The sequence below is a fragment of the Sylvia atricapilla genome, chromosome 3 (assembly GCF_009819655.1).
Source record: "Sylvia atricapilla isolate bSylAtr1 chromosome 3, bSylAtr1.pri, whole genome shotgun sequence".
NCBI lineage: Eukaryota > Metazoa > Chordata > Aves > Passeriformes > Sylviidae > Sylvia > Sylvia atricapilla.
Genome location: NC_089142.1, coordinates 97,078,185 through 97,199,878, shown reverse-complemented (window position 1 = coordinate 97,199,878; position 121,694 = coordinate 97,078,185). Strand labels below are relative to the sequence as shown.

The following is a 121,694-nucleotide window of genomic DNA, read 5'->3' as shown; positions in this document are numbered from 1 at the left end:
AGCTTGTTCTCACTGAAAGTCTCTCCCATGCTTCCCATGCTGGGCCAAAACGGTGTGGGGTGCCTGCCTTTTTTTTCTTCTTTTTTTTCCATGCCACGAAGGAGATTCCAGGGCCTGCAGCCTCTGAAAAACAAGGGGCACACGGCAGAAAGTGTGCCCCTTTAAAATGGCTGGCAGTTCTCCTCATAGACCTACTGCCCTCCTGTGGCTGCCAAGGAGCATCTCTAAAGCAGAAAGGGCGATCAGGGACTGAGGGAAACAAGAAAGAAAAATAACTATATATTCAATTTAAACCCAAACCCAGTTTGAGTTGCAAGGAAGAGGAAAGCAAACACAGTGGGATTAACTGGAAGTACCTGTGAAGGCATGAACAAAGAGCCTGAAGCCAGGTTTTATGAATGAGACCATGAATATCAAATGAAAGCTGTGTGCTTCTGCAAGGACTATGCTGGTCTTGTTTTTTTCATTATGACTGTGATGCTTCTTGTGCATCCTCTGAGGACAGAGCTCATCTCCAGTCTCTGACATACAGCAGACACTTAAACAAAACAACCCCAGACTCCCACCAAAAGTTTCACTGGGGGGTTGTATTAGGCAGGCTCACCACTACATTTTTGTTCATGGCCTTGGCTTCAGTCTTAGATCTTGAAGACTGATGTATACCCAAGCTACATTTGAGACCAGATACAAGGAAACACTCACTTTGGACTGGAGAGGAGGGGTGAGTGTGACCAGGATTTGACAGGAAAATGCCAACACATGGCACCTCCTATAGGACTTCAAATATTGAGTGACACCAGCATCAAGAAAGGTGTCACCCCACTGTACCTGGCAGCTGTGCTGTTCCAAGGAGGCACATCAGGGGGAACAGCAGGATTTCTTCAGAGCATGCAGCAAGTGGACACAGTGAATGAACACATTAGGCGGACAAATGCTTTGCTGATTCAAGCTGCCCGGTCACTGAGTCAGTATCTCATGTAGCAGACACCTATGAGTAGGGTAAATCCTGCCCCCTGCATTTCACATCTTAGGCCATGCTGCACAATGTTAACATCACAAACAAAACTTCACTTTATGCACAGGTGGAAACATCCAAAGAGATGAGAAATCACTCCACGTAATTTTAAAATTTGCGTGTCTGTCTGTATATGCACACACAAACACAAATATATATTTGTAGTAAATACATACGAACTTTTACACAATTATAACTACTCCAGTATATCCATTATATACTCCTATCACTCACTAGGATAATACATTCTGTTGCATTGCCAGAATCTCTTGCTCAGTTACCTTTTAAATTACAAGTCATATAAGTTTTGCAGAATTGGTCAGTAGAAGACCAGTCTTTGGCAAGCAGGAAACTGCAGAAAACAAGTGCTCCTTCAATATGTGAAGGTTCCCCTCCCAGTTTCCTTTAAGTATCAACTCTGCTTTCATAGAAATAGTTCTAACAATATGCTACAACCTTGATAAGCCAAGCAGGATTTTTCTTTCAGTATATACAAATAATCCACATCCTCTCTACATCATGCAATGCAAAAAGTAAAATCATGTTTCCCAGTGATTCTAGTCCAATTTGGCCTCATAACTGGTTTTGTTAAAAAGAACAAACACAAACAAATTAGAAAAAGCAACTCTCACATAAAGGTTAAAAATCAGCAAACAAAGCTCTACTGATTTACATTTCCAAAGGAAATACCTTTTAGTAATAGTTAACTCTGTCTGCAGTTGTCAAGTCCAAACATTGCAAATGTGAGAAATGAGGACGGAAAACTAACAAAGAGCAAGAGTTACTGACTTGTCCAGACTGAGACACACACACACATACACATACTGCCTGTAAAAACCCTTATGCACTTTTTAAAAATTAGTCTGAATCACCTGTGTGATGTCTTCGTTAAATATCAAAGCAAATGAGCTTGAACAGGTCTACTGGAAAAAGCACTACATAAAAATGTATGATTCAAAGCCTTAGCTAAAAAGTATTTCCAGAAGTTAAATTCTGTATCTCTCAAGACATTGCATTATTCATGAAATCTCACATAATGTTACATTTACTGATCAGTTGTCAAAGAAAACTGAGCTTGTTTGAGTAACAGACACAAGTAAAAAGAAAAATCTCAGAACTTTGGCAACTACTGAAAAACTGAACTCAAAGAGTAGAAATAAAATTATTTTCAACGGTGGAAAAAACATAAAGGTTCAGTCTGTCCTATGTATTTTTACTGACATCAAGCACTGTGATTTTCTTAATGAACTCACTTGAGGGTGTATTTAGCTATTCCTAAAAGTAATGTAACTACAGATTAAAGTTTGCACCTCAATATTTTGATACAAACTATGACTGGATATTTCCAAAAGAGTCCCTTTGACACTAAATAGCTATTTTAAAATTTGTAATTAAAAAAATAATCTTTAAACAGTACAAAAACCTAGGTAAACCAAGTCTCAGTCAGTGTAAGAGAGGACCTCTTAATAAAGGGGAGGTAAATTCTCCTTTGGAGTAGTTACAACAATGCACAGAAATGAGACCAGAAACACACACTGTAAGTTACAGGTCTGATTTACTAGAGTTGTTCTATCATTTCCACCTTAGGGTCATTTCAGGATTGTAGTATTGACCCAGAAAAAATATTTCCTAAAAAATAAAACGTTGGGAGGAGAGAGCAGTATCTGTTTTCGCACGCTGAGGACCTGATGTGCTGGAAGGGGCAGCCCTGCCTTCATCAGCTGCTTGCTGCACTGGTGGATGTGCTCAGAGCCACGAGCCTGGTGTTCAGACATCCCACCACTGGCATCCTGTCTCAATCCCTCGTGGCTCACTATGTCTAACTAAGGTCAGAATAAACAGGCCTTTGGGGCAGTTTCAACAGATGCTGTGTGCACAGCAGCCAATGTAGGAAGCTCAGCCTCACTTCTCTAATGCTCACACACTGCTCTGTGCATGCTGCCGGCTGTGCTTCCCCAATCACTTGCACCTCACGTTTGCACAACACTTCAAATGTATGAAGACTTAGAAATTCTAGAGTATGCTTAAAGTTAACTGCAGTTCCAGGGCTGAAACTCCTTACTTAGCTCCTGGAAGATCAGACCCCTCACCTCTCCAGTGTTCCATGCCACATACAGGTTTCTGTGCTCACAACAGCCACTGTGCACATCAAATAAAATAAAAGTAACACTCTGACATCAGCAAGGAGCCAGGCTTTTCACCAGGAGCCCTGTGTAAAATCTCAGTTCGACACATAACTAGTAGATTTTTAGTACACAGCATGTCACGGAATTAGTGTTCTCCTTACAAATATATGGCACTAAGTGTAAAATCTTTAAGACCTATTCCAAACATTGTACCATACTTCACCGCAAAGCTTGAAAAAGAATCCTCTAACTCCCACTTCCTCTAAATATACAGCTGGTGGGAGGCCAGGGTGTCCATGAACGGTCGCACTAGATTGTCTGTTGAGAAGTAGAAGATCAAGCCAAAGGTGATGGAGATGGGAAGAGCAGGCAGTGCTTTCTTAAAAACAGCCAGCAGTAAAAGTGTTAGGCATAAACCCTGTCAGAGAGAAGAGAATAAAAAACACAAAGAAATAATAGTAAGAGAGCCAGAAATACATCTGTCACCAACAAGTCAACATAGATAATTATATATAGATATATAGATAGATAATTATCTATATGCACTGTAGAGCTCCGGAGCCAGCTGGAGCTACCAGCACATGATGTACATTTGCTCACAGCTTCATTTCTTACACAAGTTGGCCAGGTTTTTCCTCAGCAGTCTTGAGCACAGAGACAGTGGTATAAACCACTGAGAAAGTGGTGTAAACACCAAATGCACAGGTACAGCTGACCCAAGGAGGTTAATTTCTTTACACATTATTTTACTCCTTGTTCGATGCCATTATGAATAAAGTACTGATCCAGCAGACAAAAGCCCTTAAATCCTGGTGAAGGTCTCTAATACACAACAGGATGCAGTTATAACTCATTCCCAGTTTACAAGGTCCCTTAGAGAAAAAAAAAAAAAGAATATGGGGAAAAAAAGGAGGAAAAAAAACAATCAAATATCCACTGCTGTTCTTTTGGGTGGATTACTTAGTACAGTGGGTAAGTTCTGGTTTTATATGGATCTTCTTTTTGTAGCAGGGGAGGAAGCTGTTGTATATTCTGGGTAAATACTATGGTTAAGTGCCTTTAGATATTAATTCCTTCTCTCATCAGAGCCCTTTATAATTCCCCCATGATGACAAAGCTTCAAAGACACTGGGCTTTAAAAATGTTGACCAACTAAAGATCACAGATAGGATTTTTAAATTTTTTTTTAATAGTGTTTCTAGACTGCAAATTTGTTCACAGTCCACCTGAGCCTGTAGTTCTGTTCTTACTCTCTCAGAGCCTACACCTGCTCTTTAAATCTCATCTCCCTTTTAAGATGTGCTTATTGCTGGGAAACTGAAGGGACATTTTTGGGAACCAGAAAGCCACATAGCAGCGAGATCATGAAACTCCAAAAAGAGACAGAACAAGCTTTAACAGCACCAAAAAGGACAAAGAATGGGGCATTTGGCCTCACAAGATGGATGACCAAGAGTATTTCCCCCAGCAATGGGACCCCATGCTGGACTGCAGCATCTGGAGCTTGGTGATGCTATGGGTTTCTCTGACCTGTGGCATCAGAGCTACACTGAACTGACTGCAGAGAAGGCAGCTCATTTCTAGTTTGCACGCTTTTTGATGCGCACTTGACAGTCACTTGCACTGTCCTTGGGATCTAAGTAAGAACACAGAAGCCCAAGAAGGACACAGTAATTGATTTTCTTTTACATTCTATAAATCCTGCTGTTGTCTTTCTGGTTAATTTCCATGAGGACGTTGAGGTAAACAGCAAGTGCATAGTATTTTCCACTCAGGTGGAAGCTTAACAGTATGTCTTCATTAGACCTGGCAGGAACAACTCTTCAGCAGCTACAGTATGTTATTCATTTGCTCTTACTGATAATTTCCATGGATCTAAGTCTCCCTTCTCGTTTTTTCCAGTTCAAATAGTAGAGTAAGATAGGTCTTTACCCTCTTATCTATCAGCTCCCCTTAGCATAACAGAGTTAACCTTTTCAACTACACTTGCTAATCAGTGAGGAGTTCCTAATATTGACCCTTGTGGCTGAAGCAAACACACCAGCAGTTCCCTGGGGCTGTTTCACCCCCACCATATCCATGCTTGGCTCTGCTCAGATTAGTCTGGATCATTCTGCTGAGGTGGCTGTTTAAAGCCTAGAGACAGAGTATTCCTAAATATCTAGCATGTTACCTGGACTGATTTAGCAGTGCTCAGCTGCTGCTACTTCTGGCAATGCTTCTGTGCTGAACAGAGTTTGGCAGAGCTTTTAAAAGGTGCTCACTTACTATAAGAATGGCTACAAAGCAGGCCAATGTGGTATTCCAGTCTCCACTTGCTGTGGCAGCTGCTTTCCCAACAAGCACGCTGTAAAATATGAAGTCTCCAAGGCCCAGCTTCACACCCCCTAAAAAAAGTGGGAAAAGAAAACAACTGTTAATTCTGAGCCTCCTGTTTTGCTTCCTCCTGGACCAACTCCTGTTTCCTGGGTAGCAAGTGAAGGATCCTAGTCCTGGCTACCAACCTGGACCCACACATTCCCAAGTAGGCTGAGACTTCCAGCCCCTCTTCCCACTAATCCTTTTGTTCTCCCTCATTCTCTGAGGTGCTTCCCTGGGCTGCTTTACAAATGAGCAGCTGAGGACACACAGGGACAGAGAAGGACAGGAGTCAAGGGGAAGAAGGAATCGTTTAAAATTGTACACATAGCCAACAGATGTCACTGGAACCACAATCTCAGAACAGATTCCGCAGCAGCAAGAGATAATACACAGTCAGACTCAAGATCTTCATTGCTCAGAGAGCACAGCTATCCAAATTAACTGTGATTAGACCAAACTACGTATCAGAGTGTTAACCACAAAGAGTAAAAATGTCAGGCTCTGCCTACACTGAAAACAAAACATAAAGCTTCCCTTACTTTCCTCCTCCTCGAGCTCCTCTAAAGTGACGGGGCGGGTTGGAACAGGACTCCTGGTCTCTGACATCTGAGACTCCACATGTGAAGGGCTCCTGAGGTGCTCTCTCCCATCCTCAGCTTGGTTCCACAAAAACAGGCCAAGAGTGGATTACAAAACAAAAAAAAAAAAAAAAAACAAAACAAAAAAAAGAAACACAAGAGACAGCTACATTTATAACATGTTTTAGCCCATGAAATCCACACTCCTGTGAAGCTGCCCTGCAGTGGGTGAGCCCTTTGCCTCTTGGAGGTGTGACCATCAGGACCAGCTGGAGCAGAGACATTTTGTGGCTTTGAGGGAAACACGTGTGTTGTTGTGAGGGACAGCTGGAAGGGTGCATGTTCACAGCTTCTCTGGCAGCCACCCAGGAGCTCAATGGCTTTAACAAGTGAGCATGTACACACACCTAACATTGCTCTGCACAGGCCAGAAGGACAAGGAAAACCCACTGAAGTTAATATGCGTTCCCACAGTGTTACACCTTGGGGTTGGAAGTGCTCAGGTATTCCCTAACCAGTCGTATAACAAAAATAGATGACTAAGAGGACTGCCATTTATGGGGGAAGTCCTGAGTCACACTGACATTAGGGCTGACTGCTCACATGTAGAAAGCAGACACATTTCATTGTTCACAGAATTAACTTTTTACTCCCCTCTGTTAAAGCACATTTGACAGAGCCTTTGGCAGTACTTTTGGAAGCAGCCAGTCTGTGATATATGACTATCTGACAGTTCCTCTTTTTCAGAAGCTCCTACAAACTCTTCAGTCCATGTCAGTTTGACAGGTTGCTGCTGCTACAGGTGCAAGCAGACTGTGATCTGGGACACAGGGCTTCCACAGAGCATCCTGTACCCCTCAGCATGTAGCCTGTGCCTGCTCTGTGCCCCATTTCACAGCAGGATTGTGTCCCTGCCATTCCTTGCTATGTCAGCTGCTTATCCCTAAATAAGCATGTTCAGTTATCAAACATTTGCACACGTTTATTACTTTAACATTCAAAGGTACTGAAGTGCAACACAACTAGACGGGAAATCCTCCCAAAACCACAAGTAAGATTTTATTCAATCACCTTAAAACAGCAGTTTAATTTGCATCTCAAGAAGATAAAAGCAAAGGCACCTAAATTACTGCAGAACCAGCTACAATGTAAACTTGAATCACAAAAGCTACTGGTGGCTAACACAAGGCCTTACCCAAGGGTAAAGAGGTTATTTTCTTTGGCAAGGTGAGCCATATTGCACTTACAGAGAGGTGCTCCATGGCACTGTCTGAATGCAACACCGAAGTTCACCAGCTCATCAGTATAACATTTAGGAGCCTATGTTGTAATTTACCATCCCCAGTAGGGAAAAATATAACCCCCCACTGGCCCACTTTCGGCTTTGACTTCAGTACACCAAAGATGTGAGTTGAACAACACTTCAGTTTGATTTGTTGTTTGTTTGGGGTTTTTTTTAAATAAAAGTGGCTTGAATACTGGAGCTTCCTACAGTGTCTGTTCATCTTTGCTGCCAGTCCTAACAGCAGGCTTATGAACATCACTGAGTTCTGCAGGTAACAACACTGAAAAAAATTCATCCATCAGGATTTGGGAGCTTATCTTTACATTCAGTCTCAAACATATTCATTATTTCTGTAGGACAGTGCTCTGTATGGGAGAGGGACATGCAAACAAACCTGCATCCCATGTCTGCTGACCTGGTCCTCTTGCTGCTGTGTCTGGCTTTGCCATTCCGACTGTCCACATCATAGCAGCTGGTAGAAAGAAAGTAATTGCCAGCATAAAACATTGCCCACTATAGCTCAGAGGAAATAAGTATTTAGCTGTCCCTAAAAATATAAACCCTTGCCCCTGTAAATGCTTCTAAAATACTCAGTTGGTTTCCCTAGGCACCGAGACAGCAAGCTGGGAGAAACCCAAGGCAATGCATCCATTCATTTTTTAAGAAAGTCCCAGAGCACAAGTAGCTAGGAGTCAATATAATCTTCTCTGTGGATTAAAGAAAGGAAAATTCCAGAACTAGGGTCCTCAGCTCTTTTGTCTTCTTCCTGATTTGTGGATCTTCTCTTTAAAAAAAACAGTTTCCCAGGGAATGATGGTAGTACAAAAGGTAACCAGAGGTTAACTAAGACAGCTTACTCATGTTCTGCTAAACGTACAGCAACACAAGTGAGGGATCACAGGAGTTGTCAGAATGCAAGTTTTCTCTCTGCCTGTTGTGGTTTCTTCCTGTCAAAATATTACGTATTTCTGGTTTTGTTCCAATAGCAACTGATGTTTGGGGGTTTATTCTTGGGATCCCCACATTAAAAAGGAATACAAACCATTTTGAAATCAGCGGAAGGGAACTCAAATTGGCCTGTTGTTTAAGCGTGCATCAGTCTCCCTGATTTTACAGAAGCTAAGCTAAACAAAATAGGCCAAGGCAAACACAGTGCTTGCTTTTCCACAATGAGCTCAGCCATGGTGATGTTTTTGCATCTAGAGGGAGCCACACAATGTGGTCTTGAGATGGAAACACTGACATTCTGCACAAGAACTTTTTGTTCAGTATTTATTATTTGCTGAACTGCTTTCTCCTTTATGGAAACTCTTGTTTGTTAACTAAAGCATGTGAGAGACTTAATCTAGATTGTCTCAGTGTAACAGAATCTCCTGTAAAAGGAAAGGCAGCTGGGGTGAACTGAGACTGCTTGGAACACACAAAAGCATTTATGTAACATTAAATGCTTGAAGAAAAAAAGAAAATCACTCAGGTTGTAGGCATCCTCAGCTTAGCACCAAACATTTGGGAATAACCCTTCATCTTCCAGGTGATGTAATGAAGAAGTCACTGAGGTCCATGAAGCACTTGAGTTCAGGTCCCATGAGTGTTGAGTCTCCTGCCTTCCAACAATCTTATCTTTAACACATGGATACCTTTGGACAAGGGCACCAAACACTGTGGAGTTAAACAGCCCAAGAAAGCTAGGGAAGAGATGAGTGATTCTGTTTGCAGGGCAGCACTTCAATGAAAACCAAAGTGAGGAGCCAAACAATGAACAATAAAGCAAATATATTCTGAGCACTGCCATCTGTACAGTACAGAGGGCAAGGGGGGGCTGCAGGAAGCATGGAGCCTCATCACATGTTTGAAGTGTGTCTGTAAAACATATACAATGAAGAAATGTATTGAGTGAGCATCACCTCATCACAGAACCTGGCAAACACTGCTGCCCTCTTCACACAGGGTTTTGTGTGCAGAAAAAAAGAGGCATATTGTGCACTATATTCATAAAAGGATAAATCTGTTTCTGAGTATTCAGCTTCACAAGCTAAGTGTGGGCTCCCTTTGGCTAATTAGAGATACCAACATTGTAACTGATAAATAAGGCCTTCTACAAATGGTATGTTCCAGAACATAATTGTGAACCATTCTTAAGGCAAGGAAGTAGCTAGGACAGTGCTCTTTGCTTTGACACAGAAATTGTTTAATAAGAGTTTCATCTGGCTAAAAACATTAACATTGTAATCTTACTCACAGGAATATATTAATGCAGGGAAAATGGGTTCATTTCTCTCCTGTGCAGTTTCTACCAGCATTCTTAGTGGCCCCTTGGGACAGAGAACAGCCATCAGATCTGCAGAAAGAAAAGGACCAATCTCATCTTGAACTGTCAAGCATATTTTACATTCTTTATCTTTAAGAAGATATTCTCCCGTCAAATTTACATCTATCCATATAAACCAGATGATTTCCTCAATGGCACTTTCCACCACTTTGCATAACTCTAGCTGTTCTAGTCCCTGAAAGTGTTGTTCACTTAAAATACCATCTCCAAGTCATAATGCAATAATAAGAGTTTTCACTGTGCTAATCCTATAAAAAGCCCCTTGAGAATAACACGAGTTCTTTGAAAGCAGACGGCAGCATTTCACTGAGATATTTAATTAGAGGAGGAGTGGGGGTGCTTCGTTCACACTCCACAGTCCATCACTACATACCCTGGCTCTGTATTTCACATGAATGAAGGCCTTTTGTCCAGACCTCCTGGCCTACCCTCCCTCCTCCATCAGATCTCCTCCCTCTTGTTCTGCAGGTTCTCTTGAAACCTATAACTCATACCAAAATCCCTGATCTCTTGATAACAACAAACAAAACCTGCAAGACTGTCAGGCCTGCTACTGATAAAAATCCAACCACCCCTGCCATGCATTTAGGTGAGGTTCAGTCCTTCCCTGACTGGGTGATCCACTTTGAAAGACCTGGTTGAGGTACACTTACCTACACGAACAGTTAGCATGAGACAAGGCAGGGAGTCAAATTAATTGCCAATCTGGCACTTCCTAAAGCTTTTAGCACCATAAAGTTGGTTTTTTTTAAGGACATACTCTGAGATTGCCTCAGAGTAACCTCTCCAGGAGCCACACCTTGAGAGTCACAACCCAGACTTACCATAGATGGAGATTGCACCTAGAATCACCCATGCTGACCACTCAGGTAGATATTTAATGAACACCAATGCCATTAGAGCACTGATCATAATGAGATAGGCTTGCTGGAGCTGCAAGGGACCTTTCCAGTGGATGCAAATCATTCCAACAGCTCCAAAATTCCAGATGACTATGAACAGAGTGGGATAATCCATGGCCACGTTGTACGTCTTCAATACTTCACTGGAATACCAGAAGAAAATTTGGCTAAGCAGTGAAAGCAAGGGAAGGGACATGCAGCCCACTGGCTGTAGTTAAACGAAAGAGCCCCCAACTACACCAGAAGGAAGCAGAATAGAGCAACTCTCATCATGAAAGGGGAACCTGCCCTTTGGCTACTTGCTGCTCTGAGCTCTGTTCCTCTTGCATGAGATGGATGTGCTGTGTTACAGACCAGCACCATGCTGCCTTAGTCCTCAGCTCAACAGCAATTCCAAGGCTTTGAGCAGGCAGGATTTCAAGTTTTAAATGAGCATAGGCCTGTGGCTACATGACTGTCTACAGCAAAGAAATCCTGTCAGTGTCATCCCACCAGGTGCAATATGCTCACAGTTAGAAATGAAAATGTCTTGACAAATGTCACCCACAAGTTAAAAGTTTCCTTTCACTGGAGCTGGGAGCAAAAGGAATGAGCTTGAAACAATGTTGTCTAAGAAAAAAGAGAGAGAAGTAACTTGGCAGGTAAAGTGCCTTTCCACATGCTTCTCAATGTCCAATCCAGGGCCTCTGTACAAGATTCAGCCTGTTCATTTCATGTTCACAGTACCATTTCCCAGCCATTTTTGTAAAATTGAGCATTGACTGTTAAAGATCTGCCTTTCCACTTTTTTTAAAAAAAAACTATATTCTTCTAACAACACTTAAATGTCCATTTGGAGAAGGGGAGACATTCCTTTTCTTGTTCAAAGTGAGAGTTCTCAGCAAAGAGGTGAAGGAGCCCTGAAGTGCCAGGTTACCTGCACCCACTTACCCCAGGTATATGTAGGTAAAGAGGAAAAGCAGCATCAAGGAGGACAGGATCAGCCAGCCATGGATGAACTGTCAAGGGCAAGAAGAGACAGTGATTGTAGGGGCTGTTACCCCTGCACAGGTCACAGAACTGCAGCCCAACAGTCTCCTTCTGCACTCCTCTTCCAGTGTCCACAGACCCTGCCCTCCATATGGTCAGTGAAGGAGGAGGGACAGGCAGTTCTTCCCAGTTCTTCCACTTCCATTTTGTGTTCTGTCTCTTAGGGTTTTAGTTTGTTTGAGGTTTTTTTTTCAGTCTCTGGCCTAAGAATTTTCATGGGTATCCATACTGGCTGCTAGCTCATACAGGTGAGCACTTTCCTTCTGTTTGCTAGGAAGGAAGAGGAGTTTGCCCAAGGCTGTAAAATAAACTCTGTCTTTGGGGCAAATTTAAAAAGCAGGAATGGATAGAACCCAAATGCTGGGCTAATACCACATATAAGAAGTCTCTGAGTACCATAGAACCTTAATGTGTCTTTCCCTCCCAAGCCTTGTGCTCTTCTACCAGAGCTTCCACAGGCAGGAATAATACCATTTCCCACAAAGCTTGTCTGAAATATCTTAATATAAGGCATTCACAGTAAATGGTACAACTTAGTCCGTAAGTACAAATGGCAAAACACTTGGATCAGATGCGGGAAAACTCATACCTGACTTACACAAAGTAGCAGACCTTGTTTAAAGGGCCTGCCATTAGCAACCAAATAACAGCAAAGCCTATTCAGAGCCACAGCTCCATCAGTACTGACAAAGACTCCTGCACAGTGTGATTCCTGCTGTGCCCGAGATGAGGATGAGCAAGTGCAGTGCCTGTGTTTCTCACTGCCATGCAAGGCCCATTTGATCCCAGGCTCACAGCACAGAGGTGGAGAAGGCTCTGGCACGAAGGCTTTACCTTGTAGCAGCGATATTTATAGAGCAGCACTAGGAACACGGTCATTACAATGATGACACTGATCATTACAATGGTGTTCAACACGGAGTTCAAGAGACGCTGGCCCACAGATGGGGTGTCCTCACTGAAAGGGGTGTAGATCCTGCAGGATAAAGCAAAAGCCATATCAAGTATAGATATGCTCTTCTAGCCATCTGTCCCAGATAAAACCAGACCTCTCTGTGTGGGAAAGAAAGGGAGGTAGGACTGCCAAGGACAGCAAACATGAGATGTAGCCTCTTTAGGGGCTGGGCTCAGGTTAATTATCAACTAAAGATTAGTGGCCGCTATCAAAAGCACATTCTTAGAGAGCAGCTGTGGCCAGCAGAGCTCTAAGCAAAAAGACCTAGAGTATAAATGACTTTATTTTAGTAAGTGCTCTGCAGGCCATGAATTTTCATTGCATGCTCTGGAACCTCTCCATGATAATTACAAGGATACTTCCCAGGAGCTGTCCTGAAATGGGGGACACTCTTTCTTTCCACACTTGGTGGGAGAGTCTTGGACTCTTTTATCCCTTCTCACCACCCAACACCTCTTCCCCCATTTTGTTTCCTTTGATTCAGTACAAGGGACCACCGTCCCCCTTTCTCCACCCCATATATGAAGCACAGTTAGAGCCCCAGGAGCCAGGCATCGTCAGCAGGAGCTGGATGGAATTACGTATCCACACCATGAGTCTTTAGGAACCAGAAATATCACCAGGAAATGAGACACTCATCCAAATGAACATGCTATTCCCTGATTGCTGCCAGCTAGTGAGTGAACAGCCTAGGAGTTCAGCCTGGGCCTTTTATGCTGCAGAGTGAAGCAGTTTCATTTTTATGCTGCTCACAGGCCTCACTCAGGGCACCCTAAATGACATCAGTCTAATGCAGGTATGGGAAAAACTTACACAGGTGACCACAGCACACTTTAGTAAGCTCTCTGTAGGTTTCTACAGCCACCTTTACCTGTGTAAGGTTCTCCCAGCCTGCCAAGGAAGCACTCTGCACGCACAGAGCGTGTGTGTGGTGCGGAGCAGGGGGTCCCACATACTCAGGCTGTTTGCAGACCCCACTTACAGCTGCCCGTTTTTCTCCGTATAGAAGCGCACTGACTTTATGGTGGCGACGACAACAATCATACAAAGGGTGACAGGCACAAAGAGCATGATTACATGCTTTGCTCCATATTTCAGAGTCAGTTCCTCTTCTTCATTTTCCAGGGCGCTTTCTCTCACTGGCACACCCGAGCCAGAGGTTTCTCCACCAGTGATATTGTTCGGGCCGCGGCTGCTGCCTGCTCGCCTCTTCTGAAAAGAAATTTTAGCAAATGTGTAAGATGCTTCTTTTCTTTGTGTTCAAAGCTTGATTCCATCATATCCCACGAGGCTGCTGTAGGCCACCACGGCACAGCACCTGAGTCTTCATAGAAAGGTACCAACTGAACAATACAATTCGAAATTCCATGAAATTCCATTGCAAACAGGTTGCAACAGAGTTTTTAAACCAATTCCATGAGCATCTAAGAACCTCTTCAAATGCAAATATATAGACAGATACATGAACATGAAAGACTAGATGCCCAGAACAAGATAGAAAAAATGTCATCTGAGGTGACAGAAGCTTGACATGTTCCTCCTCTCCCAACAACACTGTGCTTGCTTTATCCTGCTGCTTTGCTGGCAGCCGGACTAGATTCTGTTCTAACATTAGCTACATCTGACCAGAGCAGACAAAGGGTATCTGGCAAAACAAGAAGGCTAAAAAGGATATCCTGCAACAGTCATATGTGCATCAGGTCCTGATTAAAAGCCTGTGTCTTTACAAAAAGGAAGGAAAAGGGAGGAGTATATATGGACACAAAAATGGGGAAGAAGTCAGAGTGGGGGAAATGGCAACAGGCAGTGCTGCTGCTGGCTGAGAGTGACACCAGGGAGACATCACTGACCAAAGCCAATCCTAAATCCAGTCTGGTGGGAGGGACTGAGGGGTAGCAGGACTACTTCTGTCACCACACCCCATGTCCTCACTCGCCAGGAGGGACACACACACCTACCCTATGTGCCTGTGCTTCCCCTGCTTCCGAGGCTTGCAGGCCATCCTGGTAGGAGGGCACTGGAGGGCTCTCTGCAGACATCAGGGATGTTCTCTCATTGCAGGGCTCCTCCTCGCTGTCCGAATTGTTCATGAACGTGATCATCGCTGCTTCCCAAGGGAGCACTCAGGAGGGCACAGCCAGCCACTACTCAAGGCTGTGGGGACAAGCAGAGCAGAGGGGAAGAAAACAGTGAACATCACACTGCAAATAACTGGAAGTCTGAAGAGGATTCGGCAGATTTCAGCAGGGAGGCTCCAGCACACCATGTAGCTCCGTCTCCAAACAGAATATTTACCCTACCCCCACCCAGGCAAGACAGTCTGTTCAGTTGAAGACGCTGGGACTGCTGGAGGAACAAAATACAACACTAACTTACTTTTTCTTTACCACAGCTTTCACACTTGCTGCCTCTATTTCCCCTCTCCCGTCAGTACACCCTACCTTCCACAAAGGAGGTTTCTCAGCACTCAGTGTTTGTTTGGCAGGGGCCAGACACAGCCTCACCTCACACACTGGCTGCCTGTCAGAAAGCTCAGAGAGCTCAGCTCTTACACAACACCTACAAGCATCAGCAAGGAGCAGAAGTTTCTTAGTAACCTGGAGCCTCAGCTTTACATAAGCCACTAATCAGGGGCTACATGCTGTCTTATGACTGTTTATTAACCAGATGAATTTTATTAGCAGTGCTTCTCTTTGCCAATGAAGAGGTTTGCACAGCAAGGGAAAGACCTATCTCCTTAGGGGAGCCACTTGTGGGTTTTTCCTTAAGTTGTCTTGGGATTAAAAGCAAAACTACTTGGATTGGCAAAAACAGAGAATAAATGTGGGCACTAGAAATGCTTGGCCTCTTGTCCCCTGCTGCTGTGCAGAAAAGCAGGCAAGGCAGTGACAGAGTGCAGAAAGGAAAGGAACAGCTCCTCTTTCTAGACACAAGAGGGAGAAGGTGCACTGCCCTGAATACTGCAGAACAGCCTTAAAATTGGGATTTCAGGAAGTTATAAATGAAATTAATAGGAAAATTCTTTTTAGCATTTAATAAGCCAGCTTAACAAAGCAAGTAATTAAGCACTTTCTGATACTCAAAGCAAAGCCATACCTCTAATGCACAGTAAGCAGTTACATCTACCAGAACATCTCTCTTCTACAGAACCTTACCCAAGCTCCCGTGTCTCAGGAAATAGAAGAGGAAGCTGAAAAAGCCACGTGATTTGGACAGTCACTTAAATCTGAATCATTCACAGCCCAACCAGCACACCCTGACGTCAGAGTGGATACTTTGATCTGTGAGATATTCTTGCTTCTAACTAAAGAAACTGAAATTCACTTCGGAGGAAGGAAAGAGGGAGGAGGAGGAGACCCACCCTTTCTTTCACAGTCTCCTCAACACATCTGCACCTTCAAGAAATTTTAGAACATCAATTCAATCCACCCAAGTGAAACATTTTTCAGACATCTGTTCCTCCCCTCACTTGTCTTGCTTTTTCATATAATTCTGTTCCCCCTTTGGTGATAAAAGTAGTACAGTTGTGGGAAACAGAAGCAAGGCTAACCCTCACACCAGGCCTGTCAGCCTCATGGTAATCCCGTGTTCTTAGGAGTGAGCTGCTTAACACTTGTGCGCTTATTTCTTACAGAGACCAAGATCTCCTCTCTGGATGCTTACACACTCCTCTGACTGAGCACATGAGGGCTCACTATTTACAGCTGGGACACCAGACTGTGCCCCAGTTATAGGATTCAGGTCTTTAAAGAAGTCAGATACATAAAGTCATTCAATCATGACATACTTCTGGATGAGAAACAGGATAAATTCATGCCACAGGATCTATGACCTATGGAATTTAAATAAGTCTCAAAACCTTCTGCTCGTGTTAGAGACCAGGGAGGACATAAATAAAGTTTTACTCACTGACAGTTTGGGACCAATATTTAGGTTTCAACAACCCAATGAAAATACTGAAGAACTTTTTCTCAATTATTTAAGAAATCACTTTTGCTACATAAAGAGAGCAATTCTGCAGAGGACTTTGAAGGGACAGCCAGTTAGCCTACTTTTAATACCCTAGTTATACCCACTGGAGGAGTCAAACCAATAGCAAACCCACTGTGCCAATTACTAACCTTCACAGTTACATGGGAAGAAATAAACTCATGTGGAAATACAGCCAATTTTAAGGACATTTCCTACTATGCTCTCCCAATAAGTATACAGACATGCAAAGGTGCCATGATACTTCGGGTCAGCAAGCAGATCCAGGCCTGAACACAGCTTCACTGTCCCTTGTTTACAGAGCCGTGGTTCCAGTGAGGGTTCACACAAACACACCCCAAAGAACCCAAGACTTTACAGGAGCTCCTATGGCAGACACCGAAGTCACAGCGGCCTTAGACTGATCTAAACTGAGGACAGTTCAGATCCAAAGGGGTTGTATCAACGACCCTGCAACTCTCTGCTGCCAACACCAGGTGCTCATCAGCTGTGTCCTGCTTTTGAAAAGACAGTGAGGGACCAGTTTCCCTTTGCTGTCACAGGTCCCAGCAGGGCTGGCCTGAGAGTGGCTATGGGAGCAGCCCCAGTGGCAGTGCCCACACCAGGAATACAGAGCACATCCCCCTTCCAGCAGGACTGAGCCTTAAGGTGGCAAGCCCTCTGCTTGCTGCCAGACAAGCAGCCCACCCTCACCTCAGGTCTGCAAAACCCATGGCAGTGTGGCTTTGTGGCCCTTACCAAAGCAGGGGCCTTGAACAAATGGTACACTGGGGCCCTCTGCCCCACCACAGACCCAGCAGGGATTTTGTCTAATGCCACTATCTATTCATCAGAGGTGCACTTTGAACTGGCACCAAGGCTGTGCTGGCTGCCAGAGAGAGCTGTGGCTTGAGCAATCTGTCCTCAGGGGAGGAAGGACCAGCCTGGTCATCCTCACACACGTGCCCAGCACAACAGCGCCGTTTTGAGCAGAGGGAAAGAACACAAAGTCAGGGATTAGCCTGACAAACAAAAAGGGAGCCACAGAGCACCAGGCAGCTAAGACAGGGGTGTTACAACGCCACACTGTCTTCTGGTCTCATTTCACTACTTAAACTAAGGAAAAGGGCCTTGTGGACATGATTTCTGCCTGCCAAAAGGATGCTGCATGCACCATAACGGAAAGCAAGGGAGCCTTTTTTCCTATTCATGCTCATGACAGCAAATACATCTGTGCATACTGACTGTTTTGCTAGGCTGAGGTGAAAAAGAGGGAAGGACAGCTCAGGAATGGAAAACATGGAGCACTGAGATAAATATAAACTGTATTTGTATTCACAGAAAGCTTTAGAGAATGATCTACCAAGTACATCAAACAACATGGCAGTCCATTACCAAACTGAAGCACTAAATTATATCATGCAAGGTTCTCCTCTCTGCCTCTCAAACCATCAGGTCCCATTCAAAAAAATCGTACAGTGTTAAAGAGCAAAATGACCCAACTCTCAAAACTGTGTGGCAAAAATGAAAGGGGACAAAAACTAGGCCAGTGTAAGTGCTTCTTAGAGGAGCTGAGGTGGGAATACAATTACTCCTGCTTTACAGCAGTCTTGGGAATCTTGAAGAGAAACAGCAGTCACCAATTCTCTTTCCTTCATGCAAGAGACCTCTTTCCTCAACAACTGCGAGAAACCAGCTTTATGGATTTTGATTAAACTGGGCCAGGTCACTAACATTAACACCTAGCGTCAGTTTGCCTTTTTCTTGCAGCATTTTCATGCTGCCAACAATCTAAATCCTTTGGTTTGCATTTCATCCGTGACAAATAATACCACTACAATACACAGCACAGAATAGCTGCTGTAGCCTGGCAGAATACTTAATTATCCACTTGAGAGTTAAGATACTTTCTTATCCCTATTGTTCTCCTTGATGGCAATTAGATGAAGAGAAAGGCATTTTCTTTGCTATATTTAGATCAAGAGAAAACTTTGGGATGATACTGACAGCCTGATGTGCTCCTAAGTTTTGGCTGCAGCAACCACTGCTGTTGGTAAATATGAAAAGCAGGAAATAAACTTCTAAGAAATCAGCAGTGGTGGGGCCAAAATCAGGAGGAAATAAAGTCAGAACAGGCGTGCTGCTAAAATGACAGGGGACTCAGAACACAGCATCTCAGTGTGCAAATACCACTCGCTTTCAGCCCCAGAACACAAAAATAACAAAACACAAGATACTACGGGAAGTTGTAAAGATTTGCAGCTTTCTTTTTACATTCTGGCTGAACTAGCACCGCTTTCTCTTGTCCCACAAGAAAGGCACAAGATGTAGCTCCAAAGGGCGATTCTGCTGGCAGAGCTGAAATCGGACCCTCCCCGAGAGGATCAGAAGGATTATTTTGCCAGCACTGAGCCCAAATAGTGTATCAGCCAACTCCCTGTCCCAGCATAAAGGCACCACAGCGCTGCAGAACTACTCACACAAGTAAAACCTCACAGCCCGGCTCACACTTCCCATGCGGGAGCAGCCACTCGCACTGGTCCCAGTACTGCTGAGGACATCAGAGCCAGCAGGGGGTGGAGGTGACACTTCGGGGACACCCAAGGACACCTGTGCTGGGGCTGAGTTCCTGTGTCGCAGCCGTCCCGAGGGGACACAGGTACACAGAGGGCTGGGACTGCTTCCCTGTGCGTCCAAGAGCATGGCCAGCCCGGATGGAGACAGAGACAGCAAACATCAAAAGAGGAAAAACCCCACGATAAGCCCCACCCCGCCAGAGATTTTGCAGGAGGCCAGAGGAGACCTCGCTCCCGTGCAGATGTTCTTGCTCCCCAGCTGCCCTTTTGAACGCTTAAAAAAATCAGGCTGCCTCTGAAGGTGTGCCGGAGGCGCTTCCAAATGAAAGCCGGGACACGCCGCCAGGGCCCAGGAGAAACAGGTATACAGGTATTTTAACACGCGTACGTACACAAACACACATGGAAACATGTAAATGTTTATATATACTATGCACCTATATAAGAACATACACATGTACGTGTATACACAGACAGAGACGCAGGCAGCTCTGGGAGCGCGGCGACCCCGAGACCGCCGAGCAAACGCCGGCGGCTGGCCAGGCCCGGCCCGTCCCGTCCCATCCAGAGCCCGCAGCACCCGCCGGCAGAAGATGCCGATCCCGATGGCGCATCCCCATCCCGGTCCCGCGCCCCGGCCGCGCCGCTGTTTACCTGCTCCCGGCACCGCACGCGCCCCCCGCCGCTCCCATTGGCTCCCGCCCCAGCGCCGGCCGGCAGGGACGGCCGCGCCCGCCCATTCGCCACGGCAGCCGTCCTTCAGCGCATGTTCCCGCCTACGGGCCACTCTGCTCCAATAGAAAAGAAGAACGGGAAGGGGCTCGGCCAATAGGAAGGCGGCTGTCCCCGCCCTCCCGGTGCCCGGCGGCGGCCTGTGAGGCGGCGGCGCCGCCATGGTGGGGCGGGGGCGGGCGGTGCCCGGGCCTCGGGTCACGCGGAGTCCCGGAACGGCTGGAGTTGGAAAGGTCTGTGGAGGTCATCCAGTTCCAGCCCCTTGCACGGCTTGGAGCCTTCCACTAATCCATGTCCCGTCCGACGTGTCCTTGAACACTTTCCAGGGGTGGGGCATCCACAGCTTCTCTGGGCAACCTGCGCCAGTGCCTCACCACCCTCCAAGTATGGAACTAGCTCCTAATATCTAATGTATGATCGAAACCTACTCTCTTACAGTCTGAATCCGTCCCCCCTTATCCTGTTACTAAATGTGCTTGTAAAAAGTCCATTTCTATCTTTTTTGTAGACTCCTTTCAAGTATTGGCTTAAATGCTTATCAACTTACCCCTAGAGTAAATAAAATTCATTTATTTATTTATTTAATCTGCAAGCATGCAGATTCTGATGGAAATAAAAGGAATAATAAATAATAAGAGAGAAGTGTGGAGGAGTAAACAGAAACCAGAGGAAATGGCCAAAGAGTAGTTCTGCTGGTATTGACTGACCCCTGGTCAGTGTATAGATCAGAGGGGTGAAAAAAGGAAAATTACAATTTTCCCCTACTTGCAATGGATGTGGGGAGTTTGTCTTTTCAGGCTGTAAGCGTTTTTATTTAAATTTTTTAAAAAATCATGATAGTATGCAGGATAATCCAGTAGATAGATGAAACTGCTCTTTAGTCAGCACACAACCCCCTTCTGCCTCTGTTCCCATTGCTTTATCAAACAGCAGTCAAGTGAAATTCAGATTTTGGCAGCTCTGTAGCATTTGCTCATCACAGCAATTTCTCTCTGCTGCTGCTGTCATTTCAGGAAGCACCTCAGGCACAGAGACAGGGAGTATTCACAGCGGAGATTCGCAGTCCTCTTTCCTCCATGCCACCCGTGATGATTCTGTATACAAACCGAACAAAGGGTAAGGTGATAATGAAGGAGACATGAGGTACAAATATGTGAACTGCCCCACTACAAATCATTGGACAAAACGGAATCTTTTGCAGATTCCAAATGTTAAGTTGGCCATCGCATTCTTTTCCCTGAATTTCCTGCACAGTATCAGTGACAAGTGATACACCTCCCTTGTACCCATAATTCTTATTTTGAACGCTGCACACAGAACTAAGTTACATGGAAAATTCTTCAGAGCCCCAGAGAGCTGCCTATCCCAACATGGCCAGCTGGCCTTTGCCAGGGTAAAGTCAGTCTGGAAAAACTGATAAACTGTGCTTGGCTGTGTTCTTCACTAGCCAAGAGCTTTCACTATCAGAAGCTCTTTCTAACATATGTTAGCTCTTTCTGACTGATTTCCCTCAAAGGCTCTACCTTTGGTCTTTGTGCTGAGCTCTTGAGTTCCTTCTCACTGGAGATTTTTTAATGGGAATTTTTTCTGATTAATTGGATCCTTCACACATTTTATGCTCAGCTGCTTTGTTAAGTTTAACATTAGAGAAAGGAATAATTTTGGCTGCACACAGGTTTTCCACAACTGAGAATAATTTTACTCCCCTTTACTTTTACGTGGAGCATAAGTATCTGACACAAATTCGAGATATTATTCGAGTAAAAATATTTATCTGTTTTTAAAAAAATCTACAACTTGAAAGCCAAAGCATTGACAGTCTGAACTGTGCTGTTCTCCACCTCACTGGCAGCTGTCAGTCCAGCTGAGCCTGCCATAGATCTGTGCAGGAGAATAGAGAAATTGATGTTAATCTCTTTCTTCTTCAGGCTGAAGGGATGGGAACTGGTTTTACAAGCCCAGATACCCTTTATCAGCTGCTTTAGAAGCTAAACTTGCAGCTTTTTGTATCTCAAAAGTGCTGCTCTGCTGCATGAAGGGCTCACAGGTACCTACTCTGGACTAAAATGTAGAGACAAACACATTCTTTACTTCTTTCTGCATTCTCTCTAGATCCTCCGTTTTTGCTCACACCCTGATGGACAAATGCAAAGAGGTGTAGGTCTTGTGCAACCTAGCAAGGGCTTTTAGGAAGAAAATTAATGTACTTCAACCTTCATGGAAGCACAAGAACAGGGGTATGTGAAACCCAGCTGTCTGTCTTAGGATGCATATCCTGCCTGCCTCCTTTGTAGCATGAGGCAAAAATCTGTCTTAGCTCAGTGTTCCTCTTCTGTAGCCTAAAGAGGGTAAGAGTTGTTTTGGTCTCTCCTTCCATGAGTGCTACTTCCATGCAGCTTTCAGTCAGAATGCCTTTTCATACTTTTTCCTAGCTGCATCACATGAGAAGCATCTGACCTGAGAGCAAGTTAACGGGCTCTCTGAGCAAAGCCTTGCTCTGTATCATATGGACATAAAAATATTTCTGCCTTTTTTTTTTTTTTTTTTTTTTAAATCTGTGCAGTCATTTCCCTAAAGGGTCTGTCAGATAATGCAGAGTGTGCCTTTGCCAGGGAAATCACATGCCCAGCTGCATCACAGCTTCATGACTGGGGATGTCAGTGTCTCTCGCCAGGCTGGTGGTTGTTCTGAAGCACATGGGGACATTCTCTGGGATTGCCCTAATGTGTCCCATCTTGGTGCTGAGATGTTTATGGTAGGAAATCTCAGGGAGGTTTTGTCATAAACTGTTGCAGTCCTCCAAATATATCCAAGGAATTGTGACTGTTTTATTTCAGGAGATGTGAATAATACCCGGAAACAGGACTACTGACACAAATCCAAACAGAGATGCTCCCTTGGCTTTTGAATGGAAACAGACATGACACCATCTGTCAAAATAACATTAAAACCTGTTGTGCTTGCACAGAAGATATGAATAGGGTCAGGCCGAGCACATTGGAGTTTTGTTCTGGAATAGCCAGTACTTTCCAGGAGTTTTGCTCAGTTTATTCCACTCCGTAGATCTGCAGTCCCTCAAGGAAAGGTCATTACTGAATACCAAAGCAAACATTTTTCTCATAACTGAAGGAGATCTCATTCATGAGAGGGCTTAGCAGGCAGCCAGGGCTCATGACGGAGTGCCACCTGTGGGCAGGAGTCGTGTATCAGCATCACGCTCCTGTGTGCATTTTTAAGGTGTTCCCACAGTGGTGTATCCCTGATGCCTCCGATGTAAACCAGACAGTTCAGATTGAAGCCCCAGTACTGAAGAGTGTGGAATATCCTTCTGTCTAAAACAGAGCTGAGTACAGATCAAGAGTTCCCTAGACTTTAGGCTGTGGGTCTGACCTGTGGGAGCTCAACTTCATGCTAATGGGATACTCTTAAAATGTGTGGTGAATGTTCACTCAGTATAAACCCCCACGGTGTTGCACAGACCTGTGATCACCGTGGTCCATTCCTTCCAGGTCCACAGCATCACAGGAGCTGTGTAGATGGCTTCTTTCTAAAGGACATAGAATTAGCTAAATATGAGATTGTCTCATAACAGACAAGGCTGAAGTGGTGGGAAGGGATCAGGAATTACATCTGATAAAGTGTGCAGTCACAAAGCAGCCAGTAATGCATCCAAGTCAATGGAATGCCACCAAAATCTTGCTTTTAGGCACAGATCCTTGTCAGGCCCATCAGGTAGGAGCCTCAGTGAGAGTGCCCAGTTCCTGCCTGGAAGCAGAGCCCCTGCTGCCATGGTGTCCTTTGGACCATTGTCTTTCTCAGACAGCTTCTCTTGCCTCCTTATTTACAAGTTTTGCACGTTTTTGCTGAAGGATGATATTTTCCTTTAGGACACAAATGCACCAGTCTGAGAAGCAGCATTATGCCTTTCAGGTGGTTGGTATCTCTTTGGCTTTTCAGATCTTGGCACAAATCCTTCAAGGCAATCCCAGGCTCCAAGCAATCAGCAGACCTCTTCATACGGCAGACTGTGGGTTCACACTGCTCTGCTCTCTTGGAGGACAATGACTTTAACTGAAGTGAGGTCTGTCCTGGGAAAAAGGCAAGCCAATATCTAACATCTCTTTAAAATGCACATGGAAAACAAACGAACAAAAAACTTGCAAAGTTGCAAAGAGGATTGAAATTCCTCCTTAAGTTCCCCATAACTGCTCAGATGAACTGTATAATTGATTTGGGGTTGGTGGTGGTCGTGGTGAGAGGGACATGAGTAAAGAGTGCGAATTATACATTCGTATTCCAGTAAATCCGTTCCGGTTTCACTGGAAGGAGATTGGCCGTGCACAAGCTGAGAAGGAGCGTGTCGCTGTGCCCGCTAGGGGACAGAGCTCCGCCGTGTACATCCCTCTCTCTCCTCGGGAGTGGGATGACCTCCGATACCTGCAGCTCCAGCCCCGGGACTCTCTGCGATAAGCCTTTCAGGGAATTTTTAGTGTCATCAGATCCCTGCAAAATACATTCTCTGCTCATTTAACGCTCTATGGAGAATGCATCTGTGAAATGACTCGTGCCACAAAACTCCTACACTACAAGAACTGTTGATTTGAAGCCACGTTATTTGCTGGATTCCACCTCACTCAGGACTCAGATTGAGCCCAGCTTGTTTCTGCTGGCACAGAATGACCAGTATTCCCACTGCTAGAGCTACAACTGTAGCAGTAAGCGCAAGAAAACTGAGAAAATGTCGGCAAAATTGTGTTTTTCACTCCCCTAAGGGGCAAGGGGAGTAGTGTTGCATTTTGGTTTTTGTTTATAAAAGGTGCAAGGTTTAGTTGCTTGCTGTTTCTGAGCTTCACTCATGTACTCATATTAAGCAGCAGTTTTCCAGAGCCTACTGTTACAGTTCTGTAAGTTTTTCGTTCATAGAAGCACTTAGAATAGTTTATCTTAGTAACTTTTAAAGTAAATTCAATGAGTTTGTTTTAAACTCCTTACGCTTCAGCAGGAGTGGCAATTCCTAAAATAGCTTTTACTGGCATTTAGTTTATTTAACTTTACATTAGCACCATTTAATCAGACCCTAAATTAGGTTTTGAATGGATCTAGTTAAATTGGATCCAGCTAGTTTGATTCTCAATTATTCAGTAACTGAAGCTTTTATTACATATTTAAGGTCAATTAAATAAGAGAGTTTATACAGGGATTTTCTAATAATCAAAGCAGGTTAAAGGCACGTCTACAGTTAAACCACAGTTAAACTGTGGCTTTTCAAAACCTTGAGGCTTTTTTTCCCTCTTGTACAATGAAACTGTAAGTTGAAGGGAAAAGCAAAGTATTTATTTTATATATTAAAGGCATTCAAGCATAGATCTCAAATTAAGGAAATAACAGTTACTGGCACCTCCTCATCTTCTTCTTTATAACTTCCCTCTTTTTTTCCACATCTGACAAGCATCAATTGCTTAAGGAAAAACTTCAGAAGTGAATTATTTTAAAATTCTGCACGATATTGCACTTTCCTGATGAATAATACTTCTCTTCTGTAACTTTTTGTAAGCACAGTTAAGCACACCTTTATTGCCATTCCATTCCCATATTTCATCCAAATCACCTTGGTGTTCCCATACATCTCGCAGATGTTTCCACATAACAATAACTGGGGTTTCCAGGGCAACAAAACTTTGCAGGCAGTATGGGAGACACTCACCCTTGGTCAAAAACTGTCTGCATGAAACACAGGCATGCTGCAGCTGTCACAAACAGCCAGAGTTTATTGTTGGGGCAGGATAAACCCTGTTATCTGTTCCTGTCTGTGTTTGTCTCTTAAAGCCTGTGTAGAGCCTGGAGATCATTATATGTATATGTATGTATAGCTGATATTTTACAGCTCACAAAATTACATAGTATAGTCAAGGAAAGAGAAATTAAAGAACATCACAGAGATCTGACATTGTCAAGGTGAAGTTAGTCTGTCCAAAAGTCATTATTCAATAGATAGTTACAGAGGAGAGGATATTGCAAATAAATAAAAATAACAAAGATTCATTTGAATACAAGCTACAGGTTTTCCAAAATGTCTGTGGTATCTGTGGAGGTGTGTTGTTTTTGTCCTAAAGCCGTATGAGGAACTGGATATTTGCACAAATAGAAACAGCGTGGGCCTAATATATGGAAGCTGGGGAAATAGCAGAAAAGAGAATGCACTGTGGTAGAGCCCAAGTGAGCACCTGAGCAAAGGGAGGTGTGGCACCAGTCTGGATTGGTGCTCACTGATGCAGTCTGAATTCCCTGACATTTCCAGCTGCAGAGCGGCCCTGCGAAAATCTAGACCTGTGTCAGGCAGTCAGCTTGGTTTCCTCTTGGTTCAGTCAGGAGTTTTTCTGTGCTTGAAATCCTTGCTAAAAGAATGCCATCACTCTGTGGACACGTTGCCTGACAGTCACCGAGCAGCTCAACTCCAGCATCTGTGCTGGCACTGAAGGCAGCGTAAAACTCAGCAAGATAGAGGGTGGGTGTAGTGCTGTCAGGGGAGCTGCAATACCCCTATCCAAAAGAAAAAAATACAGTTCTTCACTGCATGTAGGGAAGATGCAGTTTCCTCATCTACCCTATGAAGTCAGATGAGTTTACTCATACAAATGTCAAGAAAAAGCAAATGCAACTCCGTAGATACCTCCATGTTATTTGTGGACAGCTTGTATTCCAGTGTGAATACAAAAGCTGTGATAAGTAACAACTAAATCAGATATATTATTTAAAAAGAAGATTACTTATATTCACTATATTAGAGTAACTTTCTGTATGAACTATAGTAGCATTTAAGAGACCAACATGTCCCGTGTACTCATGTCAAATGCTAAATCTGAGACACCCTGGACCTTGTTTTTATGTGGGCTGAGCAGACAATAGCCCACACTTGTGCAAGTCATGAGGTTCATGAAGGTCATGGGGTTCATGAAAGTCATGGCTTTCATTAAGGAAACAAGACTGGTTTCCTTTTAGACATGCAGAAGTCAAGCCACTGAAAATCAGTTTTTAAAATGTTGTCTTGACCTTTCCCTGCCTTGGTTTTTCCATCTGCATGGGAAAGATGATAATGCCCTGAGTGAGAAGTGCCTCGAGGCAGCCACTAAGTGCTATGCTGTTCATGGAGATGAGCAATGCCCACTGTACTGCACACAATGCCAACACTTAGATAATTTCTCACCCACCTCTGCTTTCCTCCCTAATCTGCATTTTTGTCTCCTGTGTCTTTCTCAGAGCTTTTCACACTCCTGTTTATTGCAACATGTATACAGGAGGTTCCAAAACAACTTGAGATTCATTTACTTTTTCCACCCAGCGCAGCTATATTAGAAACCCATTAAAACATTTCACCTCTTAATTTCTTGTCTCAGACAGCCACTGTGACACTTCTTATAAACTCAACGCCTACTCTGCTTATTCAGGGAAGATTCCTTGTGAGTGCTGAATCAAGTCTAGCCCTCAGATCCCAAGCTGCAGTTAAAAGCCAGTGCCACAGCAGATGCACTTGGTAGGTGAAGGCAGAGGAGTGCTCCTAGACATTGAAAAGATGAACTTGTTCCTGCTGTAAGCTTCTGTCTGAGCACAGAACCTCTGTTTGACTCTAATCCCAGTGCTGAGCTAATGTGTGTAATGGCTTCTGGAGAGCTACCTTGTGCAGGCTAAGGGAATCAGCCCTTCTGGGAGCCTTGAACCACCAGAAGCAGAGTAGCTTTGCTGCAGAAAGGAAGTGGAAGTTGGAAATTTGAGCAGCAAGGAAAGAAGAGCTTCTGGATTGGGCACTGAATTTAGAATACTCGTAGTCCAGGCTGGCTTCCCAATAGGCTGCACAGACTTACTAAATATTCATAGAGATAAGAACCTTTCTGACACCTGACTTGGAGAATAAACTCTTGGGCAGAAAGACTCCTGCCTGTTGTATACACATGCTTTTCACTTATGTTTATGAGCTTTTGACTCATAAGCTAATTTGAATAAATTTTGAGTTGGCTAGCTAAGCCAAATAAATCAAGGTTGGACTGAAATTGGTTTGAACTGATCCATAGTAGATATATATGGGTTGTATTTGCATTCACAAGAAAAACTGTAAAATGTTGCTCTGGTTTGTGGAACATACTTTATTCAACCCAAAATTAAATCCTTCCTTCTTATAGTGGAAAAAAAATGTTAAATAGTAGATTAACATTATAAAATAGCTGGTGGTAGTGGCCACCTCTTCTGCAAACACAAGCAGTCATGTAGGCACTGTAAAACCCACATCTGAAAGGATGTGACCCATATCTCTCACTTCTCACAGAAGCATCTTCTCAAAGCTGTTTTACATTCAGCAGATTTAGTCAAAGGGAGGAACTCTGTCTAATGTCGTGATCTATTTTGATCTTGTTGTAAAATCAATACATTTCTGACATAGTTCCTTTCTGAAGGAACTTGGCTGAAATAGTTCCTTTCTATGTTAACAACATAATTTTTGGTTCAGCCAAGCTATACAGCAACGTTGATGGACAGCTAATCACTCTAAACATGTGCTGAAAGAGGTCAGTTGTCAGCATCCTTTATTACTGCTTGTGGTTTATTTGAACTATTCAATTGATTTCTATAAATAGGATATAATCTCCCATTGAAATCTATAGAGTGGAAACAGCAGACAAATGATACCAGCCTCCTGTGTACCTTTATAGAAGGACTTACAGTGATGGGAGGCTTTTTACTGTAAAATGGTTCTTGTGAAGTCTGAAACAAGCATAAGTTGACTCATGGAAGAAAACTTGAATCATAAAGAATAGCTACTCAAACATACACAGCAATGAACCTAAACTTACCTTCATTAGTGTTTGCAAATTGTCCAATTGACTCTAACTGTTGTATGAGCTAACCAATCCTCGCTGCTGGAGAAAGAAGAGCTAAAAGTGAAAGAAAGAATGGTAGATGGGACAAAGAATTGGTAATACAGAAATTTTTATCTCTGCTGCTTTCGAAACGAAGACTTTTCCAGGAGTCTGCAGTCCAATTTATGCCAGATGTTCTGAGAAAACACATCAAACTTTTGAATATGGATTATGGTGCAACATAGAATTTTAAACAAATGCTTGCAGGGTTGCATTGTCCATCTAATTCCAGAAAGCAATGCATCTGTCTTCATTTTTTCCTAATGTTCTTCTGTGCTTCCTTTTCCTCTTATCATCTTAGTTCAGGGTCCCTCCTGCCAGATGCTGAGCTCAGCATGGTGCTCGTGCTGCCAAGAGCTGAGTGCCCTTGAAGCCATTGTTCACTTGAGTTTTGTCACAAGGTCTCTGTTTTCCTTGGTTTCCAAGGTTTTCTGATGGCCAGCAATATTATATAGTGATAAACAATAGTATGAGCTGTTCTCCAGAAAGAGGGAGAGAAAGAGGAGAGAGAGAAGAAAGAAGAAAGGAAAGAAGAAAGGAAAGAAGGAAAGATGGGGAGAAAAACAAGAAGGGTTAAGGGGGAAAAAGGGAGGGAAGGAGTGGAAAGGGAATTGCTTCCTGAACAGCACTTGTTCTGGCAAATCCCAGAGTCCCTGACTGATGCCATTGTTGAGCATTCAGCAGTCACTGAGCACTGGACTGTGTCATTTCCACTGTGCCATAAGAGCATATCCACTCACCACGGAGACAGGAAGGATGGTGTGTGACTCCCGTAGGACAGCTTTGCCAGCTGCAATGCTGTCATTACATCCCCATCTAATGTAGGATGGACAGGAAAACCCAAAACCTGTTCCTTGCATTCTCCCTTAGTCTGACCTGAGGGGAGGAAGAGGGTTGACTCACCAGGAAATATGAGTGATGTGTTTAATGGGGATGGCCTTTGCTGCTGGTGCAGCTCCTGGATTATCCACGTGCTGCCCTTTTTCTGGGGTTTGCTGAGCCTGGGGCTTTTGGCTTCCCTGGGCTGGGACAAACTCGTTCATCTCTCTGAAAGCAGCCCCTCGGGGTGTAGAGATTGGAGAGACAGGACAAGCCAACTAGAAAAGAGTTATTATTGTGTGGTGAAGTATCAGATGGAGTTGGACAACTCCTTGTCTGCGGAGTCATGGTGATAAGGGATCATTCTCCTCCTTGGAAGCTGCTTCTACCACAGGCTGCATGTCTGGACTTCTCCTCAGGCAGCCTTCCTTCAGACTTGGGTCTGGTGAGAGTGCATCAGGTGCTGTTTTTTACACAACTTACAGGTTCGTGGCAAGTGATGTCATCTCTCTTGAAACAAGGGTCGTAATAGAATAGTACAAAAAAGGCAGAGGAGACAAGTTAGTTAGATAGTTGTAATTTCCAAACCAAGAAAGCCAAAGCTATGATAACTAAGATTTTGATTAAAAAAAAAAAAAAGACAGAGGTGGAAATTAAAAAGGCCTCATAGTGGCATTTTAAATCTAAAGTTGAAGCTGAATAGAATGTTACAATACAGTTCTGTTAAATCATAACCCTCCTTGTGTTTTTGTCATTTGGGAGCAGAGAAGTGTAGAATGCTCCAAAGCATCAAAATTTATGTAAAACCATAAATATTAGTTGTTTTCAGCCATTTCAATGTGAAATGAATTTGTCGGTACTAACATGATGCTAACATCTCTCTTGTCAGCATTCAGCAGATGCCACAAGAAAATATAAATTTTTGGTACAGCAAGATATGGATCAAGTACAAAAAAAGCACAATATGATGACACTATCTTTCCACTTCCTGGGCTTAAAGTAATCAGAAATAACCAAAACCTATTTTTTTCAGTATATCTGCCACTAAGAAATACTGTGTCAGGACTTGCTGAGAATAACCTGAGAAACAAAATCAGAACATTCCCTACCATCCTCATCTCCTGCCTTGTAAAGGCTTACTGTGTATGTACCTACTTCTGTCCTAGGAGGCATCCTGAGAGCTCTTTCATGTGCAAAGGAACCGGTTTACCTTGCCAAAAGCACGACCTGCTGCTGCTAGTGCTTGAAGTTTGTCAGATGAGGCAGATACTGGAGAACTCCTTTCCATTTTGCTGAATGCATGAAGATTAGGTTGACAAATGAACATTCGCAGGGACTCAGTTTCAAATATTTGCAGAAGTCCTTTGTTTTTGAAGAATCTTTCAGCAACCACTATGCAGTTTCCAGCATCACCCCACCGAATACACTGGAACCAATTGCTTCCAACAAATTTCCAGAGATTCTTCAGGAAGAAGAGAGATGAAATGCTTTGCCAAGAGCTCTCCTGAAAAAAAAATCCTGTGCTCATGGCCCAGGGTTGATCTGGCAAAACTTGATCAGCTTTTTCTTCTAATAGAGGCACAAAAGGAGCAACAGCAGCAGCTTTTCTATCACATACTGGAGGGACAATAGAAGCTGAGATGGCCAACTCAGCTGTCTTGTCTGGAACAGAAACTCAAGATGTTTCTGAGGAAGAAGGCTCCATTTTCAATCTGTTTTCTCGGTTTGACTAAAATCTCCAGCTGTAGCCCTTTACCTGACCAGCCAGGCTTTGTCCTGCTACACAAGATGAAAAGCAGTGGTGCCAGCTGCCTGGGGAGTCCAACTGATAGTTCTCAAATGTCACTGCAGCACCCGTGGTCACATCACAGCGTGGCCTCTGTCTTTTGGCAAAATGAAGCAGAGGCAGAAGAAGTTGCTAAATCACAGTGGTTGCTTTTCATTTATAAAGCTGCAGATGTTTTGAGCCAAGGGTCAGGAAGTAAATAAAGCTGTGTTTGCATTTCATAAGTCCTGAAAGGTCAGTGCTGCATCCAATTGCCGCTGGGAGTTGGTCCCTGAGGGGGAAGAGGGAGAATATTAGGAGTAGCAGTGCCCCAAACTTGAACTTTTTCATCTGGGCCCCTTTCACCCATGCAGAAATGTTTGTACACTTGTTGTTCTTGAGGTGAAGCTTCTGCTTCGCAGCCTGGGCAAAGAGCTTTGAGCAGCAGGGCTGGGGCTGCAAGCCCCTGCCCCACTGCTGTGCTTGTGGGGCTGCTTCTCTTCTAGGCATGGCTTCCCCTTCTCCATGTGGTACCCTGACTGGCACCTCCTGGCCTCCTTCATTTACCTGTGGGTTCTCCAGATAAAAGAAATTAATGCTAATAGAAAACAGAAATCTGGTTCCTATGTCTCTTCATTTCTTCTGTGGAATAACCCAGCTCTGTGGATTGATTAGCACTGCTTCAGTAACTGAGGTGATGCTCTTAACTTTCAGCCGTGTCTCAGCGGCTGCCCCGTAGGATTAACTGTAAAGAAAAGGTTGCTAAGTACATTTTCAAAGTGAAATAGACAGGAGTTGCTCGTTCCAGCCCTTTCTTGGCTTGATTTCATATGCTTTTATTTTATATTTACCCCTCAGGAACCCAAACAGCAAAAGCAATGATTCTCCACTCAGCTTTTAGATTCAATACTCTCTGCAAGACTGCTTGTCTTTCAGTAAAGGAAAAATTTGATTCAATGCCTGTAGGAGTCAGTGATTCTCTTCCATTCAGCATTTGGGTCTGACTCTGTGAGTTTTATGAAACACTAACAGCAGCGTGAGGACAATGAATGTGAGCCCAAGAAGCACTGGAATATTATGGGCAGAGCTAATAGAAGCTGGTAGTTTGGGCAGAGCAAGAAGGGTCTCCTTGAGCTGCCTGAGGACCATGGAAGGCCTGGCCCAGATAGACACACAGAGCAAATTGTCTGGACTTTGCTGTTCACCTGCAGGGAGAGGATATGGTGGAAAACAAAGGCTCTCCATGCAGGCTGAGAAACTGTGGCAGGGCCAAGCTGAGCCAAGACAGCTGCAGATAAATTACTACAACAGAGCTCAGACAGTAACTGTGTCAAAGAACAGCCACTCTCTGGACACCTACCCAGTGTGTTGGCTTCACTGAAGTTCATCATGCAAACGTAACCGTGAGAGAACAGGAATGAGGAAAAAGGCTTTAGCTATTTTAAGCTATTTATCTCTGTTCTTCTCTCTAAATACAAGAGCCAAGGCCATCAATGCAGTCCCGAGACCCCAGGGTGGTCCTGCCTTGGGCTTGAGGGCAAGAAAGCCCTTATTGCTTTCTCTGCTGCTATTTCCCTGCAGTGTGTTGGACATCACTGTCACTGCTGTTGCCCTCCACTGTCTGACTTGTGCCCTGGGCAGGACTGGCCTCCTCACTGCCAAGTGCTCTGAGCTCTTCCATCTGCAGAGTTACCTATCCATTCTTCCTGTTTACATTGCATTGGCTTGTTAAAAGAAAGGCTGGTCCAGTGTGCTTACCTTAAATGTGGATGGAAAAAATTGTACCTACCCAGTGGAAACTGATTTGAATTCAGCAGATTATTTAGCACCTTGTATGTAAATACTTGCTTTCGATCTTTGGATAGTACAAGTGAAAATAAGAAGTGTGGAAAAAAGTACTTCCTCAGAAACAGAAGGGAATTTGAACTGAATTCTGGAAGAGAGAACTTGGTAAATTTCTTTCCCAGAGATAGATGAATTCTTAATTTAGGTGTAGAGTATAAGACCTGATCTGTAGCCTATTCAGATCAATTGGTATTTTTCTTTGGACGTAACAGGGTGATATATGCAGACTGTAATTTGTGTTTCCAGCTACAGTTGTTAGTCTTTTGGGGTCTTTTAGTGGATTATCTAAGTGAGAGCGAAAGAGCCAACATTTATTTCAGGTGGGATGCAATCCACTTTAAGTGAGTCTTCCCAGGGATTGATCTGGTTTATTATTCTGAAATCATTCTGATTATTTCAAATGTAAGCAAAATTATTTAGACTTTCAAACCCTGCTGATACTCAGAATTGCTGCAATAATTTTCTACTTATTGATGAAAAAGCTTCCATAATTTTAAGCATATTAACATAAAATATTTGACTGTAATCTCATGCTTCTGTAATGATTTGGAAAACTGAGTCCTCTAGCAGCTATTCCATATCCATTTGCTTGCAATACAGCTAATGTCTCAATTAAACTAAATCAACCCAAACTCATCAACATTTATGTTCACAAGTGTGTTAGGCACACTTTGAAAATGAAAATTACTCCAAAACCGACCCATCAAGACTACCTTCCCAAAGACAGAATTTATCACTGAGAGAGGTTAGACCAGGTGTGGGCTTTTCAAACCAGTACCTTGTTTGAGAGAGGACTTGACAAACCCCCTGAAGTTTTTAGATAATTCAAGGCCCAACCTTCCCTTTTTACAACTTACTGTACCAGGCAAAGGGTACCATTCACCCAAAGCTTGAGGACAAAAAAAGACCCCTCTGAAAATCATTTAGGCATTAAGAGTGGGAGAGTATTGTTTTGAGGGAGAAAAATATGAGTGTCATTAATCAGATTTTTAACCGAGCATGAAGTGAAGTACTGACTTCAGGCATTGTCTATCTCTGATAAACCTGGTAGATGACATCTCTTAACAACTGCCAGGCAAATTTCATCAACAGAAAATTGTCCTGCACTCTTCCTGCAAGGATCATCATCCTTTTTCTGGATGTCCAAAAGCTGAGACACATTTTATTTCCTTGTAAATACAATTGAGTGTGTGTTCATATTGCCAGCCTGCATCTGAGGGACTCCAACCTCCTTCCATCCATCTTCCATTTGAAATGAAAATCTATTTGTTTTATTACCTTAGGGCACGGGAGCTGCCCCAGCACAACTTTCCCTCTAAAGGAAAAGGGATGAACCCTTGTTTTGTCATGGCTATAAGGACTCTCCTGGTCTTTGCAGTATATTTTTCTTGGATGCATTGCAGCTGTAGGTGCCATTAAGTGTCTTGCCATGGAAGTCAAGTTTTCCATCAGAGAGCAAAAAAGTTGGGAATATGGGAAAACGGAGGCAAGGAGTGTTACATTTCTGTGGAGAGACTCAGCTGGCCACCAGCCAGCAAAGCATCATTGCAGCTGTTTAGTTAAAAAAAAAAAAAATTTAGTATTTGTTGACAAGCTAATGTCAAAGTCCATGATATCACATGCCTCCAGCTGCTGATTAATCTTGTGAAAGAAATTAGCTTGGACTTGAAAAAGTGTGAATCTAACTACTGGGACAAATAATTGTGTGCAGAAAGGAACAAAGAGGAAAAACTTACCAAGTGTTTGGTCAAACAATTTATTTTAGAACAGCCTGAACCCTCAGTTCTCTCTTTCCCTGTAAAATTTGCTACTAAATCCTCATGGTCTGATTGCAACTCCTATCAGATTCAGTCTTTTTGCTTCCATGGAATTACTACAGGTTTCTCCATGAGCAGAACTGTCCATGAGCTTTATGGACTGGAGGTGAGAAAATGGCATGGAGGGAGCATTAAAACACTGACAATTTAGAAGTTTTAGTGAGGATGAGTAGAGAAAGAGTTGCTGGTGTGTGTCTCAGGAATTTCAGGGAGGCTTCCTAGGGCACCTACCACTTCCAGTAACATAGGCATTTCGTCTCTCATTCTCCTTGGCTCAGCTTTCAGAACTTGTGTATACTTGTCACTTTCCATCCAGGCTGATTTCCCTGGGAGAGGATGGGAAAGTGACAGTGCAGGTACTTCAGGGCTTTCAGGTTAGGAGTTGGGAAGTGTAAGAGGCCATGTAAAAATCGTTCTGGTGAGATCACTGTTTAGGCAGTAAATCTGATGGCTGGCCTCTTGTTAGTTGTTAGAGTTCATGTCCCCCTCTCTGGTGGTCTCAAGTGTGCAAAGGAATGCCTTCTGCAGCAGAATGGAAGCCGATTTGTAGAATACCGGAGTTTCACCTGATATTCTGCAGTCCCTTCCAGTGCTCCTCTGGCAACTATAATGGAATGACATCCAGGGAAAAGCTGTGCCCAGCTGGTTGAGAAGGGCAGTGATGATGAACTCCATTCTCTGGTCCATCACTGAGGCACCACTTTCTGGATTGCTCAGGCAGCCTCCAGCTGTCATTCTTGGAGGTTTCGAGTCTGAGTACACTCGTGATGTTTCCTCCAAAACCGGGGCCCTGCCTAACTCAACAGCCTCACACAGAATCTCTTCCTGCAAATAATCCAAATTTCCATTTGCCTAACTTCAAAGCCTGTTCCATGCACTGTAATAAATCTCAGTCTGCTTCATTTTCCTCTTCGTCTCTCTTTGAAACAATTGAAATGGTAGATCATTCCCTGATGACCACTGTTGCTGGTGACGCAAATGGCACCTCACTGGATCCTCTAAGTGTTGTTCAGCCTCATCCATCATCTTAACAGGGAAGGAGAGATGTTAGGCAAACTGTCTCTTAATGAAAGATAGGGCTGTAAAAAAGGAAAATATTTCATTGTTTCAACATTTTGTTCCTTTTAGGAAATGCCACATATGTAAAACGGAAAGAAACAAAGTGAGTTTGGGGTTTTTTGTTGCTTTTGCTTGGTTGGTTGTTTTGGTTTGTTTGTTTGTTTTTTTGTTTTAACATAAAACACTTGCAATTTAGTCCAAAAATTATCTTGAAAAGAGTTAAAGAAATTTGCTTGTGCAGCTAAGGAATGAAGTGAGTGTCTCTGCCAAATGATGGGTGTTTCCAGGATACTGTGTCTCCTACCAGAAAGGGTTATTCCAAGGCATTTCTCTGGCAGCTTTTATTAATCTCCCTCTCTCTGGGCCAGAAGACAGGAAGATGTCAGACATCTGTGCTCTTGCACTGTTCCCTTTTCCTATTCAGGACAAGGCTGTCCTCAGCCAGTGAGAGAGAACATAAAGGAACTGGCAAAGCTCAAACTTTTTGTCAAAGGGAGACACATTTGTAAAGTTGATCCTAGTGCTCTGCCCGGGTGCTCTCTTCCCACTCCTCATAAAACAGCCATGAAGAAAAACAGTTTCAGTCTGTTCCCAGTGGAGAGAAGACCACAACAGCTGCCAGCTTTTCCAGTGTCTCTAGCTGGGGGTGCAGGCTGTGTCCATACAGGGTGAAGAGACATCAAAGAAACCATCTCTGAGGGCAAAGCTGGCACTGGAGCCAGCCGAGCCTCATCAGCTCTCCTGGCTCTCCCATTTCCATGCTCTTTCTGTCCAGGCTGGTGTCTTTCTGTCCCGCTCACCAGACAAGTCCTGCTCTTTGCCAGCACCAGAAGCCCGTGGGCAGAGTGGCCGAAGTGTGGGTGCAGTCCCAGCTGGAGGGAGCTGCGGGGACTCCCCACCAGGGAGGAGGAGTTGAGCCTCTCTGCCGTGCCCATTGCAGCTCCATCTTCTGCCAGGTCTGCCTGGCTCAGGCCGGCCTGAAGTCCTACCTAATCCCGTCTGGAATGCTGCTGTCAAGGATTATGGAGAATCTGGTTCAGACATCAAGGGCTACAGGCCCTATAGGTGTGCCCAGAAAGGAGGAAAGCAAAGGATGGAAAAGGAGTGAAGAACAAGTGGGAAGTGAACAGCATTTCTGCTGAGGACCTGCAGGCCCTCTTCTCTACTTGCTTTTACATCTCATTAAGTTACTCAAGCAAATACATGAATTCTCCTGGGAAGAAATGAGCAGCCAGCTGGAACTACATGGTATCAGTCCCCATCCAGCAGGAGGTGGGGAGAAAATACATAACATTTAGGAACCATTGATGCTGCAGTCTAGCTCATCAACCCCCATTCAGCAAGACAGGAAATAAATGGTTAATATCTCCCCTCTTGGCCAGTTCTTCATCTTCCCCAGCTGTAGTGTGTCTTTAGTGTCCTAATTTCAAGCAGCCAGATCATGAACTATCTTTCACCATTTGCAAAGGAAAAGAAGGATTGGGAACCCCTCCCTTGAAGAACAGAGAGTCATGAAGAATGGCAAACTTCATGATGGTGTGAGGGAGCATCCCAGATCTTGACATCTGTCTTCTTACTCAGGCGTCTAAACATGGGTTTAAGTTCTTCAATTTAGTTACTCAGAGGTGAAAACTCAAGCTGTAGTGTTGCCTGGTACTAGAGAGCTCATGGCACTAGAGTGAGAAATGCCAATGACCTAGAATTCTGAGTGGTGACTTAAAAATCTTAAACAAGTGCCCTCTCAGCTGATCCAGGAGCAACCTGGAAATACCTGAGGGAGGAAGAAGGGCAGCACAAGAGGAAGGCTTGTCCTGGGCATACCAGCCAGAAGAGGTGGGAACACAGCAAAGGAGACAATCCAGCATCGCTCAATTTGCTGCTCAAATCCAGAGCTGAGGAGGCAGCTCAGAGAGCAGTTCACTGCTCCAGGAGTGAATGTCTCCAGGGTGCTCCAAGAGTGGTTATCTCCAGAGCTGAGGCAGCAAGGAAATAAGGCTCTGACTAGTGTTAGTTGCAGCTGGAGAAGCTGCTCTTGGCGCTATTAGAGTGCCCCCTTATTATGCCTGGGCATATTTGGATGTATGGATGTATGTATAGAAACTTGTGACAGTTCTGAACGTACCCTAGGTGGACATGGATGCTGTTCTTTCCATAAGGGCTTTACTTACCTCTAGCTGTTCAGAGGAAAAGTGTGATCCAGCATGCAGATCTCAGTCTTTCTGGGAAAGATGTTCTTGCTTGAAGCAATTTTATGTGCAAGGACTGGTGTTTTCCAGTGACTGCTATAACACAGCTGCTTTTCAGGGTCAGGGTCTGCTGACCTTTGCGATTTGTTGCATAGCAATGAACAGTGCTGCATACAGAAAACAGCACAGATAATACTCTGCTGTCTGGCAACATCATTGAGGAATATTTTCATAACTCTATTGCTTTAGATATTTAAAGTTATGAAGAATCAACCTAGACCTGCTAGTTTATTTAAGTCTGCTGCACTCGTTCAAAGTTCAGCTTTTTTTTTTCCTTTCAAAGGCATAGGAACAAAGATAAACATCTGTCTATTGTAGCAATATTATGGTAAATCCTTAAAATAATTATACTGCAAGCAAAAATAGATTCCTGGAGAAAACCAAAATGTTTTATTTTAAAATTAAATGGCCACAGCTCAGTATGAACTTTAAAAAAAATTAATCATGTCTTCTTCAGTGCCCTCTCTCTCCCAGTTGTTCAAAACACAGATATCACTCATTGCAGAGTGGAAACTTGGACAGCATTTCTTGTGATTCCATGCTCATCCCTAAAAGGTGCAGTGGAATCTCATAGCCCCTTCCTATACTATTGATTCCACAAAAGTCTATGTGACACATGCTGCTCACTTGGAAAACAGCTTGTCTTTTTCCTGCCATGATCACAGCTATCTCAAATAAATGCAAAGCTGCTCAATTATGGCGGTGTGGTCACAGTCTAGTGGAATAACTGTGGCCCATAAATAGGAAAAACTTCTTCAGATAACGAAGCAGTATTTGAGTTCTAATTGTTTTATTCCTATTGTTAACAGACGTGGGTACAACTTTTAGTAGCCTCAAGCCTCAGTGGGGAAGGATCCCCCTTTATGGTTTTAGTTTTACTGAATGTCAGTAAAATTTGACAATACTTATTTTATGTGCCTCTATTGCCTGTAGTTTGGTCTGTGTAAAAAAAAAAGGAAACATTTATGCTGAATCATGGGTTAGTCCCCAAACACGCACATGTTTATATTCCTATTATCTGCAAATAGCAACTGTGAGCCAAAGTGCCTATGTAAAGCCCTGCTGGAGCACAGAGGACCACAGCTGTGGCACATACCAGCTGCAAAGCTGGGCTCTTCCCTGGAATCCACAAAAAACAGGAAGGGTGGCAGTGAAACTGCTGGCCATACCCAGACATAAAACCAGGCTTTCACATCAGACCTTCCCATCTTCACCCTGGGGAGTTTACCAGCTGAGGGAAAGGTACCACAGCCATATATGCATCGCATCAAGAGGAAATGTCATATCCTGTGTTTGTTTAAGAGTTCCTAAACATTCTTGCCCATACTGTGTGTACATAACTACTTGTTAGAGTAATGCACTATGCATAATGTTTTCCATACATTCGTCTCAATCTCTTGAGCTCTCTAACAGTTCTTCAAAGTCCAGCTGCTAATCCTGAAGCCTGTGAGGCAAACTGATGTTCTTAGCTCAGCACTAAAGCTCTGCAGATGTGTGCTGGGCGTGGGTGAGTGGAGTGTACGTGTCCCTTCCTTCAAGGCCCCCAGGTGTGTATAAGCCTTCAGGCAGGTCACAGACACGAAGTCCCCAGAAGACACAGGATGTCTCAGTCCATTCTGCCTGTTCTGCAGATGGGCAATCACCTCATTGCTCAAGCCCCACAGCACAGCAGGGGCAGAGCCCAGAATGGATCGCCGAGATCTTTGGCTGCCTTTCCTGGCCGTGCCGAGCCGTAGGTGTTGGTGCGGCACAGGGCGAGGTGCAGCCAGGAATGCGTGGAGGAGGCTCCCAGGGAAGAAAACTGGTTCCTTTGTGCTCTGGGAGGACCTACAAGCTCAGGCAGATGTAGGTGCAGTAGACTGCCCTAAATCACAGAGACTAGCTACAGGTGTCTTTACAGAGCCCTGTGTTCTTGTTCCCTGAACAGGAGCTGGCACAGAGAATATTAACCAGTCACTGCTTAGTTCTGCCATTATGTGTGTTCTTGTGGGATAGCGGGAAGGGAGAAAATGACCGGATAACCCAGCTCAGAGGTCACTGAGAGCTGGGAAAACCAGCTTCTTTCTGACCTGTTTTACCACTGAGGGAAGGCAGAAGGGCTGGTGCCAGATAAGCATCCAGAGGCCTTTTCTCAGGCCTCAGTTTCCTCTGCCAGCTCAGACAGGGCAGATGTGTGCTGTGCCTGTGACAGGCACCTGCTTCAACAGAGACAATTCTCAGCACGTAATTCAGTGTTGTGTTTTTGCTTGTGTCTTCTGTGGCTCTTTTTCTTGTAAAATATTAGCCAGGTTTATTGTCTGTCATGCTCGCATGAACACGAAGTCAGTCTGTTGATTGTACAATTACTCTCTGCATTTATCCATTTATTTCTGTATTTTACATAAGTCTAAGATTCAACTCACTGGTGAGGAAATGCTGTCAGATACCGACTTCCACTGCAAGGGTGCTGACAGTCCTTCTGATGCTGGATGGGATGAACAGTGACAGTTTAGACAACTCATCTTTGAAACACAGGGAAGGCTGTCTTGCCCAACCAATCCAAAACATGACAGGGAGTAATATCTTCTCTTATAATAAAGGAAGAATGGAAGGAGGAGGGTACTTGGGGATTGTAGTTGTTTTTTGATTAAATTGTTATGATTTTTTCTGGGTTTTTTACAACTGGATTGATGCTAAGTAGATTGTGGTCCATTCTGTCCTGTTCTAGCTTTATAAGGCAGCCTACACCATAATTATGTGTCTTCAAGGATTCAAGTGATTACAATGACCAGCATCGACCATGCGAGTATTCTCCCCTCTCCACAGAAGGAGGTATTTCTGCAGTAAAGGATTTTGTTTCAGTAGGTGTTTTGGATTTGGTTTTTTTTTGCCTGTTACTGTGGTTTGGATTGAGGAAGAGGTTCTTCTTCAATTCAGTACATGCGAACTAGGACCTCAACTCCATGGGAAGAGGGTGTATAAAATAGCAAAGGACAGCTCTACTTGTGCTTGAGAGGGTCACCAGCACTGTACTGGTCTCCTGTTGCTCCCACTGGATCCCACACGGCAGGGCTGTCCCATCACTCCTACAAAAAGCCACCTCCCCACAGGTCAGCAGCCCTGGGCCCAGGGGTGCAGCAGCCATAGCCCAGCTGGGCCACCCATGCTGCTCATAGGGCACAGTGAGCACATTCAGGACAACTAATTTTCCATGAAACATGATAATTAACGTGTCTCCCTTCGAGTTCACAGAGCTGCTGGGAGGCCATTAACTTTGACGGCTGCGGTATTTCTTTCCCTAAGCGCCTCTAGCCAGTGTGTCAGTGGGAAATGTCACACAGTTAGGACAGCTCCCTTCTCTAAGTGTCTGTCCTCACTTTATTTCAGACTAAATACATTCTGCAGTGGATATGTGCCCTTCCTAAGTGGAAGATCCTGTTCATTTTTATGGCTCCAGTCCCTTGAAGAAGGACAAGACAAAAATTGGCTGGATCAACTGTTTGCCCTAACCCAGCCTGTTTCTGTGTCCTTAAGCACTGTAATGATTTTCTTTGGAATCAGGAAGTATAAATTTAAATGAAGAACATAGCTTAGGGAGAAGAAAGATCTTTTAACACCCAACACTGGAGTTTTACTTGAAGAATGTACACTAAGAGAGTCAGAGTGGAACGATCTTTTTGTTCTCTTTGTACAGCACCTAAGGCAACATTGCCAAAAGCCACGGGGAAAGCTCCTCAGCAACATCAAGTAACTACAGCAGTACGAGTGCCCAGGGTCTGTGAAAGCAACTTTTCTCTTTTCTTGCTTCCATCCTTGTCTCTGGACTAGACTATCAACCTGTATCATTTGTGTTTTTCATTTAGGCTAACCTCAAACACTTGGCTTCCATTTGATTGGAAACAAGTGTGCTGAAAGCTGTCTGCTCTTTCTTCACTACACAATGTGGACTGCTGCCTGGCTCCAGTCTGGAAACAATTATTTCCCTCATGTACCCACTGGTTCTGAACAGTTGAAGACTTATCCCCAGACTTTATTTTCCTCTTTGCACTTTTATTAGTCCCTTCCTATATAAATAGAACTTGTCATTGTATATAATGCCCACAGAACAGCTCTAGCTCCGTTACTTGACAAAACTGCTGCCACGTTTTAAGGCCAGGTCTCCCTTGAGGGAGTTTTGTATCTCTAAATGTGCCATGGCAAATTCACCACTCCTTTGTCCTATTCTGATAGGATGAATTTTTGATGTTGTTTGAATTTGTGGGACTTTAGGAAAGGGTGGGACTTTAGGCACACATTGTGGTTACAGTGGTGTTATATATAAATACTCTTCTCTCACCCCAAAGAATGGTCAAAACTTCCACACACAGATGTGCAGTAATGCTTCCAAGTATTTGCAGATGCTACCAGCATAGCATAGCAAAGCGCAGCTGTTTAAAGAAAGAATGTACCTGTTTATCTGCCTGTATGCCTGGATTTATTCTTTCTTTCAAATGTTCCTACTTTTCGACACGTGCATGCTCACGAGAGAAGGTGAGCAACAGATGACAGAATCTGCAGATATTTGCACACAGGGGTAAGCTTATGCCATGAATAGTGCCATTTCACTGAGCAGGGTCACTTTTCTCGGAGAGACTGATCTCACACTTTATTTCACGGAGACTAGTTCCCAACTAAGCACAGACTGTAAGGAAATGAATTGGAGTGGAAAGAGTCTATAAATTTCTTTTCCTGCACTGAATTCAAAATAGCATTTTTCTTACTGGAAAAACAAACATAAGCTCATTTTGGGTGTCTCTGTCTGCCTGCCTGCGGGATTGGTAGTCCACACCTTCTGCCAATTCTCTGCCCCCGTTTATGCTCTAGAGGTTATGTCTTAATTACAGAAAAGCTGAACTGCTGTGACATCAATTTCCCTCTCTAGGGGAAATTCCTAGCTATGAAATCCTAGCAGAGGCAAATTGCTGTTCTTTTTTTTTTTTTTTTTTTTTTTTTTTTTTTTTTTTTTTCCCTTTGGCCAGTCCATACCAACCCCAAAACTGCCATCTGGGTTTGACCTTGACTACTGCTTTGAGAATGAATCTGAGAGCCTGCTCTCCTAAAGTGCTGACGTACAGACAACTATTTCCAATGAGTTATCTTGATACAGAACTCAGGCTGTATCACAGCCAAAAGCTTGTTTCTCTTGCCAAGCAGGACCCAAGCCTGGGGGCTGCAGGAGCTAAAAAGTGCTGTGTCCCTCCATGAATCAAAAAGGACGCACGGTGTCCTGAACGAGTTAGCTGCAGCCCTGCCTAAACCTGGGGCAACATCACAGCAAGTCAAAGTGCCATCGACCCTGTCTCTTGAGAGCTGTGGGGGTCATCTTACCTCCCTTGGGATGCGCTCATCCAAAGCCACGCCACCTGGCAGGGAGGGCTTCGCGCCAGCCTTGGGCTTGTGACCAAGACGCTGAGAAGCAGCAGGACTGAGCCGTGGTGCCTGGGGAAGGGGGATGCCGGGGGAGAGGGCTGTGTTGGCCGGTGCCTTCGAGCGGGGTGCCCGGGGAGGTGGGTGGCCTTTTGGCTCCGCGTCGCCGGCGCTGGCGGCACCACCCTTTGCCTTGAGCGCTGTGCCGCGGGCAGCGCTGGAGCGGCCGGCAGCGCCGGGAGGCCGGCATGCGGAGGAGAGGCGGGGGATGCCCCCCGGGCGGGCGGTGCCGGGGCTGACCGGGGGCTCTGCCGGGCCCCGCACCGCACGCCGATGCCGCCAGTGGAAAATGCATCGTGTGTCTTGAACCCACAGCCACCAAAGCACGGCGACGGTGGTTGTTTTTTGTTGGGTTTTTTTTCTTAGTTAACAATGGAAACTTTTTTTTTTTTTTCAGTATTTCCCTCCAGCCTGAGCCGACCGAGAGGAGAAAAAAAAAAAAAAACTTGTTCCGCTGAGTTCAACCCCAGACAGGCTCACAACTTCCTTCCTGCTCTCCTACCCCCTCCCTCCGCTCTCCTCCTCCTCGCCGCTCCTCTCCCTCTCCTCCTCCTCCTCCTGCTCCTGCTCTCTCCGCCTTTCCAGCCGTACCGGGAGCGGGCGCCGGGGCCGCGGCGCGGAGCCGCCCGGAGCGCGGAGCCGCCCGCGCAGCCTTGGCCGCCGAGGCGCGGAGGGGCAGAGCCCGGCGCGGCCGGCCCGCCCCGGGGCGAGGAGAGGCGCTCGGAGCCGCGGAGGGAGCGGGAGTCCCGGCGGCCCCGCGGCGATGGTTTCGGCAGCGCCCCGCGGCCGCCGGCGGGCGCTGCCGGGCGGGGAGCACTGAGGGCGGGCTCGGATCCCGACCCCAGGTAAGCGGCGGCGGGAGGGTCGCGGCCGCTCCTCCGCCGGGGGGTCTCCGGCAGCCGCGCCGGGGGCGGTGTGGGGGCCAGGCGGGCCCCTCGGGGAAGAAGGGGCGAGCTGGGGACGGGCGGAGGGGCAGGGTGCTGTCCCCGGGGCCGAGCGGGCTGTCCCACACCCAAAGTCTGGCCGGGCACCTTGCGCCGATGCTCGCTCGTACCCGAGCCGGAGCGCTGGGAGCGTTGCTGCCTCGGGGATCCCTGCAAAGAGTGGCTGCCCGCGCTGCCTGGGCTCTGATGATCCTCGCACTGCCTCCGAGCAGTGCCTGGAGGGATGGGAAGCCCTTTGGTCACACTGTCCGTTTTGGGACTGCGCTTAGACCTGTGGGCATTTACCTGCCAGGAGCCTCACAGGGGGACGCACAGGGATACCGCTGATAGCATCAGACACGAGTGCTTCCAGAGGCGTGTACACCCACAGCCGGAGTTAGCGCGCTGTGTGTAAACAAGTTTGTACTCTCATGTGGGCAGTGTGTTTGTGCAGATCTCAGGAGTTCCCATGGCCCGGCATGGGATGGGGACTGCAACTCCAGCGCCCATGGCGCAAACAGAAAATGACAGAAAGCACACTGAAGTGCACAGGGGCACAGAGAGCCCCCTAAGAAAGCAGAGCCTCTCTCACACACTACACAGTCAGACACTCGCCAGAACAAACAGCACTGCACATCTCTGCATGTGGGGTCTGGGCTGTGACTTGAAGGCAGTTGCAGCGCTCGATGTCCCGGACAGCAGATGTGCACAGGGGAGGCACATTTAGCCAGGACATTAATGAAGATGTGCAAAGCCATGTTGTTGCACGTCTAAGTTAGGGGACTAACTCGAGACGTGGCCCTATAGCGTACAAAACTGTGCAAGCAGAGAGTCTTCCTGTGTATCATACAACAGAAATCCATCCCTGACACTTGTTCTTTCTATAGGTGACATACTCGAGTGTGACAAAAATAAGTTGTTTGGAGTTTTTATCTTCCTTTAGAATATGTCAGGTTCTGGGGCAAACGCTTGAAAGGTGCCAACTTTCAGTTTACACCAGTTGATCACAATTCTGTTATTCTGTTGCGGGAATGGCTGCTGGCTGTGTGTCCCCTCAGACACTGCTGCTGCTGCAGTGTCCGCAGGCAACCTGGAGAGGGGAAAGGGAAGGCAGGGAAGCGGGGAAACAGCTCCAAACCCGACTTTCCCTTCACTCAGATCCTTTTAATGACCAGGCTGGGCCGTGTCCCCGGAGGTGGCACGCTGGGGATGCATGCAGGTGGGAGGGGCACCCGGGTAGGGAAGAGTCTGGCGCTCTGTGCGCCGAGCTGGACGGTGAACTAAGGGAGGGCACAGAACTACTCTCACTGCTTCTCTCTCCTCAGCTGTCCCGTTTTATGGAGCTGCGGGCCAGGGCCAGCCCAGCTCCCCTTTTTCCTGCTGGCGATGCTGCTGGTCCCGTCGTGGAGAGACGCTGGGCAGCCCCTCAGAGCCTGAGCGCCGAGGCGGCAGTGGCGACGGCCCCCCCGTGCTCCCCGGCTGACTACTATGGCCGTGTACTGCTATGCGCTCAATAGCTTGGTGATGATGAATAGCAACAGCGAGGTGACAAGCGGCAGGAGCAAGACGCCGCCTCCTCCCGGACAAGTGCTGCCCAGGGGTCCGGAGACGCCCGGCAGCTGCCGCTCGCTCCCTGTCTTCAGCCCGGCCCCGGTGCCGCCCCGCTCCCCACGCTGTGGCCCCGCTTTCCTCTTCCCACCCCTCGAGGAGCCCCTGCGGCAGCCAGGCAGCCCCGGGGGGCGGCGGGGCAGCCGGGGCGAAGAGGGGCAGCCGGGACCCCCCATGGCACGGCAGCTTCAGCGGGAGCTGCACAACGTGCAGGTGAACCAGAAAGTGGGGCTCTTCGAGGCGCACATCCAGGCACACAGCTCTGCTGCCCAGCCGCCCCGCAGCCCTCGGCTAGCCCGGCCCCGTCCGGCCAGCCCCACGGCACCGGTGGTGGGACTCGGAACTGGACCCCGGCCGCGAGCCCACGGGGAGAGCGAGACCCCCGATGCTGGCGGGGCGCAGGTTTGTCTGAGCACTGCAGAGCCCTCCAGGAGGTCAGTGACGATGGTGGCCCCAGCTGTGGAGCTGGCAGAGAGCAGCAGCCCCCCGGAGCACTCAGGGCCTGCACCACGGCAAGAGGAGGTGGTGGTGGCCCCCACAGGACTTAAGGGCCAGCATCCAGCCATCGGTGGGAGCATCCCCGCCGTCATTGTCACAGACCTGGGGGGCCCGGAGGAGGAGGCGGGCGCCGTGCCCCCTGGCAGCCTGCCCGTCAGGAAGCTTTCATCATCCTCAGCGTCTTCCACTGGCTTCTCTTCGTCCTGGGAGGAGTCCGAGGAGGACATCTCCAGTGACCCCGAGCGCACCCTGGACCAGACCCCGGCCTTCCTGCAGACCCTGGACCAGCAGAAGCCCCGAGTGGTGAGTCTTGCACCGGCCCTGGGGAGGTGGGGTGAAGGGTGGTGGCATCCCCGCTCCAAGGCACAGCTGCAGCAGGAGGGCAGAGGCCTGTTGCAGCAGAGTTCTGCAGAGAAACTTTACACTTGCTCAGTGGTGCTTGCTTTCCCTCACGTGAAAATCTTTCAGACTTGGAAGAGGGGTTCCTAGTCGAAAAATCCTCGCACAAGAGAGGAGTGGTACCTGTTTCATTGCACACAGTCCTTGCAGAGCTTCCCTGGTGCTGCAAAGCTGACTGCCAGTATGCTTAAAATACATCCATGGACTGCAGCCTTCTGCTGACATGTGGTTACGACCTTCAGTTTTTCCTCAGCACAGCTTCCCTGGGTGCTGGAGGTTTCCCATGGTTTACATGAGCCGGAGGGAGAATATTTCCTTCCTGGAGTTGAAACTGTGTGGGCCAACTGTCTGTTCAGGTTCACAGTGATGCCCATCACCACAATGTCTCTGTGTCTTTCACACAGAAGCAAAATGCTCTGGAATTTCTGGTAATTCCCCTTTTGAATAAAACTTGTTGCTTATGGGGTATCTTATAGGTAACCATATTTTTATTAGGTGTTTATATTAAGTTCATTTGTTTCAGGATCTTTGTTGTGGAGCTGGTTGTGAGGCTTTAGATGAAAGAAATCATCAGTGTTGTTTTACCCTTAGAGAAGAAAGGTCTCCTCAGAGAGGAGAGCTCTGAGGCATTCTCCAAAGGCATGAGACAGTCATGGGATTTGCTGTGTCACTAGGGGAGTTCATTGCATGTCTGAGTGCATACAGACTGTCCTTTGCTCTGAGATGTCACACCAGTTATCCAGAGGGCTTTGAACCACTTTAACCCAATGCAGGGCACCCATCACAAGGCTCTCCAGCCAGCACATGGTCTCTGCTATCGTCCAGCTCCGAGACTTTGCACTGATTTGAGCCCAGCACTGGAGCCTCCCACTGACAAACCTTGAAACATGCAGGACAACCCAATGCAGGCTCCTTAGTTTAAGAGTTTAAGAAAGGCCCATCAACTTTCAATTATGTGGTTCACTATGTTTAACTTCCTGTAGACACATAGTAGTGAAACTGCTGCTAAACACAATGACAAAAGGAAAACCAGTGCAGGGAAACATCTAAGTGAAGGCATCAAACCTGGAAGAACTGAGGCTGTGGTTTATAAAACACTCAGCAGGCTGAAATAAGTATCTTTTCTTTTGTGCTCCTTTTGTCCTGTTCCAAGAATCCAGGCTTGGTTCTGCTCAGGAAGGAGCAGCAGCTGAGTAAAAGCAGTTAGCGAAGTTATAAGTCTGTAGTTCATTGTGTTTGCAGACAGTTTTGTATTTTGGGGCTCTCAACTGATGAATCAGCTTGTTCCCTTTGGGAGCTGCTACAATCCCTCTGCTGATTAAGTTCTGCTGGTTTTATGTGCGTGAGCTGTAGTAATCTCTGCTCCATTCTCTGTGCTAATGACTGTTCCTAGTGCCAGATCCCACTGATCTGCTGCTGAAAACAGTTCATTGATGGGCAAAAAGCATGCCTGATGCTCCTGTGGAAAGCTTCCTGGAGCCTCAAGCTGACTCTGCACAACCTCCTGTGGCCTCCAGTGAGCTCAGCCAGGCTAGTGGCTCAGCAGTGGACAGGCAAGGCTCATTTGTACTGCTAGAAGGTCTGGATAAGAGCAAGCTCAGTTCAGGTCTAAGATCAGAGTAACTGCTCGGCTCCATGGGACTACTCAGGCTAAACGAGATGAAGATCTGGTCCAAAATGTGTCTGGCAGCCTAAGGAGGTGCACTTGATTTTGTGTTTCAGTGCTGGAGTCTCAGCAGGAATAGAGAGGCTAATTTACAATGATACTTTCCACTGGGCTCCAGAGGTCCCATGCAGGGCTGATCACAGACTTTGGCAGGTTATAGTCAACTTCTCAGCAGGATTGTGTGCAAATGCCCAGTAATTCAAAATTTCGTATAAATTACACCCAGCTTTGTGTACTGGTTGGCAATATCTTGTAAATCCATAATGAGAGCAGAAGGCAGCTACTGAAGCAGTGTCAGGTTGCACACTCATTTGTTTTCATGAACTCACTGTTTCCTTTCAACAACGCACACGGTCTGGAAATGAGTTGTGTAATGAGAGAGAATGTGTGAGAAGCTCTCTCCACAACTCCTGCTTTTAGTCAAATCCTGGGAGACCTCGGCCGAGAGAAACTAACGAGGTGCCTCTGGGTTGAGTAGACAAACACAGGGCAGGCAGAGAGCCCTGCCTGTCTGCACTGGGTGCTGCTGGCACAGGGGAGGCTGTTGCACCTGCAGGAGAGGTAATGACGAGCGGCAGGAAAGCTGTTCTTGCTGCAGATACAGTCTGTGATGCACATCTCTCACAGCATGTTTACAGAGTTGATAAACAGCAGGCCTGCTCCTGCCCTTCCTTTTTGGAGGCTGTCGGCTTAGCAAATCTGTTAGGGATGTCCGGCTGTCTATTGTAGTTCCTCCTGACATCCCGGGGAAACAGGCCGATCCCTCCGGCTGCCATGGACTCATCCTCCATTTGTACCGCAGGTAGGAAGCTTTATTTGTGTTCAGGCCTGAAAATTGGCCAGTGAGAAAATTACGTTGCCAGGTGAAAGGGAGGGAGGTATTGGGGCCACATTTTTGGACACCATGACCTGGAGCAGCTCTGTGACTGAAAGGGGCTCTGCCTCTCTTTATTGAAATAGTTTGCTGAGTGCTTTCCCTGTCCCTGGAGTGCCCTGGTGCTCAGTGGGCTGCACAGCACCGGGGAGCAGTGACCCTGCCATGGTGGTTGCAGACTTGTGAAGTGCAGTGACAATAAGAGCAACGTGACATTTTGCTGTTAAATTGCAAATCCACTTAAGGTCTGCGTAAAGTTCCATGTAAGGGCTTTTGCAGCTGTGGCTTTCCCCGGGCTGTGGGCTGCTGCCGGAGAAACCCCACGCTTGTTTATTGATGCTTGCAAGGTTTCAGAGACACTCGAGCGATTGCACTGCTGGGGCTGTGTGGGAGGGCCGGGCTGTCCAGGCAGCCTGTTGGGATGGGGACACTGTGGTTTGGAAATGCCGCAGGGGAGCACTCTCTGCACACCCCCTGTGACCAACACGGGCAGTCTGGGGGAGGAACTGGTGCCTGTGCTCGCCAACCACCTGAGGCAGGAGATGCAGCAACTCTTGGAAGGCACCTGCCTCCATCGCTGTCTCATGCTGAGGGGGAGAATTTCTCCCCTCCTGGCTGATCACACAGGCTGGGTGTGTAGGGAAGTGAAAAGGTGCTCCTTTGTCCCAGGTTCTGAGTGGCATGGGGAGCCTGAAATGGCAGCCCAGTCTCCTGAGGAGATTTCACACCTAAAATAAGATACAGTCTAGCTGTGGCTCCCACTGACTTCTTGCTAGAAAAATAGTAGTGTATGAGTTTTGCCATTCCAGGGTCTCTGTTGGCTCTTCCCAAGGGAGAGCTGATAACCAGGATGTTCTCTGCAGCAGGAGACTTGTCCCACTCTTGGAAACGGGCTGTGCCCCTAAGCAAAGCTGGTCATTAGTGAGTCCTTGTCATTGACCTAAATTCCCCAATTTGTCAACTTCTCTGAAACTGGAGACAAAGCAACAGACAAGTGGGGGGAAAGGCAGAAATTGTTCGAGCAAGCACGTACTATAGAAAAATGACATGTCGGGGGGGGAAAAGAACCCCTTCCTGGAAAAACAGTGTAAGACACTGCCGTGTTCCTCTTCCTGGCTTTCCCACAGCTGCTGTGGAAACACAAGGATGTACAGCAGAATAGTAATCAAGGGTCTTGGTACAGTGTGAAAGTTCTGTGCCTTTCAGCAGGCCGAGTAGATTTCTCAGAATAAGAGACTTCCATTAACCTGTTCAAAATGGCAAGAACTTTTGGAAAAAGCTAATGGCAGTGCTGATGACAGGCATTCTTTTAATTGATTTATTTGTTTGACTCACAAAGGCTGTTAATGCAGTCCTGAAAGGAGCCAAGTTTAGATAGGGCTAGTGTCAGCCAAGGGCCTCTGGGACCTTTGCTTATTTCTCTTTGAGATGTTCCAAGGCATAAGCTGACAACAGGAGTCCTGATTTGTTCCTATAAAAATCAATCAAATTAAATATGCTTTCATTCCTTTTCCAAGCTGTCGCTGTGATCAGGAAGTCTCCATGTAACAGAAACCATGACCACATGGCTATGGTGATACATGCAAGCCCTGTGAATATATATCTTTATGCCAACTGTGTTTATGTGTTTTACTCCTTACTCCCACTGTGTTTGTCTTAAAAGCTCCTAAGCTTATGAGCTTGTGAGTGGTATCTCTGATTTAGTACCAATATAAAGTCTGGTGTATTAGGGCCCTGCTGGCTTACTCAGAAGAGCGACTGTTCTTTTAGTAATGCACATCGCTGAAAGGGAGGATGCTTAGCACACCTGGTAAGCTGCCAAAGGATGGAGTCTCCCTGCTGTGAGAAGACTAGGGGGAGAGGGGAATGGGATCGACACCTCGGTGTTTGCCCTTTCGGAAGACCACGCTCAGCAGATGTGACAGCACGGAGTGTTCTGCCTGCTGGGATGAGATGAGATGAGGACACCCCGGTGCTCGGTGGACTGGGCAGAGCTTCATGCTCTTTGTGGATGGAGGCTGTGCACTCCAGGGACTTCACAAAGCATCGCTCCCTATTCCGTAGCTAATCCTCTACCTACTCACGTGACCTTCTCAGGGAATAAGCAGCTTTTTTATGGCTCCCACCCACGGAGGCTGAGTGAAGATGCTGCCATAACCCAATGAGAGACATATGGTGCTACTTCAAGTCTGTTTTCATCAGCACTTTTAAGCTCATTGGGAAGGGTTTCTTCTCTGCGCGCATTCTCCATGATTGACAGGGCAGGAATTACATGGCACATAGCAGATCCTTTTCATAAAGGGACTTACTTGCTAGCACAGCTGCTGTATCTTACATATTTTCTCAAAAAAATTTAATGCTGAAAGCACCCATGGAAGTGACAAGATAAACCACCCTATATTTCTGAGGGGCAGGAAGAACAAACATTAGACCCATCATCCTTAGGGTATCCAGGTCTGGAAAGAGCCACATTTCCCCCTCTTCTGGTGGGAATTGCAGGATGTCAGGAGCTTACCTGTTTGGATCCTTTGGATGGAAAACTGAATGTCCACAGAGCGAATTTTATGAATCAGTGGAAACTTCAGAGTTTTGCCTTCACCTTTTTAGAGGCTTGCAAAGACAAAACCCAGTTGTAGTCAGCACCTGTCTCATGTTTTCCATATTATTTCTATAATGTGTTAGGACAGATTTGCATGTGAAGAAAATATGAGTGCAGCACTGAGCTCTCGTGCGCCATGTGAAGGCTAAAAGCCGCTGCTGAGCTAACATTTTCTTTACATGTAATTCTATTTTAGCTCACTACAGAAATAATGGCATCTGTGTATGACATTAAATGTCGCTTCAGCTGACATTAGTCTTCTGTAATGGTTAGAGATTATTTTGTTTATACTGGTAGGTAAGTTTGTGCAGTAAATTTGACCTGCTTTCTTCCAACGAAGCCTAGCCAAGCTTTCTAAGAAAGATATGTTAATATTTAACGGACAGTGAGAACTAAATGTTAACATTTTCAAATCACTGTGTAACTTTGCAGCCTAATCCCTTTTCTTAAACGTGACTTTTTGGGGAATGCTGGCTTTCACACTTGCTGTGTCACTTGAAATGGCCCCTTTATGGCATTCATCTTGCTTAGCCTTGCTGGGTGTCTCCTTGGGCATCCCAAGGTTCTCCTAACGTAGGTTTCTTCTCTCTTGCTCTAATGGGATCTTGACAATTAGCCCAAGAGTTTGCTTTAAGACAGAGGAATCTCTTTCTGAATGTCTTCTATAAAATTCATTGGAATTTCATTTTTATTCCTACACATGAAAACCCAGGTCATGCATAGCCTGCACAATGGCTCCAAGTAGTTCAGGAAGCCGATTCAGTCTGAGGTCTACCAGCCTCAAAAGCAAGTGCCTGTGACTGGCTTTTAAATCAGTGTTTAGGCAGCAAAATTCAATTTGCTCTGTAACAGGGTGATCATCCAGCAGTGCCTTTCAGCATGAATTGCTGCAGCTACATCCAGAAGTCCGGGATCTCCAGCTGCAAGTTTCAGTGTGGGTGCGTGCACAGTGAATGTGGTCGGAATTGGTGGAAGCCTTTGGAAAATGCAGCTCCTTCTTTCCCAGGCACGGTGGGAGTTCAGCCCAGAGCTGCTGTCACAGCTGTGTGTCTGTGGAGATCCTCATCACTGCTGTCAGCCGCTGATTGTATTTACAGAGTGGTTTCTGACCTTAATTTCTCAGAGATGGGTAATATTGGAGTCAGGAGCTGCTGCAGGCTGCTAAGACCCATGTTAGACTTTTCACTCTCTCGATATTTATTTCAGTCTTTTCATCATTTCAGCCATGAAAAGAAAGAAGGGATTTTTCTTTTTTTATAGTAAGGGAGTTCTTTTCATTAATGACATGGGAAAAGGGACAGCCAATGGAAGGAATTCAATTCTTCTTTCAGATACAAGATTTATTGCTGGTCAAAACACAAGGATTGCTTTTGGAAGGAGAACTCGGGGGTAAAAGAACAAGTGCTTAGCACTTACAACTACTTCTTGTAAGCAATACAGCGTATTATCTGATCAGTGCTACACAACAGGAACTTCATTAGCATTCTGCACTGTTGTGGTTTTAAGTAATAGTAAAGCATCTCTCGTCTCTGTGAAAAACTTAGGTGTGCTCTGGAGGGACATGCCAACAGACATTTTAATGAGTTAGATTCAAAGGACAGAATCAGGTTGTCTCTTCGGTTTGCTTCACACACTTGATTTGCAGAGATGTCGGCACCCGGGGTTGCTGTGGCGTGGACCTCGCTGAATTGATGTGAGTATTTTCTAAGGTTTCATCCTTGATTGCAGTCTTATACTTGGGATTTTGGACAGTAAGGTTCCTGTACTATTCAAAGCAGAGGGAGGTCTCATGGGCCCTGCAGTCTTCACTATCATAAAACTCCCTTTATCTGAAATGAGGACCAGTATATCAACACCAGGAGTAACCAGCACAACATTTTGGTCGAATGGCTATGGCAGGGAAATGACACAACTCTTTCCTCCCACCTCATCAGCATTTGCAGAAGGGGTGGTTTAGCAAGGGCTAAGCAATGGCAGCACCTACCTTCAGCATCAGCTCCTTCTCCTCCCCCTTCGCTTCCTGTCCCTTTGCCCTTGCTTGGGCAATTCATCTGCAGCAAGATAGAATCAAAGAGCCCTCTTCCTTTGCTAAACAATCCGCTCCTTTTGTTAGGGTCAGATAAAACGCTGATAAAAGCTGTTGTAGCTCCGCTGAAGCCAGCAGGAGCATGCTGCAGGTTTGGTCCTTGATCGTTTTTCGCCGTGCTCGCTCCTGCACGTATCCAGTTACATCTTGCGGTAAATCCAACCTGCAGCTGAATTAATGGGCCTGCGATGCAGTCCCTCTGTGGGGGCTGCCCGTTCACAGGCACGGTGCCTCAGAGCCTTTGGAGACAGGAGGTTTATAAATGGAAAGTTCTGCAGGGCGGCATTTTGGAAACTGCGTTTTAGGGTTGGGTGTTTTTCTCTCGTTTCTTTCTAAACAATCTCTGATCTCTGCCACTTGGGAGAAGGGCAGGAGCTAAAGCTGGCCTTCAGCTCACCACTGAGCCTTGTGGGTTGCAGACCTGCATTTTGGGATGGCGTAGGAATAGCTTTTATCCCATTGAGCTAAACGCATTCAAAACATTTTCAATAAGGGGGTACTTAAGTACAGGCGCAGGCACACCCCTCAAAAGAGAGGAGAGCAGGGCTCCAAGAAGGGGTGGGAGTGAGGAGGAGGTGAGCAGGCTCCTTCTCACCATGTGGACCATAGGAATTGCTCTGCTGGCAGCTGCAAGCTCCATTAGTTATCCAGGGGTATCCTCCCACTGCAGGCAAGGTATGGAGCAGACAGTTGGAGAACTGGCAAAGTGTCCAAATGTAACGTGGTTGCTATTATGGGTAATATATATTTAACACTCTGCAGGGACCGTTTAAACCTGCATCTGCAGGAAGGGGGAAAAAGTCAGGTTTGCTTTCTTGGCAGACTGCAGATCAGAGAGTCCAATCTGTAATCTCTCTTGGTATGTTTTATGTGGGTGGGTTTTGTTAAGTTACAGGCAAAGTTATTGCACCCCTAGGCTACTCACATTAAATGTTTCTCCAATTTTAGCAACATTCTTTCCAGGCTCAGCTACATTTGTTTTTGTCTTCTCTATGGCAATTGACGAGCTCAGTCTGAAATGTATAACTCCACGGGATCTCCTGTTATATATTTCTTCCACAGCTGTAGCTGAATCAGGGCAGTGTAATCCAATGACTTGTTGTAATGCCTAATGCTTTCTTTAATACATTCCAGATTAAACGAGTCAGCAAAGTTTACATATCCAAAGTAATAAATTTAAACAATAATAATGGCAAATCCAAAACCATTATTATATCTTGAAAATGCTGGGCTTTTTTCCCCTCCTATCTTTTCTGGTCTGGCTAAAGTCTGTTTTTAGGAAACTGAACAGGATAGATAAAAAATGATGAGACAAACAACTTAATCCCTTAATAATGTCAAGTGGAAAATCCAACAACAGATTGGCAAGAAATTGTAATAACAACTGTGAAGTGACCCTTACTGAGGACTGAAGAACTGGTTTAAAAGGCTGAACATGAGATATAATTAGAGATGAGCCTGAATGAGTGCCCATAGGCTCAAATATTTCTTTGAACTCTGAAATGGAGCCAAATTATTTTTTTTTAAATTCATGCCTGTGCAGCATCATCCTAGCTGCACTGAATCCAGTTCAGCATCACCTCGTACCTCATACTGCCCCGGGTTCCCACAAAAATGACCATGAATGGCCCTGGAGTGCTATTCCCACCTCTGGGTGCTGTTGCAGATGGCATGTGGGATAACAGCAAGTGTGCACAGCCCAGATAGGTGCTTGTTATGGCAGCAGAAGAAGGGATGGGCAGTGCCTCCAAGTGAGCCTTTGAGTCTCAGCATCTCGTGGTGCCCTTGCCAGGGACTGGCACACAGCTGCACCCCTGGGCAGCAACTCTGAGTAGTCTTGGGCTGCCGTTAATAGATACACCTTGTAAGTGAGGCATGAGGTCACAGGAGTAGGAGGCACTTGGAACTGCAATTGCCAAAGCAGCTTCAGAAAGAGGACGTTAATTACTGTCTCTCTCCTTGGAGCCATATTTACTTAGAGCTGACAGCCCTCCACCCTGGGGTTGTGGGAGGAATGTCTTGCTGGGGTAGAGACCAGAGCTGCCAGAAAGGAAACAAAGGAAAGAGGTTTTAGAACGGTGGCTTATCTGTGTCCACCTGAATTACTGTTGTATTTTAAAAGAATAGGTGAAAAAGGATTGTTTGAAAAAACCTTGACAAGTGTACTCTCCCTGCTCCATTGTTTTAACCTTCTCTTAGGAATTTGTGTATAAAATGTTCTCAATTCAGTTTATCTCTGCTTGACAAATCCTGTGTTTCCCTTCCGTGCTTTTAGCAGAGTGGGAACTAACCTTGATCTTTTTGCAAAGCAAACAGAATCGCCGTGCTGGATGTCACATTCCCACCTTCGCACACAAACAGTGCGTGTCACAGCTTTTGAGCAAGATGTACAATCACTGACAAAAAATTGTGTAAAATTCATACATTCAGGATGAGTTTTAGAAAACCAGCTCCAAACTGAACCAGACTCTCTCAGGGGAGGGAGCAGCTGATCTTGTCTGGCTCTCATGGAAGCCACCTTGCTCAGTAGGTTAAAACAAATGGTCTGAAGCCAGGACTGTAGCTCAGCTCCTCCATTAGCCCCTCATCTCTATCTCATCAAGGAGAAAAGACTTCGCCTGCCTCCTCGGGTCTCTGTTTTCTCACTTTACCCTGTGTTGCTGGAATGGCCTTTCTGAGCCAAGGAAGGCCGCAGAGGAGTCCAGGTGATCACAAGTGACCAAAACATTGACCAGATGTTGGGCTGGTAATGAGAGGGAAATGCAGAGGTAGCACAATTACACCTCTGCATCTATTAGAGTCTGTTGTTGTCTTCCCTGTATTGTGTATCCCAACCAACTCTGGTATTTGGTTTTTGAGCATTTGGGCGGCTCAGGAGGTAGTTCCAGATTCCAGGTTTGTTCCTGTGGATGGGAACCCTTCCCAGAAGGGAGAAAGCTCAGAGGAGCCTGTTTAATATAGGCTGATCTCATGCTTGAGCATACGCAGGAGTTGACCTTTCCACGCTGAAATGAGAAGTGATGGGAATAGAACAAATCACAGTCTGGAAAGAAAAGCCAAGGAACTTAGAGATGCACCTCAGGAGAAGGAATCAAGGTAGGGAGGCTGAGAGACACAGAAGGGCCAAATGGCAGACTCATAAAGCAGTCTTTCAGTAATGAGTTTGATGGATGTTTGCAGAGCAAAGGCTGTTGAGATGAGAAATGGGGGTATGATGTGATCAGCCTAGAAGGTGAATTTTAGTTGGGTGGGTAAGCTGGAAAGACTCTTCTAGGGATGCTATCCTAAAAATTCTGCAAGACTTAGAGATAGTGAGGACTGAAAGAGATCCAACTTTTCCACTTTAGCCTAAAGTTTCAGGGTAGCAGCAAAACATTCACAAATGGGAGCGGTAGCATTTACACTTGCACTGCAAAGGCATAAATTGTTCGATGAATCGCCAGGCTACGAAGGATCAAACCTCTGCAGTGCATTGCAAGCCTCAGAGCTTTCACATCTTGACTGAATGCAAAACTAGATTTTCTGTAACCCTGATAGGAGACAGCTCCAAGCTGCTATGGCACATCCACTTAACCTTCAGGGGCCTGGCTTTGAATGCAAGATTTTTCCAAGAGAACCAAAACTCCAAGGACTCTCCTTATATCTGGAAGCCACAGCCTGGTGAGGAATTCCTTGTGTGTGGTGGCCTCTGTTGGAGCCAGACTCTTTGTTCAGTCTCAAGAGAGGGTGGCTCAGAGCTTTTTCGGAGCCCATCCCTGCCTGGACAGAGGCTGAGGTTTGTCCTCCTGGCCTGCTCTTCCTCTGGACCATCCACGCTGTGTCCCCAGGGCAGCCAGAGCCTCAGACCCACCCAGACAAACCCTGGCAGGATGGGACATTGTAGGAGCTGGCTGGATCTGGAAGAACAGTTTTTTTGGCAGAGAATAGATTTTCCAGCAAATGTCAGGGAAGAGGGGGAGTCAAAAATGATTCACAAATTCAAACACATTTTCTGAATAGTTCTGGCCTAGAAAAAAATACAGAGGTGGGGGAAGAAGGAGGGATGTTAAAAATAGCAGCGAGTGTCATTCTGACACTTTCAGAATGAACTGTTTCATTTTGGGGATGGTTTGTTTATGTTTTGCAAGTATTTGAAATGTAGATTTGATTCAAAATGACATTTTTTCACTTAAAAGTTGACCTCACCACTAAAACACATTGAAAGACGAGAAGAGAAAAGGTTTCCTAGGACTTTCATAACCCAAAATGAAACACCTCCTTTTGCTTTGGCAAAACATCCAGATGAGATGTTATGGACTTTCCCTTTCACAGCCCCATGATCTTAGCTGTATCCAACCCAGCCTGAACATCTCCTCTCTCATAGTTTTTTGAATGAGCTCTGGTGTTAAAAAATAAATCCAGCTCCCGTGCTGGCCAACCCTTAAGTCTAATGCCATGGAGCAAGTACTTTAGTTTATTCTGAGGTCAACCACACATTGCTGTGATTCAGACTGAAACCTGTGGTATCAAATTAATAAGAGCTGTAGGTTTTGTAGATAACTGGCATCTTCCCCGGAAGATGCAGTGTTGAACCTCATTTAGAAAAATAACCCAAACTCCTGAGGTCCTGAAATCTGATCTAGAAATCTTCAGAGAAGCTGGAGTTTACAGACAGCTGAACGACAGACTTTCACTCCCCTGACACTCACACTGCTCTCATTCAACTGATTCATTAAAGGAAAATGAACAAATAGCTGGTAATCACTTTGCTGTAGCCAAAATGTGCCGCAGAGTTTCCCTGGGCAGAAGGGAAGGAACACACGTGTTTGCTGTATGATGAGCCATAGTCAAGTTTACCATTCCCTGCTGTGTTTTCTGCCTGGCTGAGACACATTGTGCCATTTCCTCGTCCCTTGGGGACTGAGTGGAGCCTCCTTTGCTGAGATTTACCTCCACTGTCTCCTGAGCCCCTCTTCTGTGTGTCTTGGGAGGGTTTGGGCACAAAAGAGGGAGAGAATAGATGCTACAGTGTGGGATGGCAAACTTCTTAACATCAGCCCCTTTAGGGCAGGTGCCATAGGAAAGACCTTTTCCATTAATGAGAAAATCCTGGATTTCACCTGAAACAGGCAGGTTTGTAAGCATTTTTCTGTCCCGCTGTAATTTGAGTGTTACTGCAAGATGGATCTCATAGTGTGGACAGGATACAGATGTTTTTATGATAGAGGAGAGGGGGCTGGCAGTGGCCGAGCATCAGAGCAGGCTGTGCTCCCTGCTGGGATGGCTCTGGTACTTTCTGTGGTGTCCCGGGGTCCCCCAGCAGTGGAGAGGGCAGGGATCCTGCCCATAGCAGGATGAGGAATCAAGGCCAATGAGTGCATCAGCGATGCAGTTCCCTCAACCATGCATTTACTGTTCAAACATTGCCAACTCAAGCTCTCCCAGAAAATGAGGACTGCCTTAAAAACTACCAAAAGTTTCAGGTATTTTGGAAGTGCTGGGCTTATTTGATTGTTTTCATGGTGTCTATGCCTATAGATCACGCTCAGGAGAGTTTTTAAATCTGTTCTCGGCAAGGCAGAAGCATAGAAATGTACTTCTTTAAAAAAAACCAAACTCAAGAGTCTTAGCCACCTGATGACTTCAAGAGCTGGGGGCTGTGAGAACAAGGCAGAGCTCATGTTAAAACTGCAAGAGTGGGTAAAGGGCCTGTTGAAAGAGCTGCTTCTCTGAGTCGAGAATGGGGCTGAATGGAAAGAAAGGCCAGGAGGGCAGAGCGTGTAAGCCGATTCGGCTTCCCTGGAACAATTGGAGAACGCCAGCGCTCCCTCCCCGCCCCAGCTGAAACAAAAAGCCCATACACAACTAAAGCAAAATCTGCCTTCCTGTTTGTATGCGTGCTGTGAGGCCTGGGAGAGCAGGTGGTGTTTGACTCTTGCATCCCCACCAAAACTCAAAGTCCTCTCTCTCCCAGCTGAATCCGGAGGCAGGAGTGCAGCCAGAGATACAGGCAGTCAGTGAAGAGCAAGGCCCCTACAAACTGCACGAGAGGGCCCACACTCCTCCCCTGTCGGTAGTTGATATAAAACACAATTTGAAAACCGAGATTACTTTTTCTACTTGTAGAAGTGATTCACAGGTCTTCGACACAAGCAGCTGCCAGGAGATGGGAGTACAGCTTTGGTTATGTTAAAGTGAGGAGGCAGCGACTTTCGAACAGAGCAATTCCATTTGGATGATCTGTGGAAGGATGTCTACATCTTTCAACAAGGAATCTTAGGCTGTGATAGGTCCTGGAAAATACCAGGTTGTTGAACCATCTGAAACCACCTTGTCATTAAATGGTGCAGAGGCGCTGTGTGAGGTGATGCCAAGCATTCTCTAGCAGCCCTAACGGTATTTGGATTTCAACTTACTCTTATCAGACACACTGACATGTTCCCCAGTTTGCCTCTTGAATTAAGATGCTGCAGTGTTCATTTTTCCCGTTTCCAGCTGATGGATATGTGTCTTTGCTCCCCCACTGGGAAGAAAGCAAGTATATTCTTCTGTTTAGCATGCCCTTAGAGCTATTACATGTTTAAAGGGAATTAAGGCCCGGACATTGTGTGTGCCCTATTCCAGCTGGTGGGCTGTTCCCAGGTGCTCCATCTGCAGGGTTACTTCAGTGAAATCACACCAGGAGGGCAGTTCTGAAAGCTGCATACAACATGCAGATGGTCTTCCGGAGAGCAGTCACCTTTGAAAAACTAGCTAGAACTGCTGATGGTGAACAAACAGAATATTTTCAGGATATAAAACTGAGGGAGGAAAGCAGCTTTACTGGCTATTGTCAGAAAACAGTGGTTTGCATAACAGCAACATTTTCCATACACTGCGCAATGAAGTTACTTGCTTGGGAATTAAATTGCAAGTCAGGTTTAGACAGCGTGGCCAGCTGTAACATAGCACACATTGCAACACACATACTGAATGTTATTACTTGGTGTCAGTGTTTATTGAAGCTAGCAGGGATTTGAGAAACAAGCTCTGGCACAGGAAACACTAACAATGTGATGGCACTTAATGTCTCAGCGAGTGTAAGAACTTTGGGGGATAAATTCTCCAAAGACAGAATACTTTGGAAAATACCTGCTAATCCCTTTAAACCCCTAAGACACTTTAGTTTTTGTATTGGGTGATGATAAGCCACAGATTTCACCACTAATCTAAAAAATATCCTGTGGTTTTTAGAAAATCACGGGAGACTCCAGGTGCAGGTTCAGTGGCAGATTTTGCAGTGGCAGCTCCAGCTGATCTCACTGGAAAGAGTTTATTTGCTGCTGTCTGCTGGTCCCTTGCTGTCTTCTTTTGCTACTGCAGGAACCAGGGTCAGCAAACTTGAACTATGCTTCCCTGTCACCTTTATGGAGAAGATTCAGCACTCTAGAACATCATTTTAGCTGCAAGACTGGGATCAGATTGGGCCAAATGAACTCTGTTGTATCTCTGTAGAGTCTGGTGGGCTTGCACAATGGATAAATTTGATCCAGAGTAAGAATAACACGAACCACAGATGGCTGGGTTATGTGCACTGTTTGTATTAATGGCTAGACCATGGAGAGCTGCCCGTATTGCAAAATCCCACTCCCATCTGGACCCTTCAAGGGATCTGAAGTCACAGCAAGGGGAGACCAGCAACAAAATGTGGCACAAAGACCAAGTTTCCCCTGTGCTCAGAGATGTGGACCTGTTGGCAGTGGTACATGGGCTCAGCTCACCAACTGTGCTGAACTGGCATCTCAGGGAGCAGGACAGGTCACATTGCTGTGCCCTCTGATGGCAGTAAAGTTATAAATACATTTTTGGAACAAAAATAGGAACCGTCCACCACTGCTATTTCTGATGATCTCAAAATGAAGTTAGATTTTGGCTTTTTTTTTTCCCTCTGTTTCTTAGCAGGGCTGCTGAGCTCTCCAGCAGAACAGGAAGTAGGCTGAGGAGCTGTTTGACTAACCAGGGTCGTCAGATCAATGGAAAAAAGCGGTTTGAGTACACTCTGTGAAAGTGCAGTCAACAATTTTGAAATTACTACAGTTTCTCTTCCTAGGTCAGGGCTGTTGTTCGTGCCAAGGGGACTTAAGTCTACTACTGCTCTTTCTGTAAGCAAACAGAACATTTCTTTTTGATGATGTACATCGTGCACCCAGGGGTGAAACAGAAAGCTTTCCCTTAGTGTCCTTGGATCAGATTCCAGATGAGTTAAGAGATAATTTGATCAGGATCCTACGTAATTTCGAGATGCCTACCATGCTATTTGAAGGAAAAGTAAACTTGCTTTTATTGGGAGTTGGGCGTGGATAGGTCAGAGTAGGTGAGGAGCAAGGGAGAGGATAAGAGACAACATTTTGCTATCACGGAGGAAGATGTACAGTTGTCAGTCTCAGAATTTAGGCTGATCCTACATTTTAGTGAAACTTGCAAGTTCATCTGAGAACTGAATGCATGCCAAATGAATCTTTCAAGGGAAGTGGAGCTGGGTTGAAAATATTTCCAGCACAGATAATTCAAAGGAAGTGCAACTTTAAAAAAAAACCATGTGAAATGGGTCTAAGAATCTACCTGTTTTTTCCTGTTTACTTTTCTCTTTTTTCTCTTTCCTCCCCTTAATCCAACATTTCATCTCTCTCCTCTGCCATCACATCACTTTCTTTTGCATTTAGTTCATCTCACAGCGGCATACAAAGGGTTTTCAGTCCCATCGGATGCTCCAGCTGGAACTAGAGCACGATTCCTTTCTGACACTATTTTCTCCAGCGCTCTGTCAAGCTGAGCTGCAGACTCTCCCTGGTTTTTCGCTGATTGTCTTTTCAGCTGTCCTCCTCTTGCAACACTCAGGTTGCAGCCGGGTGAAGGCCGGTGGGAGCTGCAGAGTGGAGAGACCATGCTGTGAGTGCAGGGAGCAAGGGGTGCACAGGGGTGGCCGCGGGATGGGGCGGCTGTGGGGCGGGAGCGGCGCGGGAGAGCGGGGCCAGGAGAGAGAGATAAGGCGGGCAGGAAGGGGAAAGGCAGGTGGAAAAGGGAAATGACCACTGGGGCCAGGAAGACTAAAGAGAATACAAGGGAAGCTGTGAAGCCATCTGGGAATCTGCTCTAGCCACGTGTAAATTGTGGGCGTCCTTGCGGCGTCCCAGTGCGCGCAGAGCGGAGCGGCGCCCGGGAGAGGCCGGGCACAGCTGGGATGGCGGCGTGGAGCTGTGTGGGGTGAGCCCCTGGGGTGAGTGCGGGGACGTGGGGACAGCCCCGGGGGCACAGTGGTGGTGGGCATGGGGGCGAGGGGAAGTGCATGGGGGCTCCGAGGTGGGGTGGCAGTGCTGTGGTGGAGCAGTGTCCCATGAGGATGAGGGCAGAGGCTGATGGAGCTGCTTTTACTTGGAGTTGCGTCCAGCTGTGTCGGGTTCTGGATGATGGCTGAAGAGCGGGAGGAGAGGTGGGTGCTATGGGGTGGAGGCAGAATGAGGAGTTTGGGAGAAACTGAGGGCAAAATCTGATCAGGAGATGGAAAAGGAGCAAAGCGGAAGGAAAAATAATGTGAAAAGCTGCCTTGTGAAAAAGTAGTGGAAGAAAGCATCATGGCAATGCTGACATAGAAAGGCAAGGTGAAGAGAGGAGAGCTTGGATAACAAGACTTTAAAAGTACTTAATGATGGATGGCTGGGGTGGGATTTGTGGCAAATAGCTAGATCCGAGCCAACCTCCCTTTGTGGGGAGAAATAGGCCCCTACAGAACATGCTGTATGTGACCTGCCTGCACAGCATGAGAGGAGCTGAGGCTGAGCAGCCCTGTGACTGTAAAAGGAGTTAACTAGGATAGATGCAGTCATCTACATTGAACATGTCTAAAAATAGGTGAGATGAATTTCAGTCCAGAGGACAAAATGTTACAGTAAATGAATACAAACAATCTCATGGTATCTAGCTGGGTTCGTGTCTCCTCCATGCATGTGCACACATGAGGTGTGTGCCCGATTTCAGAGATTGTGCATATCAAGTGCACATGTGGACAGCAGCACAAACCTGGCTGCAATGTTCATGTCTCACATCTTCTGTGCAAAAGTCCTCTGCACCTCCAATACTGAAAATTTGAACTGTGATGCTGGAGCATCCTCAGATGTCCACAGTTTTTATTGTAAATCATTCCTAAGGGCCTCAAGGAAGAGCGGGGAGATGTGCTGCATTTTCAGGGAGTGCTGCTGCTTGACCCCATCACTCTCTGCTGTGGAAGGGGCTGCCTGGTTTTATCTCAGCTCTCCTGGCTGCCTCTGCCAGAGGTTTGGGGGTTACTTTGCTTTAATTCACACTGCGAGGCACCAGTGTGACAGGAAAGAAAAGCCCCAGTTGCCAATGGTGCCATTTGCCCCATGCCACATTGCCAACTATTCCGAAGGAGAGACAATTTCTTTCCCCTGGTGAGAGGACTGGTTAGAAAAGAGTAACCACATCTCTGTGGGGACACTCGTGGGATGTGCCAAGAGAAGGCAAGGCAGATGCAGTTACTTAATGGGATCCCTCAGAGATGGATCTGGAGCCTCTCTGTATTGGAGATGTCCTCTGGCTGTCCCAGCCAACTCCCTGCAGCCCTGCTCTCCTTCCTTGTTCCAGTCCCTGCACATGTCCTTATCTTCAAAATTAGGTCTGCAGGTCCCCTGCCTCATTTTAAAAACTCCCTGTGCAATTGACATGCACAGGCACATCTTCGGCAGAAAGTGTCCCCAAAGGATGGCCAACAAGAGGATGGCAGAGTTTGACTGAGTAGGTCAAGGTTATTTGTAGGAAAAGGTGGGATTGCCTCTCTCTGCACCAAGAAGTGGCAGCATGCTCGTGGAGGTTGTGAGCCTCTGGTATGGCCTGAGCTCATTTAACAGTCTCCATTGTGGAAGAGAACAGAATTTTGATCTAATGAGGGTGATGTTGGGCAAATGCTTTTAGTGCTTGGGTCTGATTAGTTGTAATTGGACTCCTCTTTCACTTAGTCCATTACTGGAGGCTGCTCATTCTTGTGCTGCGCATTTCCTCTGCCTGCAAAAGCACTTAGAGCAGCTTGGATCCCCAAGTCACATATTCTCAACATTTATGCCCCCTGAGTGGTTTTCCAGGGAACCTCTTAATCTTGCAAGTCAAGAAAAGACATGTGTTTGTTAGAACCAATACTAGCAATGTGCAGGGTTCATTCTTAGGCAGCAGGTGGGTTGGAAAGCCATATTTTTTGCGCAATTAATTTTGTAAAAGCTCCCTTCCCCCTTTTCCCTGCTTTCATTTTCTTCTGTGTCCTGGGGTGTCAGAACACAAAGGTTTCTAAGGGTAGGTGTGTGCCTTGAGATCACTTGTTGGTAATGCCCAGAGGAGCAGCACATTTCTATTTCCACATTCATGTTAGCTGTTGAAACATGTTGTCTCACCCCAATAATTCTTTAAACCTGTTCAGAGGGGATCATTAGAAACCAAATAAGCCAGTTTCACATTACTGTAATAGTTTCCAGATTATTTTGTTAGAACCCTGTGTGAAACATTACTTTTTGCCTTCCTCCATCAACCCTCAGGCTGAAAGTGAAAAGGTCTTGGTGAAGAAAACTGAGTAAGGGGATTGACAGAGTTTATAGATGGAATTATTTAGCCTGCAAACTAATGGGTTTCAAGTGAAATATCTAAGATCATTGCAAAAACTCTTCCACTTTTTCATTCCTTTCCACTCTACCCTGTCTGGTAAATCGACATACACTCTCTGAGATGAAACTGTGAGGATATGCACACAGACTTGGAGAGGAAATTAGTGGGTTCCACGCAGAGGCACCCTGGGGAACTCCCTGCTGTGGGATGCTCTGAGCCCAGCTGTGCCAAGGGGAGAAAGGGCTGGGGGAACACCCCAGCCACCTGCCTGCAGCTTGGCTGGGAGGGATAGATGTCCTCACATGGGATTCCAGCAGTGACCGTAGGCTGAACATTGGAAGGAACAGGATTTTTGCACGGCAGCCTCCATGGCTGATGGGCTGGGGCTGTCTGCAGCGGAGAGGGGGCTGCAGAGCCACTGCCTGGCCCATGGCGAAGGCCCACGGCTTTCTGAGGTGGTGAAAGGCTGTGCTCTGAACAAGAGAGCAGCTTCTCATGTGGGTTCATCTTCCTGTGAAACAGGCACAGCCAAGAGCAAACACCTGGAATGCACTTGCTGTGATGTGGGCCGTGCAGGCTCTGCTGCCCTCATAGCTGGAACTCCAAGTAACAGCATTTGCCCAGGTTCCTATTAAATGCAGCACCTGAGGCAGTGAAAGCCTTAGGCTCTGTAGCTCCTTAGACCTCACATCACAAATGATGAGCCCCAGGTCCATCACACAGAACTGCACTAGCCCAATGTCAGTCTCAGGCACTGCAGGAGCAGGACCCAAAAGGGTGCAATTTTTCCCCTTGGCGTGCAAAGCTTGCAGTGATCCCAAGTGGCTGTTCCTTGGAGGGTGCTATCAGCGGGGCATCCCTGAGCATCAGCATCCCTGATGGACTTGGTAGGCAACATCTTCCCCTGCTGTGAAGTCTCCAGGCTGTCTTAGCTTCAGCCCAGCTCTCATTTACACCAGCTGAGGATCTGGCTGCCACCTCAAAGGGTTACACAAATAACGCACGGTGTGAGCTCTGTTACAAAGCCCCACCCTTTTCCTGCAGTTTTAGTCTGAGGGGCAGCACTGCTTGAGATGCTTTATTGTAACAGAAAATGAAGAGAAATGTAGAAAAACAAGGCAATAGGATACTTGGTTTAAGGTATGCAGCTGAATTTTTTATCTAGGGAGAGGAAGAAGGTTCCCGTTCTTCAGTAGGTGGTATTAGATTATATTTGTTTAAGTGAGGAGTGAAGTCTTTAGGACCAAAGGGCTCCTCCAGGTTTCTGCATACTGCATGAGCATTGCTTAGGGAGTGAGCAGCTCTGGTCTGCAGGTGGTTTGTGTCTGTGTGTTGCCCTTTCAGCACAGGAATTTCCATCCTGCTCTGTGTCAGGAGAGAAACTGTGCTGGAGCATCACCAGCTGACCCAGAGATTGCTGTGGAGGCTTTATGAAATTCAGCTGGACCTCGCTGCCAGGAAGGTCTCAGGACTGAGAGAAGGATGTTGTTTGGGATAGGTCTGAGGCACATCGGCAGGGCCTTCAGGCAGTGGCTGCTCCATCATATCCCCTCATACAGGAGCTGTGCAGTTGAAGTGCTGGAGCTGTTCCCCAGTTTCCCATCCACAGCCTGTGCGGTTCATGTGGTGGGCCTGGAAAAACAGGACTTGCAGGTACAGGTACTGGGTGATTGGCACCTGTTGGTGCCTGAGACGCTTTGAAGGGAGAAACTGATGCACCAGCACCGCAGCAGGGAGCTGGTGGGCTGGAGAGAACTGCCAGCTTGCAGTCCCAAGGCATCCTGGGGACCAATGTGCATCATTATTTACCAGGGGAAGGCTTTTACAGGGACTGCACCACCTGAGACCTCTGTGTCCACCCTTGTTCCTTACTATATTTCATGGATTTGGGTAGTCCAGGCAGTCCTGTTGGATCTGCTATGTGTTGTGTGCCATTAGGCTACATGGCCCTGTGGGAACGGATGCTCTTCCAGTTCTTGGGCTCTCCCTCTGCCTCTCCTCTGTTCAGGCAGGTGGCTGTCTTTTTCTTTCTTGGCCCAGCAAAACATGTTGCTACAGTTGGATCCTCTGACTCTGCCAGTCTTGGAGTTTTGGTCTGTGGCAGAATTTCCACAGAAATTCCCCACTCCTCCTGCACTGTGTTTTTGTCCTCCAAGTGGTGGGTCTGGGTCTTCTTACCATCCCATCAGGCTGGGAGCTCTGCCAGCTCCCAGCCAGGCTCCACTATCTGCACACAGCTGGCACAGGACAACAGAGATTGTCTCCGATGCCTGGCTGTTTGCTGATGGCTTGGGCACCCCCAGGCTCTGCTCTGCAAAGAAGCAGCGTAACTAATCCTGTGGGAATTTCATCCCTTTCAGTCAGGGGCCTGTACAACTCCTTTCAATGATCAGCTCTGTGAATGTTAATAATCCATAATTTGGTTAGTGCTGGGTCTTCTTTTTCAAGGGCCACCTCCCAAAGTAACTGCTGAAGGGGCAGGCAGGTGAGGTCAGACATAAAAGCAGATGCCACAGGGGTGTGTGACCACAGAGATGTGCACGGCCTCATGCTGAGGGGAGTCCTTAACCTCTCATAAAAGAAGAGAGAAGCAGTACGTTTCCTTCTTCTGGTGGCGGGTTGCCAAGGTGAGCAGGTTAGCACTGATAAAAACATCTCTCTTTTCTACCCTCAAACAAGAGCCTACGGGTTTCCTCTTCAGATTTGCACTTCTCTTGCAACCCCTTTCAGCTGGCCTGAGGTGCAGTAACATGCAGGTGGAAGACACCTTAGGAGGTTAATTGTGAGTGGCTTGAGGAGGAGCCAGGAGCAGGAGTGTGCAAACCCAGGAATACACACCCAGAACCCAGAGACCTCATGTTCTGTTACCGTGTTTCTTGGCAGGGTGTTGCTTTTGCCAGGCACCTGCTCAGTCCTCATCACGGGGATGGCAGGAATAATTTCCCGACACATACGCCACAGCACACGTGGACACACAGGCAGCACATCTGCACATGCAGTGGCCACTGGCACTGCCAGTGCTTGGACCTTCAGAGCTAAAGATGAGCATTTTGTCTGGGGTGAAGAACATGATTTGAGGTGACGTTTTACATGTCCTTTGTGCTGTGATGCAGGGTGTGGATGGGGACAGGAGCTCTTGTGTCTGAGCGACCACAAGTGACATCCTCTCCTCTCAGCTCCTGCTCTGGGATGTGAGTGCTTCCACCCATGCATTGACAAGTGCCTCAGTCATATTCACACCCTGTGGACCCAACTCCAAAACTTCTTTCCTCCATTCTTACTGAAAAGCAATGCTCTCACTGAAATTTAAGTGGAGTCCTTTTCAATAAAAAGGATTGTTAAAAAGAAGCCCTTCATGATTTTGTCCAATATGACGGTTGCCTTTACTTCTAGTTTCACAGAAATCACAAACATCCCTAGTTGGTGTAATAGTTGAAGTCAGAATAGGAACATGCTGTTTATGTGGCATGGGGAATGAGAAAGAACTGGCGAATCTTTAAACCCAGGGCACCTCTGTGACTCTCACCAATAAAACTTGTCACAAAGAGCCTGCTCATTCAGAGGGTGGTCATGAGCAGAGGCGTGAGTGGCGTTTGTTACAAATCCCAGAGCAAGACAGTGTTCTGCACCGTCACTTCATTTCAGACCAGTGCCCACTTCTGCTCCATGTCTCACCACAGCCTGGGGAAGGATGGTATGTGGGGCCACAGGGATGCTCTGTTGCAGGCACCTGTCTGGGGAAGTTCAGGCTGCTAGGCTGGGCCTGCAGTGCCTCCCTTGGCAAGGGATGTCCTGCACCGTGAACATCCACCCTTGGGTTTCTCTGTTATCAGCAGGAAGTCTCTGCCTAGGTTTTCTGGGCACTTTGTTCCTGAAGCTGGCATTACAAACTAAGGAGGTTTTTGTCAAGTTTTTGTCAAGCATCTGGGTAGGAGAAGCCAGGTGTCTACAAATGTGCTCTCTCTTGAAGGCAGCCTGGGGTGAGAACACCTTCATCCTTTGGAGGATATGGCAGCTCCGAATTTCCGTAGCCTTCTCGCTGTGCTGTTGTCCCTGTTCCTGTGGCAGCTTCAGCAGCAGTTGTGGCAGCCTGGCTGTGACCTTTGGGCCCTGCTGGGGGAGCAAGGGACACTGTTGGGGCACAGCCCTGTGTTGGCAGCTGGGGACAAGGGCAGCCAGGCAGCTGTGGTGGAACTGGGGCTCTGCTGAGAGAATCCACAGTGTGAATCTGATCTGGCCCAGCTTCACCTGCTGCACTGTCACCAGAGGGGATGGGCACACCAGGCTCCCAGTGCCCCTACTCTGTCATGATGGCAAAGAAAAAGAAACTCTCCCAGAGACAGACGTGTTGACTCTTGCCTGCTGAGTGTGGTTGCTACTACCAGGGACCTAGCATTTCTTCCCTGGATTTGGAATGTTTTTCCTGAGCATTGTACTAATTCTTGCTGTAGCTTTCCCTTCTCCATTTTTCCTTAATTACTCTCATTGCCCTCTTTTCCTGGTAAGTCAATGCCATTAAATCATTAAATCCAGGCACCAAATCCAGAGGGAGACTGGCAGCATTGACTTTCTGGGCAGGCTGCTGAGGACTCTGCAACCTTCTTATGAAACTCCTTTGGTGGAAGCAATTTGGCTGCTCTTGTCAGTAACTTCTGCCTGCAGCCATCATCAGTGATTTCCCTCTCTCAGGATTTAGACAATCTGCCTCTGAAATGCAGAAAAGTTTTATTAGAGGTTGCACATTATGCTATAAGGTCTTGGTGGTAATATACATCATCTTTTCATCTCTTTTCTTGTACAGGATGTACCACAAATAGGCCCCGATTCCTGTTTACTTTAAACATTATCTCAGCATTAGTACACAGGCTTTCCTGATTATTTCTTCTCCCTTGCCAAAGGCTTTCCAGATTGTTAAATATTTTGTATTTAATCCAGCACACAAGTAAAAAGTTGGATTTTATAATCGATATGGTAAGGAGAACTGAAATACAAACCTTTCCAGCAGAAAAGAGCTGGACACAATTTTTTTGTCCAGATAAGTGGAAGAGGTGGGTATGGCCCCACAGTGACTGCAAGCACTGGAGAAGCTCCCCTCCTTTTTTGGGAGCCCCTGTAGAGGAACAGCGTGAGGGGCAATGAAAGCAGAGCTTTCCAGCAGCTTCTGCCAGCTGACTTGGGCCTCTCTGTACCTTTGTTGAAACGACACCCACCAGGCTCTCTGCCCTTGGTTTTGTGAGCACATTTGTGCCTGTGCCAGGGGCAGGCATGGGAGCTCTTTGTTAGGAGTTGCGGGGTGCAGCCCCCTGGCTGGGGACAGCAAATGCTGTTTGCTTCCAGGACTCCCGTCTGTGTGGGAATAATCGTGTCACAGGCGTCCTTGAGTGCCCCATTTTAGAAATGAGGAAGGCTTGGCAGAGAGGTTAGCCTTACCTTAAGCACCCACTTCCTTGGATACCTCTGGTTTGTAGCCTATTTTGAGGCTGGCAAGGCTGAAGTGCGGCTTTTGGTTCAGGCAGCGCTTCATGCTCATAAACACTGCATGGAGGGTCTTGGCCCTCCACACTTCAGTGGCCCTCAGGGAAAAACTCTGGCTTCAGTGAGCATATCCAGTGCCTGCTGGAGCACAGAGCACTTTTCAGACCTCCCCTTTCCTCACTCCTCAGCCCTTGGAGTCACACCGCAATCTCCCAGGCACACATGGCCCTCTGTCAGGCAGCCTTTAACATGACTCTGGAACTCTTTTTTGTTCTCTGTCTTATTTATGGCTGTAAAGTATGTTTCTTCCAGGCCAGCAGAAAACAAGCCGATGTAGAAAACAATATGCGATTCAGTTTGCAGTGGTGCATCTAATTTACAGGAACTGGCTCCCTACAGTACAGTACATGCTGTGAAATAGCAGGTCTGCCTTGGCACTGACTGGACAAACAGAGGTGACTAAGCAATCCAATTGATTTATGGCAATAGCCTTGCACAGGAGATCCGGGAAACCTCTGGGAAAACTGCCTCTAGCTTAGGGAATCACCACGTGCGAATTATAAAGGCTCTGGGGCACAGCAGAGACCTGTCGTCAGAGGCTGAGGAGGGAAACATGAGGCAGGAGAGCACGTAGTGTTTTGGGCACTGCCTCTCGCGGAGCTCTGCGAGTCCCGGCTGCCCGCGGGAGAGCCTTTCCCGCAGGGCTGCCATGCAGGGCTGCCCGCCGCCAGCCAGCGATGATGGGCTGTTGTGGGAACTCCTCTCACAGGTAGGCTTGTGGGCGCAGACAGGAAGCAGTGACGGGTGCTTGGAAAGTTTGGGGCACGGCGGATTTTCTGTGGCAGAAAGATGGGAACGGGGTGTGGATGAAGTGGCTGCATAACAGAGTGATGGGGAGGACAGAGGTCTGGTTTTAGGGGTGTCAAGTGCCTTCAGTCTCTGGAAATGAGGGACTTGAGGATGCTTATTCCTGTGGCAGTGCAGTTTTGTCTCAGGCAAATTATGGGCCACTGGCTATAGGCAGGTGCAGAGAATGTTTTAATGAATAAGGACAAAAAGTCATTTACTTGATTTGACTTATGATAATAGGCCTTCCATCACAACACAGAATATTTGAGCAGTCTCTGAATGCGAGCTGTGGTGTCTCTGTGAAACGCTATTAGACTTTAGGTTTAGGGTTCTCTTTGCCTAACCCACTTACATCCTCAGAAGGGTATTCCACACCCCCACCACCCCACAACCTAGATTTTACTGGCTTGAGCTGCAGAGAGATTATTTTGTTCTCAAGGACAGCTGAGATTCACTGAACCGATGTTGTAAGAAGCTGTTTTGGCAGTGCAAGGATTTTTGGGGTTAAGCGGTGGGGAAGAAGCAGGGCAGTGCTCAGCTCTCCAGCCCGGCAGGCAAGGGCTACTCTGCCTTCCCTCTTCCTCACATCGCCCTCTTTTCCCTCATCCCTCACCACTCTGTGCTGGAGCACACAGACCATTTGTTGCTTGTGCTTTCCTGGTACCTGGTGCTGCCTGTTTGGCGTGCCATGGCCACCCCCACAAGTGCTGGCAGTGACACGGGAAATTTGCCTCATCTCAGTCCCCTGTCAATTCCTGAGCGCTGGGTGTCTGCTGTGCAGGGCAGCCCATCAGAAACACCCTGGCTCATTTCACAAGCTGATGCCACTGCTCGTCTGGAAAAGGCTGTGTTCTCCCTGCCCACCCCTCCATGTGCTCCAGCGGTGACAGAGTCCATGGAACTTCATCCCATGGGGATGAAGGAATGAACGGCCCACGTCATCAGGGAGATCTGGGGGTGATAAATGGTGAGTGCAATCTTTTCTTCAGAAGTAACAGGAAAACAATGGGATTAATGCTTGCCACATTTCCTAGGAAAACACGAGTAATTTGCTGGGAGGGACAGGCTGCCATCGCCTGTGAAACGGAGGGGCTGTCGCTGGAGATGTAGCTCTGTGCGCTGTTGCACAAGGGACAAGTCTGGGGAGAAATGATGCAGAAAGGATGAATCAAGCTAAAACTGAATAGTTGACTGTTTGGACCTACAAGTGCGAGCATGTAGGGTGTGAAATACCAGATTTACTGGTGGAGAAGAGTGAAGAGCAGAAGGCAGATGCTCTGCCTGTTGATCTGGGCACAGGTGCTGTGGTATGTAAAGCACCTTTAGATCACTCGAGGAGTGGAGGAGGAGGGAGTTTGGCAGCATACCATTAAAATTACTGCCTGTCTCTGAGAGGAATTGATTAATGAGATCAGGTAAGGGCAAGGCTTACCAGATTAAAATGACTTTGCAATGCCTTCCCTGTTTCTTGTGGGGCACCACCCAGAAACACCAATGGAAAATCCACCTCTGGGTTTCGTTGGATGAGCGGCTCTGCACATCTCCACCCCTTGGGTCCAGGGTCTCTGTGCCAGCTGTAGCTGTCTCATCTGCAAAGGAATCCTGCGTGTGGGCTGCTCTGCCAGAGCAAAATGGGGCACTGGGAGGTGGCAGGGATCAGCAGGCACCTGGCAAATCAGGATTGCCTTCTTCCACATGGGCTGCTGCACTTGTGGCTGGCTCACAGTCTTTTCCATGTGCCCTCCCCTACACCTAGGGGCAGGGTGGAGGTTTGGGTTCCTGTAGGTCCCCACAGCCTTGTTTGTGTCCCACAGCCCAGAGAGGATCAGTGGACACTCGATGGGTTTAGGAATCTACACGGTGCCATTGTAGCAGCATGAAGGTGCTGCATAGGTGCCGAAACCTGTGAAGCTACTCACTGTGTGTAATGAACTGTGGAGAGAAGTACTTGTGTGAATCTGAGGAACCTGATTCAAAGACTTTAATGCTCGTGTCTTACTCTTCCTGAGGATGACAATTCCTCAGTATGTGGACTCCCAGTATCTTATCAAAAAATCTAAGGCAAACCTCAAGGAAGCTTTGCAATAGGGGAAACTCATCAGGTGGGAATGGCATTAAAGAGCTGCTCCTCTGGGAAGCTGTAACTTTATTTTCTGTGCTGATTTATCTGCTGATATCTCAGCTGCCAACCCAACTGCTTTCCTTGAAAACATTCTTTATTGCCAGACCCTGGGTGCTACAAGCCTGCATTTAATAACTGGCTGGGTAGCACTGAGGCACTGGGAGTGGGGAGACAAGGACTTTCCAAGCAAGCCAGTGACCTTCTACTTGCTCGTGACCAATTTGAGGGTGGGTTGTTTTGCACTGCTTTTTTAAAGTAATGGTAAAGTTGAATCAATCTAGGGGTAGGCTTTTTACCTACTGCTTATGTTTTGGAAAAATGTCGCCTGTCTGAAACATGAGTCTCAAACTAGAGCTGTTGGGGCCTCTGCCTTTCCTGTTCTTCTTCTCTGTGTGTGTTGAAAGGAACCTGATTTAATATGGTTGCCTTGTAGTTTAGAAATGTGGTTATGCTAAATGGCTGTCTGCTAGATTGCTCTTGTGAGGTTTCCTCTAGATCCCATAGAAATTGCAGATGTTCATGTTCAACATTGCAAAGATAAGCTTAAAGTTCAAATGAAGCTTTGCATCAGAGTGGAAGAATGAAGGCAAATCTTGTCATTTCCTTGTCAGAGCTTTGTGTCTGATAGAACATCTTGATGACGTGTGGCATGGATATGCAATTCATCACCACCTGGCTTTTCATGCAGCTGTAGCAAAAATGCTTGTTCTCATATCTCCTTGTTTGGCATATGCAACTGGGGAAGGTGTGTCCCAGGACAAGAAAACAAATGTGTTTTCAGACTCAGGCATTCAAAACATGTATTGTAGGTGTTGGCAGTCCTGGGATGTGGAAGATGTGGGCTCACTTTCTTCTGTTGTAGCATTTTGTTTCTTATGAAGCCCCTTGTGAATGAATCAGGGCCAGTGACCTTATTTTCAGTAAATTACAAGGCAAGGTTATTGCTAATTTTTCTGTAGAGATGTCTGATTAAGCCACAGAGTAAATAATAGGAACAAATATTTCAGAAGGACCTTTCCCTCAGGGTTTGTTCCCACTGAGTCAGTCCCTATTACATCAACAAACAGTGCCACTTCAGTAACTGTAGGAATCACCAGGGCTGAGCGGAAATCACAGCGCGTCGAGCTGATTCCTCCTTTCCCCTGAGCTGGGTCATCACCATGGCTTTCAGTTTCCACCCTGCCCCAGTATGAATGTGATCAGATAGCACAGCCTGGCCTTGAATTCAGAAAGTGGTGATGGATCATGGTAGTCCAACCCAGTCCCATGTGAAGAAACTTGTCATGAGTCTGTCCTGTAAAACATTTGTCCCTACATCATCTTCTTGAAGATGAGCCTTTGGGGTAAGCCCCGTGGGCCAGCAAGACTGTCTGTCCCACAGCAATCCCATGTTCTGGGCACCAGTGCCCCCAGCTCCTGCCTTCCTCCTGCCTCTCAGTCTCACTGCTGCAGCTGAGTTTCTGCTCAGGCCCAGTCAGGGACATCCTGCCGGTCCTGGAAAGTCACTCTTCTCCACAGGGAGAGGGGCCACTGCCCTTCTAGTGATATGATTACTCTGCTGGTCTGGCAGCACTTCAGCTTGGGACCTCCATGTCCCTGAGCATGAGCTGGGAGTATTTGGCACGAAGGAGCAGTTTAATAGCCCTGCACTTTGCTGATCCGCCTTTCCCTGTCGCCGAGCGCAAGCACTTAGCCACAAGGCGACCTGCTCCGTTCACAGCTGCCAGAATCAGCTGGAGGAACAGAACAGAACAGCTTGCCTGCTGGACCTGGGGAAGGTACCTGGAGTGAGGATCCTGCCCATCCACTGCGAATGGGCTGCAAGCTGAGAGCACAGCACAACTGGAAGCCGTCATCCCAGTTGTGCAGGGCTGACAGCTCATTTCCGTAGGGAGCGAGCCGTTGAGTGGGAATACTGGAATTGCCTGTCACTGGCTCCCACCAGGCAGCCATGGTGTATTGCAACACAAGGCAGGGGACTCCAGCTGAGGCAAGAGCCCCCAGATCCCCAGGAAATGGAATTACTAACAGTTTTCCAGCTAAATACCTCCGTGTCTGTGCTTTTGCTGGGAACAGGATGGGGCAGAGCTTCTTGCCTGCAGATGGGCAGCCCCAGTATAGTGGCTGGAGATATCCTGCTGAGCAAAAGGACCACAAGATCCCGTCTGCTGTCAGCAGCCCGTGCTGAAGGCACCTTTGGAGGCGGCAGCAGGGATTCAGCTTTAAGAGAAGCTGAGCCACCACATATTTACTCACCTGGCCGATTTGCCTTGCATTTTCCCCACAAGTCAGTTCGAGGTTACTAGGACAATGTCCTCCGTCGGAAAACATCCAGAAAAGCTCACCAAAGAGGGAAGACAGGTAAGAGAAGGGGCACAAGGGGGGATGCAGTAAAATGGCATCAATGGAAATGATTTTTCAGCGAGCAAAACGCAGGTTTGGGACAGCACCAGTTCCACAGACAGTAAACACCTCATGCTACCCTTGAACCTCCTAGCCTGCCTCCCTCCCTGGGAAGGGGAAAGGGCACAGTCTGCATTTGCTATCTTCTTCAAGGGCTTCAGATTAAATTCTCAGTGTTTTGGAGTTTGTAAACCTCTGTGCAGGGTGAGGAAGTCCAAGGGAAGCACAGTAGCCACAGGGGTAGACTGGCATGGGTTCAGAGGTAGCAGGTTTTCTGACTGATTGGTGCTGGGCTCACAACTGCCTCTAAAAGTTGCTGGAAAATATTTTCAACTAATGACACTTTTTTTTCCCTGTTTTCCCTAAGCTCACATTCTTTTTCTCTGGCATTTTGGCTGACAGTTGAATGGATTTATTGCTCTAATAGCAGAAAATGACCATCAGCAAATCCCTGTGGTTTTGCTGCCCCTGAGGCAAACTGCTCCATACACCAGAGCACAGATATTTTGCAGGGTAGTTTTCCAGCCTCTGTCCTCAGGCTGGCTGGGGCAGCCAGGCTCCTCCAGCAGAAAAATTCCTGTACCTGCATTCCAGTGTCCTGCCAAGGGTGCCTTTTGTACACTGGGACAACACGTGACAACAATTCAGGGGGAGGCTTCTGGGGGCTGTGGGGAGTTAGGGGAAGAGCCAGGACACAGAGCTGGCTCTGACAGTCTTAGTGACAATGTGTCCTCCCTGGCACATGGTGTGTGGCAGGGAAATCCACCCCGACCAAGGGTCAGATTTGGCCTTTGTGCGGAAGGACAGGATGTTTCTGGTGCAATTCCACACGCTGGTGGAAATGCATTTCCAGGGCAGAGCTTTGTCCTGTATCAGGTTTTGTCCATCCATACTCTGCCAGCAGCTCGAGCCATTTTGGATATCCATGTTGGATGCAGCTGTGCTCATGGGACTTCCTGGGCTAAACTTTGTTACGGGGAAAAAGGCAAAGTCTTTGTTTACCCGTCTCAATGGAAAAGTTTAGTTCTGGTCTGTCTTGCCAAGGAAGGAAGGAGTGTGCCAAAGTGATAGTACAGCGAATTCTGGCTGCTGGTGGACCGGGGACAGAGCTGGCTGCCAAACACACCATCAGCATCACACCCTGGCTGTGTAGGGCTGCCCTGGGGCATGAGGGTCCGGGATACAGCGAGCATCTGGCTCTTCCTTGGCTCTCTCCATTGCAAGAGATGGCCACGATGAGGTGCTGGTCGAGTTCCTTTTGTCTATCCAGCAGAAAGTGAGGAGGGGGAGCAGCAAGCACTGCGTATGTGGGATGGGAATGGGTCAGGAAGGAAAATACCTTTGGCCACCCGTGCCCAGATGATGTAGCATAGTGCATGGTGGGACCAATCCTCGGGGTGGAAGTGCCATCTTAATCTGAGTAATCACAGCTCTGGTATCAACTCTCAATCACTGTGTGCAGCTCTCAGCTTTCTCAAAACATGCAGCTACCCAAGGGGCAAAGCTCCAACCCTGAGTTCAGGCTTTATATTCCATTTCTTTCTGTCCCCCTTCCCCTGACTCAGGTGTTAATGGCTCCTGAGCATGGGATGCTCAGCTGACATGGGATGCTTGGCTGGCATGGCTGCTCTCTCACAGGGCTGAAAGGCGTAAGTTGCCCCTATGGCTTTCATTTACATGGGTTGAAATTACCACAAGGCTAAATTACAGCCAGGCAATGCTCCTGGGTGCGTTAAAAGTTGCAGGCTTTAAGAGCTGGCTCCAGAAAGTTGCTCAAACAGGGCTCTGTAAAGGGGAACTGATCCAGCGTGAATTTACCACGTGCCTTAAATTCAGGAGCTGCTCTCCTGTGCCCAGCTGGTTGGTGCAGGGTGGTTCCCCAAATCACAGCCTTCCTGTCATGGCCCAAAGCAGCACAGGAGTGGCAAAGGGCCCCATGCCACCGGAACAGGATCTCCAGGGCACAAAGGGCAGGCTTGTCTGAAGAGAGGGTGAGTTTTTTCATAGTTTCCAATGGGACTGGGAGACTCAACAAGACCAGGACTGACTCACAAAATCCAGCTTTTGAGACCAGACTCTTGGAGTGGATGATTTTTTATATTGTCCTCATCCAAGGAAGCAATGGTGCTGTGGGGTGAAGGATGGTGCCCCACAGGAGCATTACCCATCCCCCTGCATCTGAAACTTTCCACTGGAAACCAAGAGCCCTCACAGTAAGCTCTGCTGCCAGTCCCAAATCCCAGCACTGATTGCTGTGCAGCTGAAACACGGCTGCAGATCCCCTCCTGATTTTGTCCAGATCCTCGGTTCCGTGAGTGTTTCTGCTCTTTTCCTTTGGAGCTGCTCAAACTCAAATTAATAACCTCTTAATGGGACCTGCATCTTCCAAAAGAGTCTCTGTTACTTGCTTGCCACAGCTAAAACTTTCCAAATGCTTTCAATGATCCCTTTTTTAACTACCTCTCTATACAGAAAACAAAAATCTTCTCTTCTACCCTCCCTGCGTCTAGCCACTCTCTGAGATGTGCCAGTCATTGACTTGAGAATACTTTGTTCTTGTCTGGCACATCAGGGGGTGTTACAAATAGTCACTTCATCAACATGTTTTTTTGTTAATATCTCAAACACCCTGTGGCTATTAAAAATACTAAAAATATCTTAGCTCATTAACAAGACACTGTTTCCAGCATATAAACGTTTCCATTACAGACCCACTAACTGTAGTGCCCTAAAAGCTTACGGTTGTTTAAAATCTAAGTAAAATAGGACACCTTCCCTCTGCTTGTGCCATGTCTGCTTGTGCTGGAGCCTACGTAAGGGGGATGGACCTGTGCTGCTGTTTCCTTAGGCAAGTGTTAGCCAAGATGAAATACTTTTAGTTATGGATTTTTTGTAATCTTCCCCTGCATCCACAGTACTGCTGCCTGGACAACACCACTAACAGATTTATGTCTTGTGAGATTTTTACACCTACCCTCGTGAGCTGGAGCATGGGTGTTGGGGGTCCCTGCCTCCCCCTCATGCAGGGGTGAGCAGGCTGAGGCAAGGGACCCAGGCAGTCCCTACCTGGGCACACCAGCTTTGCATAGACAATTACATTTGTGATTAGGCACGGAGGAGATTTAGCCACAACATTTGCATAGCTCCTGCACAGAGATGTGTAAATGCTGACGAATGGTCCGTACTGAACCCCGGGGCAGCAATCGTGCCCTTGGCCCAGGCCCCATGTGCAGGAAGAGTGCTGGCAGCAGTTTTCTTGGACATTTCGGAGATGCCAGCTCAGGAAAAATGGATCCCTCTCCCTGGTGGTTTCCTGGGACGTGCGCCTAGGTAGCTGTGCCATCCTAGGCATGTAGTACCAGTGTACACTGGTGAGGAGGTGTGAGCCTCCCCCAGTGACAAGGCTGTCACTGGGACTCAAATGTCTTGTGGTCGCCGTGGTTTGAAACACTTTGTCTGCTGTAAGAGGGAGCACATGCAATATTTTCAGTAGTTCCTGAAGTGGTAGGATCACAAATGCCACTTTTTCATCAGTAGCCTCCTAACTTGTTTTTCATGCAGAATCTTGGTGTTTGTACAGGTGAAGGAACAGTGAATCCAAATAGGTTTTATGCAAAAAATGCAAATATTCTTTTCTTAGTAGGTTGCCATGTGCAATAGTACATTTGCAAAGCAGTACAGCTCATTTTCTGCAAATCTCTCCTCCTCATTCCATGTAAGGCCAGGGATCCTGTAAGACCAGTTACATCCCCGAGAGGCCCTGGCAGCTATACGCTGTTGCACAGAGTTGTGACTTAGCAGTAAAAAATAAGGCTTTGTTCTCCACAGGCCAAACAGTGGCTCCAAACAGTGGGGCTCAGCAAGGTCACCAAAAAGCAACAAGCTCCTAAAGGTAACTTGTCATTTGAGTTGATCATGGTATCCTTTCTTCCAAGACTGTGAAGGTCTTGGTACCTTTCTGTAGAGAGCTGGACTTGTTTTTCATATAGAAAATCTACAAGGGAGATATTGGGAACTTCTAGTGATCAACCTGTAGGTGAGACTGCCTGTCTGTAGCTTCCTTCTATTCCTAACCAGCAACAGGAGCAATTAAAGAGCTTGGAAACACATAGGATGTTTTCCTTTTTTTTTTTTTTTTTTTTTTTTTTTTTTTTTTTTTTTTTTTAAATCAGTAGCACTGAACTAATGCTTTAGTTTTGTACCTTTCTGCTGGTCCCTGACTCCATTGGATGGGATTCCCACACAGTGAGCCAGCACACTGCTAGGAGGGGTGGCTTTGTGAGGCAGCTGCAGCCTCCCAGTACCTGCACAGTGCCCCAGAGTGGTGAGGGAATTAACCCTGCAGGGCAGGAGATCCCTGCAAGGAATGTGGAGATTGCTACTCCTGCCCACACCAGGGAAGGACAAACAGATTTGTGAACGCAGGAAAATAACTGAACCAAAGAGGCAACACACCCTAAAATGTTGATCCTGAATTGCCATGATGAAATTACACCATGTGTAAAACTGTTTAACAGTTAGCTGAACTTCCAGCAAGCATACTCTGTCCCCCAAAACATTTGAGTTGTACTTCAGATAGGTATGCCCAAAAATGTCTTGATGGTCCCCAGTTGCCCATTTCTGAGGCTCTGAGGTAGTTAAAAACTGCATAGGTTGTTGTGTTTGGTGGCATTTAATACCTCACAAGCCTGGCCTGCAGCTTCCAGCTGTGTGGGAACTAGATAAGCTGTGACCAGAGGTGTCACATAGCTCTGGCTTTGTGCAAAAGCTGGGCAGGCTGCTGCCCCTAGCTGCTGATTGAAGGACCATCCCTGTGGTTGTTGGCACCCAGTAGTGGGAGAGGAGGGTTAAAATCAGTCCATGAACTAAGATGAACGTCTGGAGAGACCTGACCCAGAGAGCCACCGAAGCATGGAGCTGAGAGAGACCACGTGTATGGTAAGCAGCTGCCCTTGTGGCTGGTTAGGCTGTGCTGCTGCTCTCTGTGCATGCTGCAAGGCAGAGGCTTGTCTTTCAATCACTCTGGGGATGATGACACAGCAGTGAAATGGGTATCCCTGTGGGTAGGACTCAGTGAAGGGACCGGCAGCAAGGCCTGTGCTAGTACAGCCGCATTACCCTGGTCGCAGCGTGCCCAGGTACCTGTGTAGCACGCTGGAGTGAGGACTGTGTCAGCCCGTCCTCCCCCAGGACTCACCCCTGTGCTGCACAGGGAAAGACACCTGGAATTTTTGGTTCTCCACCCACAGCTCACTCTGCTTGGAACCTTGGCTGCTCTATACCTGCACTCTGAGGGGTGTAGTAGTAGGTGTGCCCTTCTTTCAAGGTGCACTCATTTGTTCCGAACAAGGCAGCTTTCTGGCTGCACCGCACACTCCCTCTTTTAAACGTGGTGTAAGCGGCACACGGCACGCCTTGCAGAGCCCTGCCATCTCACTGATCTCTCAGTTGCTCACTCAGGAAAGCTACCTCCTGCTCTGCAAGCTTCAACACCGTGTCATGGAAAAATGTAGAAGTGGGGCCCGGCTGTGCGTCAGCGGCTGCCTTGGCAACCTCCGCCTGCGCTGCGCTCGGCAATAGGCGAGCGGGGCTGTCCATCTCCACCGGGGGTGAAATGTAGCATTAAGCATCCCCCCCTCGCGTACGAGGGAGAAGGAGGAAATACCAGGGTTTGCTGGTGTCGCTGGAGCTCCTCGGGTGCTAACAAAGCGGTGATTTATGAGCACTGCGAAGAATTTCGTCGTTCTTCAAAGCAGGACAGAGGCATCTGGCACTCGGCCACTGGGTTTGCATCAGTACAGGAAAAACGCTGAATTTCTTCAAAGCTGCCACAGCGTTTCCTATTTTTAGGTTAACAATGCCTGTTTTGCTGCACAGCATCAAATGTCAACAAAGAATGAAGATCTATTTAGGTTGCTTTATTGTAAAGCTGAAGCAACAGGAAGTTGTGAGCCATCTGGGTGCCTTCTGAGCCCTCCAAAAACCCCATCTTGAGTCAGTTGCAAAGTGCACTGGGTCACTGCCATGCCAGCGGGTTTGCTTCTGATGGGGGAAGAAATGATGGGAGTTCTGGGGATTGCCTCCCTGTCCTCAGACCCTTTGGGATACTGTGCACAGGAGAGAAACCAAATGCCCAGCTCTAGATTGAGCTTCCATTCACAGACACTTTGTTTCTTGCTGCTGTTCAAGCTCTCTCTTTTGAGGCTGCATCTCAGCACCAGTGTGCACCTTGGCGTTGGTGCCTGCATTTCACAGTCAAAAGGCTCACTGGAGGAAGGGACAGTGTCAAGGGCTCTATGTGCTCCTGAAGACGAGAGGAGTCAGGAAGGACACCAGTTTTCCTGTGTTCTAAAACACTGTTGGACAAAGCCAGTTTTGACAAAAGTTTCTATCCCTAAGGGCTCTAATGCAGGAGCTGTGGTGGCTGGCTTACTAAAATCAACCCCAAAGGAAGTGCTTCTCTGACACTGTGTTTCTGAGTTGGAGAATGGAGGACATCCCAGCTGGAGGTGTGGTTTAGGTTGTAAGGTAGTCCTTGCTGCAGGAAAACACCTGGAGCATGAGTGGTCTGTTAGGACAGTGATTTTACTGCGAGGGGAGGTGCCAACGGCCTGTAGGGGCACGAAGCAGATCTCGGCTGCAGAGGGTGCTTGGCACCTTGACTTGCTGAAGCAGCTCATCGAGCTGCCGCTGGGTGAGAGGAAGCAGCAGCGCCTGCCCTCTCTCCTCCTGCACTCTGCAAACACTCGCCGGGGTGTCTGCAGCAGACACTGAGCTGTGGGGTGAAGTCCTGGTCACTCGCTGCTCACACCCCCAGCCTCCTCCACTAGCTGCTTATTTGGGAAGGAACCTCCTTTTTCTCTTTTTATTTTGATTTGGGAAAATAAAAATAGAAAAAGCCTGTTGGAGAGAGAGTGACTAAGTGCTTCATGTGCTGCTGAAGTAAATGAACAGCAAAATGTCTGAGGGGAGAAGATGACTAAGTTTTTTTTCCTCCTCTTCTGCTTCCTTCACCTTCTAAGAGAAGCTAAACATAGCTGCCTGCAGCAGGAGGACTTCAGCAGCTGTCTGCTACCCACAGATGCAGCCTCAGAGATTGTGGGCTTGTGCCTTGATGGAAAACCCAGTCGTTCAGAAGACTGGGCGTCTTCCCCTACATTCATTTCTCTTCTCCCTTGCTCTTCCCTCAAGACAAAATATATTTAGAAACTCTAGGACACAATGAGCTAAACTCTGCCTGTGCTACACCCATGTTTATAATGTGTTCATTGTATGGCCTCTGCAAGTGATTGCTATTATAGGGCTAGAGATAACTACCCTTCATCTCTGTCTCCTTTTTTGGACCAGAAAATTCATGAGAATCCTTTTCAACCATAACAGTGCTGTTCCAAGAAAGACTATCTGAGTTTTAAAATGAAACCCGTGAAAGAAAGACTATCTGAGTTTTAAAATGAAACCCGTGAAAGAAAGACTATCTGAGTTTTTAAAATGAAACCCGTGATCTCTACCTCTTTAAAGGATGTCACACTGTGTCGTTCCACTCACCTTAAAATTGCCTCTTTCAAGACAAATACTTAGTTTAGAAACAATTCCCCCTTTTTTTTTTTTTTTTTTTTTTTCCCCAAAAAGGTGATCAGGTTTCTGGATCTGTCTTTATGAACCTGAATTGCCTGGGTGATCCTTGAATGATGCTGTTTGTGGTCAGCATGTTGTCAGCATTGCTGTAGAACTTAGACCCTCTCTTCCCACATCCGGGACTCCCACGTAGGGCACTCGCCACCTCTGCTGTTGCCCTGACTGAGCAGTGTTTCTCCCCAAAACCTCAGCGTGTCCCCATTTGTGCATGTGTCAGATCAGCCCCCAGGGGTTTCCTGGGGTCCTGAGGGAGCTGACTTGGCAGAGGCAGGGTGTTTTTCCCCAGGCATCCTCTCCCTTGCTGCTCACCCAGGGACTCGACACACAGCCATTGCAGAGGTGATTTTCCGCTATTAGTGCTCAAAAGAAAGTTCCATTTTCCTGTTTCAGATGAGCATTTCCCTTTTGAGTTAGAGAAACCTTTTCCTCCCCAGCACCCTGTGTAAGGCTGTGAACGTGCACCAAAGCAGCAAATTTCTTTGCTGGCCCCTGCATTCCTCTTTCCACCAAAACCCTGGTGTTCCCCCAGCTGGCACCTCTGCAGCATGGCATGTACTAGCTCACAGGAGATTGTGGCCAGTTATACAGGAGTGATAAGTTTTTTCCTCAATTTTTTAGGAGTTAACAGCTGAAATCCTCTTTTTCTTCCCCCGCCCCACCCTTGCGTGTCAGTGCATGGTTGGGTTGGAAAATCCAACCCCGCGTGCCGCACCAGGATGTAGGGTTGGGTAACCCTCTCTGTGTCTCTGAGGATCCCATTCCTTTCCCTAAGGGCTCAGGGGAGTGCCGGGGTGCAGCAGGGCTTGCCAGCTCTGCGCACAAGCTTCAGAGGCAGCGTGGAAGAAGCGGTGTAGGAAGAAATCTCCTCGCCTGCCGCCGTGACGGCTTCTTCCCGCAGCGCCGCGCTGGCCTTCCCCCGGCACAGGGCTGCCCAGCCGGCTCCTCGGATGCTCTCCCAGCAGGCAGGCGTGGCAGGACGTGGGCTTTGGCAGCAGAGGTACGTACCTGGCCCTGCAGGAGTCGAGCTGTGTAACTACAGCTGACATTTTTCGATGACTCATAACAAAAATGGTGAAGGGGCGCACGTAGGGCTCGGACTCTGAAAACGAAGCCGAGGATAAAATTACTGCTGGTTCTGTGTGAGGTCTGCTCACTGTCAGCCCTTCTGCTGCAGTGGGCCGGGGAGCAGCTGAGGTGTGCTGGTAATATGAATTCTTCCCTCCATCCTGGTCTCCAGGGTCCCACATGGCGTACTGGCTGCTCGCAGCCGGGGCTCTGGCTCTGCCGAGCTGGTGCCACCCTCTGTCTGGCCAGGCTGACTGAGGCTGCTCCTGGGTGTGGCATGAGGAGCACCCTGCCTGGCAGAGCATGAGTGCAGCTGGGCCGGGATCTGTATGGATAGGGAATGGGCTAGTCTAGCTGAAGTAAATGCAGATACAGTTCTCCGCCCGAGAACTGTGTGGAGAATGGGGAATGAGCAGCTGAGCATGTGAGATGGTCCATGTTTGAAGCCCTGGAATTAGCTGGCCTTGCCATGCTCCTGAGAGCCCCTGGATTCAGCACGGCCTGTGGCTGATGTGTCTAGTGAGGAAAGAGTCCCCACAAGCAGCTGCTTCTAAGATGCTTGGTTTGTGTTTCCAATATCCATTCAGGGCAGTGCGGCTGGAAGGCTGTGCAGGAGGAAGTCTCAGGGCACCCACAAGGTGGGCTTGGAAGCCCACCATGATGAACTAGCTTATGTCTCTCATTCTGGTGGAGAGAAGTCTTGTCCTGGCCCACAAGGCCTGGTGCCAGGAGTAATGCAGAGCTGAAAAGCTGAGCTGCGCTGCCCTTACCTGCAGCACATGGAGAGACTGCTCTGTGGGTGCACAGTGCCTGTAACACATCTTCCTTTGCCTTCAGGTTTAGGCCACTTTTTCAATAGCTCTTAGTGCTCTTTAAAGACCAAACCCTCTGAGATGCTGTGCTAAGTCTCCTGGGAAGGGCTTTGGGCACTGTGTGGTGCACATAGAGCAGGTCTGCAGCTGTGAGGAAGGTGCTGTGTGGCGCATGGCTGTGGCTTCCTGGCTGCTTGCAATGCCTCTCTCTGGGCAAAGAGGTTTCCCAAAGCCATCATCTTTCTACTGTGCTCTTTCATAAGGGGCTGAGACCAAGGACCCTCAAACTGCACTTCCATTCCTGAAGGAGCAGAAGCTCCAGCAGAAGCTGGTTGCTGATTATATCTGGGAGCTGCCTAGGAAAAGGGAACCATCCCATGGCAACGTGCTGGGAGTGCTGGGCGGCCGAGGCAGGCTGGTGCTCCCAGCAGCTCCTGTGCAGGCAAAAACTCCTCCAGACACTTAGCAGAGGATTTGCAGTCCCAGCTCCAAAGCAGGAGAGACAATAAAACTCCTAAATAGTACTTTAAATCACCAAAGTGCTATCCAAACATGGGGGACTCCAAACACAAATGAAAGTGCTAAACTGATTTAAAGGGGAATTAAAAGGTCACGCCTGTTGAACATTTAGCTTTAGAGTTTAGTCATGTTTATGAAACTTATAACTGCTCTTCTAAATCACCTTTTTACACTTCCTATACCCAGAAATGAGAGGATGTTCACAGCTAATGACTAATTTAAAAAATTTTCTATTCCAAACAAATTTCCACAGCCAGAGCTTGGCCCTTTCTTTTCGTCCCTTCCAGTTCTACCTTCCCACTTCATGGAAGGCACTTTAAAAGCATCTGAACATTTTGCTTGGAAATGCTTATGGAAAAGAGATTTCTCATGCACACACTCCAAAAAGTGAAGTGCAGTTATGGTTAAACAGCAGAAGAGCAGGGATCTAACTCCATGAGTGGGCAGAGCAGGGGAACAGCAACGGAGAGGTTTTCTGTATCCAAAACCAGTGTGAAGTTCTGGGGGTTTCAGCAACAGCAAAACTCGAGTCTACAAGCCAGGCCTTTCTCATTCAGCTTCTCCTGAAGATTGCTTCACTGACATCGCATGACTTGGCTTGGTTAACCCTGCCTGTGTATCATCAGTGCTTATGGGCATTATACTCCCAGGGTGCTACACGTACAGCCTCTGTCTGTATCAGTGCCCTCTGTGCTATGCCAGAGGAAATACTTCACCTGGCTACAGCAGCACTGGAAGTCAGTGGTGGCCCTGTCTGGCCCACGTCCACCCTGCCTGGTAATGCCAGACTGAAAGGATGAGTGATGTGGTATCATCACATATCACACATCACACAGAGAACGTGCTTGCTCTGAGCCTTGTGGCAGGAGGAGAACCCTGTCAGCCTCCCTTCTCTGGGGACATGAGCTCTGGACATTTCAGCTCATGTCATGGCCCTTGTCAGAGAGCAGACAGATCCAGAAGATTTCTGGGTTGCCTCCTGAAGCTGACAGAAAGAAATCCGACTCAAAAAATCAAGTGTTAAGAACAAAGTATTGCTTTGTTCCAGCCATTGAGGTTGGAAACTCCTGCGTTTGGTGTGTCTGACCCAAGTGCCTCCAGGCAGACTGTAAATGTGTCATCCTGGTTTAAATCTCTAAAAACTTACCTTCGAATTGTAGAAGAGAGTCTTTGGCAGCTTCTGTCCCATGATTAACTCTATCTGCCAATCTAAATGAGCCAGGTTGGAAATGACTGGGACTTTTACCATCTCCTGCTGGTCTGACTACCTGTGTTCCCAACATGCCCTGTGCTGACAGCCCTCTTTACCAAAGGACCCCAGGGTTCGGCTCATCCCTTGGGGAGGATATGGCAAAGCCTATAGCTCTCATCCCAGATCCCTGACACCTACAAGCACAGGTTTTGTATTCACGTTGTTTCTTGCAGGAAGGCTGTGCCTTACCAAACCACTGCCCTCTGGGACACTCTGTTGAGACTTTTAGGAGCTGAGTCTCTTCCCTATATCCTAAGCTGCAGCTCTGGCCTGTAGGGAGCTGAGCTGGACTTCAAATCGAGTAATCAGAGACCAATGCAGTTGTGTGCTGCCAAGAAGAGCACAGCTCCTGGTCTCAGCATGTGGGAGCTAGAAGCAGTTCAGGATTCACAGTGGCAGGGTTGGGAAGGCTGCAGGGATCCTTCCCCACTGGCAGCATGAGAGTGAGAAGTGCTAGAGCCAGAACAGGCACAGGAGCACGTCCCCAGTGTGTGCTGTGCTGCTGCAGGAGCTGGTGAGCTGAAACAATCCTTGGAACCAGAAAGATGGTGGTGAATACCCTGGGACTGGGAAAGGGATCAAACACAAATCTCCAGATGGAAACAGAGCAGTTTCCATCAAAGCCGATGACAAGTTCCCTGATAGAGGGATACAGGGTCAGATCTTTGGGCAGCACATCCCGTTTCTCAGCTGGATGCCTCATCTGGCTGCCTGCAGCTCTGTGCACCAGCATGTTGCACCAATGAGCTGCAGTGCTCTGGGACTCTTCTCACAAATCAGTTCACTTTTGGCTACCAGCAAGGATTTTTATAGTCTGATGACTTTCAAAGGCTAGCTGCTTTCTGAGGAAGAAGCACTGTACAGCTTAAGTAGCAGTCCACCAAAAGTGATTAGCTGTTTCTGAATTACTCACTTACCTTTTCCAAGCTGAAAATTGCTTAACAAATCTTATTGGTGTGTACATAATGAGTAACAAATACATTTGCAGAGATCTGGATCAGTTCCCACTCAGGAAAGTAGGCTGAACACGTCTGATGCTGGCAATTAATAATTCCACTGGCTTTATGGGAGTGTCAGTTGTGGCTGATCTGCATTAGGGGGTGTTCAGCTTTGCTTCAGCTCTCCACCAGAAGAAATGTCTCATGGAGACAACAGTAGCTCTGAGACCCACCTACTCTGAGCTCCAGTGCAGGCTTTGCCTTCGCTCTCACTTAGGCTTTTTTGTCTTCTTTCCTTCTTTGCCAAACTGGACAGAGAGGTCTGGCACCACCTGTCCCCTCTGTAGCCATTTCCCCTGAGTGGTGTTGACGTGGCTCCTGCTCTGCTGCTGCGCTCTGCTCCTGCCCTGTGGGTGAGGAGGTCCCAGATGTCCTTCCAGGCAATGGGTGACTCCTGTGCTCCCAGCTCCCACAGCCGCTCTGTTTCCTTCCATTGTCATAGCTGAAGGACTGCTGCTCACTCATCTGCCTCTGCTGTTTCTAGTTCTCCTTGCCTTCATCACAAGCAGGAAGAGGGAGCCTGCAACAGGCTCCTGGTTTTTTCCAATACGCTGGAATATTTTTTCCATGATCTGAGCGGATGTTCCTGGCTCTCATGCATTTTTACTGAGGCTCCTCTATCATGCATGCTGATCTCTGCAGACAGCAGAGAAGCAGTGGCTTTATCTGTGACCCTCTACCCCAGATCTTTGGTCTTGGTGGGACAACTCCCTGATCCCACTGGAGAAAAGGGCATTCCTCACAAAACCAGAGGGAAGTGGCTTCTGTCTTGTGAAAGGTAAAATCCTTCCTGGCTAAAACAAGACTATTCTGAAAAACAAAGTGTTTGAAGTAAAAGAGTGCACATATTAGGATTTTTTCCTCACTCTAAATGAGATGGAGACCTTGGAAAGTAGCAGAAGCTGCTACACCCCAAAAGAAGTAACTACACCCCAACAGGAGCCCCTCAGCCACCAAAATAATTTATCTGATGAAGCTTGCGGGTTTGCACTAGAATTTCTAAGCACCCAGAAATGCCTATCAGTCATCACACTGTATTTCCTCCTGTTAACTTCAGTGAAGTCTGATGCTGGGCCTCACTTTGTCTTTGCTCAGTGACGTCTGTGGGACGTGGAACTGGCATTGATTTTGCCAGGTTTTGGGGAGCTGCTGAAACTTTTGTATTACGCCTTTTGTGACTAAATCAAGAGATGCCCACTGATCCAAAGCCCTTCCTCCATTGCCAGCTGCTCCTCTGGACAAAACAAGGCTCTTTGGCTGCTGTGCAGTACAGAAGCATCGGCAAGGATGAGAGGAGTTTGTGTAGGAGGAAGACGATTCAAAATATGGGCTGTCACTTGCTGCCAGCATCAGGGTCAGTGGTCACAGCCTGGTGCGTGCTGAAGCCGTCACTGGGCTCTTTCTGTTGTTGCCAGGACAGAGGCACCCTGGGGCTGAGAGATGGCAAAGCGTAGCAGAGTGTTGGAAGCCTGGAAGCTCGAACAGAGGAAAAGAAAATAAAAACCCCACAGCAGAGCATAACCCCAGCTCTGCACCATCACATCGTATCACATTGCAGGTTTTTCACCTGGAATCCTGCGTTGTGGTCAGCCCCAAGCCAGGCCAGAGCAGGAGGAGGCATTCCGTGGTACCTGCCAGCTCTGCCCCGCTGCCCTCCGCGCCCAGCCTCCAGCACAATGAACAAAGCTGGCCTCCCCGCTGCGGCTGCAGTGACAAGGTTTTTCCCAGTCCAGGGGAACAATCATCACTAGGGAAACCTTAACTACTTTATAAAGAGCAAAAGAAAACACATTCATCCTTTTAAACATGGAAAACTAAATGGCCTCTTTTCCCTTGGCTGTGTGTGCATGGCCGTGGAGCAGGCTGGCATGGAGTGAGCTCTGCAGGCAGAAGCTCCCCCCACTCCTTTAGTTACTAAAGAGGAGGGCTCTGGCCACCCTACCCTCCTACTGGTGAGTGAAACATCTTGGAGCCTGCAACACCACAGCTTCATGTCACTTCTTGGAAGAGCTGGAAGTGAAGCCCCCAGGAGCAGGCCTTTCTCCAAAGGTGAGGGAAAGCCAGGGTGTCAATTATGTAAGGCCCTGGGCTGCAGTAGCTCCAGTGAAGCCTGGGGAAGCAGTGGGCATTGATGACACTACTCATAGTTTTCTTCCACCTCTTTTGATCCTAGGATATTTCATGATTTTCCTGGGAGAATGGAGCTGAAGGTTTTATCACAATTGGGAAAATCATTAATTTAATGCTGTTCCCACTCTTTTCCATCCCCTGGCCCAGCTGTGTAATCTTGCCTCTAACCATGCATTGCTCTAGTTAATAAAAAGCACTAAAATACAGGCCCAGCTCCTGCTATTTCCAGGAACGTTTGGTCCCATAAAACCATAGGAAAGCATAATTTCAGCAAATTAAATCAGTTACTGCCTATCTCTCTGGCTGAATGCATGGAAAGGGAAGAGCACCCTGCTGGCTCCATGCATGGGGAATAACACCAGTCAAATTCCACCAGTGTCCATGCTGGGAAAGGGAGGCAACAGACAGCCCGAGAAAGGCACGTCTCCTTTGAGCAGACATTAAAGGAATAAATATGCAATAGAGAAAATGTACAGCGAGCACTGAGCTCATCAGTCACTTTTTGTTTAATCTAATTAAACACAATATATCCTCTGACCTTCTGCACTGGCACTAAATTCTCCTGTGTTGTTCTTTCCATATGAAGCTCTATTGACAGATGGGGAAAGCCTAGAGTTTGCTTTAAGCTTCAGATAAGTAAAGTTAAACATACAGCAGATAAAATTGTTTTCCCAGCACTCCTCTCCCCCTGACCAATTGTGGGTGCTCACTGGGAGGGATTAACTCCTCTGGCCTGTATCCCACCCCAGGCTTGGAGCACTGCTCTGTGCAGTAAGCAAAAGCTGTAAGAGGGCAGAGGCAGAAGCAGACTGCTGCAGAAACCCTGGAAATATCTTCTTTAGAGTTGGTTCTGCAGTTGCTGAGCCTCTTTTCCATGTGGTAGACTATTAGGGAAAACAGTGCCATTCCTTGCTAAATATATTTCCACAGTCACTAAATAATTTACTTAACAGCTAATCAGTTGGCATTTGCTGATGCTGAACCAGGTTTTAAATAAAAAGTGTTGAACTGCATCAGACACCTCGTGCATATTCCCTGTTTATACAGGCTACGTGCTCTTGCTGCTTGTGCGAGAGCGCAGTCAGGCCACACAGTTTTCTGGGAGGCAAAACAACCATGGAGCTGGATTTGGGGGAGAGCTGGGTGCCAGGGTGCCACATCAGGTGCAGGTTTTGATCATGCAAAAGGCTTGGAAATGTGCTCACCTTTCAAAATGACCACCTGCAGGCTCATCCCCTTGCAGGCAAATGAGAAGAGCACGTATCTGCCCTTCACCTGCATCACTTGGTAATGCCACCTGCAGAACTGTTTCTTCCAGTATGGTGAAAAATCCTGTCTGAGTCCAGGGAGTTACCACAGGTAACACCTCTATGCACCTACAGCTGTGCCTGTGCTCCTGGATGTGTGAGCAAGTAACTCCTTGAAATGTAAACCAAAAGTTAGAGACGAGCCCGGAGGCAATGACCGTATGGTTCCCAACAGGCCGTGTCAAAGAAGATTTCTTTACTGTAAATAGCCTTAATACTCCCTTAGTCTATTAATAGCACCAGGCAAGGCAGGAGGCAGCAGAGGGGCTGTTGCTGCATGTGGCTATGGAGTGAGACTGGAGTGGTGTGAACCTCGTGGCTCTGCTTTTCCGTGGCCGGCTGCAGAGTCTGACATGAGGGTTGGCGTGACGGGGGTCCCAAACCATGGGCTTTGAGATCTCTGAATCCACATCCGTGTCTGAATAAACAGACACCTCGTGCCAGGGTGAAGGACCTGTAGATGGTCAAAAGCCACCTCCCATCTCTCTTGGGACCCAAGGGGAAGTACAAAGGCTGACTTTCTGGAGCAACACTCTACCTAGGGAGAATTTTGCTATCTTCAGGCAAAGGGAGTGGCAGCATCCCTGGGAGCATTGACCAGTGTTGCTCCTCTGTGATCGTCCTCTGCAGCCTGTCCCAGAGATCAAATGGAGTCATGCAGCTGCTGGTTTAGTAGGGGAGCTACACTGTGCCAAACTCAGCCTTCTGAGCATTCTCACAACAGAGCAACATCCTTTTGATGAAGGAAACTTTCCCCTATTACATTGGGAAGGGGCTCAGGTGTAAAATAAGAGTCAAATGATTCCTGAAGGAATTGGAGAGACAGCAGTTCCTCTTCTCCCCTGTTAGTGTCCAGTGGTTATCCTTGTGAAGCTGGGGGAAAGGGGCTCTGTGAATGAGAATTGTGCAGTGACAGCTGACCTTGCAGTCGATTTCCAGCAGGTTGGGAGTGGCTTGAAATGAATGAAGCTGCCTCAAGCTTCACCATTTAAAAAGTCCTTACACGTCCTTAAAACTTGGGCTGGGAATACCTGGCTAAAGGTGTGCCTGAAACCGGGTGAGGCTTGGATGAAAACGTTTCCCTCTGGCGTAATGGGGGTGAGGATGTGCTACCTGTTCCCCGGGTGGCTGTGCTGAGTGACTGGCTCTCTGTCCCATTCAGATCAGCAGAAATGTTGTTGTGTTTTGTGTCTCCAGGGGACTCAGGGTCATTACCCTGTACTGGGAGCAGTGCTGGAATAGAGCATCACTCCTGGGAAAGCCTTGGCAGGGGAAAGCCAGAGTGGCTTGCCCTGCTGTAGGGACTGTTCGCCTCCATTCTGCCTGTACCTTGAAGTACCTCAAGGTTTTTGCTCTAATCACCAAAACCCAAAATCTTTGCTTGGGAAGGCACGTTGCCTTGGCATGTTTCCTGGGACCAAGTGACTTATGATGCTGTGCTGCAAGTGAAAGGAGGAATCCTTTTAGAGGAGGTGGGTCACACTCGTTTAGAGTCCAGACTCCCCCGGATACTTTTTCTTCCCCCTTTTTTCATGACATCAGCCAGGACTTGATGTTACTATTTTAAAAACAAAAGGAGGGGACACCCCCCCGCTTCCCCTTCACTCTCTGCCAAAAGGAGAACAAAGAACAGCTAAAACACACAAGTTCTGGCACTCTGTGTGGAAATAAAAACATTCATCCTCATGTCAGGTGGGGGACTGCCCGCCCCCCCTGCCAAAGCAAGCACGCCTGGCGGCAGAGCGAGTCCCCGGCGCGGAGCAGCCCGGGAGAAGGGGATGCCCGGTGTCACCCCGCGCTTGGGCAGCTCCTGCCAAACTCCTGCAACGCTGTACCAGCGCCAGGCTGCGCCGGGACGCTCCCGGCCGCGGGCAGCCTTCCAGGGAAGGGCTGCCCTGCTCCTCGCAGGCTGCGAGGTTCGTCCTCTCTCCCATCCCTGTCCTGCCCACCGCTTGGGCAGCCCCCGCACCTCCCTGCTCCCCAGCGGGCTGGTGCACGGCGCAGGGATAACCCGGTGTAATTTCCACGCTTTAGACACTAACATCTTTGTCTGGCTTCTTGCTCGCCGTTTAAACATGTCAGCAGTTCCCAGCACGGATTCCAGCGCTGTGAGTTCACCCCCAGCAAGCATCCAAACTGCAAGTTGGGGCTGCTGGCTCTTCCCTGCCTGTCTGTGAAGCATTACTGGAACAGGGGCCAGTTCTCCAAACACGAGGAAGAGATTACTTGGGCTTTCTGGAAGGCTCCCTCCCATGCCTTCAGAGCGGAGCAAATGAGGATAATTTATCTGCTGGCTTCCAGCTGAACCCAGAAGCTTGGAGCAGCCAAGGACTACACTGTTTGTCCCAGCTCCTGCAAGAAGGCATTTTTCCATTGTTGCCGTTGTATATCGTTCACATAATTTGTTTGTGCCGTCACCTTCTGTGGCCAAGATAAGAGGTCATCCCCTGCTTTTTACTGGTGGTGTGTTCCCTAGAACAATCCAGGGAAAAACTCGCAGGAAGGAGCCGTTTGAGGGAGGCTTTGCCATGGTTAGTCATGTAAATAGTTTTGAGCAGTCTATCTGGTGAGAAACACAACGTGTAGGGAGGGAATTGCTCTCTGAACTGCAGTTACAGATGGGCCAGAGCGGTGGATCAGCGCACGTGGGTTGCCAGATTAATGGCCACAGCAGCTGCCTTTCAGGGGTATCAAAAGCCAGGCAGGGAGTCTCTGCGTGCCTGTGCTCCTGCTCCCCTCAGGACCTGCAGCTCGGCTCTGTGGCTGGATGGCAGTGCTGGGTTGCCTTCCCGCCCCATCTGCTGCCATCTAATGCGGTGCTCAGGGATGGGTTCATGTCCCTGCTGTTCCCGCAGAGGGATGCAGGGAGCGGGGACAAGGCAGTGCGGATGGCTGGAGCCGTGAACTGGAACAACGCTGTAACGCCATGCACTTGAGTGAAGTTACTCGTGATTTTCGAATGTAGAGTTGAGGCCCAGTGGCTCCAGCTTGGCACAGCACAATGGGAAAAGAGCAGATTTTCTATTTGCTTCCATCCTGCGCTGGCTGTGGTGCCTCTTTCCCTGTCCAAAACAGCTGCATGCTGCCTGAAGTGACTTTACAGACAGTAAAAGCTTAAAACATTGCATTCACCTTCATGATTTTTTTTCCCCTTAGAGCAAGTCATGGAGGAAGATCAAGAATATGGTGCACTGGTCCCCGTTTGTGATGTCTTTCAAGAAGAAGTACCCTTGGATCCAGCTAGCAGGGCACGCAGGTACAGAGCATGGGGAGGGACAGGGTGGTGCCAGGGCCCTTCGTTATCCCAGGTTAATGAGCTTTGTTGGCCTGAATTGCTTTAGGCTGCTGCGTGAGTGTCACAGCTTGCAGCTCCCAGTCTCTAGCCCAGGAGAGGGACTTACCTAAATGCTAGCAAGGGTAGTGTGAAGGTGCTCTGGGCTTTCAGTCTCCCAGGGCCAGCAGGTATTACTGCTGCTTCTTCCTCAGGCAGCAGAAAGCTGGGTGCTTTGAGTGAGAGCCAGGCTCACCTCCTGACCCACTGCAAAGCAGGTGATGCTGCCCAGCACAAAGGTGCCCCACACATGAGCGCAGACACAAAGATCTGAACCTACCAAGCAGCACACAGAGGATGTGAAACAGGCCTGTTGGGTGCTGCAGGACAGGTCTCTGCCCTCTTTGGGGTATGACAGTGCTGGTCATAAACCTCTGGCAGCCTGAGCTTTTCAGTCCCTGCCTGTAGGGACTCCTTTGGGCACAGGTATAAATGGAGGTACTTCAAGGAGCTGGGCTGCCCTTCCTGTTTTAGAAGGCACAGCATCATCCCCCGCCATCTAAAGCCACACTGTCCCTTGTCACGCTCAGGTAGTTTCAAGGCGGCAGCCAATGGCAGGATACTGAAGAAGCACTGTGAATCGGAGCAGCGCTGCCTGGACCGCCTCATGAACGATGTGCTGAAGCCCTACGTCCCTGCCTACCACGGAGATGTGGTCAAGGATGGGGAGCGATACAACCAGATGGAAGATCTGCTGGCTGAGTTTGACTCCCCCTGTGTTATGGACTGCAAAATGGGCGTCAGGTCAGTGGCTCTGGGGGTGCTTTCTGAGTTTAAAGATGGGATTCTCAAAAATAAATGCATGTCCTAGGTAAAACTGTCTGAGACACACAATTAAGAATACCAGGCTCACCTGTCTTCAGGTAAAGCTCAGCCAATACCATGAGAGAGCCAGGGGAAGCCTGGATAGGGAAAGGATACACCAGGCTCCTTTCTTCTCAGCTCATTGACTGTTCTGCATGCTGGGAAAGGTTTGGTGTGGCGGGGGGAACAACACTCTGCTTGGGTTTGGGTACATGGGAATGGCACAGGAGCTGTTCAGAGATCCTCTCTGCCACATGAGGCCACAGCCAAGGGATGGGGTGTAGGAGATCCTGCCCAGGGTGCCAGAGGGGTGAAATAAAGACGTTTGAAAGGCGCAATTTTAGTGAGCGAGAAATTTTCCCTCTGCTCAGCCTTTGCTCCGATGCGCACTGGAGGGATAAAATGCGTGTGCTGAGTAGTTCAGTGCCTTTCATGCAAAGCTCTTGAAATATTTCCTAACAGATGAGCAACATTACCCGTGTCCTCCTTGAGAACCATCTCTCCAGCTCCACCAGGATGCCAGGCTATTTGGCCAGCAGCAGTTTTTGAGTGAGCCGTGCCACAGCTGACAAGGGTGTCCCAGAGCAGCTGTAAGCAGGGCTGGTGAGCCCAGGCGCTGCCGGTTTTGGAGCAGCCTCAGGCCAGCCCTTGGCCCTGGGTGTGCTGCAGGCTGGTGGCAGGAAGGGTTGAGACCCCCCTCGCTGGCAAAGGCGCAGCCCAGACATGGTGGAGACGCTTGCGCTGCTGGAAAAGCTGATGGTGTCTGTGGGAGGGAGGAATCTTTTTTTCCCCTCCTCAGTCCCGATGTGAAACTCGAACTGGCGTGCCGGGCTGTCGGCAGGGAAGAGGCGGGGAATACTTTCCACCGGAGGGGTGGAGAGAAGGGCAGAGGGCCCGGCGCAGCCAAGTGGCCCCGGCTGGCACACACATGCTGCTCTAGGAGGGGAACAGGACTCGCTCTCAGAAGAAGAGCTGCTGGATGTGCTGCCCAGGTGCTCCTGTGGCTGTCTCTGGGAGGAAGAAAGCCTCCCATGCACAGATCACGTGTCAAGGGATTTATACACCTGGGGGTTTGGAGCTCAGGCAAGGAGGAAAATGTGCATCAGGCAAGGGGGCATTCTCATCCTGAAATACGATGATGCTGTGTGAGAAGCTGGTGAGAGAGGATGAATGGAGTTAATGCTGTGGAATGGGGCATCCCCATGGCTGAGCAAATAATCTAAACCTCAGTGCTATTAAACCTGTCCTCTGAGCCAACAGCTTGCTGCCAGGTTTGTCTTTTTCATGCCAAGCTGGCTTTGGGATGTGGCAATCTACTCCAGTCACTGCTAAACAAAACTTCGTCTTTCTTAGGCCTTGGTGATGGCACAAGCCTGAGGCAATGGGGAGGACCAAGCCACAGACACTGGTGATCTGTCATTCTCATAAGAAGAAATTCTAGCTCTCTGAGCAGTGTGAGCAGCACTTCTAGCATGCTGCTGCTTTATTCTGGTGTTTTATTCCATCTGCACCAATATCATGGTGATATCAGCCGAGGACTTTCATTGCTTTTACCTGCAGTATTTTTCAAAGTGGCTGATGGCCTGGGGGTGTCTGCCCTAAGCAAAGGCACCAATTTGCCTTGTGGGACACAGGAACGCTGTCCCACATAGTCCACTCCCAGTTTGTTTTGCTTGGTTCTGGAGGTGAACCACACACTTGGTGCTGGGATTTCGGCACAAGGGACATGGGCAGAGGGCACTGTCCCTCTGCAGAGCTGGGCGTGGCTAGTGGGAGGTGTAGAACAGTGACAGATAGGGTCATTCCTGGGTTGTTCTGCTGGGACATCTCGCCCAGCTTGCTGGGTTGTTTGAGGAGAGCCTAACTTTCCAGGCTGAGCCAGAGATGATTTGGGAGCTGTGAGAGGAATTCTGTGATGGTTTATTATTGTTGCAGGAAGTATTACTTTGTGGATGATGGTTTTATGCATGCCAGAGTGCAGAACTTTTCCACCGCTGTGCTCTGGCACAAGCACTGGTGCTTCTCTGAAGTGTGGGTAATACCATGACTTTTGCACACTCCTCTGCACCTTCCACTGTCCTTCCCCATCCTGCACCCTGTGGACCTGGGGTGATGGTAAGCATTTGGCCAAGGTTGCTTCCCTTCCTGTGCTTCCTCTTGAAGAGAAAGCTTTTACTAGGAAGCCCACATGAAGCAGACAATACTGGGCAAAATCATCACCATCAGTGGAACAGTTCTGTGTGAAAACACCCCGTTTAGCATTTGGGGAGGCAGAGCCCTCATGGTGCACAGAATGAGGGCATGGAAAAGCACAGGAGCAGCTTTGGCTGACCTGCAAAGGGAGCAGCAGCTAATGCTGAAGGATGGGACACAGCAACATCCCTCTTGCCTTCAATTCAGCTGGCTCCCAGAGCACGTGCACAGTTTCCTGGGCATATCTTGAAAGCCATGTTTAGCTCAGGTTAGAGTTCAGGGCTCCTGAACACTGGGGTATGGGCCCCTCAGGACAAGGGATGGCATGAGGAGGCTGCCGGGGTGGCAGCAGCAAGGCCATGAGCACCTGTGAGAAATCACTTCCCTTGTTATTGCCAGACTGGTTGTGGTTCCTTGATGAACTGAAAAGATACTACGTGTTGATGATGGAGTGATAATTAAATCAGGATCAATCCAGCTGCAAAGAGGCTTGCTCCATTATTTCCTATGCTGCACTACTCCATAGGGATCAGCTGTCCTGGATCAGCCTGATTTCTGGGGCAAGGGCTGTCTGTGGGTATATGGCACCTCATGTGGTGGCCCTGCTCATGCACCCCCTCACTCCCTGCAGAACGTACTTGGAGGAGGAGTTGATAAAGGCCCGGAAGAAGCCAAGCCTGAGGAAGGACATGTACCAGAAGATGATTGAGGTGGACCCCGATGCCCCCACTGAGGAGGAGAACGTGCTGCGGGCAGTGACCAAGCCCCGCTACATGCAGTGGAGGGAGACCATCAGCTCCACCGCCACGCTGGGCTTCAGGATCGAGGGGATAAAGGTGAGTCTGGCCAGTGCAGAGCAGGGGATTGGCTGCTGGGAGTGCTCGCTAGCCGAACTCACACAGCAGCAGGCTGGTGGTGAGAGCAGGTCACCATCATCTGGGCATCCCCGGCCCCTGCAGCCACGCCACCACACAGGCACCTCACCTGTGCTCTGCTGCTCTTCTGAGAATGCAGCTGAGCTCGGGGCATCCACGCAAAAGCGTGGTTTTAGACATAATCTCATTATATCAGCTGCTTGATTTCTCCCTCCCTGCAAAATACAAAGTGCCATCCTCCAACCTGAAGACTCAAATTAGTTGTTTGCTTTCAATTCTGCTCTGCCATTGGCCTGAGCCATTAATCCAAACCCCGGCTTGAACGGGTGCCAATATGCATTTGGAGCTGTGAGCTTAGCCACAGTCAGTAAGGAGGATGTGTTTACAAGCCTGTCCAGGAAGATTCAGCAACTGAGCCCTGTGAAATGGGACAAACACACACAGCTGTACTTTCTGTCAGCACCTGCATGCACATGTAGCCTGCTGACTGCTCTTGGTCAGAGCAGTGCTCATATTTCTGGAGACACCATCTGGGATGCTTCTGTGTCCCCAGTAGATGAGCCAGCTCAAGAGATTTTTCTCCAGGGGAGCTTTGCAGTGAAAAAGGTGTCTGGGCTGGCGCTTGAACAGAGTTAGGTCTGTAACTACAGAGTATTTGTGATGCTGCTTACATGAACATTAGCAATGGCTATGCCTTTTGATAGCCAGACAGTGTGAATTAAAGGTCATAACACACTTGAGCCAATGGTTTAATTGCATGCCTGGGCATGGTGTTGGCTTGGCAGCTACTGGGAGCCCTGTCAAGTTGTGTTTGCAGTAATTCAGCCTTGGGTAGCTGCTGAGGGCCTAGATGGTAGCTCAGAGCAGCCACTTGCTCTTAGTGGACATGATGCCTCAATATCTGTCTTGATTGGAGGAGTTTCTTTGTCTTGATCACAGATTACTTTTCTCCTCTCTGAGTTGGGCAGAATTCTCCCAGAGCGCCTATCTGGGTCCCTGTAGCCTAACCACCTGCCTGAAGATAGTGGTGTGAAAATGATAGAATTAAAACAAATGAAGCTGTTCCCTGATAAATTCACACCAGATTTTGTAGACTTCCCTGGTAGTGTTTCTCTTCACCTCACCAGCAAACAAATGCAGATATTAGACGGTGGGTTTAAAAGGTCAGCAAGAGTGGGTAACTCAGAGCTGCTACTTCTAACCACCCACAGAAGGGAGTTGTGTCTTGTTCTGTGCTTGTTGCACCTCCTTCCTTCAGCTGTTTCATGGCCAGCAGGATACAGTGCGTTTACCCCTAACTCAAACACCCTCAGAAACCCCAGGAGCAGCTCTTGGCCTGAGCCCTGTCAAACGTTTCCAGCAAGCAATGCAAGGCACCCCTGCCCATCCCATGTCTCTGCCTGGGATGCTGATGGTTATGCTCCCCACAACAGCTCTCTGCAGTGCCTACATCGGGTCAGGGCACTTGCCTGCTTGTGCAGCTCTTCCCTGATCTCCTCAGGTCTCCCAAAGACCCTTTCCTGCCCATAAGCACACTGTGAGCTGCTCCAGCTTGGGACAACCCCATGCCTAGTTCCCATTGCTGCTGTTTTGCTTTTTATAAAACTGAGGCTATATAAAAGTGGGGGACCAGTTGGGACTAAAGCTCCCATGCACTGGTCCTTCCTGCTTCCTTGGTGTAATCAGAAATATCTCTCTCTTAATAGTCCAGCATGGTATATCCTTGGTCTCCAGCAGTGCTTCTCAGCCTGGGCATGTTTAGGGGGCTGGTCATATGTGAAGCACTTGAAATTAAAAAATATAAAAGAAAAAAACCCCAAACAAATCATATCCCTAGAGAGGCCAAAAACCATTGTGGAGGGAAATAATAGCCATAAAGGAGTTATGAGATTTGCACCTCTGTTTAGCCAACCATAAACGAGTTGCTGCCTGATCTGAGCAGTGGACTTTTTTCAAAGAGGTGAAGCAGCCCTTTAATTGAAAAATATTGAGAAGTGCTGGCCTCCAGCAGTATTCCTGCTGCTGCTGCTGCTGCTGGGGGGCTGACTAATTTGATCAAGGTTCTAATTACTGTAATTCTCCTTAAATCTCTCAGCTTCTGGGTTATTTTCCCCTAAGCTAAAGCATTAGCAGTTCATGCTGTTTCACAGCTGGCTTTTTTTCCAGCAGGGCTGGTCATGCTGTGCTGTATCTCTGTTGTTCTCCCTGTTTCTGGGATTGAGTTTCTGTGTTAGGGAAAGTGCCTTCAGTGCCCTGGCTGTCTTCCTGTGTTTAATTCTTGCTGTGGATGCTTCCCTGTGCAGGGCAGCAGCGACTCTGCCCTGCCCCTCGCTCATGTATGGGGGCTGCTAGATGAGAGTAAAGTGCAGGAGAAGGACAGGATTTGACCCTGAACGAGTGGGAAGGGATCACAGGAAGGACAGGAGCGGTGGAAGCCTTTTGGATAGCGCAGTCAGGTAGGGCAAACAGGCAGCTCAGGGCTGGGCATGAGGATAGCAATCCTTCCTGACTGAGCTCTCCCTTTCCCAAGTGGCCTTGAGGATCCAGTTCTTCCTCTTTAAAATGGAAATTTTCCTTTGCAAAAGGAGATAATGACATTCATCTGACTTTCTGGAATAGCTTGAACCTGTTGGAAACAGTAGCTATTTATAAAATTTCCATGCTGAAAGTAACAGAAGTGATCCCTGGTGGCCCAGATGAAACTTGCTGGAGCTCATTTTAAGAAGTGACACTCCCGAGCTGCTGCTCTGGTCTGAGTGTTACCACTGCCTGCAGCAAGGCCACTGTGGGATGGCATTCCCCAGGGCTGGAAGGTTTGCAGGGTCCCAAAACCAGCCTGGAAAGCCTCCAGCTAACTTTGCCAAGCCAGGCAGCTCACAAGCCCCATCCAAGGCCAGAAGCAGTGCTGGAGGGAGATCTGGCTGACCTGAGCCCTGTCCCAGTGACGCCAGTGCGAGCTGGAATGGCCGGTGGGGCGGAGGTTGCGATAGTCCTTATCAGCCCCCCTCACATTGCTTCTGTGTGGAAGGCAGCCCCCTCGGGGCTCGGACACCTGTGAATGTCATGGCAGCTGTCAGCCTCTGGCTGGGCAAGGAAACTGCAGGAGGCGGGTAATGCTGGGAGCAGCACTGCAGATAGGCTGCTTGGCTTTCCTGAAGCTGAGATTGCCTTATCTGAAAGGCCATCTGTGATTTTCCTGTATTTTTAGGAGCACTTAGAAGTCCATCTCCTTTCTTGGATGCCTTGTGGAAAGTTGTGCTCTTTATACGTGAAATTAGTGCTGTGGCCCTTCTCCAGATTGATATTGATCATCCCCCTGGGAGAGGGTGGGTTCATTTCTGAGCTGCCATGTCACGGCTCGCTCACATGAGGGACATTTAGCAGCAGAGTGCTCTTCCCTTATACATCACACGTGTGCCACCAGAGCATCCTCAGCAAGGTCACAGCTAAAAACAGACATCCCAGCTCTGCGTGGTCCATCAGCAGCACGGAATCTCCAGTGAAAAAATTGTCCCTGGCCCCTGCCAATACATGCTCTGCCAGACCTGAGCATTGCTTTTGCACCCTGTGGCAGCACAGTGGCTGACTCCAGGATGATTTGGAGCTGGGTGCAGTCATTGCAGTTGGTACAAACAAAGCTTTTCCTGGAGCTTTTCTTTTTGACATTGCTTTTGTTACCACCTTTGTTAATGCTTACACAAAACACAAGCTGGGAGCTGAAATGTGCTGTGTGGTTCATCCCAAACTGCACTTCAGGTGTTGGCTTGGTGGTAGGCTCACCTTGTCACTACACCTTCCCCCAAGCTGGACTGGCCACCATGCCCACAGCAAACTCCCTCTCCAGGGGGATGCACATTGTCCTGTGCTGGGGCACTCCCTGGATGCGTCTCTAACCTCCAGGGCAGGTGATTTCATTGTGCTTTCTTTCCCCCCAGCCTCTGCTCTGCTCCTTCATCCATCTTCCCCAGCCCACAGGATGTCTTTTGGCCCCTGTCCCTTTGCTGTATTGTGTGCAAACAAGCTGTCTGGGGCAGTGGGATGGAGCCCTGCAATGGAGCTGTGAGCACAAGCAAATGTGGTTTAAAATAGCCCCTGTATCCAGGAAGTGAGATCTGCCTGCCTGTCCCATAGCCCCTCTGGACAATGAAACAAGTTGATGTAAAAATCAGAGCCCCAGAAGGATCAGGGAAATGGGGAGAGACCTACAAAGCTGCCCGGAGGTTCAGACAGGAGCCTCTGGGCCAGGGCTGTGTCATCCCTGCAGTGGACAAGCCATACCATCCCCATGGCAGGCCAGGGATGGAAAAGGCAGAGGAGGGCACAAGGCTGCTCACTGCATCTCAGTGCCAGGCTGCTGCCTTGAAGGGTTTGTGATCCATGGACTGTCAAAGGACCGGTGAGGCCAGACAGCCATGGGGCTGGCTCCTTGCAATGGTCCGTGGAGGATTTCCCATGGAACAGTTTTGTTCCTGCTCCTGAGATGTTGTTTCCATCCATGCTCAGTTTTGTCCCATTGTGATGATGTTCTGCTGTCCTCCCCAGTTCAGGGCTGGTGTCAGTGCCATTGTCAGCCACAGTAGCCACGAGAAGCCATTTGGACACAGAAACACCAGAAACAGGTTGTCTCCAGCCTCTGTTAGCTGAGAGCACCAGATCTGTGAGGACAGTGTTCACATTGCCAGTGGCCTTGGCAAGTATTTGATGATGGAGAGTTCCATTTGCTGTAGTGATCAATCCATCGGGGCTGTGGGATAACTTGGGATGTGCAAGCAGAGACCTGCTGCCTCTGCTCACCCCTGCTCCACAGAGAGATCCTTCAGCTGCCAAAAACACTGGTCACATCCTACTTGGCAACATGCGTGGCTGCAGACACACTGCTCCTGTCCCAGCTCCCTTCCTCCCCGTGCAACTCACCCCTGTCCCTTCTTTTCAAGAAAGAGGACGGCACTGTCAACCGGGACTTCAAGAAGACACGGACAAAGGAACAAGTCATGGAGGCCTTCAGCGAGTTCACCAGAGGAAACAGGAACATTTTGGTGAGTGGGGGATGTTGGGAGCACTGCCTGGAGAGGACATTTCCTGTGGAGCCTGGCCTCAGCTCATCAGGTCCCTGGTCTGCAGGGCTGAAGCCTAAGCAATCTGTCTTAAAATGCATGAGGAATGTCAAAGAGAAAAGCCATCCTGGTGCCGGGGGAGCAGTGGAGAGCTGGGAGGGGACTTGGCTGCAGCAGCACTGCTTGACCCGAGTCCGAGTGTGCTGAGATCTCCAGGACTGGCTCCCAAAACCCACCAAGGAGTCACAGCCATGCTCCTCCCCGGGCTGGAGGTCACCCTGAGCCCTCTCTGTACCCCACTGTGAGTGGTGGGGGTTCCCATCCTGTCAGGGCAGGCTGCCTGTGCCCAGTCTCGCGGAAGGGTGGTCCTGTGCCAGGCACACTTCACAAGCCATAGCTGGCATTTTCCAAGCTTCCCTAAGTTGCCAGGAGAATAAGAGATCTGACTGTAAACAATTTACACCAACTGTGTCAAATAACCTATTTGACAAAGCACTCCCATTTTAAGCTTCATTGTATAAAGTCTCCCAAGTGCAAGGCTCCAGCTGGAGTGGCCCTTGGCGCTGTCTCTTTCAAACTGGCGTGCTTCCTTTCACGAGAATTACCCAGGGATTATTCCTGGATCGGAAGATGAAGTTGCCTGGCTGCATTTTATCCCCAAAGAACTTGGAGCACATATCATGCCGTGGCCCTGGATGGGTCTGCTTGGCCAGTGCATTCTTATACAGTGATGCCCACCTCTCCCCTTGCAAGTGTGTTACAGTGCCCAGATACTTGTTCTGTGTTCCTGTGCTGAATTCTTCTCTATAAACCCCAAAAGCAGTGGAGCCCCCTGAGAATGTTCAGTGCCTGCCAGCAGTTTTCAGGTATGCTCGAACAGGCCTGTGGGTCCTGACCTGTGTGCTGGCCATGTGACAGCCCATCTGCCTACGGGGCCAGCTTTGCCAGAGTGCTGATGATAAACAGATTTGCAGAAGTGTCTTGTGACGTGTGACTGACTGAGTGCGAAAAAGACGGATGAAGTGAAGAGTTGATCTATTAAGAGAGTGCAGGGAAGAGAGAAAAGCAGCAGCTGCTGAGTTAGGTGTCCCACCATGGATGCAGCAGGGACACTGCACCAGTTCAGCAAAAGCAAATGCTTTCACTAAGTTTTGAAAGCCACAGGAGCTCACAGGGCACTATAGAAGCCAAAAGGATAAGTGGATCATAAAAAAGAGAGGACGCTCTCCAAAGGGAAAGGTCTGTGGGAGGATGCTGGGTGCAGAGGTGACTTTCCTGTCTGCCCCAATGCAGTGGTCTTTATGTACGTTTCCTGCAACACTGATGACTTGGATTTGGGTTTTTTGTAATTCCAGAACAGTTACCTTAACCGGTTGAAGGGTATCCGTGCTACGCTGGAGACATCCCCGTTCTTCAAGTGCCATGAGGTAATGCTGCTGTTTAGGCAGATCTGCCTGGAGAGGCAAACTGATTAATCTCAGCTTGTCTAAAGGGAGAAGTCAAAGTCAGGGGTTATTTTATTCTATCTGTATTTTCACGTGGGAATTTAATACTTACATACAAATATAGATGATAATATACAGTGTTTATGCATCTGACATGAGCTCAAATCTACTGAAAGCCAATGTTCAAACAGATTTAAAGTGATCTAGGAGGAACTCGGGCTGTTTATGACAGAGAAAATTCCCTAATGTGAAAGCACAGGGGTTTTCTCAGGAGAAATGCCTGTTTGAATGCATGTCAGGTATCATTTGGCTGACAGTTGATCCACATAATCAAACAAGGCTTCAACACAGCCATAAATTGCAGATACCCCAAACATGCCTTTCCTGTGTTGGTTGGGGCACGACAGTATGAACTCTTCCTTCCGAAGGAATTTCATACAGAAATGAGTGTCCGTGACACCAGCATTTTCTACAGTGAAGATTCAGAGCTGATGGGAAAACAAAGAGGGAGCATTACCTCTTTTAGCCATTTCAGGAACTGAAATGCTCCAAATTTAATGCAATAATTTGGCTTTGCATCTGCTTAACAAAACACGAGAGCGTGCGTCCTTGTCACGTGTGGCGTAGGAACAAAAGAGCCTCATAGGAACCTGTGACTCCCAGGGCTCAGGAGCCAGAGCTCCAAGAGCCCACTGTCCCTTATCCAGAGCCACATGAGCCACCTCAGCCCCAGCCACACACGGAGGGTCCTGCCGGGGCCATGCCTCCTGGTGGCAGCGCCTGGAAGGCAGTTGGAAGGGAAATGTCAAAACTCAGGGTTTCAGGGCAGTTCAACGCAGGAAACAAAATTCTCCCTGAAACCGAGTGCCAGGGTTTCATTTGAAAACACAGAAACAAAGCAGCCTTTCAAAGAGGGTTTGAAAGGAGTTTCCACTCCTTAAAAATTAAAAAGCAGCAGCTTTGACTTTCCATCCCGCTTCGAGATGGAGCACAGCAGAAGGTCTGCCAAGCTCTGTGTCCCTCCATGGGGCCCTTGCTGAGCAGGGCTCCTCCAAGGAGCTGCAGGGGAATTGGGCAGTCCAGGACACGCAAATGAAGAATGTCAGCAAAAGGCTTTTCCTTAAAATTAGAATGCTCTGTCCTGGCCAAGAAAGGACTATAAGAGGTTAGCAGAAGGAGAGCTAAAGATAAGCATTTCTCGGAAATAATACGTATCTCTGGACCTTGGACGTTTTCCCAACACACACTGGAGGAAAAAGTCTCCTGAAAAATGTAAATTCATAACAGCTTTTGCAAACAGTATGTGCATCCTGTTCAAAACCCTTGTCTAAAGGCAAACCTCAGGCTAAGCCCTGCTGATAGCACAGATGTGGGCGTCCCCACATTTAGGGCTGCTGTTCTGGAGGGCTGACACCAGCTGGATTCTCTTCCATGCACCTACACATCCTAAGGGGCACTCAGTGCTCTGCATCACCTCTGCCACGGCCCTTGCACTCTCGTCCCCAAGGTCCCTATTTGTGACACGAGGGCAAGTGAGTTGGTAACTCACCAATTCACACACATCAGAGAGAACTTGGAAAGCAGTTTTTATTTGGGACAGCTCTGAAAAGCACCCACTGGTGCTTTTCTGTGGAAGGCTCTACTAAAATCTTCTGACTGGAGGAGGAGATTAAGCAGGAGAGCAGGATGGTGACTGGCTTGATACTGATATGTGTTTCCTAAGCGCTAGGAAGCCACAGCAGAGCTGCTGCTGGTTGTCAGCCTGTCTGGAAATGTGAGCCAGAATGGGTCAGGATGCTGAGCTGCTGATCATCTCTCTGCTTCGTGTGTGTTGACCATTGGGCTTGTGGGGGCTCCTCCCACTACAACAGGCCTTGACACTTCTGCTGTCAGAGCCCAAATTCACTTGTTGGTTTCCCCAGGTTTGCCCAGGCCACTGCTTGCTGCAGGATTTTCCCCAAGGCCAATCAGAATATTAAAAGAGCCCTTCAAAGCAGATGCAGCCAAGTGAACTCAGAGAATAGGAAATTCATGGGCATGCAGCTCCAGAGTGCTGTGGGTGCCAGGAGGTTATTCTAGGGGCAGTCTGGGTGTAATTGGATGGCGTTTGAGGCAGGAGACAGCAGGTTGCTAGTTACTTGTACTTGCAGTATCCATCTCTGCAGTGGTGTCTGCAAAGAGTGCAGAGAGCACAGGCTGATCACAAAGAACCAGCCTTGAAAAAATCCCCATCTGGAGGCTGAGACAATTCATCTCATTTCTTGCTAAGGGACCTTAGCCAGTTTTCCAAATTGACATCTTTATCTTTCATGCCCATGTCTTTCTGATCATCTCCTTCTGCCAAGACCTGGGATTTGTATGAGTAAATCAGCTTGTCCAAATACCCCATTTGCATGTTCAAACACAACCAGTGGCACCCAGAGCTTGCTTTTCCTCATGCAAAATTGCAGCAGCATGTCTTGGAAACGCAGCCCGAGATAAGGTGTCTGAAAGCCTCAAAGAGGGCTGAAAACGGGCAACAGGAGCACCACTAACTGCTCTCACCTCTCCACAGGTAATTGGGAGCTCTCTCCTCTTCATTCACGACAAGCAGGAACAAGCCAAAGTCTGGATGATCGACTTTGGGAAAACCACCCCCCTGCCAGAGGGACAAGTTCTCCAGCACAACGTGCCCTGGGTGGAAGGGAACAGAGAGGATGGCTACCTCTGGGGGCTGGACAACCTCATTCAGATCCTGACAGAGTTGTCCCAGAGCGAAGAGTTGCATTAAAGCCGCGCATCCGACTCTGCCACTACCCCCAACCTGCCCCTGACTGACTCTTCTGAACTGCACTACAAGACACTTTCCAGCCCTCGCCCTCCCCATTTGAAAGCTATACTCTCCCTATTTAATGTGTTTTCGTTGTGGGGTTTTTAAGGTTGTCTTGGTTGTTTCCCTCCCCCCCCCCCCCCTTGTAAATACAGAGCTAACCTGCCAGAACAAAAGCTGAACTTGAAACCCTGGCTTTGCAGAGTCAGCAGGAGCTGGCAGCCGGGAGCAGCCCGGAGCGGGTTGCTTAGGCAAGGGCATGCTTCGCCTATCGTGCTTTTGTCTCTTGCTCAGCCTGATGTTAAGAGGGCTGGTGGAGGAAGGAGCCTCTTCCTGCTTCAGGATTGTCCTGAAAACACTCGGTGTCCGTGCCCAGGACCCTCTGGCAGTCAGAGTGTGAGCGAGGTGTGGACATGGTGTAGGGTGCTGTAGTGGGAGCCCTTTGCTTGTCTCCACCAGCACCTTTCAGCCCAGGGAGCTGGCTGTGCCAAGTCCTTCAGAGCTGCTAGAAGGGCAGATTTGGGGTTTAATTTGTGTTCAAGATGCCTTGTAGAAGTTGCTCAGTTATTTTTGAGTGGGAGTGGAGGGCGAGGTTTTCCCTTTGCTGCAGAGCCATGTAGTCAGGCACAGGTATTTGCCATGGCCAGGTGCTTTACCCACGTCCCCCATGCTGGGTGCCCTGGTGAGTAAACTTTTGGACTCCTCTCCAGAGCCCCAGCTCCCCTGCTAGGAACTGCTTCCAGCCTACCTTAGCTGGGGTCTCCAATCCGCCCTAGCTGGGAAAATAGCTTATAAAGGACTACTATGAGACCTAAAGTAGCCATCCAGGTTGATCGGTCTTTTTGTCAGCAGCTGAGCACGTATGTAGTGCCCCCGATGCTCACACCTAGCCCAGGGCAGCCCTCCCGCCTGGAATGTCTCCATAATTTCCATCTGCATCAGGTGAAGGGTTACAGCAGCCAGGCAGCTCCCTTGGGAGCTTTGGACACCTCTGGCAAAGCAGAGCCGGGGTCGGGCACCCCCGTGCCTTCCCCTTTTTCCAGAGAGCTGCCTGTGGCTGCGCGGCTCCCCAGCCTGCTGCGGCCGTGTGGCCCCGGTGCTCCCGCTCCTGCGAAAACACCCAGTTCCCTATTTAGGGCGGAGGCTATTTTTTAACTTCCTGGAACATTTGAAGGGAGCGGCGGCAGGGCTGGTGCGCTAAAGGTCACCCGTGGAGAGGCTGGCGGGGAGGGGAGGCCCGGAGCCCTCCCGTCGGGAACGTGCAGCGCTGGAGCTTGGAGCCACGCATCCCTCACCTGCCCCATCCATCCCCACAGCCACTGTCCTGTCTCACTGCCCGGGAGCAGGGCTCCAGAGCCCTCTGCCGTGGTTTGGTGGGTCCAGCACCCTTGATGGGGGAGACCTCCCTTGCAGCGAGGAGGAGGAGGAGGAAGAGGAGTTGGCCACCAAGCCATCTGCAGCCAAGCCTCTTTCCCAAGGGCTGAAGTTTCCTAGGGTTTTTCTCAGTTCATATCTCACCAGACAGGTGTCTTTTGTTCATCAGATGCCATTGTAAATGGTTGCACTGTTTTAGCTCCTTGCTAGGCTTTCTAGAATAGCCCGTGTGGAAGTGCCTTACTAGACTTTGGCTCTGTTCCATTAGTGTCATGGAAAAGGTTGGGGTTTTTTTTAAGTTATATTTATTTTCATCCCATTTTAATTGCACAAAACACTAAAATTTAATGCATGGAATTTTTTTTTTTTTTTTTTAACTGTGTTTTTAGTTTTTAAGCCATGCCTTTTCCAGCTTTGGAGAAAGGGTATGAACAGATACGCGTAGCTATGTACCACTTACCGCTGTACTTTAGCTTCGAGCTGCTCTTATATATGTACGTTATTTTTTAAGGCTGTTTATAAACCAGATTCCTCGCTTCGTGGCTTCGGAAGAAGCAGATTGTTGCTCTCAGATGTCTTATGCTTTCCTGGAGGCTGGAATGGTTGCTGCAAGGGATTTTCCCTGCTCCCACCACACCTCTCGGTCACTGGGTAATACAGAAAAAGAATCCAAACCAGTCTGGAACACCAACGCACAGTGCCTGTAAAAAAGTCCTGTAACACCGCAAATAAAGGCATATGGGAAGCATTCCTCTGTGTGCAGTCAGTGTCTGCCCTGTGCAGCTTGTGGCAGCCTTGGAACAGCCTTTCATGTCCATGACTGGGGAATCAGGCTCCAGCAGTGCTGCATAAAAGCAAGAGTACGGAAGGACCCTGTGCTGGGAACAGATCCTGACAAACAGGAACTGGCCCTGCAGGGAGCAGGGCAGGGAGAGAGCAGAAGTGGGGCTGTGGGAGGCCCCGGCGCAGTGAGAGCAGTGAGAGATACCCCCCAGAGATGCCTGAATTTCTCCATCCCCCTTCTGCAGGGAAGGCCATTGAAAACAGCTCCAATTTTTTGTAATGTTTTTTACTCCCACTGAGCGGTTTCTGAGTGCCACCCTGTGATTTCTGCACCGGAGAATACCAAAGCACCCAGGAGAATCAGAGCTGCTTGGCACAGCCAAACGCTCCCCCTGCTCCTCTCCCTCTCAGCTGCACTGTGGGCAGGACCAGAGGGAGCACTTTGGACCAAAGGCCACAAAACCCCCCCAGATTGTTTCTGCAGTGAAGGAGGATCAGGTTGTAGGCAGCTCCATTCCCTCCTGGGTTGGTTGTGCAAGCACAGGAAAACAGGAGCTGTTCCGGCACAGAGGGGCAGCTGGGCTGTCCCATGGGAAAGCCGGATTTAGTGCCCAGACCCTCAGGAGCAGCCTGGCCTGGGGACCAGACCTGGCTCACCACGGCTCCTCCAAATCAAACTGCAGGAGGAGCCCTGCAGTGTGGAATGTGAAGACTGGAAACCTCTTGGTCGGAGGCAGAGCTGGTAAGACGCTGGATGTGAGGCTGCTGCCTGTGCACCAGCGGTCTCTCCTGGGCCGTGAGAAAGCAAACACGTTCCTCCCTGGCTGCTGAGCTCACTCCAGCTGAACTGACAGCCCCTGTTTCACCCATAGGTCCAGGCTTTTGTGTCTCTCTGGTATGTGACTCCTCTTCCTACCTTCAGAGGTAAAAACCTCCAAAACCTATCCAGCTGCACCCTGAAATGCAAAAACAGAGGGTGAAGAACCCTGTTCTGCAAAAACCTCTCTTGAGAGCTGAGGAAACACCGTGACATTGTGGTGGAGAGTGTGCAGAAAAATTCACAATGCCAGGGGCTTATGTCCAGAAGGGAGACAGAGGAGTCCCGTCACTTTATCTGAATAAAGGGAAAGGTCATGGGGCATTCCCCCTGGGGTCTCTCAAATTATTGGAGGATACCTGCCAGAATGAGCCTCCGATACATCGGGGGGCTGGAGGCCGTGGGCACTGCAGCCTGTGGAAACGCAGCCCTTGGCTGTGGTGCTGGATAGCGCTCAAACGGCGCGCTCAGCTTTGTTCCCAACACAAAGCCGCGGGCGTTTCGGGGTCTCTGGGAAGCGCCTCAGGAGGCGTTGCACCGCTGCCGTGGATGATGCAGAGCAGCTCCGGCCTGAAGCTCGGGAACATCCCCATTTTCCCCATGTCCAGCCCACTGCGGCGGGGGAGGCAGGAGCCGAGAGGTTCAGAGTGGAAAAGCTCCTGCCCGTGTGCTGCTGCGGGGAATGCACGGACACGGAGTATGCAAATCGCATGCAGAGTACTATGCAAATCGCGCACCACACAGCGTGGTATGCCAATTATGCGATTATTATGCAAATTACACGATGCGCTGCATATCATGCAAATGACACGCCGCATATTATGCAAATGATGTGCAGCGTAGTTGGTAAATTACGCGCTGGGCATTGTAGCCCTTGTATTACGCAAATTACTTGCTGCATATTATGCAAACTCTGCAGTGTGTGCTATGCAAAATATGCACTGCATAACATACAAATTATGTCTTGCACCACGCATTATGCAAATTCTGCGCAGCGTGGTATGCAAATCACGAGTCCCACATTATGCAAATAATGCGGTGCGCATTATACTAATAACGCATTGCACTGCTTATTATGCAAATAATAAATCACAGCATATAGCAAGCAAATTAAGTGCAGCGTGGTATGCAAATTATGGAGCAAACCTGCAAACTACACACTGCATTTTGTGCTAATTACGCATCACACTGCAAATTATGCAAATTCCGTGGCCTGCAATATGCAAAATACGCATGGCACAAACTACGCATTGCAATGCATATTATGGGTAAATAGCATAATAGGCCGGATTAAGGCTAATTAGCGTAATACAACGTGTTATAAGCAATTTGCATAATACGACGGATTATGAGTAAATTGCATAATAACAAGGAATATAGGAAATATGCATAACACGCTGGATTATGGGTAATTAGCATAATACAATGGATTACAGGAAATTTGCATAATACACCGTATTATGGGTAATTAGCAAAATACACCGTATTATGGGTAATTAGCATAATACGCAGTATTATAGCAAATTAGCATAATACGCCGTATTATGGGTAATTAGCATAATACGCCGGATAGTGCGTAATTTGCATAATACGCCGTATTATCGGTAATTAGCATAATACGCCGGACAATGCGTAATTTGCATAATACGCCGGATTATACGTAATTAGCATAATACGTCGTATTATGGGTAATTAGCATAATACGCCGGATATTGCGTAATTATTATATTATGCCGTATTATGCATAATTAGCATAATACGGCGGATAATGCGTAATTAGCATAATACGCCGGATTATGGGTAATTAGCATAATACGCCGGATTATGGGTAATTAGCACAATACGACAGATTATGCTTAATTAGCATAATACGCCGAATTATGGGTAATTAGCATAATATGCCGGATAATGCGTAATTAGCATAATACGCCGTATTATAGGAAATTTGCATAATACGCCGTATTATGGGTAATTAGCATCATACGCCGTATTATAGGAAATTAGCATATTACGCCGTGTTATGGGTAATTAGCATAATACGCCGTGTTGTAGCAAATTTGCACAGTAGGCAGGATTATAGCTAATTTACATATTTGGCCGGATTACAGGAAATTTCCGTATTGTGCCAGGTAGGCATCACACTACGTAATATGCAAATTGCACTGGGTACGCCGTATTGTGTAAAATTTGCGCCCTGCATGATGGAGATTACGGGGCGCAATGCGTATTATGCAAATACGCGCCGCGTATTATGCTAATTACGCATCGCACTGCTTATTATGCAAATTACTTGTCTCTCCACACGGTATGCCAATTTCGCGCAGCTTGGTGTGCAAATTGTGTGCCGCACCGTATGCAAATTATGCCTTGCTGATTCTGCAGATGATGCCGATGACGCTCCGCGGGGCACGCAGTTTCCGATGCCGAGCTGCGCTCCGCACATGGCGCTCAGCAGCGCGGGGCTCCCTGTGCCCTCGGCCGCTGTGTCCTGGGGCTGCGCCCGACCCCTCCAGAGCCCCGCTGCCTCGGGGATGTTTTGGGTGCGGGGGACGCTGCCGGGGCACCCTCCGGCCTTCGCTGGGGCGAGCTCGCCTTTGGCCTCGGCCCCACAAGGGCCGCGCTCCCCGCCGGTGCCGGGACACGGCCGTGTGTCCCCGGCGCACGGAGCGCTGCTCGGCGGGAAGGGGACACACGGCCCCTCCAGGGGGACACACGGCCCCTTCACTGCCCGAGCTGCTCTGAACGCCCCGAGCCGCCCCCGGCTCCGCTGCTTTGAGGCTTTTTCTCCACCCCCGGCGCTTTCGGGATTTGGCTTTCCCAGTACGAGCTGGGGAGCTTGTGTGCTGGAAGCTGGGTTTTGTTCCTTTTTACTCTAAAGAATTTTTCCCCATGAGTTACCAAGGAGACTAAATGTCGTACTTAAGACTATTTAACAAAAGGATGGGCGAAGCTCGGAGGGGGGTGGGCTTTTGGGGCAGCAAAAAAGGGCAGAGTTTCAGGTAGCCGGGGGGTCTGGTTTTTCGGCGTTCGGCTGCTCTTGCTGAAAGGTTCCGCTGCGGCCCGGTCTCGGGAAGCCTGCCATCGTCTGCTCGCCCTGGGATTCTGAGCTCCTCTGCCGCCCTGCGAGAGCCGGGCCAGCCCTGCCCCGCCGGGGTGGCTCCATCGGCGCTGCTCCTCTCGCTGCAGCGTGACCCTGCATCCCCCTGCCCTGCCGGGCCCTGCCTCCGCTCTGCCGGGACATTTCTGCCACTCTGCAATTGCCAGCCCCAGACTCTCTGTTCCGCGGTTCCCGGCTTGGTGCTCTGAGGATCCTGCGGGGGGCACCGAGACCAAACTGCCCCGGGTTTTTGTGAGGCCAAGTCCTCCAAGTTCTTGGTACTGTTTTTACTACCAATGCTGGAGTTGTGTTTGTTTGTTTTGTTATATATTAGTAAAGAACCGCTCTTTCTATTTCCAAAATCTTTCGCCTAAAAGCTTTTAACGGAAAAAATTATAATTGGGAAGAAGGGTGGTGGTCGTTTCCATTCTCCGTTCCGAGGGAGGCTCCGGCTTTCCCTGGCAGATGCCTGTCTTTCTGAACCAAGACATTGTGTCAAATTAATCGACGCCCTTTCTGGCGGCCGCTCCGCCCCGGAGCCAGCCCGAGCAGGGCAGGGGGTGAAGGATTCGTGCTGCCCGCATCTCCTTTCTCGGGGACTCTGGGGCTGAGGGGCTGGGCCAACACGTCTCTCCTCCCTGTGCCATTCCAGGCTTGGAGCCCCCCGGCAGCCCCTGTGCCCTGGGGGACAGTTTTCCCACTCACACTCTCATTTGAGTCCGCATTTTGTTCACTTCCCTGCCCTTAAAAAACCACAAACTTGTTCTTTGTTATTGCGAAGTGTGAAAAAAAATATAGAAACCCCTGGGAAATGAGGGAAGTGGGCTGAAGAGCCCTGCCGTAGTGTTCAGCTGGTTTGGTTCGTCTTTCGCCACGTAGTTTGAAGTCCATGAAAGTGGTCGCAGGCTGCTCCTGCAGTGCCAGGGATCCCAGGGATGAGCTGCCGTGGCCAGCTTCACCCTCCCAGAGTGGGGCTGTGGACACGGCTCTGCCATGTCCTGCACCTCCAGTGCCTGACCCACACGAGCGATGCCTGCAGCAAGGAAGGCTTTAGACGGGGATTTACTGCTCTAGGGGCTGCCCTGGAGGCTGCTGCTGCTTCTCTACAGTCAGGAATTCTCTTCCCACCCTTAGGGGACCTGTCTTAGTCCCTGCTGCTCTCCAGGATGAACCTGGGCTTCCGTCCTGGAACAGCCAGAGAGCACCGGACAGCTGCTGCTGTGCCGCTGAGGAGGCAGAGCCCATGGAGGAGGCTCTGGGGTGAATCACATCTAGGACAGCTCTGGAGGAAACTGGAAAATTTTGGGGCCCCAGCAGCTCATCCCATTTCTGGCAGTGCTGCACTGCCTGCTTGGGGCTGGTGCTTTCTGCTGGTTGGGATTTTGTGCCTCCTACCGTTCGTTCGTATTTACAATGTCAGACCTGCAAGAGCTGGGGCCAGCCGCCCTCTCCACCCGGCCTAGGGCCAGGGTGTTCAAACACACTTCTCCTGATGTAGGAATGTAAGACTTGAAAGCACCAGGACAAAGGGGTACAAAGAGAAATAGAGGCACAACATGAGTAACTCGAACACCTGAGTTTTCCAGAGCCAGGAAACAAAATCAAATCCTTGAATTTCCAGTGACTGACCCCTGTGTGACAAGAGGCCGTGGCTTCAAGGTGATTTACATGCTGCTTTCCACATCAGGAACTCCAGGACTTCTGCAGGGACACACACACACAGATCTGCTTCTCTTGCAGCACTGGGGGTTGGCTCAGAGAAGTGAATGTGAGAAGAAAAAGCAGCAGGAGTCTGTAGTAGCAAGAGAGGGACGCTACCGATATGTTTCCCCATTTGCAAAGCATCTGTGGCTCAAAACCACACTTCCCACTGGCAGCGGGGTATCTTTTTCCAGTGCTAAATTCATGTCTCATCTCTTTTGATGCCTCCAGAACAGCGAGGGGAGATGGCAGGACCCGTGGGTGGGCTCTGTGGGGTGCCACGTGCTTCCACCATTCATCAGCCCCAAGCAGGCGCTTCAAATGCGCCGTGCTGCGACTGCCACGTGCCCACCTGCTTTTCCCACGGGAAATGGCTTTGCAGGAAGGCCACAGGCGCCGTGGCACATGGCGGGATCATTCAGGATCAGAGAGGATGTCTCTGCAGTGCTCCTGTGCCAGCAGGGCACAGCCCACAGCGCTGCTGCCAGGGAGCATCCCCGGGGCAGGGTGCTGCCATCCTGTCCTTTGAGCCCGTTTCCTCCTTGGGCCACGGCTGGGACAGCGGCTGTGTTGGTGGCACAGGCAGTGCCAGTGGCTGTTTTGGTGGGCAGAGGTTCCGGCAGGGCAGGTTGCAGCATCCTGAGCGTGCCAGGGCGCTCACACTGCAGGGAGGATGGCTCCTAACCCCTGTGCTGCCCAGGCTGCTCAGCAGCGTTTGGGCCTTTGGATGAACGGAACTGAAGCCTGGAATTTGGCATTCGTCTGGCTGGCCTGGAACCAAGACTGTCCCTTCAAAACCCACAACCTCCCTTCACACCTCTGGCAGCACAATGCTGCGTGTGCCCTAGGTGTAAGCATCTACTCCTTGCAGCTCACATCCTCTTCCACAGCGTTGCAGTTTTCCTGTGGAAACAAGCCCAGAAATAGCCCGTCATTGTTACCTCCTAGGATCAGGTGCTACCATCTTATAGCTGCACGCGGATCTCAATGTGTATTTGGACCGCACGGCTTTGAGATGTAGGGATAGTACATGCATATCTTGCGATAACCCTCCTCTGCACAGGCATTTTTTGTTTTAATGGTTGCTCAGGCCAGTTTGAACAGAATACAGTTGAAATTGTGTTTTTCTAAACACGTATCTCTAAATGATCCCATACCCAGGTGGTGTATTTCCATGTGTCTGCACGGCCAGCAGTGAGAGCTACCGGTGGGCAGAGCCCGGCTCCCTTTCGGGGTGAGCTGCAAGCCAGGACTGAGCCCAGCCCTCCTGCACAAGCTGCTTTTGCCCCACCGGTGTCACAGCAGCCCAGACTCTCCTGGATGGCCGATGCAGGGCACGCCCGGTCACACGGATCGCTCTGGATCCTGCAGGAAGTCACGGCTGCTCCCCAGCACCCTGGGGTGGTGTGGGTGCTGTGGCTGCAGCCTTGTGGGGTTCCGAGCACGACTGGGTGTATCCCAGAGGTGTCTGGCAGCTGTAAGGAGGCGAGTTGGTTTGGGGAGTCTGCAAGTGCAGAGGGAGGGAGCCGTCCCTGTGGTGTGGTGGTTGCTGGAAAGGGAGCTCCCCTGGAGCCACCACGGCTGTGCTGCGCGGAGCAGCGGCACGGAGGAGTGACAGCAGAGGCTGGGCTGGGGGAGAGCCAGTCCACCCCTGCAGTCAGGGTGAGACGTGTGTGCTGGCTGTGGGCCTCCCCCTGCGCCGCGGTGCGGAGGAGGCGGGTGCCCAGAAGTGTGCCTGGGCAGCAGGGTGCCCAGAACTGTGGGATGGAGGTTTTCCCTGTGCCTCACGTGTCTTCACCGAGCTCCTGTCCTTGACTTTGCTTTGGTGTGCTTTATGGCTAATTTTCCTCCTCCCCTTCTGAAATGGCTCCGTTAGCGGGCTGTTAAAGAAATCTCTTTGAGACAATTCCCCCAGAGCTCTCCGGTGGGTTTGCCGAGTGCTGCCGTGTCTGCAGGGGTGGCTTAACAGTCTCATACTACGACAGATCAGTTTTCATCCCAAGTTGCTTCCCCTGCCGAGGCCTGAGGCCTGAACAGGAACACACGGCAAGTGGAAGGAGCTTCTGCCTCACCTCCCAGAGCCCTCAAAGCCACGGGGTGAGAGAAAACCCTTCTTGCTGGTTTGGCCCCAACTCTGGCCTTGGCCCCCCACCCAGCTGGGATGTCCCACGTGTTTCCCTACGCACAGCGGCTTTGGGGAAGGAGCAGAGCTGGCGTTCTGTGGCGCTGTCCATCACAGGAGGAGCACAGAGCGTGGATGGCTGAGATGTGCAGGTGTTCTGACAAGCTGCTGGCCCTTGCAGCAGAGCTGCCATTCATGGCCAGGCTCTGCCACCTGCTCGGCTCTGCTCAGCTGTCTGTGGCCTGACAGCACCTGGGCCGTTCTCTCACAGGGAGGAGGGAGAACGCACCTGGAGTCATATTAAAATGTTAAAATGGCAAACCAAACCCAGTGGAGAAGGATTGCTGGTAGGCATGTGCACGGGGGAGCACAGGGCGGCGTTTCCCCCCTCCCTTGTCTCCATTCCAGAGGTTCGGGTGAGGCTCCTCACCAGCCTTCTGCTCCTCTGGAAGGTCCTGGTGGTGAATTCCCTTAAGGAAGCCCTGCCCCCCAGCTCCTCTCCTCAGGGGATGTGGGTGTGAGCTGGCGTCTGCTGGGCGCTCTCCATCACCTCGCTGGTGGGAGGAGAGCAAAAACCCGTTTGGAATCAGGGATGATGGGCTTTCTCCAGACGACATAAAGACACTCTGCATTTCATTCCAGCTGTCCAGCAATAGAATATATTGAACTTTAAAAAAAAAATATCCACAGTATCAAAACACAAGAATTCACAATCCAACACCGGGTGATATAAATAGGCATACAAATGGTCCTCTGCAAGCCCTCAGGTTGGGCTCCAGGATGAAAATGAAAGGTGGGCTCAGCAGCAAGGTGCAAACGACACAGGTGGGCAGGCCCCTGCTCCCTCCTTCCTAAGGTGGACAATCTGATGTATCCGTGCGTGGCCAAAAGCAAGGAGAATTCCCCTGCCAGCCTTGGGAACAGTGCCCGTGTCAGGGTGCAGTGGGAGAAGGAGGGCTGTGGGGCAGGGTGGGATCACTTGCTGGGTGTTGGGGGAGCACTGCCATCACATCCAGGCGCTGCTGGTACAGGTGAGCCCCTGTTTTGATCCCAAGCCAAAATGTGCCCTTCCCTTTCACCTGCCTGCTGAAAGCACTCTTAGAGCCGGAAGATGGATTGAGCTACTCCGGCCTTTGCCATTCTTAGAGCCTGAAAGAAGCCTTCACTTCCCACTGCAGCGTTCCAGCCGTGGGGACAGGGCGTTGTGGCTCCCCTCTGGCCAACGTGTGGGTGCGAGAGGAGTAGGGCTTGAATTTTGGCCTGGCTGAGTTATTTCTACAGATGACGAGAGGAGGAAGGATGGGTTGTGGGTAGCATGAGCTCGGGTGGGACTCCCTGTCATTAACCCTGGCTCAGATGGTGCCGCTGTGACCTGGGATTCTGCACCACGCTACTGCCGCAGGGGGATGGGAATGCTGAGCGCCAGCTTGGGAAATAAACCGCAGCACCGCTTCAAAGTGCACCGTGTGTGTGAGCATGAAGCAAAGTCAGCTGGAAAATGCGGGGCTCTGGTGCCACACTGTGGTTAGCAAGTGTGCGGGAAAAGACATTGCTTTTTCCTGGGAGGAATATCAGATCTAGGCAGGCTCTCCTTTTGTCCGGGGTTTAGCTGTCAGGTAGCTCTGGTGGTGTCTTGCAGCGGATGCAGTTTGGGCTGGGGAGCAATAAACTGCAGCCTGCACGGAGTGTATGCACGCGTGTGAACTGCAGGCTCATCCCACAATACGCAGGGGCAAGGGATAGGATGGCCCTCTGGAGAATACTGGGACTGCCTCAGCTTCCTGCCCGCAGAGCTCAGCACAAGCCTCGCAGCGAGACTTCAGGGCGATTTCCAGCCCAACTGGAAGGTCTGCAGTGAAGTGTGTGGCCGTCAGTGCCCCCGGGGAGGAACACGGAGCTGTGCCTTGGGAAGCACAGGGTGTGGCACAGACGGAGTCACCTCTCACACGGGACACTCCTGGCCCCGCGGCTGCGTGTGCCAGAGCTGCTCCCGGCACAAAGCCCCACTGACCGTCCCGGTGCGATTGCCAGGGCTGAGAGCGCTGCCAGGGCCCTGCAGCCAGTGTGCCAAAAGGCCTGGAGCGCGGGGCTCCCTGCCAAAGCCCCTTTTCCACGGGAAATACGGATCGGGCAACACCAATGACTCGGGAAATGGTTCTGTGCTCTGCGTTGCAGTGGCTGGGCTGACCCAGAATGAAGGTGGGTTTTGACTGCCTACACAATTTGGGTTGGTTCCCACCCGGAATTGCTTCGCAATGAGTAGTAAATCAGCTCTTCGGCCCACCCGGGTTCAAGTACCAAGAAACTATTTCATTAAAGCCCTTCTCGGGGGTTGTTTGGTTTGGGGTTTTTCTGTTTGTTTGTTTGGAGAAAGCCGGTTTTCCCAATCAGGGAGGAGCAGCAGAAGATTCTGCGTCGCTGGCGGATGGGGCTGAAGCAGCTGCGTTTATTCTTCGTTACCCACTCTCACTCTTTAGCCGTCAAAGTCGCCCGTGGCACATCTCCAGTGCTGAAGCAGGTGGCGGTGCTGGGGTCACTGGTGCCATGCCCTCGGCGCCAGAGGCAGGGCTCGGGCTGTGCCCTCGGGCTGTGCTGCCCAGGAGCGACGGTCACAGCACAGCTCCCAGGGGAGGGCGGCCGCTGATCCAGCCCCGGGGCAGGTGGAGGCGTTGTCCCCTCTGCAAC

General features: G+C 48.3%; 2 protein-coding genes and 1 long non-coding RNA gene across 3 annotated transcripts; 1 reads left to right on the top strand and 2 right to left on the bottom strand.

The window, feature by feature from the left end:
* Window positions 1-1,118: 1,118 nt before the first annotated feature.
* On the bottom strand, window positions 1,119-19,849 carry PSEN2 (presenilin 2). Its single transcript, XM_066316300.1, has 11 exons — window positions 19,780-19,849; window positions 14,539-14,734; window positions 13,563-13,792; window positions 12,460-12,601; window positions 11,527-11,594; window positions 10,519-10,739; window positions 9,605-9,703; window positions 7,760-7,837; window positions 6,042-6,158; window positions 5,410-5,528; window positions 1,119-3,559 (listed from the first exon to the last, which is right to left on the bottom strand). The coding sequence occupies exons 2-11, from the start codon at window positions 14,680-14,682 to the stop codon at window positions 3,404-3,406; spliced, it is 1,374 nt and encodes a 457-aa protein (XP_066172397.1). The 5' UTR covers window positions 14,683-14,734; window positions 19,780-19,849; the 3' UTR covers window positions 1,119-3,403.
* An 11,256-nt stretch (window positions 19,850-31,105) lies between these two features.
* On the bottom strand, window positions 31,106-44,155 carry LOC136359568 (uncharacterized). Its single transcript, XR_010743306.1, has 4 exons — window positions 43,661-44,155; window positions 38,237-38,421; window positions 34,929-36,088; window positions 31,106-32,092 (listed from the first exon to the last, which is right to left on the bottom strand). It is a non-coding gene; the product is annotated as an uncharacterized lncRNA (long non-coding RNA).
* A 352-nt stretch (window positions 44,156-44,507) lies between these two features.
* On the top strand, window positions 44,508-111,237 carry ITPKB (inositol-trisphosphate 3-kinase B). The gene is made up of 8 exons (XM_066316299.1): window positions 44,508-44,604; window positions 46,008-47,091; window positions 95,761-95,860; window positions 96,466-96,679; window positions 99,564-99,768; window positions 104,742-104,843; window positions 106,217-106,288; window positions 108,861-111,237. The coding sequence occupies exons 2-8, from the start codon at window positions 46,171-46,173 to the stop codon at window positions 109,074-109,076; spliced, it is 1,830 nt and encodes a 609-aa protein (XP_066172396.1). The 5' UTR covers window positions 44,508-44,604; window positions 46,008-46,170; the 3' UTR covers window positions 109,077-111,237.
* Window positions 111,238-121,694: the final 10,457 nt, after the last annotated feature.

Bases quoted from the DNA above. Each gene is read 5' to 3' on its own strand.
- PSEN2 (XM_066316300.1), bottom strand. From the start codon at position 14,682: ATGATCACGTTCATGAACAATTCGGACAGCGAGGAGGAGCCCTGCAAT. The intron at 13,793-14,538 runs GTAGGTGTGTGT...ATTTCTTTTCAG, and splicing joins GGGAAGCACAGGCACATAGG to AAGAGGCGAGCAGGCAGCAG. The intron at 5,529-6,041 runs GTAAGGGAAGCT...CACTTTTTTTAG, and splicing joins GGAGCTCGAGGAGGAGGAAA to GGGGTGTGAAGCTGGGCCTT.
- ITPKB (XM_066316299.1), top strand. From the start codon at position 46,171: ATGGCCGTGTACTGCTATGCGCTCAATAGCTTGGTGATGATGAATAGC. The intron at 47,092-95,760 runs GTGAGTCTTGCA...TTTTCCCCTTAG, and splicing joins ACCAGCAGAAGCCCCGAGTG to AGCAAGTCATGGAGGAAGAT. The intron at 95,861-96,465 runs GTACAGAGCATG...TGTCACGCTCAG, and splicing joins CCAGCTAGCAGGGCACGCAG to GTAGTTTCAAGGCGGCAGCC.